The sequence below is a fragment of the Melanerpes formicivorus genome, unplaced genomic scaffold, assembly GCF_026170545.1.
Source record: "Melanerpes formicivorus ecotype bairdi unplaced genomic scaffold, bMelFor1.0.p_v2 SCAF_7, whole genome shotgun sequence".
NCBI lineage: Eukaryota > Metazoa > Chordata > Aves > Piciformes > Picidae > Melanerpes > Melanerpes formicivorus.
The window spans coordinates 21,193,342-21,312,683 of NW_027142359.1; the positions used below are offsets into that span (position 1 = coordinate 21,193,342).

Sequence of the window (119,342 nt, forward strand, 5' to 3'; positions counted from 1 at the left end):
AGTTGTCCATGAATCAGCAAAGTGCCAAGAATGCAAATGGTTTCCTGGAGTGCATTAAGAAAAGAGTGACCAGCAGGTAGAGGGACATCCTCCCCATCCACTCTGCCCTGCTGAGGACATACTTGGAGTATTGGCTCCAGGTCTGAGTTCCCCAGGTCAAGAGAAAGAGAGAACTACTGGAGAGAGCCCAGCAGAGGCTACAGAGATGCTGAGGGGCCCGGAGAATCTCTGTGAGGAGGAAAGGCTGAGAGACCTGGGGCTGTTTAGCCTGGAGAAGAGCAGACTGAGAGGGGATCTGATCAACGCTTAGCAAGAGATAAAGGGCGGGGTCAACAGGATGGGGCCGGATTCTTTTCAGTGGTGCTTAGTGACAAGACAAGGGGCAATGGGCACAAACTGGAACCCAGGACGTTTAATCTGAACAGGAGGAAAAACTTTGGTGCTGGAACAGTGGAGCAGGCTGCCCAGAGATGTTGTGGAGTCTCCTTCTTGAGGAGGTTGACTTTGGGATTCTGTGGGCAAAAGGAGACAGCAGTGCTGTGCTTTTTGATGGGCCAAAGAAAATCGTTGAGGACAAGGGTGCCTAGGGGCACACCCTTGCCTGGCAAATGGACACGTTTGCCACTGACCCTGCAGATTCTGATGGTATCTGTCTGCCACTCCTTGCGCCCAGATTTCCGAGACAGGCGAGGGACAACCCTGCGGCGCCTCCAGGGCAGGGCTGGAGGGTGGGAGACAGAGGCAGGGAGGAGCAGGGTCCGACCATCGCTGTGAACTCAGAACCCGACTCCTGGCGGCGACGGCGAGCTAGAGGCGGCGCCCGAGGGAGGAAGCGGGCGCGGAACGGGGCCGGGCTGAGCTGAGGCGAGGCGAGCCGGGCCGGGCTGGGCTGGGCTGGGCTGGGCTGGACTGGGTGGGCCGGGCTGGGCGGCAGCGGCGTTCCCCGGCAGCGCTCAGCGGCAGCGCTCGCCGGCAGCATGGGCAGCTCTTCCTCCAGCCTGCTGGACGAGAGCAAGTGCACCTACATCCGAGGTAGGCTGTGCAGGGGAGAGGCGAAGCGGGCCCTGTCTCCCCAGACCTCTCCGCAGAGCTGTCTGGGGGGAAAGCCCGCAGAGAGGCACCCGGGGGCGAAGCGGAGAAAGCCCCAGCGGTGCCGGGGCCAGGCGCGGTGGGAGCCCCTGTCAGCGGGCAGGGCTCGGTAACCGGTGGGCTCGGCGGGGTTTGGGCTGGTCCGGAGGGGGACGGTGTCTGATGGGGTTTCGAGAAGACAGTTTCTTAAACGGCCGTGCTCTCAAAGATTCTTTGAGTGAGCTGTGCCGAGCAGCAGACTGTGAAAAAAACCTGTAGAATACGGCGAGACGTGAGCTGGAGCTGCCCGTGTGACGGTTCAAAGCAGTGGGTTTTGCCGAGGTGTATCGATCGGCCCAGCTGGCCTGATGCCTTGCAAAGCCCACTGACGGCAAGCTGCTAGGGAATATTTCTTTGGAGACTTCAAACCCCACCTGGATGCATTCATGTGTGACCTGCCCTAGGTGACCCTTCTTTGGCAGGGAGTTGGACTCGATGATCTCCAGAGGTCCCTTCCAACCCCTAACATTCCGCGATTCTGAGAGTTAGGTGAACTATTCAGAATTGTGTAAGAACTACTTTTTTCCCCCGTTTATATGTTGAAAGTTAAACCAACCAAATAAAATGCTTTACATTTATGCATGTTACAATTAAACTACGAAGGGAAAGGGCATAATTCAGTATTTGGGGGGCTACTTTTGATATCTGAGCAGTTAAAGGATGAAATGCATCTGGCTCTTGCCTGCCTACCTACATTCCTTATCGGTAAACTCGCAGGTAAAGTATTTACAAAGCAAATTTCAAGGCTGAAGATTTACAAGCGAAATCAAAGTTTGCATGTGAAAAGGAAGCCCTGTTCCAGAATATTATGTATGCTGCATGTGAAGCCTGCAAGAGTCCTCACTGCTGTGGGCTGGGAGATCAAACACGCTTCAGACCAGAGGGTGACTCCTGGGTGGTGCCCACAGCTGAGCTTGTCCTTTTATTCTGCTGCTTTGGGATTTTTTTGTGGTGTAGAGGGAGTGCAAATGTTGAACCGCTCCTCTGTTAGGACTCTTTTGAAATCACAGTGGGTCTTTCAAGAGATTCCCATAGTGGGAAAGATGTCCAAATATTAAATGGCTTTCACCCAAAAAGCAGTCAGCAAAGAGCTGCTGGCCTCTCATATGGGTGGGCATTTTTTTTTGCAGTGTCCCTTCAGTATTGCTATTTTCTGGCCCACTGAGGGTGGTTTCAGGTCCCATTAGAGCCATGAGGATGCAGTCCCCATGGGTTTCTTTTTTGTTATACACTCATGCCCACGCTGTAGCCAAAATTGTGATTCCACAGTTCTGCATTTCAAGTTTTCTGGTCCCTGACTGGATGGGGGCAGTTGTGAGCCTGTAAAAACTGATGTCTAATTACTGCCAAAAGAGAAGTAGGAGATTCAGGGATCTTATTAGCTTCTTCACAGCTGTGCAAGAGGAAATAATGCAGGTCTTTGCCCTGGACATATAGAATTAGAACAAGGAGCTCATGCCAAAGGGTTGGGAAATCCTTATCTGCTTGGACTCGTGTGAAACTGGACTGGATGCTTATATCTCTGTAGCTCAAAGGGAGAGAGCCTTTGCCTTGCAGAGAGCTGTGCAGTTTGTGCCTATCCCATCTCTGCAGAGGCAAGTGATGAAACAAAATCACTGTGAAAGAAGGTATTAGAACATTGTGTTTACCTCCGGCTCAATTGTTGCTGTGAGGATCACTCTCTCTGATCTTGCTTTGAAAAATAATGAATGAGGTGCTTTGTGCAGAGGCGGCCCAGAAATTAGTACTTCAAGAAGGCAAAGAAATCAGGAAGAGCATCTTAAATCAAGAGAATGCAGTCCAGCCAACTCGCCCAGCCTACTGCTCATGTTGAGGCTGGAGTCTGCAAGATTCAGACATTGCTTATCTGTCTTACACGTCTTGGTCTGATGTATTTCTGGAGCAGTGCTGTGGTGAGCTCTCCTCATTCAAAGAGGAAGCTGGCTGAATCACTGATTCTGGAGATTGAATAAGCAGCAGGTGTTTTAGCTGGCTTTGTAAAATTTAGGTTGGTTTTACTGAGGGTCTGGAAGCTTTGGGTGTTCCTTTTCCTTCAAAGATGCAGTAGAGGGTTCCTCTGTAAAAAGGGAAGGGAGATCCCTGCATTTGGTCAAAAGAGCTATCATCCATAGTGCTTGAATGGGATGGCACTGATGAAGGAGGCTGTGAGATGGCAAGTTTGAGGATGCTGCCTTACACACCTTGCTCAGAGACCACAGCCAGTGGTGTTCAACAACCTTTGCACATTCTGGGATGCTTGCTTATATTGACCCAAGTGTCAGTACACTCAAGGCAGGAAATCCAAGAATTCCAGCATGGTGAGGGTTGGAAGGGACCTCTGGAGATGATCCAGTCCAACCTTCTGCTAGAGTAAGGTCACCCACATCAGATCGCCCAGGATCACAGTGTGGGTTTGGAATCTCTATGAAGAAGAGGACTCCAGAATCTCTCTGGGTGGCCTGCTCCAGGGCTCCAGCACCCTCACAGCAAAATTTTTCTTCTTGTTCAGACAAAACCTTCTGGGTTCCAGTTTCTGCCTGTTGTCCCTTGTCCTGTCACTGGGCACCACTGAGAAGGGTCTGGCATTATCCTCTTGACCCCAACCCAGTAGCTATTGATAAGCACTGATAAGATCATGATAGTGAAATTTAATTTCCTGTTGCTGTAATGATGATTTTGTTCCTCTAAAGCCATGCTGCTGCATTGTAAAGCCTTACAGTGTATTTAGATAAGCTAAACCATAGTATATTGAGTGGAAATGATGAACTGAGGGCTAAAGGGCTGGGTGGAATTTTCAGCAATAAACTGGTGCAGTTTCTTCATCAACATGTGTACAAATCTACAGACTTTCTGATTTCATAGAATCACAGAATAGTTTGGATTGTAAGGGACTTTAAAGATCATTTAATTTCAACCACCCTGCCATGGGCAGGGGCACCTCCTACTAGACCAGGTTGCTCAAGGCCTCATCCATCCTGGCTTAGAACACTTCCCGGCTTAGAGCCTCCAAACCTTCTCTGGGCAACCTGTTTTAGGACCTCACCACCTTCATAGGGAAGAATTTCTTCCTCATGTCTGATCTAAATTGAACTGCTTCCAATTTGAAACTGTTACCCCTGGTCCTGTCACTCCATGGCTTTGTAGAAGTCCCTCGTCCCTCTCCAGCTGTCCTGGAGGCGTCTTTCCAAAAGTCTGTTTGCTGACATGGTTTGAGGGATGAGAGGAGAACAGAAGGACAGAATGGATATGCTGTGTAAAGTCATATAAAACAATGTGTAAAAAGATATGTGTAGGTGTCTCTGGGAAGCAGCAAGAACATAGCCCTTGGCACAGGCACCCCCAGGTAGATCTTGGTGTGGATGCTTCGCTCTCTGCACTTCCCTGCAGGGGCCTAAGCACTGAGCCTCATCAGACCAGTCAGAGAAATGAATCTGGAGAAAGTCATCAAGGTATTGCTAAACACAAAGGCTGTTTTTTCCACCTTAACCTGCTTCATCTTCTTAAGGAAGAAGTGATAGTATTGAACCAGCCAGATGTCAAGTTGTTGAGAGCTCTGCATGCTTGTACATGGAGCAATACCTTAAGGCATCCCCAAACATCAGCTAATAAGATCATCGACCTTGTTATGTGTGTTTTCTGCAGCAGATAATACCTAAAAGGAGAATATTTGATGCCAATATGTGGTCTTTGCAGTATGATACACATGAGGCTGTGTTTGAGGGCAGGGAAGTTTGAATCAGGGGCAGGTACTTCACAAGCTGCCTGAAGACTTACTTAGGGAGAGTAAATGTTTTGCAGAACTATTTTTTAGAGCCAGAAAATCTCTGTGTTAAGAAACTGTTTATATATTTATGGCTATAAAATGAAGGTACATTTTGCAAGCTGTCACAAAATATTTTGTCTTTTTGAAGTAGAAATTTAATGCAAATTGGTCATTACTGTAGGAAGAAATCACAGAATGGCTTAGGTTGGAAGGGACCTCAGAGATCATCTGCTCCAACTGCCCTGCCATGGGCAGGGACACCTCTCAACTACACTTGGTTGCTGAAGGCCTCATCCAACCTGCTCTTGAACACCTGCAGGGAGGGGACATCCACAATCTCCCTGGGCAACCTATTCCAGAGAGTCACCACCCTTATACTGAAGAATTTCTTCCTAAGATCCTGTCTCCTACTCTCCCTCAGCTTCAAGCCGTTCCCCCTTGTCCTGTCACTAGACACCCTTATGAAAGGTCCCTCTCCAGCCTTCTTGCAGGATCCCTTCAGGTTTTGAAAGGCACCTACAAAGTCCCCCAGAGCCTTCTCCTCTCCAGGATGAACAACCCCAGCTCCCTCAGCCCATCCTCATAGCAGAGGTGCTCCAGCCCTCGTATTCTCTTTGTGGCACTCCTTTGGACTTATTCCAACAGTCCTATGTCATTCATAATGACAGTGACACCAGAACTCGGCACAGTATTTGAGGTGGGGGTCTCACAAGAGCAGAGTAAAGGGGAAGAATCACCCGTCTGGTGAATAAAATGTGAAGACTCAATATTTATTTCTCCTACCTGAAGGAAATTCTTGTCATAGTAAAATAATGGAGGAGTCATCAGAGACTCCTGTGAGCTCTGGGGACAGCTTACGTCCACTGGGGGAAGGTGGGTGGAGTATATTTAGGGGAAGAGTGGGAGGCCATGTAGTGCCAACAAGGAGGAATGAGGCAGAAAGCCAGATCACATGCACTGCAGCATTGCTAGTCTTGAAACCTTAGCAGTTTCAAAGGTATCTTCTGTTCTGTGTTGCACAAGCCTGTTTCCATACCTATGGCAAAATATTTTTTTCCACTTATTTAAGATACTTGACATATTTAAAGTCAACAGCCTTTATAAGCAGTAAAATTATTTAAAAGCTCCTTGAAATGACAAGAATTTTTTACAGTCATTCCTCTAGATTTCAGACTGAGCCCTTTAAAGAGAAGGGAAGACTTGCAGCAGAGATAATCCTTCTTTGCAGGGTTTTGGAGGGGACTACACAGGACTTACTCAGGATGGAGTTTAAAAGATGGCAGCAATAATTAGAAGAATGGGAGCTGGTCATGTGAAAAGAGTTTATTAAGTAAATGCATGCTTTCAGTTTGATGAGGCATGGGCTAAACTTGTGATGGGAGATGTTGGATGGGTGATTTGCCTAATGATATTTAGTGAGGGTACACACCACAGGGAGCAGTGCAGGGTGGTAGTGGGGAGTGATGGACTCACGGAACTGGGAAAAAGATGAAAGTGCTTGTTAAAACAACTTGGTAGTGTTCCCTGAGAGTTGGGCTGGAGGTTTCGAGATTACTGATAGGAAAGTTTTGCTTTGGGTCTCTAATAGTAGTCAAGAAACAATCAAGGGAGTAGGTCTCACACTGAGGAGAAGGCAGAAATGGCTCTGAGAGTGTTCCCAATTTTCAATGTCTGCAATCTCAGCAGCACTGGTAGTAAGAGACTAAGCTCTGCTCTGTCTCCTGAGGTCTGTTTGGACCAATTATTTTTTCAGTTTGAGAGGTGGAGGGATTTCAAGCACCCAATGCCAGTAATTTCAACATCTATGCCTTCGAAAGAGTTCAGCATATACAGAACAGAGCTTCTCCGGAGATTGGTTTTCTATTGACCATCTCCAATCTACCCATTTCTAGAAACATCAAACTGTCCAGGGGATGAGACTTTGTAGCTCTTTGCTTTTGACTTGCTTGTTTAAATGAAGTTCTCTTTCTTCCCCTCTTTCCTCCCTCTTTTCATTTCTTCTCTCCTTCCTTCCTTTCCTCTCTTCTTCCCTCTCTCTCCCCTTCCCTCCTTATCCTTCCTTCCTTCTTTTTCATCTCTTCCTTCTTCCAGGCAGATGGGAAAATCTGGCCAAGGGACAAAGCAATGGTGCTGTGACCCTGTGCCCCCCAGGGACGCACGCTGTGGGTCTCCTCATTGTTCATCAGTTTTTGCTGAGCAGACCTTCCAGCCATTCTTTGCAGCTGACAGTGAAAGCTGTTAGATCATGTCTGTAAGAAATTTCATTTGTTTTCCCTGTGAATTTCAGTATGGTACTAATTAAGATGGGTTTTTTTGCACAAGGATGAAACACTTCAGCATCACAGAGTCGTTTTTGTTGGAAAAGATCTTTAAGATCATTGAGTCCAACCATTATCTAACTTTGCAAAGGCTGGTGTTGAACCACATCTCTGCCTTTTTGAAACACCTCCAGGGATGGTGATTCAACCACGTCCCCAGGAAGCCTGTTCCAGTGTATGAGAAACCTTTCAGTAAAGAAGTTTCTTCTAATGTCCAACCTAAACCTCTCCTGGTGCAACTTGAGGCCATTTGCTCTTGTTCTATCGCTTGATAGCAGGGAGGAGATACCAACCCCACCTCACTCCAACTTTCTTTCAAGGTGTTGAGAGTGAGAAGGTCTCCCCTCAGCCTCCTTTTCTCCAGGATGAACAACCGAAGTCCCTTCAGCTGCTCCTCACCAGACACGTTCTCCAGACCCTTCACCAGCTTCGTTGCCCTTCTCTGGATCTGCTCCAGCACCTCAATGTTTTTCTTGTAGTGAGGGACCCCAAAATTGAACATGTGTTCCTACTAGGTGCAACATACTCAGAAAGAGTAGAGAGACTCCTCCTACTCTGTCAAGTTTTAGAGACTGAAGAGGATCCTTCAAAGGCTTAAAAGGCAAGAGGAGGAAATCACTCACTAGCTTTACAGGAAACCATCTGAACAAACACCATCAGTGCTACAGAGGTGACTCGCACCAATGTGGGGTGAGATAACCCAAGTGCCTGACGGCTCTGGAGTGAAATTCTCCTGATCACTGAGCCATAAGCAGGGATGCTGGAAGAATAACTTGAATTAATTGTGGAAAAGTTGGCCTTTTATGAACAGACACTCAGGCTGGATGTTGAATTTTCTGCTTCAAGCTGTGGTGGTGTCGTTCTGGTTTTAATTTGGTGCATGACTGCCAGTATAGCAGAGTTCTCTGAAACATCTGGCTGCACTTACTGCTTTTTCTCAGCTTGTTGCAAGATGTCTCTTGTGGTGTGGAAAGCCTGTCTTTTGTTTTCCATAGGTGAGTGTGGCTGTAGCATCACATAGAGCAGAAGTGTGGTGTCTCTCTCACTTAGAATCATAGAATCATTTAGGTTGGGAAAGGCCTTCAAGATCATCAAGTCCAACCATTAACTCTACTCTACCGAGTCCACCCCTAAACTATATCCCCAAGCACCACATCTACACTTAGCAGCGTCTACTTCAGAATAGCATTTAGAGGGTGCTTTTTGTTTTCACGTTCTGAGGCTGATGGTCAAGCTGATAGGATTTTTTGTGATTCTCAAAGTCTAAGGGAATAGGCAGAGTAGTATTTTTTCTTTTATAAGCATCTATTGGATTCAGAATTGATGAATATGAAATAGCACTCAGCAAGTACTATCTAGTCCAGTCCAAACAAGATAAATAAATACCCATGGCATGAAAGAAATGAAGTAAAATGCATAGAGAATTCAGATTTCAATAAGGATATGAAATTCTGTTCTTCATTATATGCACTTGCTAAGTTTCCAAGTACTTGAAGACCTCAAGAAATGAGATTTTGAAGGAAAATCCTTTTGGCTTTACTTACTTGCTTGAAAGTTTCGGTCCTCAGCGAGGTGTTGCTGTTGGAGCCAGGGGCAGATTTCCATCCAGTAGTTCTAAGAACTGGTGTTGGAAGTGAGAGGCAGCTTTTCTTTGGTTCTTACATTCATTCATTCAGGGGAGCAGGCACTTAATTTCAGCTTTAGACTGAATGCAAGCAGAAGGCATCCAGGGATATGATTGATGGGAAAGGGATTTGCCACCCAACCTGAACAGAATTTGCTGTACTTGATAACTTCCAAATTTCAACTTTGGGAGATTAAGGCTGGAGGCACCTTTTCTCTTAAGTTTCTATTGCTTGTACAATCCCATTTATTAACATCTTCCAAAAGCAATTTTGGCAGTTTCCAGTCATGCTGTCTTGCAATGGCCATGGTCAAGAATTTCCCTCATTAAAGCAGGAGCTGAGAACTTGTCCTTCAGTTTGTCCATTATCAGATTCCATTAGCTTTTATGAATGGATGGGTGTTTTCCTAAGCCCAGAAATCTGTTATCCATTTTGTGGCATGGCTCCTTGTTCTGCCAGAGTCCCTGGAAATCTGGGTTAGGCTCCTAACCTTGAGGGAGATTCTCCTCCCACAGTAGCCCTAGTGAGGCTACTCTGCACTACTGTGTCCAGTTCTGGGCACCCAGGGACTTTTTACAAAGGCATGGAGTGACAGGATGAGGGGTAGTGGTTTCAGACTGGAAGTGGCTTGATTGGACATTTGGAAGAAATTCTTCCCCATGGGGGTGGTGAGGCACTGGAGCAGGCTGCCCAGAGAATCTGTGGAGACTACAAGCCTGGAAATGTTCCAAGCCAGGTTGGATGAGGCTTTGAGCAACCTGATCTAGTAGGAGGTGTCCCTGCCCATGGCAGGGGGTTGGAACTAAATGATCTTTAAAGTCCCTTCCAACCCAACCCATTCCATGATTCTTTGATTCTGTGGAGTGCAATGTAGTGCACATTACAGAGCCTGTGCTTGAAAGTGGAAAGGTGTTTCTCACTGGGAAAGAGGCCCTTTTTTGTATAGGGTAAGTGAAGGAAACCACTGGGTGGTAGGGGAAGGCATGTGGCATTTTAATGCTTTTCTGCTCTTGGTGTAGAAAAAACTATGTACAGAATTGAATTAGGAGTGCTTATCAATGGAAAGAGCTTGTTCTCCATATAAAACCAAGACGTGCTCACCTTTGCCCAAAACCCCTGTGACTAAGTGTGGAGTCTTCTGCTCTTCTGTACTTAGTATTTTACAAGCTCTCAAAGACTGGAGATCTTTAATTAGTACAGCTTGGTCACGACTGATGAGACAGTCTTTCCATCTGATAGAAATTTTAGTGATATTAAAGTGAGAAAAAGCAAAGTCTGAGATGATGAAAGCTGCTTTGTTGTAGATGCCTTTGGGCATTACCAGCTGCAAAGCCAGTGTCTAGATGGAGAAGGATGATATTCATGAACAACGTGGTCATGGTTGCTTTCAAAGAACAGCAGCTTTTTCCTTTTGGTACAATACACTTGCTGTTCTCTTCACACTTAAAGAACAATTAGAAACGTCTTCAAGTTCTTGAATGTGCATGCAAGCATCTTAGTTGCTTTTGCAGTTAAAGGACAGCAATGGAATGAGGCCAGCTCTTATATACACGTAGGATTAAAGCTTGTGGAAGTGGCCCGGATTTTTGTGGATGAAGTGTTCACCTGCTTGGTGTTCTAAAAATCTGATCCTGTATTTTTCTGTTAGTCTTATATAGAAGAAGTGTGGTGCTGATTCCATATTAATGCTGAACTCAATATGCAGAACCCAAGCTCTTCATAGAATCACAGAGTCACAGAATGTTTGGAAGGGACCTCTGGAGATCTTCATGTCCAGCCTCCTCTCCCAACAAAGATTCACATAAAGAAGGTCGCACAGCAATATGTCTAGGCAGGTTTTGAATATCTCCAGAGGTGGAGACTCCACCACCATTCTGGGCAATGTGCTCCACTGCTCTGTTACCCTTAAAGAAGTTCCTCCTCGAGTTTAGATAGAACTTTTTATGTTCAAGTTTGTGCCTGTTACCCCTTGTCCTGTCACTGGGCAGCACTGAAACAAGACCAGTTTCATCCTCACAACACCCACCCTTTAGGTATTTATAAGCATTTATGTGATTCCCCCTCACTCTTCTCTTTTCCAGACTAAAAAGCCCCAAGTCCCTCAGCCTTTCCTTGGGTTTCTGGCCAGGCAGCATGCCAAGAGAAAACACCCACATCAGTTCCTGGCCTGGTTTTGGACTCTCACTGACAACATCAGCAGTGGGGAAGCCTTTTCAAGTCATAGTGGACTTGTAAAGAGATGATTGAAAATGGTCTGAGACCATCAGTTCATAGCTCCCTCCAAGTGCTGCTGTTTTTTCCATCTTCATCCTGTTTTGTCCTTCCAAGGTCAATCCATGTTTTGACTGTGGCTGTCATGCCTTGCAGAAAAGGTTACCTGTGCCTGGTGTGGGGGACATGTTGGTCGTCAAAAAGAGTGTTTGTGGTACAAACAGTACAAGGCATTCCTTCTTCCTGGGTGGTTACTGTTTAAGCAGGCAAAGCACACAAGCTAGAGCAAAAGCCCAGAGAAATGCAAGCATGAGGCCAAGAAGTGCCAAGATGGGGAGAAGCAGCCTGTGCCCATCTCCAGTGCAGGGTCAGGCCTCTGCAGCACCTCCAGCTGCACTGTGCCGATGTGTCTCAGCCAGGCAGATTTAACAGCTATGGTATGTTCTAGGGATCAGCTGGACCTTCAAGCACTGCTAAGTACTTTCACAGCCAACACTCGGAAAAACTGTCTGCAGCATCTTTATATTATAAAACCATCTGGGATTTCCCTCAAAGTTTTATGTTCCCCAGGTCAAGACAGTGCAGGTTTTGTGGAGCTCAAAAGGCAGCTCTGTCTGTGCATTCCATTGCTAAAGGACCCCTGCTCCCTGCCTGGGATGGCTCATTTGCTGCAGTTGTACCTTCCTGGATTTACTGCTGGGTTAGTTCTGTGTGCTGGGGGATCCCAGCTAAAAATAAAATTGCTCTCATGCTGTATCTGTAAACTTGCTGCCTGCCAAGCAGCTTCTCCTTTTCAGAGATATGTGGACTTTATTGCTTGACATTTACGAAAGATGCCACCACCACCCTTCCACTCAACATCCAGCTCACTCATTCCTGTGCTTTTAGCTGCAACTCTTCTACAGCCCCTCTCATCTGTTATCTTAGGAAGCAATTCAAAGCTCTTTTCCTTCCTCTGCATGAGTCCACAGTTGTCATGCGTGCTGTGGTTCTCTGCAGGACTTTGTTGCAATGGTGATAACTGAAGATCTGACACTTGAAGCAGCATTGGGGATGTTGGTCATCTCAGGTGAATGCCGCCTAAAGACCCACTTGCTTTTATCAAATGTGATAGTATATTTTCACTTGATGTAGAATCACAGAATTGTTTCAGTTGGAAAAGAGCTCTAAGATTGCTAAGTCCAACCATCAACCTAGCATCCCTGTGGCCATTAAACAATGTCCCAAAGTGCCATGTCCACACATTTCTTGGAACACCTCCAGGGACAGTGACTCCACCACCTCCCTGGGCAGCCTGCGCCAGTGCCTGACCGTATTCCACGTACTGTAGTGGACACACTAGAGGAAAGGCCAGAATTCATCATCCCCAAGCAAAGATTTAATGGCAGGGTCTGTGCAGAGCTGAAAAGGAAAAAAAAAAAGAAGAAAAAAAAAAAAAGACTTCCTATGCTTTTAGGGTAATCTGCAAAGTAATATCACTGGCAGTAATTTAGTCTGCCAGACACTTCTCCCTGCTTTCAGTTGTAAATGAGGCTTTGCAGTCTTCAGCTGTTCAGGTTGAAGTTTCCATGCTGAGCATCTGCCTCAGTCTGCATTTGTGAGAAAACTGCAGCTAAAATAAATGAGATTTTTCTGTTTGATAATAGAGTCTTCCTCTCTGGTTATTCTGGTAAGCAGCTCAGGCATATCCTGCAAAAGGAGGGAAGTGGCTGGGGGCTGTGGAGCTGGGATAAGGGAGTGAGAAGGCTTTCTAAGCCCTGCCAGTGTTTACCTGCTGAACTAAACCCCATTTTTCCCACATTTGCTCTCTGTGCAGTCTGGCAAATATCTGTGAAACCCAAAGCTACCAGCAGCTCTTCAGCCCTGTAGCAAAGGTGATGCCACAAAGCAAACACAACTTGTAAGCTTACTGTGTTAGCTGAAAAGTTCTGTGGATCTGAACCCCTGAACCCATCACTGAGGCTTGAGGAAGACCAGGGTGCAAAGGCAGCTTTTGTGTATATTTTGCTATTGGCTTCATTCTGTAGGAAGCCCCAGATTTGTTGCTTGGGTTGTTCTTTTTCTGTTCTGAGATTTCCTGTACACTTGCCAAGCTCCAAAGTGTTGTGCAGGCATCAATCAGTTGATCTTCCCAGTGAGATACTGTGATAAGTGGTGGTATTTTGTTTCATGCAGGAGTTCTGGCTGTTCATTTAGGGTTTGACAAACCTAGTGCTGAGTTTTTCAGGGAACTGGCTGTGTTAATGTTCTCCCCAGATTTCCAGCCAAGCTCCAGCTGTGCTCAGTTGTGATTTTGGGCAGTCAGCACTTCTGTAAATCAGAAAAAGAAGTTGACAGGAGCCATCTGGGAACTTCTCCCATCAGTGACATATGCTTTGTCCAGCTTTACAATTTGTATCAGACACAGAGACAGGATCTGCTTCTTTGGAGTGGTATTTACCTGCCTTAAAAACAAATCAGGTCCCTGCTTTTTCCAGCTCACCTTGCCACAAACTGAATTTCAGAGCTCTACAAAGAATGGGGCAGGTACCATATGAAGTTGATTAGAAGATGGTATTTTTGGATGTGACTGGAAGAGAAGAAGCTGTAATGACTTTTGCTTCTGCTCCATCAGTCTCTGACATAAGGAGTGTTTGAGGTTAGTGACGGTTTGTGAGCGAGGCTGGACGAGGTACCCAGATGTCAGGGTTGCATTTGATGTGTATGCAAGTAGAAGCCCCAGGAATCATCCAGATTGTGAGCTAATCTAAGTTGATGGTGGTTTTTAGGGTGCTTTTGGAGGAAAAAAGATCATAGAGTCACAAAATGGTTTGGGTTTGTAGGGACCTTTAGAAGTCATCTAGTCCAACTGCCCTGCAGTCAGCAGGGACATCTGCAACTAGAGCAGGTTGTTCAGAATCCCAAACAACCTGGTCTGGAATGTCTCTCTGTGCAACTTGGGCTCTAAGGTCTACCCAGAGCTTTCCCTTCTCCAGGCTGAACAGCCCCAGCTCTCTCCACCTATCCCCACAAGGGAGGTGCTCCAGCCCCCTGAGCATCTTCGTGGCCCTGCTCTGTGCTGGATGCTTCCCTTAGGGAATGGCTGCAGTGCGTGCGCTTGCTTTCACGGTGGGTAGTTGCTGTGCTGCTGGAGGGACCGTAGGTATTTCATTAGTGCAGCAACTCCATTGCCAGTCGAATTGTCCTCATATGGGGTTTCCTCAGAGACTGTATGAAGAAAGGTCCCCATGTTGTTGTATGTGTTTTGCTGTTCTCTACCACAGCTTCAGTTCCTTCCTCCTGTTCTTGAGTTTCAGCTGCTTTTTTTAGCTGAGAGCTGGAGGGCCCAGCAGCAATCTGCTTTCAAACGGATGTCCTACCAAACCCAAGGGAAGCAGTGGAGAGGAAGAGTGCCCAGAACAAAATTGAGGCCATATTTGCTGTGAAACACACATGAGATCTGTGACAAAAGAAGCTTCTGTAGAAGACTTTGGAAATTGAGCATTAAGGGATTGATGTGTTCACAATAATCCCTTGGGAGCTGTGGCCAAGTAGTGGTGACAAATGGTAAACTGAAGCAGCACTGGGATTAGTTGGAGGAAGCAGCTGGGTTAAGAGTGAATGAAGAAGGAAGGTGCCCATCTGAATCTATCACCAACTTCCCTTATGCGTGGAAAAAAACAAAAAGCTGCTCAGCACATCTGGTACCAGAATGGAAATGTCTAAAGCTGATAGCACACTGAGATACAAGGCAGTTACCAACATAAACAAACATACAAAGCCAGTGTGCTGGGAGGAGGAGAAAACATGACCTGAGAACTGTGAGCAGGAGCTTGTGGTTTGGTAGTTACTAATGTAATGAAGTGCCTTCAGTGTTCAGGCAGTAGGAAGTGTGATCAACTGAAAAGCTGCTCTGCTCTTTCTGTACCACTTGGCATTGGCAGCAGTTACTTTCATGAATATAAATCAAAATCAGACCTTCCTTGGAAGGTACTCTTACAGCCAGACCTTGCAGGGTGCTGGGGCTGAGTGGTGTAGGTGAGCACTGGATGAGTTTTTATTGTTACTGGTGGCAAAATAATGTTTTTTAAGATTAAATCCAACCTCTGTGATAGCTGAGGTGTCTGGAGTTCTGCTGCTGGAAGGGACATCCCATTTTCTGAGAGTAATTGTTAAGAGTCAGGGCTGGACCAGCCACTAAATGAGTGACAGACTCTCCATGAAGCCCTTTGCCTTTCCAAATGGAAGAGAAAAGAAAGAAGGGAGAGAGACTGATGGGGTGGGAAAGAAACTAAACCAGCTGGGATGGAAAGAAGAACAATGCCGTGGAATAGAGACAGAGACACAAACCAATACAGAACCCAACTTCTGATGGCAATGATGGTGTCTTTGGCAGTGCTGATGCTGGGGGGCAGACACTGGGGAAGTCCCAGACTGGACTCAGCAGCAGTTGGGAACCAGATTTAGGAGCTGGATTTTGGAACTGTATTTGGGAACACACAGATTGTTATGGAAGGCAGAACAGAGAGAGTCCTCCTGGGACACCAGCCACTGAAGAAGCAGCTTGACCCTGGTGATCCCTCAGCTTTCTCTTCAAGATGCCATCCATGGGATGAAATCTCTTGCTGGTCAGTTGAGGGTAACCTGTCCTGTCCATTCCTCCCTGCAGGTACCACTTCTGCCTTCCTACACCCCAAGGTGGGGCACAAGATGTGGTAGTGCCCTTGGTTTGCCCTGGAGCATTCTCACTGCTAGAAGCAGCTTCTGGCTGTTCAAACCTGCCTCAAACTTCAGAAGGTGCCTCAGTGAGCAGAGATCAAGCTGGGAAGTCACAGCACTGGAAAGAGTTGGTTCAGGTCTAGCTCAGACCAGGACACTGCACTAAAACTCAGTTGAGAGCTGAATCTGAGGATGCTGTAGGAGATGTCAGATTGGGTTTCTGTGACCACTACGTATAGCAGTGTAGGTTGAATCGGTGCCAGAGATGTGAGTGTGCACAGCCTCAGGAGGATGTGAAAGCTGTATTTCAGATGGGGCCCATCTCTCTCTATTCATATTCTTTTGGATAATGAGAATGGAGACATCTGTAAAAAGTAATAAGTCTCCCTTCCTTCCAGAGTAAGGCTATGAGTTTTCCAGCTGCTGGCTAAGACAGGTTTTCCTGTTGAAATAGCTTTTGTCTGACATAAGTCTAAAACAATATGGTTATGGTAACTGAAAATATTTCTTTGTCAGTGTTGTCCCTGTTAGTTTTAGTTGTAAATCCAAGGATTTCTCCTCATTGTTGCTTCTCAGAGCAGCTGTTGGATTTTCAAAACCTTGTGGAGCCTTCCAGTGAAGTGTGCACTGGTGATCAAATGCAGCGTTGCTCCTAGCCTGTATTTTCTTTACCATATTCTGTGTCTCATTACCTTTTATCTTCAGAGTGGATTCTCATGATCGTAGAACAGGCTTTTGCTTTCCTTCAGAAGTCCTCTGTCATCTTGAATAATGCAAAAGCAAGGCCCTAACAGCCATTCATGTGGTTCTTGGTGGCAACCACAACAGTATGGACTGGGACATTGATTTGTCAGCTGACACCGTTCTGTAAAACGTGCCGGGGGCTCTTGTTTTAGCTCTGTAGGGTTGAACAATTCATTTATTAGGCATCTCTCTGATGTGTAGCTGTTCCAGACTGAGTGGTATGTTAACCAGAAGATATGCAATTTGTATACAGGAGACGAGGAAGGGAGAATCTGTGTTTAAATAATGAGTTTTTCCAGAGCAGTTCTGCAAAACAGGTCGTTGTAAAGCACGTAAGAAATGCCTTCTGATGCAGCTGAAAGTACTTCCTTTATTTTTATTTCAATAACTTCTAAAAAAAAATGTGTTGCATCTTTTGTGTTTCTTTTGTATAATTCTGTTTTCTTTCCTTTTCAAGATACAGTATTTTAGAACTTTACAAATTAAAGAGTCTAAAAAGCATATTAAAGGTATCACTAGTGAAGCCAGGGCTGCATTATCTCCTCTGGCTTTCTTTGCATTGCTCTACACAAGTTGTTCTTGAATCTTTCCAGTGGTGACCAGTGACAGGACAAGGGGCAACAGGTGCAAGCTGGAACCCAGGAGGTTCCATCTGAACAAGAGGAGAAACTTCTTTGCTGTGAGGATGCTGGAGCCCTGGAGCAGGCTGCCCAGAGAGGTTGCGGAGTCCTCTTCTCTGCCAAACAGAGAGGGACCAGGGGGTGCTAATTGACAGCCGCCTAAACATGAGCCAGCAGTGTGCCCAGGTGGCCATGAAGGCCAATGGCATCCTGGCCTGTATCAAGAATAGTGTGGCCAGCAGGAGCAGGGAAGTCATTGTGCCCCTGTACTCTGCACTGCTTAGGCCACACCTGAAGCACTGTGTCCAGTTCTAGGCCCCTCAGTTTAAGAAGGACATCGAGACACTTCAACGTGTCCAGAGAAGGGCAAAAAGGCTGGGGAGAGGCCTTGAGCACAAGCCCTATGAGGAGAGGCTGAGGGAGCTGGGATTGTTTAGCCTAGAGAACAGGAGGCTCAGGGGAGACCTCATTGCTGTCTACAACTACCTGAAGAGCGGGTGTAGCCAGGAGGGAGTTGGTCTCTTCTTTCAGGCAACCAGCACCAGAACAAGAGGACACAGTCTCAAGCTGCACCAGGGGAAGTTTAGGCTTGAGGTGAGGAGAAAGTTCTTCACCAAGCGAGTTGTTTGTCATTGGAATGGGCTGCCCAGGGAAGTGGTGGTGTCACCATCCCTGAAGGTGTTCAAGAGGGGATTGGATGTGGCACTTGGTGCCATGGTCTAGTCATGAGGTCTGTGGTGACAGGTTAGACTTGATGATCTTTGAGGTCTCTCCAACCTTGGTGATACTGTGAGAGCCACCTGGACATTGTAGTCCTGGGCAAGCTGCTGTGGGTGACCCTGCTTTGGCAGGGGGGTTGGACCAGATGATTTCCAGAGGTCCCTTGCAAGCCCCACTGTGTTGGGATTCTATGATTCAAGAGTGTTTAGGAGTGTTTTGAAGCCCCACTGGATGCTGTTAAGTGGGAAAATATTTCATAGAAGTTGAGTGCTTATCCTGGGTTTCATCAGGCTGGTGAATTCTGTCAGCCCAAATGAAGACAGAAAATTGATTTATGTGGCTTTCCCTGCATCTGTTTCTCAGAAAGCCACAGACTGACTTTCAGCCACCATGAAAGAATGAAAACATGGCTTGAAATTTAGTTGTCATTTGTAAATGCAGGCAGCCTTTTGGAGGAATTCCCATTTGGATGAGGTTCAGAATGAGCCTTACTCTGTCAGAGGCTCAGTTTGTGGATATTGGACACTTAACGTGGGCTCATGGTAAATTTTTGCAGGGCAGACCTGCAGAGGCTTAAGCAAAAAACAGACTGTCTTGGAGCCTCTGCTTTGTCTTCTGTTATCACTGAACTGAGGGCTTTGGGGAAAGACACCCAAGAAAAATCCACTGTGTAGTTTTGGCCTTTCAAAGCAGCATTACAGTTGTTGATTATTAACCTGCCCTAACATAAGCATTTTGTTACTCTTTTTGCAGCTGAGTAGATAGGAGCTAAATGTATTTAAAGTAGTATTGCTAATGCTTACTTTTGCCTTCAGAAAATGAAATGTAGTCTGATAGACATAAACTTGCCAGATAAACCTCTTATCAGACAGAAGCTGTGTTCTTCTATTCTTATCAGCTCTTGCACATTGCATTCTTAGGGCTGGCTTCTTTTTTTTTTTCTTAGTCCCCTAAATAAAACATTTTATGATATGCTGAAAGATGAAGTGTTTAAGTTTTGGATATTAGGAACAATTTCTTCACAGAAAGGGTTATCAAGGCCTGGAACAGGCTGCCCAGGGAGGCGGTGGAGTCACTGTGCCTGGAGGGATTTAAATGACCTGTGGCTGTGGTGCTGTGAAGTGGCTTAGCAGTAGTGGTTGGACTGTGAGCTCTTAGGTTGAGCAGTTGGGCTTGATGATCTCAAAACTCTCTTCCACCCTCAAGAGTTCTGTGATTCTATGTGGACACACAAATCAGAGAACTATATTCTTCTCCTAAAAAGAGAGGAAATATCAGCAGCCACATTGATGGGAGCTCAGACTGGATTGGTGTGGACCACTTTATGGAGACCCATGATGGAAGAATGGAAGCTTACAAAACTGGAACTCCATAATTATTCATACAGAGACAAAAGTAATGAAAGCAAAGTGTTAAATGCACTAATTGTACTGGTGCCACCATAGATACAACACTAGGCCTGTAACCTCTGCTGGTTATGTGTTGCTACAAGTTGTGGTGTGTGGGCAAGTACTTTTGGCCTGTCTCTGCATGGAGGTCCTGCTGAAGACCTCAAGGGGCACAGGGTTGCTGTGAACCAGCAGGAGAGCTCTCAGTGAACCATTTCCAAGTAAATTCTCAGGAACAAATTTCCTCTTTTAATAATAACCTGCTTGGCTGTTTTTCCAAGCCCAGAAGCTCATGTGGTCCTACTGTACAAACACAGTGCTGGAAGAAGGTGGTTTTGATTTGTTTGATTTTTTTTTTTCCTTTCAAGTTGTTTTGTTGTCATAAGGCCTTCTGATCGTGAAAGATAAATGGAGAGGAAACAAGGCAACTAAGCTTCTTTTGTCAAAAAGGAAGGAGCACTGAAACATTGAGGCAAAAGAGCTGAGTGGCTGAGGAGACTCAGACACATTTAGTGAGGGAGACAATAGCTGACTGGTGCTTCTTCCCAGGAAGTTTTCTTAGAAATGAAAAAGCACAAACAGCAGTGCCAGCTCTATTGTCTTCCCAGGGATGCTTTCATGAACACTTGAGGAACTGAAACTCATCCAGGCAGAAGTAGAATAATGTACAAGACTTGGTGGTTTTTCAAGTGGCTGGAGTGTAACCCCTCTGATCTGGATTCCAGTGTGTGTAAGCAGATTTGAGTGAAAGTAGCTCCATGGAGGAAACAAGTCTGGAGAAGAGAAGGCTAAGGGAAGATCTTACTGCTCTCTACAAATACCTGAAAGGAGGTTGGAGTGAGGCCAGTGGTGATCTCGTCTCCAAAGCAGCTAATGACAGGATGGGAGGAAATGTGCCTAAGTTGTGCCAGAGGAGGTTTAAATTGGACATTAGGAAAAATTTCTTTACCAAGAGTGGTGAGATGTAGGAACAGGCTGCCCAGGGAGGTGGTAGAGTCACCATCCCTGGAGGTGTTCAAAAAGCATGTAGATGTGGTACTTCAAGATATACTTTAGTGGTCATGGCAGTTGGGTTACAGCTGGACTCAATGGTCTTAAAGGTCTTTTCCAACCTTAATGATTCAGTGATTTAAAGACAACTCCATCTGTGGAGTTGTGTGCCACCGCTTCCCTGTCACAGCAAGTGACAATCATAGCCATGACTGTCTGGAAATCACAGTTGTAGACTCAGTGGGGCTCTGGTGTTTCACTGAATTACAGATTAAAAATAGAAATGTGTAAAAGAAAATTACATAATGTCCAGCAGTTTGCTGGGATGAAGAGTAATTAGACCTTGACCTCCAGCATTTGTACAGGAGGTGTTGTTTTGTATGTGTTTTCTGCTATATTTCCATCAAATTCTTTCTGAATACAGAATCCCTTCATAGTGGGGGTTAGAAGTCATCCCTGGACATCATCCAGTCCAACCTCTCTGCTAAAGCAGCATCGCTCACAGCAGCTTGCCCAGGCTTACAATGTCCAGGTGGGTTTGGAATCTCTTCAGAGGAGACTGCATTAAACACTTGGGCAGCCTGCAACAGGGCTTCAGCACCCTCACAGCAAAGAATTTTCTCCTCCTGTTCACATGGAACCTCCTGGGTTCCAGTTTGTGCCCATTGAGTCCTTGTCCTTTGCTGGTCACCACTGGAAGAGTCTGGCCCCATCCTCTTGCCCTTTGCCCTTTAGCTGTTGATCAGTATCAAGAATATTTTCATAAAGTATTTAGAATAGAATAGAATAGAATAGAATAGAATAGAATAGAATAGAATAGAATAGAATAGAATAGAATAGAATAGAATGAAGCAGGTTGGAGGAGACCTTTGAGATCACTGAGTCCAACCTATCATCCAACACTGTCTAATCAGCTAAACCATGGCACCAAGCGCCCCATCCAGTCTCTTCCTAAACACCTCCAGTGATGGTGACTCCACCACCTCCCTGGGCAGCCCACTCCAATGGCGAATAACTCTTTCTATGAAGAACTTCTTCCTAAACCTCCCCTGCTGTGTCCTCTTGTTCTGGTGCTGGTTGCCTGGGAGAGCACAGCTCTTTTTCCTTTTTTCCTTAAATACACCAATACATGACCTTGTGAACTGGGAGTGTTTCTTCTACCTCTGGTGGTGTGAATTACTGGCACGTGGTAGGAAGAGCAGGCCTGGTGAAAGTGAAGGAAACCCTTCATCTCTGATACTGCTGCAGCTGCAGAAAGTTAGGGTTGGATTTGGTTTGCATTTGACTTCTTTCCAAGAGAAAATGTCCAGAATTCATTCCAAATTCACTGGAGAAGGTATGCTGTTATTAGCCAGGTCCCAACTGTTACCTAGAAGAATCAAAGGCATAAACTCTAACAAGTAGGGAATGATTAATTAACTTTAATGGGCCCTTCTAGCTTTGCAAAAATAAAACCCAAAACACCAAAAACCCTCCAGAAATGTGCAGAGCACTTTCTTTCCTTCTTTTGCAGTGCTTCAGAAATACTGAGATCTTAATTATGGTCTTACTCAACTTGGATGGCAGAAAAGAGAGAAAAAGAGGCCACAGGTCTCTATGTTGAGAAGGCCCAGGGCTACCCATTTTCTTCTGTTTGCATGTTTCCCCTTATTGTCACACCATTTTACCTCAGTTTCTCTGCTTCTGCCCATGGATTATCCCTGGACTAAATTTAGTAGGGACTTTGGAGCAGTTGCCTTGGTTTTGTGAGGAAAAGGAAGACCTCCTTAACTCTGTTGCAGTCAATTCTGTTTCTTTTGCACCTGTTTCAGAGCTGGAAGAGAGCAAAAGGCAGCATTCTAACCCACACTGGGACTTTTGGGCAGTATCAACTATAGTAGTAGAGTCTGAGTACAGTGTGAGTGAGAAAACCAGACCTGCTTATTCAGACCAAGATTGTTTTGAAGGGTGAGAGGAAATGTGATTGAGATCTTATAGCAGCCTTTCAGCACCTGATGGGGGCAACAAGAAAGTTCGGGAGAGACTTTTTACAAGGGCTTGGACTGACAGGATGAGAGGGAAAGGATTGAAGCTTGAGGAGGGCAGATTTAGACTGGGGATTAGTCAAAAATTCCTGACAGTGAGAGTTGTGAGACATTGGAACAGGTTGCCCAGGGAGGTCATGGATCCCTCCCTCTCTAGAGTTGTTCAAAGCCGGGTTGGATGAGGCCTTGAGCAACCTGATCTAGTAGGAGGTGTCCCTGCCCATGGCAGGGGGTTGGAACTAGATGATCTTTAAGGTCCTTTCCAACCCAAACCATTCTATGGATCAGTGTGTCTTCCTCCTGTCATGTCAAGCCAGGCATTTCCATAGCTTTGAAGAAGCCTTGATCCAGGCGGTTCGTGCTCTGGTGCCACTTCTTGGTGTCTCTCAACTAACTTGAATTATTTAAAGCTCATCTACCACATCACAGAGCTGTATTTTCCCTTCCTCATCTGTAATCTTCACTGCTTTACATGGGGTTTGGTGAGCAGATCCATGTAAGAATTCTACACTTGTTTTCTAACTCTTCACTTTTATTGATTTTTTTTACAGCATGGGAAGGAACTTCCTTCCCCACAAGATAACGAACCAGTGCTTTCTCTCTTCTGCAGAACTAAGAATTCAGTGAGCAGTGTGGTTTGGTTGGCTGGGAGAAGTACAGAAGGGTTTATTTGTCAAATGGGAGACTTTTAGTGGCATCAATGTAGACATAGGAAACATGTTTAAAGACATTATCTTATTTTTTTCTGAAAATTAGATCAGACTGTCAGCAGGGAAAATTCATCTAGTTTGGCCTAGCTGAGGCATAGAAAGATTGACCATATATGAGGAAAAATAATTTAGAAATGCCAGAACTAAAAAATATTTTTCTAGTGATTCATGTCATAGAAACAGAGAATGGTTTTCTTTGGAAGAGATCTTCAAGATCGAGTCCAACCATTAACCCAACATTGCCAGGTCACCACTAAACAATGTCCTTCAGCACCACAGCTACAGAGTTTTTTAATCCCTCCAGGGGTGGGGACTCCACCATTGCCCTGGCAGCCTGGTCCAGGGTTTGACAACCCTTTTGGGGAGGAAATTTTTCCTAATGTCCAACCTAAAACTCCCCTCTTGCAACTTGAGGCTGTTTTCTCTTGTCCTATCAATTGCTCCTTGGGAGAAGAGACCAGCCTCCACATGGCTCCAACCTCCTTTGAGGGAGTTGTAGAGACCCAGAAGGTCAGACTCCTTTTCTCCAGGCTGAAGTACCCCAGCTTCCTCAGCTGCTCCTCACAAGATTTGTGCTCCAGACTCATCATCAGCGCCACCCAGAAGCGCTTGGTGGCCGCCGGCCGGAAGCGTCGCGGGTTTGTTTCTGGTCGGACCCGCCCGTGGCTGCACATCCCTTCCCGCGGCCCCGGCAACCAACAACCTCATGGCTTTCAACTTCGGGGCGACGGCGGGCACCGGTGCCGCCAACCCCTCCAATGAGAGCCGCAGTTCCCTCAGCAGCGGGACGCACGTGGCCTCCCCTCAGCGCGATCCACAGCCCCTCAGCCGTGGCCAGACTCACGTTCCCTGCCTCTTAGTGCAGCCCCAGCCGCAGCCCCTCAGCCGTGGCCAGACTCACATTCCCTGCCCCTCAGCGCAGCCCCAGCCGCAGCCCCTCGGCCATGGCCAGACTCGTGTTCCCTGCCTCTCAGTGCAGTCCCAGCCGCAGCCCCTCAGCCGTGGCCAGACTCGCCTTCCCTGCCTCTCAGTGCAGCCCCAGCCGCAGCCCCTCAGCCATGGCCAGACTCACATTCCCTGCCTCTCAGCGCAGCCCCAGCCGCAGCCCCTCAGCTGTGGCTAGACTCACCTTCCCTGCCTCTCAGTGCAGCCGCAGCCCCTCAGCCATGGCCAGACTCGCCTTCCCTGCCTCTCAGTGCAACCCCAGCCGCAGCCCCTCAGCCGTGGCCAGACTCGCGTTCCCTGCCTCTCAGCGCAGCCCCAGCCGCAGCCCCTCAGCGGCTCTGGTCCTGTTCCGGCCGGGGTGCCTCTTCTAGGCGGAGCCCGTGAGACGTGAGCGAGTTCTCCTCATTTCCTCCCGCCCTTTGATCAAATGTTGTCTCCTCGGGTTCTGTCCGGGTTGTGTCCGTGTCGGGAGGCATCCAGGGTTTGATCCCACTGAAAGCTGCTCCTGCAGCTCTTGTTATGTGGTGATGGACGGTGGTGCCTGGTTAAACCTGCTGCCGAGTCACTTGGATCTCCACTTGTGTTCTGCTATGGATCAGATGTTCTTGCAAGGCAGTTCTGGAGCAGCGTCAAAGACAATTGTGTCATTTGTAAAGGCAGAAAGACATTTCCCCTCTTGGCACTTGCTGTCCATTTAGGGTGGGATGTAAGCCAGAGGCATTCTTACTCTGACTTAATGAAATCATTCTTTGTTGGCTCTTACACACTTTGGACAGGGCTCATCTTCACTGCAGTTGGCCTGGGGTATATAGAGAATAATAGAATTGTTTGGGTTGGAAAATGCCACTAGGATCATCCAGTCCAACCAGCAACCCAACCCCACCATGGTCACCAAACCGTGGCCCCAAGTGCCGTGGCCACAGGTTTCCTGAACACTGCCAGGGATGGGGACTCCACCACCTCCCTGGGCAGCCTCTTCCAATCCCTGACCACTCTGGCAGCAAAGAAATTTTTCCTCATCTCCAACCTAAACCTTCCCAGCACAATTTCAGGCCATTTCCTCTCCTTCTATCATCTGGTTCTGGGGAGAAGAGACCAACCCCCACCTCACTGCAACCTCCTTGCAGAGAGTTACAGAAGATCTCACCTCAGCCTCCTTCAAACAAACACCTCCAGTTCCCTCAGCTGCTCCTCAACAGCCCTGTTCTCCAGACCCTTCCCCAGCTTCATTGCCTTTCTCTGGACCCTCTCTAGTCCCTCAATATCCTTCTTGGAGTGAGGGGTCCAAAACTGACCCCAGTATTTGAGGTGTGGCCTCACCAGAGCCCAGTACAGGGGCAGGATCACTTCCTCACTCCTGCTGGCTATGCTATTGCTGGTCCAGGCTTTTCACTGTGCCTGTTTTAGACACAGACTTTTGTGGCCCTATCCTGACTAAAAGCTGCTCTTGTACTGCTTGTGCACTGTCACAAGGTTTACTTTGATCTCAGGCCAATATTAGAGGGAATTTAAGGATCGCATTCCAGGGCTTTTCATTGTCTGTCTGGTATGATCCTGTTCTCTGCTCTTCCTGGGGAGGGAATTGGGGAGCTTCTGTATTTTCTTAGCACTGAAAACCCTCGATGCAGCGGTAAGTCACCAGCAAGGGCTGGACAAACTTTTTGAGTACAACTTAAATAAACAGTGCCCTGGAGCATTTGAGATACGAGTGGCACCTCACCTGCTGGAGCTGTTTTGTGGTTGTCCTGCTATTGCCACTCCTCTGGGGATGGTGGTAGCATGAAGATGCTTCCTTCTTGCTGAGAGTTCATGAAGTAATTCCCTGAGAGTAGCATCAGTTACACTGGAATAGGTGCAGCTAGGTCAGACAGGCAGTTCAAAATGACTCTTCTCAACAATGTTTAGTCACATGGATGTTTTGGATGTCTGCCTTTGAAACAAGGTGGGGGAAATGTTAACAGCTGGTTGGAAAAGTCCGGCCAAAGCTGGAAAAAAAATGGCCAAAACCGGAAAGAACCGGCCAGAACCAGCCAAAACTGGGAAAAAATGGCCAAAACTGGGAAAAAAAACGGCAAGAACCGGAAAAAACACGAAAAAAATGGCCAAAACCGGTCAAAAAAATGGAAAAAAAACTGGCAAGAACTGGCCCAAACTGGAAAAAAACAGACAAAACCAGTCAAAACCGGAAAAAAAAAAGGGAAAAAATGGTCAAAATGGGAAAAAAAAACGGCCAGAACCGGCCCAAACCGGAAAAAAAATGGCCAGAACCGGAAAAAAAACGGCCAGAACCGGCCAAAACCAGAAAGAACCGGCCAAAACTGGATAAAACCAGAAAAAAATGGCCAAAACCGGCCTGAACCGGCCAAAACCGGAAAAAGCCGGCCAGAACCGGTCAAAACCAGAAAAAAACGACCAGAACCGGAAAAAAAACGGCCAGAACCGGCCAAAACCGGAAAGAACCGGCCAAAACCGGATAAAACCGGCCAAAACCGGAAAGAACCGGCCAAAACCGGATAAAACCGGCCAGAACCGGCCAAACCCGAAAAAAACCGGCCAGAACCGGAAAAAAACGGAAAGAACCGGCCAAAACCGGATAAAACCGGCCAGAACCGGAAAAAACCGGCCAGAACTGGCCAAAACCGGAAAGAACCGGCCAAAACCGGATAAAACTGGCCAGAACCGGAAAAAAACCGGCCAGAACCGGCCAAAACCGGCCAGAACCGGCCAAAACCGGAAAGAACCGGCCAGAACCGGATAAAACCGGCCAGAACCGGAAAAAAACCGGCCAAAACCGGCCAGAACCGGCCAAAACCGGAAAGAACCGGTCAGAACTGGAAAAAACCGGCCAGAACCGGTCAAAACCAGAAAAAATCGGCCAGAACCGGAAAAAACCAGCCAGAACCGGAAAGAACCGGCCAAAACCGGATAAAACCGGCCAGAACCGGCCAAAACCAGAAAGAACCGGATAAAACCGGCCAGAACCGGAAAAAACCGGCCAGAACCGGCCAAAACCGGAAAGAATCGGCCAGAACCGGTCAAAACCAGAAAAAACCGGCCAGAACCGGAAAAAAACCGGCCAGAACCGGAAAAAACCGGAAAGAACCGGCCAAAACCGGATAAAACTGGCCAGAACCGGCCAAAACCGGAAAGAACCGGCCAAAACTGGATAAAACCGGCCAGAACCGGAAAAAACCGGCCAGAACCGGCCAAAACCGGAAAGAACCGGCCCAAACCGGAAAAAACCGGCCAGAACCGGAAAAAACCGGCCAGAACCGGAAAAAAACCGGAAAGAACCGGCCAGAACTGGCCAAAACCGGAAAGAACCGGCCAGAACCGGAAAAAACCGGCCAGAACCGGTCAAAACCAGAAAAAACCGGCCAGAACCGGAAAAAACCGGCCAGAACCGGAAAAAACCGGAAAGAACCGGCCAAAACCGGATAAAACCGGCCAGAACCGGCCAAAACCGGAAAGAACCGGCCAAAACCGGATAAAACCGGCCAGAACCGGAAAAAACCGGCCAGAACCGGCCAAAACCAGATAAAACCGGCCAGAACCGGAAAAAACCGGCCAGAACCGGCCAAAACCGGAAAGAACCGGCCAGAACCGGAAAAAACCGGCCAGAACCGGCCCAAACCAGAAAAAACCGGCCAGAACCGGTCAAAACCAGAAAAAACCGGCCAGAACCGGAAAAAACCGGCCAGAACCGGCCAAAACCGGAAAGAACCGGCCAAAACCGGATAAAACCGGCCAGAACCGGAAAGAACCGGCCAAAACCGGAAAAAACCGGCCAGAACCGGCCAAAACCGGAAAGAACCGGCCAAAACCGGATAAAACCGGCCAGAACCGGAAAAAACCGGAGAAAACCGGAAAGAACCGGCCAAAACCGGATAAAACGGGCCAGAACCGGCCAAAACCGGAAAGAACCGGCCAAAACCAGATAAAACCGGCCAGAACCGGAAAAAACCGGCCAAAACCGGCCAAAACCGGAAAGAACCGGCCCAAACCGGAAAAAACCGGCCAGAACCGGCCAAAACCGGAAAGAACCGGCCAGAACCGGAAAAAACCGGCCAGAACCGGTCAAAACCAGAAAAAACCGGCCAGAACCGGAAAAAAAACGGAAAGAACCGGCCAAAACCGGATAAAACCGGCCAGAACCGGCCAAAACCGGAAAGAACCGGCCCAAACCGGAAAAAACCGGCCAGAACCGGAAAAAACCGGAAAGAACCGGCCAGAACCGGAAAAAAACCGGAAAAAACCGGCCAGAACCGGCCAAAACCGGAAAGAACCGGCCCAAACCGGAAAAAAACCGGCCAGAACCGGCCAAAACCGGAAAGAACCGGCCAGAACCGGAAAAAACCGGCCAGAACCGGCCCAAACCAGAAAAAAAACGGCCAGAACCGGTCAAAACCAGAAAAAACCGGCCAGAACCGGAAAAAACCGGCCAGAACCGGCCAAAACCGGAAAGAACCGGCCAAAACCGGATAAAACCGGCCAGAACCGGAAAAAACCGGCCAGAACCGGCCAAAACCGGAAAGAACCGGCCCAAACCGGAAAAAACCGGCCAGAACCGGCCAAAACCGGAAAGAACCGGCCAGAACCGGAAAAAACCGGCCAGAACCGGCCCAAACCAGAAAAAACCGGCCAGAACCGGTCAAAACCAGAAAAAACCGGCCAGAACCGGAAAAAACCGGCCAGAACCGGCCAAAACCGGAAAGAACCGGCCAAAACCGGATAGAACCGGCCAAAACCGGAAAGAACCGGCCAAAACCGGATAAAACCGGCCAGAACCGGAAAAAACCGGCCAGAACCGGCCAAAACCGGAAAGAACCCGCCCAAACCGGAAAAAACCGGCCAGAACCGGCCAAAACCGGAAAGAACCGGCCAGAACCGGAAAAAACCGGCCAGAACCGGCCCAAACCAGAAAAAAACGGCCAGAACCGGTCAAAACCAGAAAAAACCGGCCAGAACCGGAAAAAACCGGCCAGAACCGGCCAAAACCGGAAAGAACCGGCCAAAACCGGATAAGACCGGCCAGAACCGGCCAAAACCGGAAAGAACCGGCCAAAACCGGAAAAAACCGGAAAGAACCGGCCAAAACCGGTTAAAACCGGCCAGAACCGGCCAAAACCGGAAAGAACCGGCCAAAACCGGATAAAACCGGCCAGAACCGGAAAAAAACCGGCCAGAACCGGCCAAAACCGGAAAGAACCGGCCAGAACCGGCCAAAACCGGAAAGAACCGGCCAGAACCGGGAAAAAACGGCCAGAACCGACCAAAACCGGCCCAAACCGGAAAAAAATGGCCAGAACTGGGAAAAACCAGAAAAAAGGGCCAGAACCGGAAAAAAACGGCCAAAACCAGAAAAAACTGGCCCAAACCGTCCCAAACCGGAATAAAACAGCCAGAACCGGAAAAAAAACGGCCAAAACTGGAAAAAAACGGCTCAAACCGGAAAAAAACGGCCAGAACCGGGAAAAAGCAATAAAAAGGGCCAAAACCAGAAAAAAACGGCCAGAACCGGAAAAAATAGGGCTTTAAACTAGATTTGAAGGAGGAAGGGGTTAATAGTCTCCTGCTGGCCGGTGACAAACAGAGGGGCAGCTCACCACCAGTAGAGAGAAGGATAGCTGGGAAGGGCTATCAACTTGCTGCCCTGAGGCAAGCCACCAATGATCCACCAGGACATTCTGTGGGAACCAAGGGGAATTGGCACAAGAGGAGGACAGGGCCAGCCCAGCTGAAGTGCTTCTATGCGAATGCGCGCAGCTTGGGCAACAAACAGGATGAGTTAAGGGCCACTGTGCTGCTGGGATGCCACGACATAGTGGCTGTTACTGAAACTTGGTGGGATGAATCCCGTGACTGGAATGTAGGGATAGATGGGTATAAACTCTTTAGGAAGGATAGGCAGGGAAGGAGAGGAGGAGGTGTTGCCCTCTATGTCAATAGCCAGTTGGAATCAGTGGAGCTCCAACTGGGGAGGGATGATGAGCTGGTTGAGAGCGTATGGGTTAAAATTAAAGGCAGGACAGGGGAAGGAGATATTACTGTGGGGGTCTCCTACAGGCCACCTGACCAGCAGATCCAAGCAGATGAGGCCCTCCACAGGCAAATAGAAGCGGCTTCCAGGTCACAAGCCCTGGTCCTCCTGGGTGATTTCAACCACCTGGACATCTGCTGGAGGGACAACACAGCAAGGCACCAGCAATCCAGGATGTTCCTGGGCTGCATAGAAGACAACTTCCTCCTCCAAATGGTAGAGGAACCAACAAGAAATGGTGCTATGCTGGACCTTGTTCTCACCAACAGGGAAGGGCTGGTAAGCAATGTGGGGCTCATAGACGGCCTTGGCTGCAGTGACCATGAAGCAGTTGAATTTAATATCCTCAGGGCAATCAGGAGGAAGTATTCCAAGCTCACGACCCTAGACTTTAGGCGTGCAGATTTTGATCGCTTCAGGGATCTGCTAGCCAAAGTGTCGTGGGACAAAGCCCTGGAGGGAAGAGGGACCCAGGACAGCTGGTCAGTATTCAAGGACCACCTCCTCTGTGTCCAGGAGCTCTGTATACCAACAAAGAGAAAAGCAGGTAAGAATGCTAGGAGGCCTGCCTGGATGAGCAAGGAGCTACTGGACACACTATTACTTAAAAGGAAACTCTACAGGAAGTGGAGAGAAGGACAGCTAGAACAGGGGGTATATAAGGAAGCTGCCCGAGCAGCAAGAGACCTGGTTAGGAAAGCCAAAGCAGAGTTCAAATTGAATCTAGCCAGGGACGTTAAAGGGAACACTAAGAACTTCTACAGGTATATGAATGGGAAGAAGAAGACTAGGGAAGGTGTGGGCCCCCTCAGAAAGGAAAATGGTGACATGGTCACAAGTGATGAGGAAAAGGCTGAGGTACTTAATAACTTCTTTACCTCAGTCTTCACTACAAGGGCCTCCAGCCACACTCCTGATGTTATGGAAGACAATGCCAGGTACGGGGAGGAAGAACTGCCCATTGTAAGTGAAGATCAGGTTCGTGATCACCTGAAGAACCTGAAAGTGTTCAAGTCCATGGGAACCGACGGGATACACCCACGGGTACTGAGAGAACTGGCAGATGAGGTTGCTAAACCCCTCTCTATTATATTTCAAAAGTCATGGCAATCTGGTGAAGTCCCCACAGACTGGAAAAGGGGAAACATTGCCCCCATCTTCAAAAAGGGCAAGAAGGAGGAACCAGGGAACTACAGGCCAGTCAGTCTCACCTCTGTGCCTGGAAAGATCATGGAGGAGGTTCTTCACCATAAGAGTGGTGAAACCCTGGAATGGGTTGTCCAGGGAGGTGGTCGAGGCCCCGTCCCTGGAGGTGTTTAAGACCAGGCTGGAGAAGGCTCTGGCCAGCCTGATCTAGTGTGAGGTGTCCCTGCCCATAGCAGGGAGGTTGGAACTAGATGATCCTTGTGGTCCCTTCCAACCCTGGATGATACTATTAAATCCCTAATGCTTCTGCTGCTGTGAAATAAAAATTGTCAAAAAGGATTGTCAGACCTTATTCTTGTTGAATTTGTCCAGGAGTAATTGTTTCTAGACAGAGCGTTGCTGCTTCTAACCCCATTGCCAATAAAGGAGAGATTTCATCAGCCTGAAGGCCAAGCTTATCTGACAAAGTAGTACTCAAACCCTTGGCTTGTGTTGGGCTTCTTGCTGCTTGGTTAACCACAAGGTTTGGCCTTTATGTAATTCGTGATCATTAGGATTTTTTTAACCTGACAGATGTGTGAAGGCAACTCAGTAAATCTTTCTTCTCCCCTAGCTAATGATTTGGCAGAGCTGGTGGCTGTTTGATGGAGGAGTGCCTGATCTCACTGGTTGCAGTTCTGGTGCTAGAAGGTTAATATTCCAATCCCTTCCATCGTTTTCCCTACCCCCTGCATGTTTAGGACAGCAGTAGCACTGTTAGTGCCTTCCTGATGGTTACTGCATCACCCCTGTGCACAACTGGGGAAGATGTCTGTGCAGCACCCACCTCCAGCTGAAGATGTCCATCCATTTCCCCCAGCACAAGAGATGACACATGTATGGGAGAAGGTAGGGAGGAGCTGGAGGGAGTGGTGTCCTAGGAGTTGCATGTGTGAAGTGCATGTGGTAAATGAGTAGATCATATAATCAGAGAATCACGGAATCTTTGAAGTTGGAAAAGACCTTTAAGATCATTGAGTCCATTGTGTGCTTCCAGTGGAGAACACAGCATGGAAATAATGTGATTGCAGTTGAGATAGCCTCCAGAGTTTCAGGTAATAGCATGTCCTTCTGAAGGTGTGGGAGATGTGCTCTTAGGATAATGATGTCCTGGGCTGCATTAAGAAGAGTATGGCCTGCAGGTCAAGGGAGGTTCTCCTCCCCATTTATACTGCCCTGGTGAGGCCACATCTGGAGTATTGTGTCCATGTATATATTCATTGTATTTGATTCTAGATTACAGTTTTGTTTGTAAATGCAGCTTCATTTGCTTCCAACTGAGCTGGTCTGGCAATTTTATATTGGGGAGGTAATTTTAACCCACCACAGTCCAGTTCTGTACTCCCCAGTTCAAGAGGGACAGAGGTATACTGGAGAGAGTCCAATCAAAGCTACTAGGATGATTAAGGGGTTGAAACACCCGTCTGGTAAGAAAAGGCTGAGAGACCTGGTGCTGTCTAGTCTGGAAAAGAGAAGGCTGAGAGGGGATCTTATAAATGTTGATAACTATCTGAAGGGTGGGTGTCAAAAAGAAGGGGACATTTTTTTCAGTGATGTTACTATGTGACCTGCCCTAGGTGACCCTGCTTTGGCAGGGAGTTGGGCTCACTAATCTCCAGGGTTCCCTTCCAGCCCTCACCATTCTATGAGTCTATGATTTTGAATGTATATATAAACCTATTGAAGTATGTGGGATAATTGTGCAGCTCAGGAGAAAATCTAGCTTCATTTAGTGTAATACTTGAGGAAGAACTAAGTGTTCAAGTAAAGTTATGGGAAGGGAGACCTGCAAAGCTGGAGCAGAGCCTGTTATTGTTGGCCCCTCCTTTGCTGTGGATCGAGTTTACATGAACTTACAAATGTGTTTGTTTAGCTTGCCTTGAAAGAGAAGCTTCACTTCTGGGGGAACACCAATTTCACACCCACACTCTCAACTGGGAAACATCCTAAGAAATCTGAATTTTTTCACATGACAGCATCAGCTTTCCCACTTGTCCTCTATAGAGAAGATGAGCTAAGCACCCGAGGAGTGCCTGTATGCTGAGATTTAGCAAGAGGATGATCTGATGTGTGATGAGTATTCTGTTCTATGCCTCGAGTTTTGGATGACTAACTGGGATTTTACCAATGTCCACATTGCAGATGGATAGTTTGGGCATATATAGTTACAGCATTATAATTTTTTAATGAGAGTTGTCTCCATTAATACAAAACAAAGCTGAGAATCTTGGTTTCAATATTTCATCAGGTGCAAACCACACTTTTCAGCCTGTCTGCATGGGGAAGATGGGTGCCTCCACCACAGAGCTTCTTGGTTTGGCTGAGTGAGTGCAAACAAACCTGAAGAGAGGTGATTCAGCCAAATCAGAATGTGGGATTTGTGTCTGTCATCCCTTCCTGTCATAACAGGTACCATGTTATGACAAACAGTGACAACACTGTTTTGATAAATAAAAGTCAGACTTCTCTGGGAAACCTGTTCCAGTGCCTCACCCTCATGGGGAAGAATTTCTTCCTAATGTCTAAACTAAGCGTCTTCCAGTTTGAAGCCATTACCTCTTGTCCTGTCACTCTATGCCTTTGTAGAAAGTCCATCTCCAGCTGTCCTCTACCCCCCTTCAAATACTGGAAGTCTTCAATAAGGTCTCTGTGGAGCCTTCTCCAGGCTGAACAACTGCAACTCAGCCTTTCTCCGTGGGAGAGGTACTTCAGCCCTCTAATCATCATGACTTCCTCTGGATCCATTCGTAACAGTCCCATGTCCTTCTTATGTTGGGGCCTCCAGAGCTGGTATCACAAGAGCAGAATAGAGGGGACAGAGAAGAAAATCGTTCATTGCTGTTGTGTCTCCTCACTTCATGCTTATAGGAAGTGCTGTGTTCAGCAGGTACAATGCTCATTGCTTCTCCCAGGTTTTATGTTGTCTAGGGTTTGCTTTCATACAGCAAATCATCTACTTTTTTTTTTTTTTTTTTTTTTTTTGACAGGGCCAATGTGCATTTTCAAAAGAGCCTAAATAGTTTAATATCCCCCAGACCTCCAAGGAGATGTGTCACTGATGCTGGCATTTTGTGAAACCCCATTCAAAAGGCGATGAGGACAAGCCATAGTCACTTCCTGGTGAAGGGTCACCTTCTACCCCTGGAAGAGTCATCTTACTACCAAACACCAATATTTAAGTGAAATAACAACTTCTATGGCAAGTTCTTACCTCTTTCTCATCCTACCTTCCAAATAGCTGAGGTCCAGCAGGTGTGAGCAGCGCCCCTCTTGTCTGCCAGCCAAGAAGTTACTGTTTTCTGACCATTGTTTCCTCAATTCTCCTGAGCCACATCCGTGCTGGCCGCTTGGCAGCACGTTGTGAAGAGCAGAAAAGCATGGCAGGGTGAGCTAGCTGGGCTGTGTGTGTCCATGCTGCCAGGCTGAAAGCCAGTGGCTAGACCAGCAGAAAGTCATGGGAGAACTTGCCAAGAGTGACCTTATTTTTGAAAGCTGTGTGTGTTTATTTCAATAAAAGCAGTGAAACCCAAACTAAGAAGTTGGGTATTTGAGGACATGCTTTGAGTCTGATGATTTGGAGCTATGTACAAGTTTCCAGCACAGGAGATGCACAGTTAAGAGGATCAATGGCAGTGGAGAAGCAAGAATAAACAAGTTTAGGGGAGGATTCCTGAGGGGCAACTGGAAGATATTTCTCACTTCTCAGTGCAGGGACATTTGTTTTCAGTCTTAAAAGACATAATTAGTGCTAAACTGTTGTGATCAGGGGTGGTTCTGCAGAAGAGGAGATGCATCATGAAGCATTAGCAAAGTTTATTCTGGAGCATAATCAAAATCCTCAGCAAGTAGGACAGAAATCCTTCCACCACCATCACTGTCTTTTCTAGTTTGTAATTTTAGTTGCATGCAGGCTTCTACTGGAGCCATCAAACTGCATATTCTCCTAGGGTAAACATCCTAGCTGCTGGGTTTCAAATCACATTTATGTGGGCTGGAGCTGTGCTGTTGCCAAACCATCCAAGTGGGAAAGTTGGCCTTGCTCCATGTAAACAGCTCTGTCTAAGCCAGCCACATCCAATTTGGAGAAGAATTAAGGGAACACATTTTTCAACTGCCCAGGAGTATTTTATCTCTAGTTGCCTCATGTTATCATTTCATGAGAAGAGTTTCTATTACTCATGACTATTTCCATCATGTTTATTTTCAGACAACATATTTTTTATCTTCTGTAAACCAAAACAGTTTAAAGATCCATCAAAGAACAATAGATCAAGGGTCTACCTGCTTCTCTTCCCACCCACAGGTAGGCTGCAATTCCTGTTAAGCCAAGCAGTGCAAAGCCAAGTCCTCGTGTGGTCCCACTAAAAATGTCTTAACCCCCACTTTTCATCTGATTTTAAGAGGAGGTAGTATTTTTTAATGTGGAGAAACTTTGGAACAAGTAGTGCAAAGACTGAAATATAACTGAAGGGAGGTTGGAACAAGGTCAGGGTGGGTCTCTTCTGCCAAGGACAAGAAGAAGCAGGCTCAGGCTGCTCCAGAGGAGGTTTAGGTTGGACATTAGGAACAGTTTCTTCCCCAAAAGGGTTGTCAAGCCCTGGCACAGGCTGCCCAGGGCAGTGGTGGAGTCCCCATTCCTGGAGGGTTTCAAAGCCGTGTAGATGGGGTGCTGAGGGACATGGTTTAGAGGTAACTGGGCAGTGCTGGGTTAATGGTTGGACTTGGTGACTTTAAGATCTCTTCTAACCAAAACTTTCCTATGAATAAACAACCTGAAACACTTATTCCCAAATTCATGCTTTAGTTGATTTATAGTCTGGATATAAAAAGTGTATTGCTGTTGTATTTCTCACTGACACATCTTATGAATTGCACAGTTCCTTTCTCTTTGGTCTTCATCCATGAAGCTGATCTAAGGAATGTTGACCCTGAAAAGTCACTTTTGAGCTGGTTTAGCCATAAGTGAAAGACTTTGCCAAAACTGCAGGTATTTCCTGTCATTGTTGGGTTTTTTCCCCAACCTCAGAATTTTGTTCTTTGTCCCACTTCCTCTACAAACTTTTACTGCAGGATGCAGGCTAACAGTCAAGTGAGGTCCAGCGTCCCTGAGCCGACTGTGACAGACTGAGAGGCCACTGCAAGCTGGAAAAGAAAAAGACACAGTAAAAAATAGGGGCAAACCCTGAGCAGGAAACTCCACCAGGGCTGAGGCCAAGAATATCCTACTGCTGGCTGGGACCAGCAGGGAAAAAAATGTTATAGAGAAGGTTTGGGGAAGCTTTGTCCTTATTTGGAGAATAAGTTTCTGCCTCTGCACAAAGCAGGCTAAATTTTAAAGCGCTGTCAGATGGGCAGGGACTTTCTGCTTCAGTGGCTACTATATACAAGCACATCAGTAGGTCTTAGAACATCTGACCTCTTCAGACTGGTTGGAGTCCAAGTTGTCACCGGTGCTGTACCCCATGTAGATCTATGAAAAACTTAGATCCCTGAAAGCTTAACCCAGCCTCCTGCTGCCACTCCAGCTTTCTGTAATGACTCTGCAAACGTGGCAGTCACAGAGTTGCAGAGTCATAGAATGGTAGGGGTTGGATCCAGAGAACATCTCATGCAAGTGAAGCCTCCTGTATTCTAGTTGGCCGAGCTGTCTCCTCCAAGTACCTGGGCAGGGCTTGAAGCAGGGACAGGTTTCTAACCTGGATGTACTCCTGTGTAACCTGCCCTAGGTAATCCTGCTTTGGCAGGAGGGTTGGACTCAATGATCTCAAGAGGTCCCTTCCAATCCCTCCCATTTTATGAATCTATGATAATCTATTTCCAACCCTCTGCCATGGACAGGGATGCCTCCTATTAGACCAACTTGCTCAAGGCCCTAACTGCTATGCTTGGAAGACTTCCAGGCTTGGATCCTCCACAGCTTCTCTGGGAAACCTGTTCTAGTGCCTCATCAACCCCATGAAGAAGAATTTCTTCCTAATGTCTAATTTTAATCATGCTGTCTCTAGTTTGAAGCCATTACCCCTTGTCCCATTGCTTCCTGCCTTTGTTGAAAGTCCCTCTCCACTTGTCCTGTAGCCCACTTCAGATACTGGAAAGCTGCTCTAAGGTGTCCCTGGAGCTTTTACTTCTCCAGGCTGAACAACTCCAACTCTCTCAGCCTGGTGTCATCTAACAATAGTAGTCAAGGAGGTGTTGCATGGCTACTCTAGAGGGACTGTGCTTATATGCTCGGAACAGCAAAGCTTTTGGGACCACTCTCTGATTTTGTCACAGCTGCTGCAGACTCAGCCCATCATATAAAACACAGAACATAATGAAAACTCATAGTGAATCTTTTTCTGTGGTGCTGCTGCTGTGTGGCTGGGAGGAGGTTGTCAATCCAGGAACATCAATATAGGATGCAGGTGGTTGAGCTTTTCCAGGACTGTGGAGGTGATGGTGCTTCTTGGTGGTTTCCCTTCAGGAGTGCAGAATGCCAGGCCTGGGTTAGGAGGCCATAACTATAAAGACTTCAAGAAATCTCAGTTTGGAAACTACCTTTTTTTTCTTTTCTTGTACAGAAAATGCAGTTATTTTTTTTCCCAAGCATAAAAAGATAGAATTTTGAGAGCATCAGAATTGCTTGAGGTGTGGAATTACATTGCTCGGTTGTATGCTCAGAAAATCCCTTTGTGCTGGGTTCCTTAATGCAAGGAATCCCGTGGGCAGGGATATCTCTCAACTAGAATTGATTGCTCAAGACCTCATCCAGCCTGGCTTGAACACCACCAGGGAGTGGAACAGAAAAGGGATCTGTTCAGATCTCTTCAGTACCCAGGAGAGTCAGGATTCTGCCTAGACCAGGCTTAGACTCTGAGTGAGGTACAAGCATATGCCTTTCCCTTTCAGCCTTGCTTCTCTGCCTGGAAAACATTATTCTTTCTCTGATAGACTTAATGAGTTAATTACTGGTAAATTGCTTTAATATTCCCAGAAGTGAGACTGTCAGAGTGTTTATTGCTGTTATTGCTGCTGCTGAGATCTTGATCACAGTGAGACAATACAAGATTAGTGTTTATTGCAGCCTGACTGGGTATCTATTTACATTAAAACAAAGAGCCTAGTGCCCCAGCCTAGGAAATATCCTTTGTAGGAGTTTGGAAATCTAAGGGATAAAACTAGATAATACTGCTGAGGACTAGCCAGTATCACTTGGCTGTATGTTTCTTTGAAAACCTTATCAGCAATGGAACACCCATGGCTCTGTGGCACTATGTCCCAGGGAAAGGCAGGTAGCATCGTTTCTTAGAGAAAAGAATTTGGGGTATATTTTCCCACTCTTAGCAGGAAAAACAAAGTCCAAACCCCAGTGTTTTCCTGGAGGAGTTCCCTCATTGCTTGGTTATCACACTGGCTGAGTGCATCTCTGTGCAGCAAGTGGCCAGTGGTAGTCTTGGGCAGTATTTTGGGTCACTGTTGATAACTGCCTTGGTTCTGCATTATGGTTTCTGAACCCATGTGACAATAAATACAATTAAACCTCTCTTTGTGTTTCAGGAAAAACAGAGGCTGTCATCAAAAACTTCAGCCCGCACTACAGGCGCCAGTATGTGGTAGCTTTCTGCAAGCACATACAGGATGAGCTGGAGCAGCACAGAGACTCCCAGTCCAGGTTCCTCAAAACCAAGGTAGGAGGATTGTGGCCAGCAGGTGAAGAGGGGAGATTCTGTCCTCTTATTCCACTCTGCTGAGACCCCCAACTGCAGTGCTGGGTCCAGCTCTCCTCGGCACAGGAGAGACATGGATCTATTGGAGCAGGACCAGAGGAGGCCACAGCAATGGTGGGAGGGCTGGAAGCCCTCTGCTTTGAGGCCACACTGAGAGAGTTGAGGTTGTTCAGCCTGGAGAAGGCGGCTCCAGAGCCTTTTAGTGATTAGAGGGGCTGATCTGAAAGCTGAGGACAGACTTTTGAGTAGGGTCTGTCGTGACAGGACAAGGGGAGATGGTTTGAAACTTTAAGACATTTAGTCACTTTAGAGTGAAAGGAGACTTTTTTGACCAAAAGGATGGTGAGACACTCTCCCAGGGTGCCCAGTTTGGGGCCGTGAGCAGCCTGCTCTAGTTGCAGGTGTCACTGCTGACTGCAGGGGGTTGGACTAGGTGACCTTGAAAGCTCCCTTTCAACTCAAACCATTCCATGATTCAATGAGGGCACATAAGCCCTTCCCTGTCCTCAAGCTGCCATACAGCTCTTTTCTCCTGCATGAAATAATTAATGCATTAACTATTTAAATCACATTTGGTAGATGTAATGTATCAAAAATATGAGCTGGACATGCATCAGCCACTAACTGGGCTTGGTTTTCTTGTTTTTCCCAGTATTGAATGCCATATAGTTAATAGATTCTCAGATCTGTAGTAGTGGGTTCAGTTAGGTTTTAGGTGGACAAATTGCCTCTGGGTACAGGTTTAAAGGTTATTTTCAAAAATTCATCTTTATTTTGGAATTAGAAACATAGAATCATAGAATGATTTAAGTTGGAAAAGACCATGACAATCATCTATTTCCAACCCTGCTGCCATGGTCAGGGATGCCTCCCACTAGACCAGCTTGCTCAAGACCCCATCCAACTTGACTTGGAACCCTTCCAGGCTTGGAGCATCCACAGCTTCTCTGGGCAACCTGTTCCAGTGCCTCACCACCCTCAAGAGGAAGAATTTCTTCCTAATGTCTAATCTAAATAGAGCGTCTTCCAGTTTGAAGCCATTATCCTCATCCTGTTACTCCATGACTTTGTTAAAGTCCCTCATCAGCTTTCTTGTAGCCCCCTGCAATACTGGAAAGCTGCTCTAAAGTCTCTGTGAAGCCTTCTCTTCTCCAGGCTGAACAGCCCCAGCTTCCTCAGCCTGTCGCTGTAGGAGAGGTGCCCCAGCCCTCTGATCATCTCTATGGCCTCCTCTAGACCTGCTCTAACAGTTCCATGTCCTTCTTGTGTTGGGGGCTCCATGGGTAGATACAGTATTCCTAGTGGAGTGTCAGGAGACAGGTGGGGTCTCATGAAAGATATGATGATGATGAACTAAAGGTCATTTTGCACTCAGCCTGCCAGCCAAAAGGTAAATGGGAACATCTCTGTCTCAGAGCTGCCTTCTCACTTCAGGCCACAAGAATCTGATCATGTATGTAGTACCTGCCCAGATCAGTGATGTTTGTGACTCCAAACTGAATTTGAAGACTGAAAAGCTCTTGCAGCAGCCTTATGGAAATGTGGAAATCAAAGCTTCCAAATGGTTGGTGATGCAGAGTCATTTAGGATCTCATGAATTGTCTTTGCAGCCCCCACTGGAAGCTGGCACTGTCTTATATGAAGCAGAGCTGCTGCATTTTGCTGAGGACCTGAAGAAGTGGAAAGACAGATATGTTGTTATCAAAAATGACTACACTGTGGATTGCTTTGAGACTAAAGAGGTAAGTGCTTCTTCCACTTATGTTCTTCTGCACTCCCAAATAAACTGCTGTCAAGTGAATTTACTGCTGCAGCTGCCTTTCTTGTAGCAACATGAGATGAAATGTCCTCAGTGAGGCAGCTCCAGCCTTGTGATGGCTGAAGGTACAACCAAACACCTTATGCTGGCCATGTATGTTTGCAGCGCTGGCAAACCCTTTTACCAGTGCTTTGAAGCTTCCTTTGCCTGTCACAGAACACTCCTACCTGTAGTTACTGCAATACATCCCTGTGCTTCTGCACTTGGACTCACAATGACAAGTTTTGGGTGTCTTTAAGTTGACTCCAGTGAAACTTTTCATTTGACAGCTGCTGTAGTCAAACTAGTCCTGGATGACTAATCAAACAAATGAGGATTAGAAGAAAATCCCATCTTTTTCCCCTCCCTTCTTTCCCTGACTCTTCCCCACAGCTCATAAGCTGCATTTTAAAATATGTTTTTTACGTTTAACTGTGTTTGAGGTTTTACCTGTCCAGGGAATATAGCCAAACTTCACTCTGACAGAAATATATTCCCCTTGGGGATTATCCCTGTGCATTAGCTTTGTCCTTGGATTGTGTATTTTGTGTTTCCCTTCTCCTTAAATCTCTGTTTGACTCCTTCTCTCTTGTGTTTCCAGGCCTACCAGAAAGGAGCCAGCCCTAAATATCACGTTCTTCCTGCAGGAGGCAAAGTGCTGACTTCAGAAGAAGATTACAATTTGCTGTCTGACAAACATTTCCCAGATCCTGTTGGTAAGCCCTGCTTGATGCTGAACCGCCAAACCTCAGGCTCTGTTCTGCACACAGACCTCTTCTGGGCAGGCTTTCGGGATGGACTTTAAACTAGGGCAACAGAAGATGCACACAGCCCTTTGTCTAAGGCAAAGGACAGCTCCAGACTGGACATACACAGAAGACACAAAGAAATGCTGGTTGCCTTTCTTCCCCAGCATCCCGGCACAAAGGTGCTGGAAGCTGTGCAGCGGCAGGGCAGGAACCACAACACCATTGTTCCCAGGGTTTGTTAATATTCCTGGTTTATTTGTTTCCATTTTTAGATGCCAGCTGCCTGTGTTGACTCACAGCTGATAATAAGTCCTACAAAGAGGGCAGGAAGGTTGTTGCTGCTGAATTTGTTGTTTCTGGGACAGGAACTTCTGTGGTCCTGCTTGCCTCCACTCCATGAAAGTGGAGAAAATGAGGGCTTTAAGGGAACAGATCTCATGTGGCAAAGTCAGATTTGGAAAATGGGATGCCACATGAGGAAAGAGATAAGGACAACATGTAGACAAGGATTATTTTTAAGTCCTGCCTTGTACCACTTACAGTTATGACTTTGGGAGGTGACCCCCTCATATGCCTTTTCAAAGGTGTAGGGTGGTCAGAGGGTAGCATGGGGCAGTGGTGCCCTAAGGCCATCACCACAACTCTGCAGGAGCTGGGGTTGAGCAATGTGGACCAGCCCAAGGCCACTTTTGGTCTTTCCATGGTTTGTCCTTCACAAGGAATGTCTCAGTCAGTCTTTCACTGTCCTAATCCCATTCTCTGCAGTGCTGAAGACCTTCTGAGATAACCTTCTTGTGGCTGGGTTCTTAATGTGTAGCTCTGAGACAAGACTGAGTTTGATTACCGTAAATGGTGTTGTACAGCATCTCCTGTGCTCAGGGACTCAAGGCAGGTGGAAACAGAAGGTGCTTAATGCTCTCTTTGCTTCCCTTTGAGGGCTTGAAGTGACAGTTCATAAGGCCATCTTGCAGCTGTGTTTGGAGACCCTGGAGACAAGGAAACTGCTGCTGTTCCTACCTGGATTCATGCAGTTTGTTTCTATATGCTCCTATATAGTCTCTACATAGAGGAGACCAGTGCTGCCCACTAACTTTATTGCCAGGAAATCCTTTTCCCTGACAGTTAAAATTCAGTGAAACAGTTTCTATGAAATTTTAAATTTTAAGTGTGTAGTTTTTGGCCACCTTGAATACATCAAGATGCTGTGCTATGACATAGAGATGTGGGTGGTGCCTGCTGAGTTTGCCCATCCCAGCTGTGTTCCCCTGCCCTCTGTGCCCAACTCATAAATTCATAGAATGGTTTGGGTTGGAAGGGACTTTAAAAACTGTCTGGTTCCAACCCTCCTGCCATGGGCAGGGACACCCTCCTTTAGATCAGGCTGTTCAGTGCCTCATCCAACCTGGTGTTCAACACCTCCAGGGAGGGAGTATCAATGACCTCCCAGGGCAGACTGTTCCAGTGTCCCATCACCCTCATTGTAAAGAATTTCTTCCTAATCTCCAGTGTAAATCTGCCCTCCTCAAGCTTCAATCCATTGCTCCTCATCCTATCATACTACAAGCCCTTGTGAAAAGTCCTTCCTCAGCTCTCCTGTAGTCCCCTTCTAGTACTGGAAGGCTGCTTTAAGGTGTCCCTGGAGCCTTCTGTTCTCCAGGCTGAACAGCCCAAACTCTCTCAGCCTGTCCACATAGGGAAGGTGCTCCAGTCCTCTGATCATCTTCATGGCCTCCTCTGGACTTGCTCCAGCAGTTCACTGTTCTTGTGTTGGAGGCACCAGAACTGGATGTAGTGCTCCAGGTGAGGTCTCACAGGTTGATTGGATCAAAAAGCAGACTTGATTTTTTACATGTATCATGCTTCCCTGCTAGCAAAGATCTGTTCTCTCTGCCAAGCAGAGGAAAAGATCCAAATCCCACCAACAAAACCACAGATTTCAAACAGAGCTGTTTTCTGTGCAGGGCCAAGTGAGAAGGAGGTGTCTCAAGGCTTCGTTCAGCTGCCCAAGGAGTTCCCTGTGTACCTGTGGCAGCCCTTCGCCCGGCACAGCTACTATTGCTTCCCAGAGGCAGAAGCTCAGAGGCACTTCAGCGCCGTGCTGGGGGACTGCGTGAGACATGCAAACCATGGTGAGTGCAGAGAGAGCTTCTTCCTGGACATCGTTCACCCCTGGGAAGATTTGAACAGCTCTTAGAGTTGAAAAGCTGTTAGAAAAGGCAATTCATTTAAGAAAGGTGCTGGGCTTTCAGTGCCTTGAGGAATGCATTCATGTACCCCTTCTTCTTAGTATTGAGAGACTTGTTTTGGTTGGAAGAGACCTTTGAGATCATCGAGTCCAACCATTAACCCAACACTGCCAGGTCACCACTTAACCATGTCCCTCAGCACCACATCTACATGGCTTTCTAATCCCTCCAGGGATGAGGACACCACCACTGCTGTGGGCAGTCTGTGCCAGGACTTGACAACCAGTTTGGGAAAGAAATTGTTCCTCATATTCAGCCTAAAGTTCCTCTGGTGCAGCTTGAGGCCAACCCCCACCCCATTTCAACCTCCTTTCAGGGGCCTGTAGAGAGCCAGAAGGTCTTCCCTCAGCCTTCTCTTCTCCAGGCTGAACAACCTCAGTTCCCTCAGCAGCTCCTTACAAGGCTTGTGCTTTGGACTCTTTTCCAGCTTTGTTGCCTTTCTTTGGGTGTGGCCCAGCACCACAATGTCCATCTTGGAGTGAGAAGTCCACAACTGAACCCAGTATTCTTGCTTTGTTGGGAGCAAAGTTAGGTGGGATTTGAGCTGCAGTGTGGTGAGCTGGAGTAGAAAAGATAGGAATTACTTTGAAAGTGACCCCTCTCTGTCATCTCATCTGAATCCAGTATCATGATACAAAGTCCTAAGAGATGTTTACTAAATATGGCACTCCCACCTCATTCACAGATGTAGTGACCAGGTTTGTCCAAGGTGGACAAAGCCTCTGTGATTTGCAGTTCTGAATAGCCTGGTTCTGGCTGCAGGGCTCATAGAGTATGAAAGTGCTCTGGATTTTGGAATACCACCCCTTTGCTCCTCACTGAGGTTTGGTGAGGAGCTGGGGATACAATCAAGTTTTCCTGGCACTGTCAGCCCTCTATGACCTGAAGCCTGTTCATTAGGTTTGGGGGTTTAAATTTCTCTCTTCTGGAGCAAGTGTAGCAGGCTTGACAAAGCTTTTGGCAGCCTTTTTTTCCCTCTTAAAGTTCAGCACATTACTCTAGGGGCCAATTCTGAATTGGCAGAAGCTGGGACTAGATGACCTAATAGGTCTTTTCCATCTCCAATTCCTGTGAATCAGTGCTGGATTATATTTCATATGGGTCAGCTATTGCTCCTTATGCGTCTGTCCCAGCACTTACCCCTCCTAGCTTTTCCTGTGGTCAAAGTTTTATCTGACAGAAGATGCTTAGTGACACTGGACTGCCTTCCTCAAGGCTCATCCTTTCTGTCACACTGCTGTTTTGGCTCAGCAGCCTAGCTAAAGACAGTCTGGATTAAGGCCTGCTGTTACACCAGTAAAAGCAAAGAGGTTTTTACAGCTAGAGAAGTGGGAGCCCATATTTTCTGAATTTCTTGGAATTATAAACCATCTCCTGGAAACCCAGGTGCTGCAAGTGGAAAAATGATCACTGACAAGTAACCTTAATGCTGCCCTTGGAGTGAACTTCTTCAGGGATATTTTCCCCAAGGATTTCATACTGATTTTTATTCATTCTCATGTGCCTGAGAAGTGTTACTTTATTAACACTTTTCAAAGTGTTTATATTTACAAAAATCTGCCTAAAACCTTATTTGCAAAAAATCTGCCTAAAAACTCAGATATCCAAACAATCCAACAAAGTCACAGGCACATGCTGCAGCAGTCCTTTGAGCTGTGTTGTGGAATATAATTCAGTGGGACAAGGAGCAGTGGCCAAAGCAGCTCTCGCCCCACCTCTTCTGAAATGTGCCAGGGCAGATTTGGCACAGACAGGAGGAAGCCAGATGTTATGGCTGATCAGAAGTTGCCTTTCTGTCTTTTCTAGCCACTTCTGGAAAGGAATAACACTAGCATTTAGGCAACCATTTGTGTGTGGTGTTGTTGGAGCCTTGTTTCTCCCAGGCAGCAGAATGAACTATGGTCTTTTGCTGAGCAGAAGACTGGAGTGAATCAGCCTGTGGAGCCGCCCTGGCATTCAGCTGTTTCCTCTCCTTAGAGTGACTCTGCTCTAGCTGGCTGGTCCAGCCTGTGCTTCTGGGGTTTCTGGTCAGAACTCATGGTCAGGAGAATAATGACAAAAGCGTTGGGATTTAGTGCTCACTGCCTGTAAACATGATTCAGATGTACGGATTGTGGGTTCTCCTCCCTGCCTCCTCCAAATATTCCTGTTGTGTTTATGCTTTATACTAACAGAACCATAGAATTACAGAGTGAGTTGGGTTGGAAAAGACCATCAAGATCATCTAGTTCCAACCCCCCTGCCATGGGCAGGGATACCTCCTACTATAGACCAGATTGCTCAAGGCCCCATCCAATTTGGCTTGGAACACTTCCAGGCTTGAAGCCACCACAGGTTCCCTTGGCAACCTGTTCCAGTTCCTCACCACCCTCATGGGCAAGAATTTCCTCCTAATGTGCAATCTAAATTGAGCTTCTTCCAGTTTGCAGACATTCCCCCTGCTCCTGTCACTCCATGCCTTTGTAGAAAGTTCCTCTCCAGCTCTCCTCTAGCTCCCTTCAAACACTGGAAGGCTGTTCTAAGGCACCCTGGGAGCCTTCACCAAGCTGAACAAACCCAACTCTCTCAGTGTGGCCTCACAGCAGAGGGCTTCCAGCCCTCCCATTATCACTGTGGCCTCCTCTGTTCCTGCTCCAACAGATTCCTGTCTCTCCTGTGCTGAGGACTCCAGACCTGGCCCCAGCACTGCAGATGGAGTCTCAGCAGAGGAGAGGGGCAGGATCCCCTCCCTACACCTGCTAGCCAGAGATCTTTTGATGCAGCTGAGGACATGGTTGGCTTCTGAGCTGCAAAAACATGTTGCTGGTCACATTGAGCTTCTCATCACCCAGCACCCCAAAGCCCTCCTCAAGACTTCTTTCTATTCATTCTCTACCCAGCCTGCATTTGTGCTTGAGGTTGCCCCAACCCAGGTGCAGGACCTTGCACTTGGCCTTGCTGAACTTCATTAGGTTGGCATTGGCCCACCTGCCAAGTCTGTCACCTGTGTGAGGGTGCCTCAGTCTCATGATAAGAGAGAGGAGGATTTGCAGATAGAGGGGACAATGATTCCCTTCATTATCAGTGGAATATGTAGATCCCTTGCACCCTTCTTGAGTATGGTTCAAACAAAGGATATTTAAAACCTTTCAAATGAGCCTAAACCAGTCAGGACCTGGCTGGTCATGGCTTTAAAAGTACTCTAGCACAACCGGACACAGATGCTGGGATTCTGGGAATTACCCTCAGCTGACTAATCTGTGCACAGAAATTCATAGATTCCTGAATTCATAGAATAGTTTGGGTTGGAAGGGGCCTTAAAGATCATCTGGTTCCACCCCCCCGCCATGGGCAGGGACACCTTCCACTAGACCAGGTTGCTTGAGATCCCATTTGAGGTTTATTGGATTGTTAGGGGAAGGACCAAAGCGGGTGAAAAGGAAGGATCAAAGTGGATTGAAGAGAAACAAATTTGGGATAACAGAGGGACAGAATTGCTCTGTTTCAGTTTTGATGATTCATGATTAATTCAGGAGAATAACAGCATGTGACAAAACATATCTATCCTAATACAACAAAGGTTGGACTCAATCATCTTAAAGATCTCATCCAACCTTATGACTCATATTTACTTCCTGCAGCAAGAAGGAGAAAATTCTGCCCATAATATTATATTTTAGCTTCTCTCCATAGGTTTTGCCTCACGTGAGTTTTCCTTAGGTTGACAGAGAGGAGCTGCTGGCTGTTCACCGTTAGTTACCAGAAACCTCTTTGCAAGTGTCTGTGGAGGTCAGACCTTCCTCAATGCAGGATTTGATGTAATGCTTAGCTTTAAAAACTTGCCAGTTTTTAAAGTTGTTGTGCTTGAGTGGAATGTGGAAGGAAGTGGTTTCATATTTTCCTCTGGTTTCCTAAACCTCTACTCCCAGTTTAGATGTGGGCTGTATCATGCGATTCATTAGTTTCCCTTTATCTCCATGATCCCTCCACTTTTATCCACAGCTTTGACTTGACATGGCTCCTTCTCCATCCCCATTTTCTAAGTGAGAACTGCACACTTCAAATTCTTGTTATCTTAGGAGGTCTCATTTCCTATGTGAGCTCACCAGCTTCTATGTTTCACTTACTATTTGCTGTTCAAAGTGAAGAAGCCCATGGAGCTGGGGTTGCTTAGCCTGGAGAAGAGGAGACTCAGGGGAGACCTTATTGCTCTCTACAACTACCTGAAGGGAGGTTGTAGACAGGTGGAGGTTGGTCTCTTCTCCCAGGCAACCAGCACCAGAACAAGAGGACACAGTCTCAAGCTGCACCAGGGGAGGTTTAGGCTGGAGGTTAGAAGAAATTCTACACAGAGAGAGTGATTGCCCATTGGAATGGGCTGCCTGGGGAGGTGTCGAGGGTCTCTTCCAACCTGGTCTATTCTATTCTATTCTATTCTATTCTATTCTATTCTATTCTATGCTATGCTATGCTATGCTATGCTATGCTATTCCATTCCATTCCATTCCATTCCATTCCATTCCATTCCATTCCATTCCATTCCATTCCATCTACTCTAGTCAGTGCAGCCCAATAACTGTATCTGCTCTAGGCCTCTCTAGCTGGTGGAGCCCACAAAGTATACCTACTGTAGACCATTCTAGTTGGTGGAGCCCACCAACTCTATCTACTCTAGGCCACTCTAGTTAGTGGAGCCACAACACTATCCCAGTTGGTGTTGGGACAGAGGGAAACTGCAGGATGAGACGGAAAATACAACTAGCCAGTTCTGGGAGGTGCAGTTTCACTTCATGATTTTAGTTTCTTTCATCTGGCTTGATTTCACATCCTTATCTTGCTAATCACCATCATGACACAGGAAGCTAAGGGACTTTCAAAACCACATCCTGTCATCTCCAATTTCACTGTAAATAGAAAAAAAAAAAGTAGTTCAGAGAATAAATGCATTAAAGAAGCACAATGAAGAACTACATTAGGCACAGGAGAAGTACAAAATGTACTTTCAAGCTCATTCAGGGCATTCTGTCACAGTGTGTCGATGTCAGGACAACTAAGGTGGCTTCAGATCTTTATTCTCCAATTTTGGCTTCTAGGCTTGCCATTAGCTGTGTCCACATTTCCTTTTTCAGCTCTCAGGTCTGCTGGTAGGTGTTTTTCTCATAATTATTTCTAGCTTTCCTGTGTTGCACACATTCAATACGCACAGGGCTCGCCAGCTCTTGGACTATAATTCAAAGTAATTACTGAAGCGCTGGTGAAGGTTGAGAAGATGGCATTAAGTACTGAAGCTGAAGAATATAGATCTCCATTTACAGATCAAAGCATCTGTCATGAGTCCAAAAAAGGACTTTGGAAGGATTTCTGAGTCCTCATGTTGCAAACACAGGGTGGCTTTTCTTCTCCAGAGAGGGCAGCTGAAAAGAAGGGTTTTCTTGTTGCCTTTTTGAGATGACATGTGGAAAGCCCAATTAAAGTAGATCTGAGGAGGAAATTGCTTTTTTTTGATCTTAAAGAAAAATGTCCTTCTGCAGTGAGATGAAAGCAGGCCCTTTCTGAAGGTTTGTGTGCTCATTTGGGGTGGGAAAGGGCACAAATATTCAGCCCTTCACCTGCCTGGCTTAAACATGGCACTTGTGCCTTGGCTTCTGCTGCTGCAGCTGCTGTTCTTTGATTAAATCACCTTGTGGTTAATAAGATAAACTCTCCTGTGATCACATGAGCAGCTGAGACCATGGCTGATCACATAGATAGGTCAGATAGATACCTGATGACCAAATGTACCATGTGAGGATGGGAAAACTCTTCAATTCCCAATCAAGCCAAACAACTGGGAGAAATTCCCATCACAGTGACATCAATATCATCTACTGCTTTTGATGCTGCCCTCCAGAAAGTGTTAGTGAAGGTAAACAGTCTGCAGCTTGGCTTGCTCCTGAAATAAACCATTCCCTAAAATAAACCATTCCCTAAAATAAATAACAGAGTGCAGCCCCCTCCCTGGAGGTGTTCAAGGCCAGGTTAGATGAGGTCTTCATCAATCTGGTCTAGTGGAAGGTACTTCTGCCCATGGCAGGGCTTTGGAACTAGGTGATCTTTAAAGGTCCCTTTCCAACCCAAAAGATTCTATGAATCTACAAATGGACTTTTCAAAACTGATGAGTAAACTTCCATAGAAATATTAATACTGCCATCACGTTCAAGGGCATTTTGCTCTAAATATCCTTGACAAGGCTTGTGGGGTGCTAGAACACTCATGAAATGTTTTAGGACACAATTTAGGTTTTCTTTTTTAATAATTTTTAATATCTTGCTTAAAATAAAGAGTTTTTCCCTCTTTCTGGGAGGCTTTTGCTCTACAACACCAGTTCTTTCAATTGGTGTGGCTTTTGTTTTACCAGTAAGCCTGCTTGCTTCTACTGTGGGTAGGATTTTCAGTCTGTAGGAGCGGCATTCATTCTGAAACACCAAGATAATGAGTATGGTAAAATCCTAATTGCACTTACAGCCTTCCTAGCTCTCTCACCTCCATGCCTGGGGCTGATTCTCCATTTCTTATCTATGACCAAGATTACCAGAAGAACCTTGGAAGAACCTTGTGCCCACCACACAAGCCTGTTTCAGGAGCCATGAAGATACCCATTTCATAGAATCACAGGATGGTTTGGGCTGGGAGGAACCTTTAAAGGTCATCTAATCCAACCCCCCTGCAGTCAGCAGGGACATCTGCAACTACAGTGGGTTGCTCAGAACCCCATCCTACCTAATGTAGAATGTTTCCAGGGATAACATTTGTAGGTGTCAGCTTTTATTTGGGCTCCAGCTTCAAAGTTCAGCAGCAGAAAGCTCTGCACTTGCAGCAGGGACACAGTAACTGGTTTGGACAGCACTTGGAAACCGTCAGAGATGAACAATACTGTGGTTCTTTGTGTGTGTTTATACACTGCACTCATATTTTAGATGATGAAACATTAATCTGCTGGTCCCAGCAGAGGGGAGGTTCCTTGTGCTGATTTGAACAGCCTGAATGCAGCCCTTGCATGCTGCAAAGCAGAGAATTAAGCCTGATGCATGCCGGTTTGGTGGTCTTGGAAGGAACCTGTGCTGCAAACATCAATCTGCTATGAATACAGCAGGGTACTGTCGGGTTTGGAAATGACCTCATCTAGCTTCTGTTAGTGGTTAGCAGCTTCACACCACATGATCTATGAATAATATGATAATACATTGCTTTCCAGAAGATACCAGAGCTGTGAGGCTGATGCTTCTTAGACCCAGGGCATTATACATCACTCTTGATGTGGATAATAGTCTGACAGGACTCCAGTTTGTAAAAGTAAATAATATATCCTTTTATTCAGAGGGTCCTTTCCAGAGGTGCTGTAGCTGAGTTACAAGAACTATCTTTTCCTGATGTCCAGTTCCAAAGCTCTCCTCATCTCCCCATGTTCAGCAGATAGATTCACTCTCATTTTCCTACCTTCCAACCCTTTTGAGATGGAGCCATTTGCTTCATTTCAGAGACAGAAATTTTCTGGACCTTATTTTTCCAGAGTTGATGGCCATGTTCTTTCTTACCAACTTTCTGTAGAATCTTACAAGCAACAGCTCACAAAATAGTATCACAGAAACAGAGAATGATTTGGGTTAGGAGGGACCTTAAAGATCATCTAGTTCAACCCCTCTGCCATGGGCAGGGACACTTTCATCTAGACCAGTTTGCTCAAGGCCCCATCCAACCTGGCTTGGAACACTCCAGGCTTGGAGGTTCCATAGCTTCTCTGGGTAACCTGTTCCAGTGCCTCACCACCCTCATTGGGAAGAATTTATTCCTGATGTCTAATTTAAATCGTGCTTCTTCCAGTTTTCAGACATACCCCTTGCTCCTGTCACTCCATGCCTTTGTAGAAAGTCCCTTTCAGGCATCCTGTAGCCCCATTCAAATACTGGAAGGCTGCTCTAAGGTCTCACTTGAAGCCTTCTCTTCTCCAGGCTGAAAATGTGCTGGAAACTTGAGTGGTGCTTTTTGCTATGTGATAATAAAATGATGGGATGGTCTTGCCCTCTCTTAGGCATTCCCTGTGTCCTCCTTGTAATCCTCTGGGAGATGTTATTGCTCATTCGACCCACAGAAGAAAGTTCCTCATCATCAAACAGAAACCACATGAGTGACAGATACTGATCACCACAGTCCCTGCCCACAGCAACTAAATACCCAGCAGGTATTACCAGAAATGCCAGAAAAAATTGCTATTCAGGAAACCTGTGCTACAGAGATCACTCCTGGAAAGGGAACTCGTTTTGCGTCTGCTTCTTTATTTGTATTTGATAGGTGGCCTCTGATTGTGGTGTAGGGAGGTTGGTAAAATGATTCCTCAGCTGCAGGAATGTCTCTTATTCCATAGTGATCTTCTCCAGCTGCCTTCACCCCAAGTGCTTCGGTGGCTGGCATGTATAGTGGAAAGCAGAGACAAAACAACAGCCTGAGTATATTTGAAAGCAACAGATGCCAAGGTGAGAGCAGAGTGACTTGGAAGGATAAGAAAAATGGAGAAAATGTGGTTTGCATTTCTTAGCATGAAATCTATTCCATTAAGGGGAGCAGCATGCAGTGGAAACAGTAAGTGGTGGAAGCACTGTCTTCTGAGACTGTTAAAACCAAAGATAAAACAGGATGCCAGAATCCTGGCATGGTAGGGGTTGAAAGGGACCTCTGGAGATCATCCAGTCCAATCGCCTTGCTAAAGCAGGGGCCACCCACAGCATGTTCCCCAGGTTCACAATGTCCAGGAGGGTACGGAGTCTCCCTCCAGAAGAGACTCCACAACCTCTCTGGGTTGGAACTAGATGGTCTTCAAGGTCCCTTCCAACCCAAACCATTCTATGAATCTTTCCCCAAACTGTAGCAGCTCCCCAGCTCAGGAATGTATCTGTAGATGTGAATGCTACAGGAAACAGATGAAGCCAGGGTGGATTACTTCCGACTTCTGGTAGGCCGACGATGGGCGTTGTGTCAGAATCAGCATTTCTTTAATTAAAACCTGTGCTCTGTGAGCTCAGGCTTCTGGATTTTGTTTTAACACTTGTTCATCTACATCTTTTGGCTTCAGCCTTTTGTGAAATGTCAGCCAAAAGAGCTTAGGTTCCTCTCAGGGGTTTAGCTAGCTTTGGTAAAGCAGCTTGCCCACGGTCAGTACTCCCCTTCGCTATTACTGACAATAAAAGTCAGTAATTTATTGCAAAAGAGCCCAGATGGGAGAAGGACATTTACTGGATTGCAATAGGGGCACTCAGTTTGTTTTGGAGAATGACATATTCTGTTTTTACACCTCATAAAACATCCTGACTGTGGTTCCTTGGCTCTCCAAATGCTGCTGCTGCATCCAAAACCCAGTGAGTCCCAGTTTGCAGGCTTAGCCAAGAGGCCGAAAGGAGCTGTGAACTGCTGGTGTCTCAGTGGAGCAAACCACCCCATCAATCCTGGGAAGGGGAAATTTCTCGCTGTCTGGTTATCACATCTGACCAGAGGCCCTCCAGGAGCTGAACAAACATTTCACTGTCCTTCCCAAACACAGACTTTTCCGTGTGTTTGCACTAAATGAGCTGTGCTGCTGCTTCAATGAAGAGTCATCAATAGGGCATTCGTGAAGGGAGTAAACGATACTCTATTTGTCCTCAAACACTTATTAGTACTCCTGTCATTTGATGACACTAAGCTGGGAGGGAGTGTTGGTCTGCTTGAGGGTAGGAAAGCTCTGCAGAGGGACTGGACAGGCTGGATTGATGGACTAAGACAATGAGATGAGATTCAGATAGGTGAGGTGCCATGTCTTGCACTTAGGTCACACCATCCCCATGCAGTGCTACAGGCTTGGGGTGCAGTGACTGGAAACTACCTGTCAAGACAGGACAGGGGTGTTGGTTGACATCCAGCTGAAGACAAGCCAGTGAGTGCCCAGATGGACAAGAAGAGCAACAGCATCCTGGCCTGGATCAGCAGTATTATGGCCAGCCAGGCTAGGACAGGGGTAGTCCCCCTGTATTCAGCACTGGTGAGGCCACACCTTGAGTAGTGAATTCAGTTTTGGAGCTCTCACTCTAAGAAGGATGTTGAGGTGCTGGAGTGTGTCCAGAAAAGGGCAACAAAGCTGGAGAACAAGTTCTGTGAGGAGCAGCTGAGAAAACTGGGGTTGGTTTTGCTGGAGAAAAGGAGACTGAAGGGGAGACCTGGCTCTTCACAACTCCCTGAAAGGAGGTTGGAGCCAGGTAGGGAACAAGTGATAGGACAAGAGGAAATGGCTTCAAGTTGCACCAGGGCAGGTTTAGGTTGGACATTAGAAGAAAATTCTTTATTGAAAGGGCTCTCAAACACTGGAACAGGCTTCCCAGGGAGGTGGTTGAATCCCCATCCCTGGACGTGTTTCAAAGAGGCAGAAATGTGGTGCTGAGGGACATAGTTTAGCCCCAGAGTTGGCAGAGCTAGAGCATGGACTGGCTGATCTTAAAGGTCCTTTCCAATCAAAATGATTCTGTGACTGTTTTAGCCTCTTCCATGCTGCAATAATGAGCTTGAAGAGCTTTGTTGATGACAATGACTTTTCAGAGAGGCACACAGTTTAAACTGGATATTGAAATACTTTGTAACAGCTAGTGAGGCAGGTTAGGATATGTGATGTTGAAGAGGCATCTTGCTTTGATCATAGTTAAGAAAGATCATCATCTAAGCAGTTAATGTCAAATGGTTTTGAGCTTTCTGGCACAAAGCAGCAGTCTGTGCAGTGCCAGTGCAGCATTCTGCAGCAGACAGAAATTCGAACTGGAATGTTCAAACACAGATTTCACACTATATGGATTTGCTGAAACCCCCCCAGTTTTAGCTGGAGGCAGCCAGGTCTGGGGCATTCACCTATTTATAGGTCTTTCAGAGAGCTCACCAGTGTTTTGACTGGTGTGAGACTGGCTGATTTACAGCCAAATTCACCAGGGCAATTAGTTTCTGCTGCTGTCTTTAGGCATGCACAAGAAGTGTTAATGGGGTCAGAAAAATTGTTGGGATGCCCTTTCCCAAGGGGATGTTAAACAATGAGCCAGCAACAGGTCTGTCCTCAGACAAAGGTGCAGCTGTCCTGCTGTGGATAGGAGGAGCAGCTGGGGACTTGGGAATGTAGATTCCCACATTACTCACCAATACAACCAAGCCTTTATCTGCCAAGTGACAGGGAAGAAGCCCCAGCTCATAGTGTGAAGCACCACATTAGGAGCCTTTGAGTCCCATGGCAGCCAAAATATGGGATACAGCTCAAATGAGAAAGAGGATGCTCCAAGTTAACCCTTCTGCACCAGATGCAAGTGCAGTCATTGGGTCTCGAGTAGCCTGGGACGCTGTGAATCATTTTGATGAGTTAAGGATTGAGGTATTTATGTTTTTTCTTAATGAGAGATTTCAACTGTTTATAGGCTGCAAGCTAGCTCAGTCCCACAGACAACTTTCTGCAGTACTGAACAAACTCAGCTGTGCCTTTGAGATGTACCAATTTAAGAGGTGTATAAAGTCAGGGTGTTTCCAGATGTCCTTCCATCTTTTACAAAATGAGGTGTACAGCAATTATTCTGTTTATAAAAAGAACCTATGGATGGCAATATCATATCTGTTTATACAACTAGGTTTCATACTTAGGTATGTAAGGATAGTCTCTAGGTGGGTTTTCCTGTTCTAGAATTAAACAGAGCAATAAACATTTTATTTTACTTTCCATAAATAGGCTTATGTTACATTCATTAGCAGCTGGAGAAGCTGTTTGGGTCATTTTCCAAGTACAGTCTAGCCTGGATTAAGCATGTAGCATCAGGCTGGGTACATCAACAGCCTCACTGGTCCTCACTGGAGGACAGGGAACTACTGGAGAGAGTGCAAAGGAAACTGCAAAGGTGCTGAGGGGCCTGGAGCATGTCTATGAGAAGGAAAGGCTGAGAGACATGGGGCTGTTTAGCCTGGAGAAGAGCAGCCTGAGAGGGGATCTGATCCATGCTCAGCAAGAACTAAAGGGTAGGAGGCAAGAGGATGGGGCCAGACTCTTTTCAATTGTGCCTGTCAACAGGACAAGGAGCAATGGACACCAACTGGAACCCAGGAGGTTCCATCTGAACAGGAGGGAAAAACTCTTTGGTGTGAGGGTGCTGGAGCCCTGGAGCAGGCTGTCCAGAGATGCTGTGGAGTCTCCTTGTCTGGAGAGATACCAAACCCACCTGGACATTGTGATAGTGGGCAATCTGCTGTGGGTGACTCTGCTTTAGCAGAGGGGTTGGACTGGATGATCACCAGAAGTCCCTTCCAACCCCTACTCTTCTGTGATTCTGTGTTTTTCAGTAAACTTCATGGCTTTGTGTGGGATTTGGATAAAGTTGACCTGCAGTCACCACTGCACCATGCTTCCCTAAAGTTCTTTACAACCAGCAGGGCCAGGTGCATCAGTTATCACAGGTGCCAGCCAGATTGGTTGAACTGGAAGCCCCTGTGAGGGCGTTCAGGAGAGCAAAGTGCCCATCATCCTGTCTGCTACTGAACATCATTCTTGATACCACTGGTGTTTACCACTTGCCCTCTTTGCAGCTGCAGTATCTGTTTCCATCTCCCATGCATCACCCTCTCCACTGCACGCAAGAGGGGCTACCCCAACAGCTTATTCATTGTTTCCCCTGCTTTGCTGTGGCCTAACGAGTTGGCTGCTGTGGGAGCTGCAAGCCTCTAGCCTTTTCATACACTGCTGGGGCTGATTTACAGAAGCCCTGGCTCTTCCCTGCTGAAGTCTTGGAGGATGTGCACCGCAGCTCCTTTCAGCTTGGGTACAATTCCCTTTTCTTGAGCCGTATCCCATGAATGTGGCTCTGTCTTGTGGAACTCACCAACAGCTTCTTCACAGCACAGTGCTGGATGGATCTGGTTGTTCAGTGCCTTAAAGCTGATGCAATCTTTTCCTCCTATGGAAAGTGAGAATGAAGTTGCCTAAATTAAGCAACTGCAGTATCCTTGAAGGATAAAGCCTTCTTTCTGCTTTGAGATAGCTGGGGTTTACAGTGAGACTGCCACAACTGTGTTTTTTCTCCTGTGTTTACTGGCATAGGAATGAAGGCACGATTGGGATTTGATGTACTTACAGCTTGACATTTTTCCCACAAATTGCTCAAATGAATCTCTCTGGGATTTTGAGCACCTTCTTTCCACTTCTCCTTGGGGTTGGGGACAGTCACAACCCTGTCCCCAGACAAGGCCGGAAATACTGCCTTGAGCACAGAGGTTAAAAGTTGATCTGAGAGGGCAGACTCTTGTCAGCACTGTCACATCATCATCTCAGCAGGTCCAAGATCCAGCCCTTCAGATGGTCTGTTGTCCCTTTTGGTTAGGAGGGAGCACAGCTGTGAAGAAGGAAAACATGTGAGTCACAATTGGAGTGCTGCAAGAGCTGCAGTTCTCCCTTCCTCCAGCCAAGCCTGGCTTTCTTCTCATCAAAATATTTGGAGTTGAATTTGGGGAGGACAAAAGATTTTAGATGCAACATTCCACCAGTTTCTCCAGTGGATTACTGTATTCTTTCATTAAAGCTGCATCAGAAGGTGTTCTCTTGGAGGTGATGAGCCTGACTTACAACTCTTGTACTGGTGTTTTAGACACTGATTTGTGGCTTGCTGTGAAAAATGCTATAAATCATGGAGGTAATGGTGGGGTTTGGTTGGGATTTGGTTGTTTTCTCTAGTTGGATGATGGTATGAGCTCAATGCAGATACTGTGTGATCTCTCTGGACCTCCAAATATCTGTAAAACAGGGTCACTGTCTATAGAGTAGCAGTGAGAGTGATTGCTGCTCCTCAGAATGTATAACATACCTTCCTGAAGTAATTATTACATCCAGGGAAAAGTCTGAAAGGGCAAATACTGACATTTGAGTTCTTAGCAGCTCTGAAGGCTCAATGCCCACCACATGGATAACATCTATAGGCTGCTGCCTTCAAGCAGTAGCCAGGCTTAAACACTGAGGAAAGTAATGGTAGCTTTCTGGAGCTTTTGGGTTTGTGTAAAGTGCATGGAGGAGACATTTCAGGCATTGCTGCAGTTTAAATCCTTCATGCTTCCCATAATTTGTATAATCCCTGTGTTGCCCTTGGCATGCATGCAAGCTTCCTATAAAGCTGCTCTCCTTGGAAGTTTCATGAACAAGTCAAAGGAAGCATCTTGCTTGGCAGGCAAGACTTGAGAACTGACTCTCTGACTCTTCACATACCCATTGTTTATGCAGCTCAGTAACTTAAAGCAGCATACCTACCTTGAGAGAGTTAACCTTCTCCTTCCCTCATTCTTCCTAACCTGTACACAAAAGGACTTCAGCTGATCAAGGCTGCAGGCAGATTACCTTGAAGAGAGGGCAATAAACCACTGTCGCTTTGTTTTTCTTTTAAAATAGTAATCCTCAGAATAATCCTGAAGCTGTGTTCCAGAGCAAAGGCACAGCCCTTGCATTCAGTAGTGTTTCAGTGCTGGTTTTCCTTAGGCAGGTTTCTCAAGCAGCCTGATGGCTCTAGGGAGCTTTTCCACGTTTTGAGGCAGAGCCCAGGTGATCACAAACTAGTTCTGTGATGTGGCTGCTCCTGCACTTTCCATTAGCTGTGCTTTTGTGGGCTCTCACAAGAAAGAGAGCATTGGCTGCAACTCTCTTGAAAAGCCCACAGCAGCTTGGAAAGAACACGTTGCATGGGATCTAATTTCTGTTGCACAACTGCTTATCCAGAGTTTGTCAGAGCAAACTAGCTCAGCCACTTCTCTGTTTTTTTCCCGTGATTCAGTCTCATTGGTACAATGGAGCATCCCCAGGCAACCCCATTGCTCTTGGGAAGTAACTGTCCAGTTCTGGGTCCCTAAGTTCAAGAAGAACAGGGAACTGCTTGAAAAGGTCCAGTGCAGAGTGACAAAGATGCCGAAAGAAGTGGAACATCTTCCTTATGAGGAAAGGCTGAGGGAGCTGGGGCTCTTTAGCTTAGAAAAGAGAAAACTGAGAGATGACCTCATTTGTGTTTATAAAAATGAGAAGGGCAAGTGTTGGGAGGATGGAGCCAGGCTCTGCTCAGTGACGTCCAATGATAGGAGGAGGGGCAATGGGTGCAAGCTGGAGCAGAGGAGGTTCCACAGGAAATTAAGGAGAAACTTCTTCACTGTGAGGGTGACAAAACATTTGAACAGGCTGCCCAGAGAGGTTGTAGTCTCCTTCTCTGAAGACATTAAAAATCAGCCTGGATGTGTTCCTATGTGACCTGTTCTAGGTAATCCTGCTCTAGCAATGAGGTGGGACTGGGTGATCTTTTGAGGACCCTTCCAACCCCTAACATTCTGTGATTCTGTGAAGAGCCTATCATCTCACAACAATAGCCATGGATGATCACCAGATACTCCAGAGCTGTGGTTAAACATTCCTGAAATAGCTAAGGAAAGCAGCATGATTTTGACAGAAGTTTTTGTGCTTAGTTGGAAATGAACTAGCACAGTGCTCACTTTGTCCAGGTCTGGTTTGTTGTACATCCCTGAAAACTCATCTTGGTCATCAATTCCAAAGGAAAGCAAAGATACTGGGGAGTGTTACCTAAGGGTTTAACAACTTAATAACATGCTGCAGTCTTGCTGATTGTCATTATCTTAAATTCTTAATTTTGATCTTGAATTAAAGAAGACAAAGCTCTGAACTCTTGGCCCTGGTATATGCTGTCATAGTCTTCATATGTACCATCTTATATTGCTTTGAAGAGCTTTCATATGTCAATGACTGTCCTCTCAGTCTACCACAATCAAGGCTTGCTGCCCTAAAATGCTTTATCTTACCATGTACACCTTATTGACATCTATTAGTGTTGGTTTAACTTACCAGCTTAGATAGGAAGGCTTGGGACACTTCCTATTCACAGATTCACAGATTGCACTGGGTTGAAAGGGACCTTCAAAGGTCATCTTGTCCAACCCTCCTGCAGTCATCAGGGACACCTCCAACTAGATCAGGCTGCCCAGGGCCATATCTTCCTCCTGATGTCCAACCTAAGTCTGCCCTGCTCCCGTTTCAAACTGTTGCCCCTCATCCTATCACCACAAGCCCTTCTAAACAGTCCCTCCCCAGCCTCCTGTAGGCTAGGGATATTCAGATATTGAAATGTAGCTCTAAGATGTCTCCAGAGCCTTCTCTTCTCCAGGCTGAACAGCCCCAATTTTTTCAGCATGTCTTCACAGGAGAGGTGCTCCAGCCCTCTGATCATCTTGGTGGAAATGCCATAGCTCAGCTTCACTCTTCTAAATCCTAATGAAGGCCCAAGGCCTTCAGGCATTCAGGTGTACTAACTGATTTAAAAATATTACAGCTAGACGCACAAGGAAGAGCAGAACAGATTGAAAAAGAATGGTCATTATTTAAAGAGGGTTTTTTTGGTTGTATTTTGCTTGATTTTAGATTTTCTCAAGCAGACCACGTATGAAGTGGAGGCATTCCTAGAAGCCATTCAGTTCTTCCGGCAGGAGAAAGGCCACTATGGGACATGGGAAATGATAACAGGCAATGAAAAAGAGGTAAGAGAATATATTCCTGATCTTTTTCGGTTTGTTGCTGTTACTGCTTTGGATATGGCAGCTCTGAGGACAGTGAAAGTTGTAAAGCCTCTTGGAAAAACCCAGCATTTTAAAAAAGAACATCTAATAGGTAGACATGCCCAAGATTTCAAGATGCTTCTTGGTGCTATGTAAGTGATAATTCCTTTTTAATAAACCCCATTTGGGGTTTGTTGCTAGATGGTGAAAGACAGTGTGCTGTGAACTAAGATTGTTAGGTTGTCCTTATATGTAGGGATAACCACATTTCCAAACAAAGCACACAGAATCACAGAGTGAGGATCATCTAGTCCAAGCCCTGATGAAGCAGGGTCACCCACAGCAGGTTGCCCACAGTCACAATGTCCAGGAGCATTTGGAATCTTTCTAGATCTCTCCATAACCTCTCTGGGCATCCTGATACAGGGCTCCAGCACCCTCACAGCAAAGAAGTTTTCCCTTGTGCTCAAATGGTACCTCCTGGGTTCCAGTTTGTCCTGTCACTGGGTATGACTGAGTCGAGTCTGGCCCCATCCTCTTGCTCCCCAACCTTTAGCTCTTGCCAAGCATTGATCTGATTCCCTCTCAGGCAGCTCTTCTCCAGGCTAAACAGCCCCAGCACACTCAGCCTTTCTTGCTCAGAGATGCTCCAGGCCCCTCATCATCTTTGCAGTTTCCACTGGACTTTCTCCAGTAATTCCTTGTCTCTGTTGAAGTGGAGAAACCAGAACCAGACCCAGAACTGCAGATGTGGCCTCAGCAGGGCAGAGCAGAGTGGGAGGAGAACCTTCCTCAACTCACTGGCCACACTCTTCTTAATGCATCCAATGATCCCATTTGCCTTCTTGGCCACAAGGACACTCTTCTGCCTCATGGCGTTTCTCCAGCAGGAGTCATACATCAATCTACCTCAATCTGATGTCACAGCATCAGTTGGTGAATAAATGCAGTGTCTAAAAGAAGTCGCTTGCTCACCTCTTGTACCACACATGCTGCTGTTTTAGTTCCAGTGACTGAGTGAGGCTGAAGGCAGCACACACCATGCTTAGATCTCACGGTCTGGATGCAGCAGATCCTCACTGTCAGCTGGGGCAGACTGGGCTCTGTTTTCCTGTCTTCCTTGGCAGCTATTTTGCAAGTCAGAAACATTTGTCCTGCTGTTGCCACTACCTTTGTAACTAACAGAGTACTTTTGCTACTTGTCCCAATCACAGGAGAACAGCCTTTGCAAGGAGCTGAACAGCAGCTACACACAAATGTAGAAGAATCTCCTCAGTTTGCTTTTCCCCATGCTTTGGGAGTGAAGCTTTTAGTCCTGAGCAGATAAACCTGTAGACCTGCTTGTTGTGCCAGACTTCTGAAGTCCTACATCTTAACAGTCACACTTGAACACTAAACATTTGGGTATTTAAGCTCAGGGCCTAGGTCCATATTTGGGCATCTGAGTATGAAGCTTTGGAGCACTGATGGTAGCTGTATTAACTCCACCAATCTTTCTGGCATCACTCCAGATGTCTTTTAGTGAAATTGAGACATGATCTGAGCCCTGATTTATGTTTTTTTTCTAAAGCAGAGTACTCAGCAGCTAATATTTACTTTAGCGCCAGCTGCTGGGTATTTTCCTTGATGAAATCAGGCTTCCCTTGGGAGGGGGGAAAAAAAAGCCTGATGCAGAGTTCACAATCCAGGGTTTTGTTCTAAGAAACCAGAGAATTCTACCTCTCAAATGGTGAAAAATGTGGAAACTGGAGAAGAATCTATAAACAGTATCTCTCCCAGTGCCATCGTGTCGGGGGCTGAAGTTTCCTGCTAACATCTGATAACAAATTCCTTAGGATAAGGAGTTCCACCCTTCCAGTGGAGGGAGCGAGGGTTTTTCTCTTCTCCCCTCTTCCCCAAGTTATGGAGCTGTTAGAGTGCTAGTTTCATTTTATGCTTTATTTTTATCTTGCTTGCCAACTCCTTACTCATAACCCATATACCTTGAGAGAACTGTAATCAGAAGGCACCCAGGCTATTATCTTCTTAGCAATAATTCATTCTGTAAGTATAGTGTGTTCTCATGCCTGTTCTGACCAAATATAAGCCTTGTTTTGGGCAAATATCCAAGCTAAGTGAATGGTCTGGAACTAGAAAGCTACAATTTTGTTGCTGTAAAAATCTCTGCAGAATGCCAATAAATAATTGCCTGACATTCATCTCTAAGCACCAAGGCTTGACAGTGTCAGCTCAGGCAGTCCTGCAGCTCACAGCAACATGGATGTCACATCTGCCACTACCAGGGCACTTAGAAGAAAACCTACTAAATACTTTCTTGTGTCATACAAATTCCTTTCCCTGGTTTTGTTTTTGCTCTTGTTAACAACCCCCAGCACCAGTACAAATTAGGGGCTGACCTGCTGGAAAGCCACTCCAGGGAGAAGGACCTGGGAGTCCTGCTGGACAGTAAGTTATCCATGGGGCAGCAATGTGTCCTTTTGGTCAAGAAGGCCAGTGGTCTCCTGGGATGCATTAAGAACAGTGTGGCCAGCAGGTCAAGGGAGGTTCTCTTTCCCCTCTACTCTGCCCTGGTGAGACCATATTTGGAATACTGGGTCCAGTTCTGCACTCCCCAGTTCAACGGGGACAGGTAACTACTGGAGAGAGTGCAGTGGAAACTACAAAGATGCTGAGGTGCCTGGAGCATGTCTGTGAGGAGGAAAGGCTGAGAAAGGCTGTTTAGCCTGGAGAAGAGCAGTCTGAGAGGGGAGCTGATCAATGATGATCAATAGATAAAAAGTAGGGGACAAGAGGATGGACCCAGACTCTTTTCAGTGGTGCCTGTCAACAGGACAAGGGGCAATGGGCACCAACTGGAACCCAGGAGGTTCCATCTGAACAGGAGGAAGAAAACTCTTTGGTGTGAAGGTGCTGGAGCCCTGGAGCAGTCTGCCCAGAGAAGCTGTGGAGTCTCCTTGTCTGGAGAAATTCCAAACCCACCCGGACATTTTGATAGTGGGCAGCCTGCTGTGGGTGACTCTGCTTTAGCAGAGGGTTGGACTGGATGATCTCCACAGGTCCCCTCCAACCCCTACCATGCTAGGATTCTGTGATTACTAATGAAGGGTAAATTCATCTGGAGATGATATTTCTATAGATTAAATGCTGAAATAGGTGATTAAAATATCCCAAAGCCCTTCAATACAGGAATTTAAAGCAAATCCATCATTTCCAGACAGCTCAGATTTTTCAGAATATGTTTTATTTGATCTGTTATGCTCCAGTTTGCATTTTTCAGGAGATGTTTTCTAAATGACCCATTAGCTTAGTAGTCTATTGGTTTTGATAAGTACTTCAGTTGATGTAGCTGAATCTGAAGCAGTGCTGTGGCAGAATCCGTAAGTTACATGAAACAGCAATAAGTAGGGTATTGCATATTATGGGTATTTTAAAGGTATATGAATAAGTGAGGTATTGTGTGTTAGATTTCTGACTTGTGCCTAGGAGCACCCCAGTTTACACTACTTGGCAGCAGCCAGAGCCCTTTCTTATTTTGCTACCTAAATTCCTCCTGATGTGTGAGTTGAATGTCACGAAGCAGTGGAAGCAATATAGACTCATGGACTTGTTTTGGTTGAAAAAGACCCCTAAGACCATCAAGTCCAACCATTCCCTAACTCTGCCAAGGCTGGTGCTAAACCATGTCTCTCAGCACCACATCTTTTAAACACCTCCAGGGATGGGGATTCAGCCACCTCTCTGGGAAGCCTGTTCCAGTGTTTAGCAACCCTTACATGGAAGTTCGCCCGATGTCCAACTTAAACCTCCCCTGGTGCAACTTGAGACCATTTCCCCCTCTCCTGTCACTTGTTATGTAGAAGTGCCCAACCCCTGCCTGGCTCCAATCTCCTTTCAAGGAATTGCAGAGGATGAAAAGGTCTCTAGGAACATCTGCTTATAGGTTTTATATTCAAGAATCTGTAGGTGCTGGGAAAAGACTTCAATGTAGGTGAATTCCACAATGTGGAAATTTTACTGGGTTTAGACCAGTACAATTATCTCTTACTGTAAAAAGTAATGGCTTGAAAACTTTCTCACAAACTCCAGCAGCTCTTTATTTTAACCTCTTTGCCTCAGAATTAATCTGGAGCTAATGAAACCTTTTGATAATATCATACGTTGTTGAAAAAAGGTCAGACTATAAGTAGAATCACAGAGGTCAGAAAGGTTTGAAAAGATCTCCAAGGTCATCAAGTCCAACCATTAACCCAGCACTGCCACCACTAAAGTGCCCCACCACCCACAGCTCACCACTACATTGTTTCCCTCAGTGCCACATCTACGTGGTTTTTGAACACTTCCAGAGAATCACAGTATCACAGTATCACCAAGGTTGGAAGAGACCTTGAAGATCATTGAGTCCAACCTGTCACCACAGACCTCATGACTAGGCCATGGCACCAAGTGCCACATCCAGTCCCCTCTTGAACACCTCCTGGGATGGTGACTCCACCACCTCCCCGGGCAGCCCATTCCAATGGCAAATGACTCTCTCGGTGAAGAACTTTCTCCTCACCTCAAGCCTAAACTTCCCCTGGCACAGCTTGAGACTGTGTCCCCTTGTTCTGGTGCTGGTTGCTAGAGAGAAGAGACCAACCCCTTCCTGGCTACAACCACCTTTCAGGTAGTTGTAGAGAGCAGTGAGGTGTCCCCTGAGCCTCTTCTTCTCCAGGCTAAACAATCCCAGCTCCCTCAGCCTCTCCTCATAGGGCTTGTGCTCAAGGCCTCTCCCCAGCCTTGTTGCCCTTCTCTGGACACGTTCAAGTGTCTTGATGTCCTTCCTAAACTGAGGGGCCCAGAACTGGACACAGTGCTCAAGGTGTGGTCTAAGCAGTGCAGAGTACAGGGGCACAATGACTTCCCTGCTCCTGCTGGCCACACTATTCTTGATACAGGCCAGGATGCCATTGGCCTTCATGGCCACCTGGGCACACTGCTGGCTCATGTTTAGGCGGCTGTCAGTCAGCACCCCCAGGTCCCTCTCTGTTTGGCTTGATTCATAGATTACCCACTTTTCTGCCTTCCATTTCTGTCTCCTATGTCCTGTTTTTCCTGAGATTTTCTTCTTTTCTTATTTGGGTGATGCTCACCTGAAAATGTGCCAGAGATCCACATTGGTACAGCCATAGATTTGGGGGTTTTGGCCGATTATCTTCCTGTCAGAAGCAATCTTTGTCTGATGACTCTATAACAATTTCTCTTTGATGATACCTCCTCTGGGACAGTGAGCATCCCAGGAAAAGGTAGGTTGGGGATGCTGCAGTCAGCAAACCAACTTGCCAAATATTTTTGATTTGCACATGGCAATTTCATAACTGCACACAGTAAATTTTAATGGGCACCTTAGTTCTCGTCTTGTCAGCTGTTGTGTGCTCCCTCCAAGTCTTTCAGTGAAAAATGCCTCAGGTGAAATGCTTCCCTCAGGCATACCTCACTCCAAGAAGGACACTGAGGTCCTGGAGTGGGTCCAGAGAAGGGCAATGAAGCTGGTGAAGGGTCTACAGCACAAGTCTTGTGAGGAGCAGCTGAGGGAACTGGAGTGGTTCAGCCTGGAGAAAACGAGGCTGGGGGGAGACCTTTTGGCTCTCTACAACTCCCTGAAAGGAGGCTGGAGTGAGGTGGAGATCAGTCTCTTCTCCCAGGTAACAAGTGATAGGACAAGAGGAAATGACCTCAAGTGGTACCAAAGGAGGTTTAGGTTGGATGTTAGAAGAAAATTCTTCACTGAAAGGGAAGCTGGAACAGGTTCCACAGGCAGGTGGTTCCATCTGCATCCCTGGAGGTGACCTGGCAGTGCTGAGTTAAAGGTTGGACTTGATGATCTTAAAGGTTTTTTCCAACCAAAATGTTTTTATGATTCTGTACCTAACATTTCAAACCCAGTCCTTGAGGCAGTCTGGGGATAGCTAAGCCATTGTGTGTTTGAGGCAGCCCATGCTGGCACATCACTCTGATTCAGATGCTCTGTGTTCAAGTGAAGAACAGTGTGTCAACACGCCATTTTTATCTTCTGACTATCTAGATCCTGAGCAACCTTGTGATGGAAGAACTCCTGCCTAACCTTCAGACAATGATCCTGCCTAAAATGAAAGGCAAGAGGAACGACAGGAAGCGTGCCTGGTTTGGTGTAAGTAATTGCTGCTGTTTGCAGAGCAGTTGTTTCCCATAACAGCTCTCTCTGTGTGCTGATTATGATCTCTGCTTCTTAATATCGTTTGGGTGTAGATTGTAGAAGAAACTTACGGCCTAGTCCAGCAGCAGGTGTCAGAAGGATTAAGTACATTGAAAGAAGAATGCAGAGAGTTTGCAAAGACTCTTGAAGGAACCATTCGTTCAGACATGGATCAGATCCTGAACTCCAAGAACTTCTTAGCTGGGAAAATCAAAGGTTAGTGGAGGAGCAGCTGTGTTCTGGAGCACACTGTTGTGTGGTGTTGTGTTGCTCAGATTACCAGATGTTTTGAAATCCTTATTTTGAAAAATCCATCTGGAGACACTAATTTTCAGGCAACAAATGGTTTGGCCTCTGCTGGCTTTGATGGGACCTGATACCTGTGGCCACTGTGGCTGTGAAATTACCAGGGCTTCTCAGATTGGAGCTAGAGCTGACAGGTTTTGAGTATCCTGATTAAAGATGCTGATTCTGCTTTCATTTTGACTTCGACAGCCTTATTTGTTGAAGATGAGCATAATTAAAGTGTAGTGGTTTTGACCTGATGTCTAGGAATGTGCCACAAAGCCAGGATCTGGTTATGTGACAGATTCTTAGGCTACCAAGGAATGCTTATATGAAAGGGCTTCTGAGGTGGTTTTAAACTAATGAGAAGTAATTGTGATTTTGTTATGAATATAAAAATGAGTGTAAAAAGCATACAAAGCATTAGTTGAGATTGTCTGAGCTAGCAAATAAATAGCTGATCACTGAGGAGCTGTTTGGATGAAACTCAGGGCATGCTGTGGATATTCTCACATACCAGACTAGGATGCTTTCAGTACCAAGGTTGGATACCTTCTTAGAGTGTCACCATGTCCATGCTCTGTGCAGACCTCCTAGGATGTATCAGTACTTAGAGCTGCCCTTTCCTCTGCTCTCACAGTGCCCCCAAGCTGCTGGCATTTGATTAGCTGGGATGTGGGAAAAGATGTTTCATTATCATTCATAAAACTATAAACTCTCCCTTGATTACCCTCATCACCTGTGCAGAGGTGAGACTGCAGGGGAGAACAGGGAGTCAGGTCATTCACTGTAAAGTAAATCAGACTGCTTTTTCCACCATACCTCAAATGCAACCTTTCTATTGTCTGACACTCCAGCCACTGTTTCTGAGCCTGCCCAGAAGTGCTGCACAGAAAACATCCAGCCATTTCTCACATCCATATTAGAGGAGCTCATGGGTCCAGTGAGTTCTGGATTCACTGAAGTACGCTCCCTTTTTGATAAAGAGGTTAATGAAATCATCCAGGACTTCCAGAAGACAAATGATATGACTAAGCTAAAGGAGGTAAGACAAAGATATTTTTGGAGGCTTTTGTATAGGGAAAAGAACCTCCTAGCTAGAACTTGACTGGCAGCAGTGTTTGCTTTCCCAGGTGGTAGCATGTTAGCTCTTGGTTTTGTCATTTAGAAAGTCTGGTGGTGTTTGTGTGAGTGTAGACAGCAGAATTTGGTTTAGGGCCACTGTTACGTTCTGCATTAAAAATTCACTTCTGGTTGCTCTCTCTCAAAACCTGTTCTCCCTCCACTGGAATGCAGAATGTGGATCAGCTGACGAATCTACCATTCAGCTCTGTGAAAATGGAGCCTTGCTATCTGAAAGTAAACCTCCTCCAGGAGCTCCTTCAAGACCTCAAGAGTCGCTTCAAGGTGTATCACATTGATTTTGTGATTCAGAGGACCCAGAACTTCATGCAAGAGGTACTGTAAAATCCAGTTTTTCCTCCTGGCAGAACAGGTTATGTTTGCCCTTCTAAGCTGCTTCAAAGGAATCTTGACAAAAGCTGTTCAAGAGTCCCAGAAATATCTCTCCATCAAAGCACGGATAACAAAACCTAAAAAACCCCACAGCTAGAAGATGTTTGACATTTCTGAGGTTGCATGTGTGTGAATCTACCAGCAAGGCACAAAAATTTTGCATGGATCATGAATTTCCATGGTCTGAATTTTCAGTGTCTCAGCACCTGAGAAAGTTGTGCTTATAACCAGTGGGGTGGTTAAAATGTACTTGCAAGGAAGTACTTCAGGAAGACTATTAAGTATATTTCACCAAAATGGAATGTCTCCTCCTTGGTACTTCATTTTCTGATTGATGTAAAGTATTCATGTTAGAAACATGCAATTATTTGCCTCTGGTGAGACCTCATCTGGGAAACTGTGAAGCACTCTGCACAGAAAAGACAGGAGCCTGTAGGAGCATAGCCAGAGAAGGCTATCCAAGGGCTGGAACCCCTCTGCTGTGAGGCCAGGCTGAGAGAGTTGGGGTTGTTCAGCCCAGACAAAAGAAGGCTCCAGGGAGACCTTCTTGTGGCCTGACAGGACTTAAAGAGGCTGATCAGAAAGCTGGGGGCAGACATTGGAGCAGGGCCTGTTGTGACAGAACAAGAGGTGATGGGTTGAACTAAAGGAGGGAGAACTACACTAGATCTAAGGAAGAAGTGTTTTACACTGAGGGTGGTGAGACACTGGTGAGACACTCCCAGGTTTCCAAGACAGCTGGTAAATGGCCCATTCATGGAAACACACCATGTAAGGTTGTCTGGGGCTCTGAGCAACCTGCTCTAGTTGCAGATATCCCTGCTTAGTGCAGGGGGTTGGGCTAGATGACCTTTAAAGGTCCCTTCCAACCTAAAGAATTCTGTGATTCTACTTGGGACACATCTCAGGATGTGGCTGCATGTAGGTGCTTTAACCAACTTCACCTCTCCTGGGTGAAGTGGCAACATCATTTCAGATAAAAAATAAACTCAACTTCTTTTCCCCCCTCTAGTGTCTGTTGGTGGAGGCTATAATTTTGCTTTGGTTTTATTTCTTCTGGATGCCTGGCCAGAAGCCTATTAGGAGCTGGCCAGTAGACTCCTTTTGATTGCCAGATCACAAGGCAGCTTTGGCCTTGCAGTTCTATGTTGAATCCTGTGATTTTAATCCATAGCTGAAAAAAAACTAAATAATCTAATTGGGAAATGGAGCTGGTCCAGTTCAATGGGGTGGGAGCTATGCATATGGAAAACAAATCTCTAGCATGGTGCTGGGATAGGGTTTTCTTAAAAGCAGCTCTTCTGAGTACAGCCCTGATCAGCAGCCAAAGAGTTACTGACAAATGAAAGTCTGATTTCATGTCAGAGTCTTTCAGGGGGGGACCATTCCAAAATGCTGCCAAATAAAATATCTTGCAGTGAGTGAAGGCCATGAGTCAAGACAAAGAAGTAGACAAAAAGCAGATCCCACACAAACCAAGTGGTGTTTTTTACTGAGTAGAACACAAGTAAAATTCAGAATGCATCAGTTAGAATTAAAGCACAAGTTGCTCTAAAAATGCTGGGTCTGCTTCTCTCTCTTTGAAAGGCCGGCATTTTTCTCATCAAAGGAGCAAATAGATTCACTTTGTGTCCATGGGATTTTATTGTATTAAAAAATGAGGTCAGGCTTCCCTATACTAGAGTAGTCTTGACCTCAGAGAAGCATTTGGCTTACCTCAGTCCCAGATGGAGACTTGGATTCCTTGGCTTGGGAGCTTGGCATCCTCTAGTGGCCAGTGTTAGGAAATCTGGGACCATGAAGCTCCACTGGCATGAACTAAACAGCTTCAGTGAGTTTGCCAGAACTGTGCCAATTTATGATCTGCTTCAAACAAAAATTGAAACATTTCATCTTTTGATTAGCCTCAGACTTAACTCTACACTGATTTTCCTAACGTTTTACTAGTTTTTCTTGCACCCAGAGTCTTGCAGTGCATGAGTGTTTGTACAGTGGAGTAAACCATTATCACCTCCGTTTCTGTTTGTAAATAGAGTCTGCAGTCTAATCCTATGTTAACTGCAAAGTCAGGTATGAAAATTTGCCTTCAACTTTTGTCACTGCACCTTGAAAAGATTGCTATCCAAGAAGGTATCGGATGAGAGGCTTAAGTTGTGCTATGGGAGGCTTAGGTTGGATATTAGGAACAATTTCTTTCCTGTAAGAGTGGTCAGGCATTGGAGCAGCCTGCCCAGGGAGGTGGTGGAGGTGTTCAAGAAATGTGTGGACATGGTGCTTCAGGATATAGTTTAGTGGTCATGGTAGTTGGGTTATGCTTGGACTCAATGATCTTGAAGGGCTTTTCCAGCCTCAAGGATTCTGTGATTCTGTGTCTTATCCATAAGTATGTACATATATATATTTACAAACAACAAGAATCATAGAATCATTTAGGTTTGAAACATAAAATTGTTTTGGTTGGAAGTCACTTTCAGGATCATCAAGCCCAATCATTAACCCAGCACTGCCAGGTCACCACTGAACTGCTTAGCTACATTAGCAAACCTCCTAGTTTTGACCTACCTCAAGATAGAAGCTGAGGTAGTTCAATTTTCCTATTCTCTTGCATTAGGTAATCTTCTCTTGGGTTTCCCATTGCAAAACTGAGTGTTACAATTTGAACAAAATGAAGCTTTTCTTTCCCTTCACAGGGAATGCTTGAAATATCTCTTGATTTGAGGCCTGTTATCCTTTACCCATTTCATCTGCTTCATCTAGTTTAATGGTTACATTCATCGTACTTCTTTATGTGTGTAGGAGTTTTCTGTTACTGGTCTTTAACAGATTGTTTTAATTGTTATTTGTAGCTGATGGAAAATGCAGTTTATACTTTTGAGCAGCTGTTTTCTCCAAGTCGCCAGGCAGACTCAGCCAAAGTTGCAACAACCATTGAAAAAGTCAAGCTGAGAGTACTGAAGGTAAATGTAACATTGCATCATTTGCACCTCGGGTCCTGCCTTTTTGGATATTTAGAGTGTATTTAATGTATCTGAAAGAAAAGATCTCCTGCCATCCATCTGGAAAGGCATGAAGACATTGAGATGCTGCAGCAGGTATGGAGAAGGACAGCAAAGTTGGTAAGGGATTTGGAGAGCATGTCTTATGAGGAGTGGCTAAGGGAGCTGGGGTTGTTTAGCTTGGAGAAGGGGAAGCTGAGAGGTGATTTTATTGCTCTCTACAGCTCCCTGAAGGGAGGTCCTAGTCAAACTGGTGTTTGCCTCTTCTTCCAAGGAGCTAACCACAGGAAACTACCTGTAGCTGCACCAGGGGAGGTTTAGGTTGGATATTAGGAAGAATTTCTATGCTGAAAGAGTGGTCAGGCCAAGGAGGTGGTGAAGTCACCATCCCTGGAAGTGTCCCAGAAACAATCAAATGTGGTACTTTGGGACATAGTCTAATGGTCATGGAGATGTTGGGTAGAAGGTTGGACTTGATCTCAGAAGCCTTTTGCAACCTTAATGATTCTGTGGTTCTTTGAAATAGTAGTTTGGTGGCACCTCGCAAAGTTACTCATGTAGGGAGTAAAAACTAGTTCTGGGTAGACACTTGTCAAAGTATTTCCATGTGCATCCCATTCACTACAGTTAGATCAGCTGGAGGTGATACTCTGGATCTGGGTAAACAATTTTTTATTAGCTTTATAATGAGCCTGCCCCTAGTATTTGTTGCTCTCAGGAGAGGCAGTGCTGGAACACCTGGAGGGGGCAATCACAGGGCTGTTTCTAGTCTGGGTATAAAGAAAATGAAGGGAAAGTGATTCCAGAAAACTAGATTTTAGGGTATTTTTGTAAAAGCTGGAATAACCTGCATGGGAATTCAGACCCTTGTGATGTGGTTTCATTTGGGTTTCACCAGCTACAGGAAAACAAGAACCAGTTCCTCTCATGAGTGATTAATAACTCAGAACACGTTTGGGCTTGTTTCTCTTTCTGCCTGCTCTGACAGCAATACGATTATGACAGCAGCACTATCCGGAAGAAGATCTTTGAAGAAGCACTGGTCCAGATTACCTTGCCCACCATGCAGAAGACACTGGCTTCAACATGCAAACCAGTAGGTTTCTGTGATAAAACCCCCACCCTGTGTGATTAAAAAAAGCACAACTGTTTCTGTGATTAATGAAAGGTAGGGAAGGGTTAGTTAGTACCTTGGCAGTAAATCCTTAGCTCTGTAAAGCTGTTTTCTCTCAGGCAGTTGTGCAGACTGGCTGCCTGCTTGACCAGATGATGCTTACATTTCCCAGTTTCTGGACTGGGAAGCTTCCAGCAAACAGAGAAATTGTAGACATAGCTTTCTCCATCATAGCTGCAGACCTTTGCCCCGTCCCCTTTTAATCTCTTCCCTAGAGATTTGAAGTCCCTTCAAAGTGGACCCCACTTGACAGTTACAATTGTAGGTTATGAGCTTCTCTTTGTGTTCAGCAGCCCTGAAGTCTCCTCAGCCTGTGAGTAGAGGGCACTTTCTTCTTCAGCATCACCCTGAACATAGCTGTGAGCATACCCAGCATCTGCCAATGGCCTCCTTCAATGCCAAATACCTGCTTAGGCAGCAGGACCAGCAAGCAGGCAGGCTGTGCACTTGCTTTCATTAATTTTAAATGGAAAAAATTGCATCAGCCTCCAGGAAACCAACCTGCAGATGTGATCTCTGTTGCACTTAGTCCTGGGGGTAGGTTAATACTCAATGAATGTGGCTACCAGAGTTTCATGGAGATGTTATCAGTGTGGCTGCATCAGGGGCCAGCTGGAATGCTGTTCACATCGCCTCCAAATAAATAATCTGTGCCCTTTTTCAAGCCCCTGCATATCCTCTTGCATTCTCACTCTGCTTGCTGAAAGGTGGCTGCCCTAAGCCATCCCAGCCTCTCTGCCCTTTTATTTCCCTTGATGTTCATCAGTTCCCAGAGGCTGTAAGCTCTTACCTACAGTGTGCTATTCTCAATGATGCCCTCCAGCTTGCTTCAGTTTCAAAACCAAGTTTAAAACTAGGTGTTTTGTCAAGTTATGCTTTGTGAGGCCTTGGGTATGGACTATTACAATTTACAACTTTCAAACATATTTAAACCCACCCTCTTCTGTATGTCATTCTATTTTCTTCACTATCTCTCAAATAATAATCCCTTGTAGAGTGTCAGCAGTTCATTCAATATACAGCATCTACACACAGAGGCAAACATTTCAACACCTTGAATGTGTGGAGAGAGGGTGAGTCCCACATGGTGACACTGTCATACAGTATGGAGGAAATGGTGGCAGCGGTGCAAACTTCCCACCAACCCTCTCTGTTTCATTTCTCACAAGCCTTTTGTGTTTGTGCCTCTGCAGAAATGAGCAGCTAGCTCCTGGCTGGGCACAGACATGCCCAGTCAAGCCTTTCCCTGAAAACCTCCAGATGTTTGTACATAGGCACCTCTTCTAGAAGTAGGCAGAGGCCACTTAATTTACTTTTTATAGACAACCCAGCAGCTGCTCAGTGATAATGACTCAGTTATTGTCTAGACAGCCTGTTGTATGTAAATTCGGTAAGCTAAAAAAGCTACACACCTATTAGAAAAACAGAACCAAACCCTGTGTGCTCCTCCCATGCTCATCATGGACTCACCTCCTTGGACAAACAGCCAGTGAGGCACTTCCTCACCAACTATTTATTGCAGAGGTGTTCAGTATAGGGCAGATGACAGCAATCTATAGAGCATTTAAATGTGCAAGAGTGCTGTTTGATAAATACATCATAGATTGTGAAGATACAGAGTTTGTTTAGTCAGAGTTCAAACAGTTCAGGAACATGGCAGGACCTGCTTGACATCATCTCCAAAGTGCTCTGCTGAAGGAGAACTGTCAGAATCTCTCAGATTTGTAACTGTGCTTTTCTTGTGTGCTTGCACAGGAGCTGCAGAAGTATGAGCAGTTCATTTTTGCTGATTACACTAATATGATCCAAGTGGAGAATGTGTATGAAGAGATTTTGTATCAAACACTGCTTGAGGAAGCCCTGAAAGGTGAGGACATTCTCGAGAGGACAGCAATAACATTTTGGCTGTTGACACCTGAGCTTCCCTGAGCTCCCAAGCTTCCTGGAGTCCCACCCCAGCTGTTTCAGACCCAGGTCCCACTTTCCTGAGGACTGGTGGTTACAATGCTACAGTGTTTGAATTCAGCTCACTTGTGGCAAGCCCTGAAATCTGAATTATGGGGCAACTTTGCTAAACCTGGGGAACTCAGAACTATAGCTTGGCAAAGGCCTATTGCTAACAAAAGGTAATTACACAAACTTCATTCCATTTTGATTCCCTGGGCCAAGGAGTGAAGTTAGGTCCTTATTTGCAGCAAAAATTAATTTCCTCAAATTAAATATACTGCTGGATGCACTTTCCACTGCATCACTGGTGCCAGTGCAGGGCTCCCTGCAGATCTCTCTGCTTCTGTGTCAGAAAACTAAACTATTTTTGATGGCATATATAGATAAAATACTTCAAGCACTTCTCCAAGTATCTCTGTCAGTCTTTCCCACATCAGTTTGATCTTCCTGTTTTATTTAGTGATTAAAGAGGCTGCCATTCTGAAGAAGCACAACCTCTTTGAAGATAACTTCAGTTTGCCCTGTGAAAGCGTGTCCAGCTTAACAGACCTGAAGACTCCTTCAGGATCAGCCCAGACCACTCCTGCAAAGAAGCCTTCCATTGCTCGGGCTGAGGCGTCAGACACTGAGACACAAAGTGATGAAACACTTGTCGTGACAGAAAAGATTTCCTGGGAGAAGGATGCTGATGATAGGAAGTCACCAGACAAAGAGGCAGTCAATTCTGTTCATGTGGCAAGCAAAAGGGAAGAAGTGCTGGTTACAGACATGGCTCAAAACCAAGAGTCCCTTTCGTTGACCTTCACAAAACAAGAAACTGCAGAGGAAAGAAGTGCTGTGGAGAATGAAGATGTGGGGAAAGCAGAGTGTGTAGTGACCACTGAGGAGGAGCTTAAGACACAACAGGAAGCTGTGGAGGTAAAAGTTGCTCCTGAGACTGAAACAGCAGTGAGAGATTTTGGAGCCAGACCTGAAAAAGAACTTGAGGTAGATGAAGGTGCAGTGGAGGAAAAGGTAACTTCTGAGAGTCAGGTGGCAGTAGATGCTGGTTTTTGCAGTGGCACTGAAAAAGACAGCAAAGCACAGGAAGAAGGTGCTGAAATAAAGCTCATTTCCCCATGTGATAATGCAGCAGAAGCAAAGATTTTAGGGAATGCTGAGAAGAAAATTGAGGGAGAAAAAGAAATTATGGAAGTATCACATCTGAGTGAAAATGCAGCAGGAAGGTTTGAAGAGGATAATAAAAAAGCAAGCAATGACCAAGGAGTGAGTACTGAGACAAGGGTAACTTCCCAGGATGAAAAGACTGAGAAAGGAGGGTTTGATGGTAAACCTGGAAAAGAAAGCGAGTCAGAAGAAAAGAGCTGTAAACCCCTCGATGATGTGAATGAGATAAGGAGTTTGCTGATGGTAGCAGTTGAGATACCAGCAGATACTCCAACTGAGAACATAAAGGAGACTTGTGAAGGTGAGATATTAAAGTTGCAGGATCACAGTAAAGGGAACAAGGAGATGAACAAAATGGCTATGGCAGAAATTCAGGTGAGCCAGACAATGGTGGATAAAGATGCAGCAGAATGTGCAAAGTTCAGGGAGGACCAACTATCTTCATCTTGTTTGGGGACAGATGGTATGAACGTAGTGAATGTGTCCAAGGGGCCCTGCTATACTGGCCAAGCAGAATGGCTGGTGGAAGGCTCAGCTATGCCTCAAGGGACACAGGCAGAGGGGGAGATGAAGCAAAGCATCTGGTACACGGGTGTGGGAAGCTGTGAAAGCAACCAACTGCAGCCAGAGGAATATGCTGAAAATGTGTCTGAAGGCAAAAGATTAGATGAGGAGGAAGCAGGAACAGGGAATGGCCAGGCTGTCCTGGTGGAGGTAGGGACTGAGAGCTTACTTCATAACCCTGATGACAATGCAAGCACAGCACAAGTGCCCATTCTGGATATGGAAAACCCAAGCACAGGACTGATGGATGTGCTGGTTTCTGTGGTGCCAGAGCAGGGCGAGGTTAGCACCAGAGACATCACAAGAGAAACAGAGGCTGGTGAGGGTGAAGGGAAGCCAGAAGATGACTCAGCCTCACTCACAGAAATAACAAGTACAGAAGTAAAAGGTGTTTTCACAGAAGAGAACAGAGAAGAGAGTTATGTACAACAAAACTCTGAAGAATAAGAAGCATTCATCAGCCCAGCCCTGCATGATTTCTTTATCCCAGTAATCCATGTTTAATTGTGAATGCTTAATTGGGTTGGGGCTAGAGGAAATGGGCTTTGTTGTGGTGTTACCAGCTCTTGCAGTTTCAGCACAGATCCCTTCCCCATGGAGAAAGGTTTCTCCTTGGTTAAAGCCCTCACTGTTCAAAAGCAGGTTATTGCTGGGGAATCTCATCATTCACCTAAAATTTGCCACCTTTTACATTTCTAGAAAAAGCCTGAGAGTGTGACCACTGAATGCTTCAAAAGCAACTCATCCCCAGCTAGAAAGTGACTTTAACAGCTTAACTGTTCTTAGGTTCTGGAGCAGGGGAATAGCTCCTGGGTTTTAAATGGATGGATTTGACAAGCACTGCCATGATTCTTAGGTGGCTGGTACATACATTGCTATCCCAGGGTGCTTTTAGTATTTGCATGCAGTCCATGGGAAATCAATACAACTTCCAGTAGTTAAACAGAAACAAATAGTTAAGTTAGTAGGTTGCTCATACACCACACTCTATCCCAACTCTGCAAACTGATGACTTAATTATTTTAATGTTTTGATGGCAATTAAAGTCAAGCAAGTATCCTGGTGGTTATTCTTTTCTCTTATTGCTATATTTAAAATGGGGAAAAAATATGGGAGCAGGTTTCTCAGTCCTACTCTGCACTTCTGGGTGATTTAACCTTCCAGTGCACTTTACAGCTATTTTATTTTGTTTTACTTTATGGAAGGGAGAGACAAGAATGTTTACAATAACTATCAACCATTAGGCAGCATCTTTCTGTTTCCCTTCCCCCATCAAATAGATTCATGAGGGCTATCTAACAGAATATTGAGAGTCCTACCCTTCCCATGACTGAGAGAGCCCTGCCATTCCCATGACTGAGTTACCCAGCTCCAGAGGCCTTTTTTGGTGTGGAAATTACATAACAACTGCAATTATTGTGAAATATCATAACAATTGCATATAATTCCTAATACAAATGTTAACAAGCAAAAAGCAGCCAAAGGTTACTCACAGATGCTTAGATTTTGAGGGCAGGATCACACTTCAAAAGCAGTTATTAAAAAGGGAGCTATTGCTGTCAGAGCTGGCATATTATCACCTGTATCCAGCCATGATCTATGCCCAGGGTTGCTTAGATACATTATTTGCATGCACAATTTACAGACTGTGCCCAGGAAAACTTGGAAATGAAACCAAGTATTTTACTAAATTGGGCTTTAGAGCTCAAGACCTCACTTCAAATATTGGTTTAAGGCACCTTAAAAATCTGACCTGGTGTTTCACATTGTTTCTGAATAAATATAATACAGGGCAGCAAAGGTTAATGATAAATTACAGTAAAGACTGCAAGATTTACAACCAAAGAGACATGGGAAGAAATAACAAAAGTCCTGAGAGCATAATGCTTGTCGGCATTTAACTTCAACACACTATGCAAAGCCTATTATTTAATGCTATCAAAACATGCTATAATGCTAACAGAGAATTGACACTAGTGGAACAGGCAAATATTACTGCATGAGTGAAGAACGTTGTTGAGTAACTAGCCCAAGTGCAATGTCACTGCTGTACGAGAAATGCAACTCCTGTTTATTCCAGAAGCTCTGTTATGGTACAGAAACGTTAAGGTCACAGATGTTTTCCTTGCAAAAGTACTTTGTACTCCTTTCCTCCTAATATTTCGTGCAAACCCAGCAATTTGTCAACACGCAAACCGCTGTCAGCCAATTTCTTTTACAAGTCATTAGTTATTCCACTGTCAGCTCCTTTGTTTTTACACATCATTAGCTATTTCTAATTGGTACTGAGCATCAAGGGACTTCAAATTTATAACCTGTGCTTTACAGTTAAGTAGCCACAGTCTCTTTTAGCCATGCTTAAATTAGGGGACGTGACAGTTTTTTAATAGAGTGTTTTGTACAAAAGAGGACCAGCAAGACAGTGACTCTGTGAAAAAGGCTGCCACCTCCTACAGAGGCTCTTTACTGTGGCTAATGTGAACTGGATATATCTGTACAGAAAATACGCACCAGCAACATTCCCATCTGTGTCATTTTTGAGCTATTTCTACGGCAGGCTTAGGTCTGGGTAATATATTCCTGTAATATCAAAGAACCGAGTTGTTAAATACAGATGGATGCTTGGCACACTTGTTTTTCACAAGTAGGATGGGAAAGAAAGGGAAAGATTTAACCTGTACATCACCTTCTTCTGCAATTTAAATTGAAGGCTGATGTTTCACGTTTGTGGACATTTTCTGTGTGCTTGCAAAACCATGAGAGAAAATAATTTTTCTTGTCTTTAACCAGATGTGGGGAGAGGTGACAGCAATTTAGAGGTCAGCAATCTGCCAGCTTATGTTGGACTGCTGATCAAATATTATAATAATCCACCCATTCAGTAATTTTTCTTGCTCTCTTAGATTTTCCTACACTTACCTGGAATGAATTATTTTGCCTGTAAACAAGGAACAGTAATAAATCACCTTTCAGTGCCTGGAGGGTTGAGGTTTAGGAGCCTTAAGGGAAGCAGGCTAGGGGCTGTTTCCACTGTTTTATTTCATGGGGTTGCCAGTTTTAAAGGACAGGATATGAAACACATTGTATCTTGCTTAGAACGTTGTAAAAACGCTTGTCACGGAAATAAAGTCAGCTCTTCCCTTCCATCATTGGCAGGCTGGTTTTGTGTCTGTGTGTGATCATTTCATTGGGGTTTTGTATATTGAAAAAAGGCACTTTGGGGAGTGAATTAAGGAGAAGCTTGCCCAGCACTTTCCCTGATTGAGGGCTGCCTTTCAGCCAGTGTGCAAAAGATATATACACACAAAGCAGAGAGACTGATTTTAACAATGTGACACCAGTTTTGAGGCTAGGCAGTGTCTCACAAAGCTAGCACATCTCCCCCAAACTCCCCACATATTATAAACAAATTATCAACAATTTAAGTACAACATCCCAATACCCAACTGGTTTTCAGCTTCTTTGTCTTCAATTAAAACAACATTATCTACAAAAATCATAGCACATGCTTTGACAGGGGTGGTCTTGTAGGTATGGAGCTTCTTGTAGGTAAGAGGGGTGTATGGGTTAGTATTATGATACATAAATTAGCGGAACCAGGGAAGTGATTGTCCCCCTGTACTCAGCACTGGTGAAGCCACACCTTGAGTACTGGGTTCAGTTATAAGCCCTACAAGGACATTGAGGTGCTAGAGCAAAGAAGGGCAACAAAGCTGGCAGAGTCTGGAGAACAAGTTCTGTGGGGAGCATCTAAGGAAACAGGTTGTTTGATCTGGAGGAGGCTGAGGGGAGACCTGTCTCTACAACTCCCTGAAAGGAGATTGGAGACGTGTTGGGGTTGGTCTCTTCTCCCAAGGACCAAACGACACGCTTCAAATTGCACCAGGGGAAGCTTGGGATAGACATCAGAAGAACATTCTTCCATTAAAGGGCCCTCAAACACTGTACCAGGCTCCCCAGGAAGGTGATTGAATCCCTACCCTCGGAGGGGTTTTGAAAGACCAGAGATGTGCTGACGGATATGGTTTAACACCAGCCTTGGTAGAGTTAGATAATAGTTGGACTCAATGATCTTAAAAGGTTTTTTCCAACCAAAGCAATTCTGTGATTCTATGAGCTAGTCCCCAGCAAGACACACGTTGTTCATACAATGTGAACAGCTTTATACCATAGAGCCCCCGGCCAGTAATTCTCTTCGGCAGACCATGTAGTATGTTTAACTCTAACTTCAACAGCGTTGCTAGAACCTTGGCATTCACTCAGTTTCCTACGCACAGCGGCTCTAGGGCTCGCCGGCCACCTGGAGCAAACCCCCGCAGGGGCGGGGCGCGGCGGGCCGGGGCCGCTCGCTTCAGGACACGCAGCGCTCAGCCCCGCGGTGAATGCCGGGAGTCGTAGTCCGGCGCCGCCGCCCTTCCTTTTGTCCACGTCTCCCTCTCTTTCCCGGCGGGCTGCTGCCCTCACATGATCCGCGCGCTGTCACGTGACTCCCCTGCGCCCCTTCCCTTTTTCCGATTGGCCGGACGGCGCGGCGCGTGTCGGGGCGGGGGACAGCCGGTACCCGGAAGCGGCGCGGTGCGGCCAGGCGGTTTCCTTGACTACGCCACAGGAAAGCCGAGGGGCCGGCCCCTGCTTCCGCCTGCGCGTCGGCGTTGAGAGAGCCGCGGCCGCCGTGCAGTGAGGGGCGGGCAGCGACAGAGATGGGCCGGGGCCGGGCCTGGGCCTAGCGGCAGCGGGCAGGCGGCCGCGGCCATGAGCGGAGCTGCGGGCTGCCAGGAGGGCGGCGGCGAGCCAGGGCCCCGCTGGAGGAGGCCGTGGAAGCTCCTGGCCCTTGGCCTCCTCTCCGCCTCCTCCGTGCTGGCGGCTGCTCCGGGCGCCGGGGCCATGAGCAAGGAGGAGAAGCGCCAGTTGGGGTGAGTGGCGGGCCGGGCCGGGAGGGAAAGGGGGAAGTGAAACGGCGGCGGCGCCGGGTCGTCCTCGGAGCCGCCGGAGTCGTGTGCGGCCGGCAGGGCCTGTGCTGTGTGACCGCCATGGCTTTGCGGTGCACCGGTGTGCCCTCGTCCTGCTGGGGCACGGGATCTGTGCGGCCCGCTGCTGTTGGGTTGGGCTTGACGGGTACGGGTGCGCCCCTGGGCCACCTGAGCTCCTGTCCGTCCCTTTTCCCCCCTCACTGAAGAATCTAGGAGATGCAGGGCATCGGTCTCATCACTGTTTGAGATGTGTGTGCTAGAACTGGGATGGGATTTCGGGTCTGGTTGCCCCTCATGTGGAGTCAACCCCTTGTGCCATACGCTTGGGAGATGCAGTCTTGAAGACTGAAGCCAGTGGTTGCGTGTAATTACGTATAAAAGTGATCAAAGGTAAATCTGTATTCGTAGTCAGTTGGTTTAATTATGGCTGTGCCTCTGGAGCATGTGACTGTTTGGGAGTCATAAAAAAGGTAAATGTTTACATGTGTTCTTGCCTAGTTCCTGTATATAAGGTAATTGCTTTCATCCCCTCTGTAGGTACATATGAGAAGCTGCTCCTCTTCTCCTGTGGTGTAGTTTCTAGTTGGAGAACAAATATTGCAGGCAGTGTGGCAGGGGATTGCACTCCATGGAGTAGAGGTTCTTTTAGACAAATAAGTAAACAAGCATATCATGATCTCGGTATATTACTGAGACAGTTCCATCATTGTCATCTTCCCATCTACTGGTCAGCTGCACAGAATAAGGATACAAAAAGTCTGCTGGAGTAACCCTCTGGATACCCTAAGAGTTATAAATCATTAGGTATAAGTTGATATTTACCTCTGGTGTTTGCAGTTACTGGGGTTCTCCATCTTGGCCGCTCAGGGTACTTTTTGTGCGTAGTGTTTTGCACGTTTTCTTCATGTGACTGCAGAAAGTGTATAAATTTCATTCACCAATTGGGTTTTAAAGCTTTATGTTCATAATTTGCACTCACTTTATCATCAGATAAAGATAAATGTCTTGCCATGCTTCCCCTTTGGGGGCACCAAGCTGGGTCATTTCTGAATAACAGGTAATCTGTGTCTTTATTTAATGGCAGGATCATGACACTCACAGAAATCCTTCAGAAAATGTCCTGTGAATGTAAATTGGCTGTAAAGAAATTAAAGTTTCAGGCAGCTCTCAGCTGCATCACTGAACATTGTCATTGGCCAACCCTAGGGTTTTACCTGCTGCAACAGACTATGAAGTACCTGACAAAAGCATCACACTCTGCGCTTTTGATGACTTAATGCATTTGATGAGTTAAAATTGCTTCTTAAACTTCCAAGTCATTGAACTAAATCAGATATCTTGTCTATAATTGCAGCATTCTTCTCTCTTTATGCTGAGTCTTATCAGCAGAGATTGTGATGTTGATGGTAGCTCAGAAGTTAGTGTGCTCTTCTGCCTTGCAGGGCTCCTCTGTAAAACAGGAAGGCTTGGAGGCAGTGCTGCCTCTCCAAAAGCCCAGTTATTATTTAGATCGTGGCATTTCTCACCTTGACTGCTTTTCAAACACATAAAATAAATGTGTCTACAAGGCTTTTCTTTAGTATTTGTGTGCCAAGACTTTGAATGGAAGGAAGAGGTGTACCTCATGACTTATGGTCCTTTTCTGAATCACAGAGAGGAATTTATGCTGTGTCAGTTGGTTTTACTATTGGTGATTACAAGCAGAACATAATTCTATTTGCCTTTTTTTTGCTGAGCATCTCTCTTTGTGTCCCATCTCTAGCTTTAATGTGTTGGTGACATCAGAGCAGTTTGAGGGAGAAACACAGGAGGTTAAAAGAGATCCCCAAATCTGTAATTTCACGTTAGAAATAGTTGTTCTGCAGTGAATGCAAGTGGCCAAATTAGGAACAATTGCGATGCTGAATTTCTTTGTCTTGAGTAGAGAATACCTGCTCCTGATATTCAGATATTAAAGTGTAACACACCCTGCTGTTCTAAGATGGTGTGTTAAAGGCCATTATGAAGCGGACCACTAATGCTTGCCCTTTTTATCTCTTTTAGAAACCAAGTGCTTGAAATGTTTGACCATGCATATAGCAATTATATGGTAAGTAGAATACTTGTTTAATTGTTTCAGAGTTGTTATTGCTGACCTGAGAGAGAAAACAATCAACAGTATGTGACTTTCAAGAGAAACAGCAGGGAGGTAGGGACAAAAACAAGGCTAAAATAAGTAAGGACACCTGTGTAGCCTGTAAGAAGAAACTAACAAATGTTACTTTCAGGAGGAGCAGTTTCAGGAGGGTTCTAAAAGCTTTCAGAATGGTAGCTAGGAATTACTAGCAATGACTTTTATTAATCTCTGCCTGATATTTCTCAAACCAGTTGATCTCACAAGAAACTGCAAGCAGTGTTGTTGTTTGACAAAGTATTTAGGCTGAAATTCCAGATTCCTAACAATACTAGGAAAAGGGAGCTGAAGAAAGCTGCCTAGTCAGCAGGTTCTGGAGAAAATGAACCGATCGTACTTCGTAGGTAAAAATGGAGTGCAGTATTTCTTCTGGGGCATGTTAGATGCACTTGAGTGGCTTTGTGAGCATAAAGTGGATCTGGGGCCATACCTACGCATTACAGCCTCTTCTGAGTATGTGACTGTCATGACAGGGAGCCACACTCACTATGGTCTGTTTTAATATGACTCATGATTTTCTGTGCAGGTGTCTTCATGTTCTGGATGTGTGAACCATTCTGTGCTCTAATCAATCTTGAAATACATTAGCTTAGTTCAGGTTTGTTTAAGAACAGAGAATTAGTGTGGGCTGACTTTCCTCAAGTAATAATTACATTCAGATGTATACTAAAAAGCAATACACTGCTGGGGAGAAACTGTAAATGTGAAGAAAAAACATCTAAAGAACACATCCTTGCTGACTTTGTTAACAGTCTGTGCACATGCTCTGTGGCTGTTGCAGAAACCCCTCTTTTTTCAGTTGTCCCAGTTCCTGCAGGACAAACTGCTGTCCCTTGACAGTATCTTGCCACATGGCCCAGTTTCTCTTTTATGGTTCAACGCTTTAATATGTAAGATTAAAAGCTTCTAAGAATGAGTAGAAAGCCAAGCCAGGAGTATTCTCAAAGTGGGTGCAGTTTTTCTTTTACCATTAACTCTTGCTTTTGGCACCTTAGCACTTTAACAGTCATCAGGCTTTTTGGTTGCCTGGGACCTGATTCCATGAAAAAAAAACCCTTGGCTTGCATTTCCCATGGCATTCTGAGGTAAAAACTGTTAAATATTTGGCAAAACTGGATAAAATGTAATGCACCAGTGGAAAGGATCTAGGCTTTTGCTGTTCCTTGTGTAATAAGCTGCAAGCTGGTACGTTTTCTTCTGAAGCAAGAAAACGCTGGATGAAAGAGAAGAATGACTTAGTGATCCTGGAAACTTGGAAGCCAAAAGGATATTTACTTGCCACGTATCCTGGAGCACTGAACAAACAGAGAAATATGACTTGTTTGCTCAAAGCTGAAGAAAAGATTAGGGTATCAGGCTTGATTCTGACAGAGAAGGAGGTATTTTTGCAGCTGCTTTTGAAACAGGCAGCTGCAAAGCTGTGCTTTTCTGTTTCTATTAATATACGTTACAGGCTGGTGAATTTAGAAGACTGAAAATGCATCTTTGCATGCAAGGGGCGAAACTCTTGCCACTGAGATCACAGAATACTAGGGGCTGGAAGGGACCTCTGGAGATCATCCAGGCATCTTGTCTTGTCTGTTTTTTTCATTCACTTGTTAACAGAAGCTTTAAGAGAAAGCTGCTGTTTTCTTTCAGTCTTTGAACAATGTTTGTTCTAATCAGATCTTTTTTCTTCTTGACTGTCAGAAGGAGTATGTGGAATTGTCAGTCACTTGAGGCCAGTAGGTGGTTCTTGGTATACAGCACTAGTAGAAGTGTATCTTCTTTCATTCTTCAAGTACTCTGCTACCCTGAATTTACAGTCCTGACACGGGGCAGTGTCATCTTTTGGGTCAGAATGTGCAGAAATTCCAGAGGGTCAGTTGGGCTCTGTGCCTATAATAATTTTCCTGAAACCTATCATATTTGTGCTGTGTTTTCATATTTACTGGGTCCTTTCAGGTCACTTGAAGGGAGAGAAGTTGCAAGTTGGAAATCACTTGACCTAGAAGCCTTTCTTGCTGTAGACAGACAACAAGTGAATGTTTCTTTCTCAACTTGCTTCTAGTCCCACGTGATTTTGTAGGACTAGAAGTCCATTTTCTGTAGCGTTTTTATCATGTTTTTTTCTCCCGGACTTAAATGAAAGAGTTGAGTTTTGACACTGCTTTTGTCCTGTGTTCCTTTAATCTGTTTTTCTGAACACTTTGCACAAATAGTCACATCTGAGTATTTGTGAGAAATACTGGGAAACATCTGAGCTGTATTAAAATGATCTAAATTCTGGCTTTTGTGATTGAACTTGGGGAGAACAGAGTCGTGCGAAGACCGAAACAGTTGGGAGGGTGGTAGAGAGGGAAGCAAACCATCAGTTTCAAAAGAGGTTGATGTAAGAGCTGTTTATTTACAGAAGGTTGTTCCTTCTTTTCCTCTCTGTTTCATGTTTGAATATAGATTATTTTTGTACCTTATATTTAGAAAGGCTTTGAGTGTGTTTGCTTGCTCTTTCAGTGCAGTAACTGAACTTTTTATCCTGCCACATGTTCTGTGCTAAAAGTAAGATTGGAGAGCACAGTACAGCAGCTAGTTTCCTAAGGAAATCAGAACAGAGAAGCTGTATCCCAAATCACTTGTGTTGGGCTTCTAATGGAGATGCAATTCATAACAGAATAGAGTTGTTTAGGTTGGAAAAGACCTTTAAGATCATTGAGCCCAAACGGTGACCAGCACTGGCAGGTCATCACTAAACCATGTCCCTCAGCACCACATCTACCTGGCTTTTCAGTCCCTTCATTGACTGGGACTCCATCACTGGCCCTGGGCAACCTTTTCCAGGTTTGACAACCCTTTTGAGGAAGAAATTGTTCCTCATGTCCAACCTAAACCTCTTCAGAACTTGACACACCTTGAGGCTATTTCCTCTTGTCCTGTCTCTTCTGTCTGGTGAGAAATGGCTGACCCTCACCTGTCTTCAGGTCCCAACTTTCAGGGAGCTGAAGAGAGCCAGAAGGTCCCCCTCAGCATCCTGTTTTCAAAGCTAGGCGACCCTGGGTCCTTCAGCCACTTCTCACAAGACTTGTGCTCCACACTCTTCATGAGCTTTATTACCGTTCTCTGGACCTGCTCCAGCCACTCAATGTCCATCTTGAAGTGAGGGTCCCAAAACTGAACATACCGCTCTTTGGGCCCAGCCATCAGCAAGTTTTTACCCAGTATTTCTGTGCCTGCTGAAAATTTTTCAGTGAACCTCTCCTATTGCACAATGATCCATTTCCATTTGGAGTTTCTTTCATTTGATGTCCCCCTGTGTGAGTAGTGTAAGCCTACAGAGCTTGTGTTGACTTGGGAAGGAATAGGAACAGGCCCCTTATTCACTGTGTTTGACTTGGGCAGTGGTGCCATTCCTGTTGTTTCTGCCTGACTGACAAGAAATAATAACACAGTGCAGCTCTGCAGAGTGCTTCTTCTAGAAATAGGGGAAGTAACCATTGCTTTTCCAAAAGATCTAGCAATGTCTCTCTTTAAAAACAAATCCTCTATTTGGAAAAGGCTCAGCCTTGGAATGCATTTTTGATGAATGTTATCTTTTGTTAGGCCTTGTGTAGTAATTTACCCATTTATTATTTTACCTTGTAAGTTTTTATCTGCTACTGATTGTGACCCTAAGTCACTTGTCTTCATTTAGAAATGTTTCCAAAGTTACTTCACAGTTTAATTCTCAATATTTTTCCATAAAAATGCCAGCCATGATAAAGCCTGCATAAGCTTTTAAACTTGTCTCTGAGATGATAACTTCTGCCCAAAAAACATCATAAGAAGTATCATATACACCTTGGTGCTGAAAATGCATAATTAACTAATCACAGAATGTTGGAAGTTTGAAGGGACCTCCAGAAATCATTGAGTCCAACACCCCTGCCAAAGCAGGATCACCTAGGGTAGTCCTCACAGGAATGCATCCAGGCAGGTTTTGAAAGTCTCCAGAGAATGAGACTCTACAACCTCTCTGGGCAGCCTGCTCCAGTGCTCTTGTCACTCTCACTGTAACGGCATTTATCCTCATGTTGAGGTGAAATCATCTGTGTTCAAGCTTGTATCCATTGTTCCTTGTCTTATTACTGCATACCACCAAAAAGAGATTGGCCCCATCCTCTTGACACCCACCCCTCAGATATTTATAGACATTGATCAGACCCCATTTCTGTCTTCTCAAGACTAAACAGCCCCAGGTCTCTCAGTCTCTCTTCACAGGGGAGATGCTCAAGTGCCCTAATAATCCTCATGGCTCTCTGCTGGAGAGAGTCCAACGGATCCCTGTCTCTCTTGGACTGGAGAGCCCAACACTGGACACAATACTCCAGGTGTGGTCTCACCAGGGCAGAGAAGAACCTCCCTAGACCTGGACACACTTTTCTTGATGCACCCCAGGGTACCATTGGCCCTCTTGGCCACAAAGGCACATTGCTGTCCCATGGACTTGAGGGGTTGGACAAGATGATTTCCAGAGGTGCCATCTCGCCTCAAATACTCTGTGACTGTAATTTGGCTTCCTTTGATCATGCTCTGAAGAGCTGCTGAAGTGGCTGTGCCAGTTTTAACTTGTTTCCTGCTTTGTTCCCCAACAGGAGCATGCGTATCCAGCTGATGAACTCATGCCATTAACGTGTCGTGGACGAGTACGGGGTCAGGAGCCGAGTCGAGGGGATGTGGACGACGCCTTGGGAAAGTTAGTGTTTGAAATGGTTGCTGTACCATGGAAGCATCTAGGAATGACAGCACAGTCTGCAGCCCATAAAACTTGTTTGCTCAGTTGACATGAAAAACTTACTTTTATTATTTCCTCTTGCCATGTTAACTGATGTGAAATTGTACCTTAATCAGGAAAAGAAATGACCAGGGAGTGAGAGCCAAAGAAAGTCTTCCAAATGTGAGCTGACATTCATGGTGTCTGCAAATTTGTCTGCTCAGTAGAGGTTAGAAGGGTTAAATATCAGCTGAACAGGACAGTAAACAGTTCTCTTTTATGCTGGCCTTAGAAGTGATATTGAAAATGTGTTGTTGTTTTTTTAATAGCAGGAAGCTCTCTGAAAACACAGTTAGTCAAATGATTATCATGTGTGTGATAGCCTGAGTACAAACATGGTTTCAGGCAGGGAAACCCTTCACATTTGTCTTTTAAGATAGCTTACAATATGAAGTACTGATGCTTTGGCCAGCAAAATGTAGATTTAAGGACTGCCTTTCTCCATACAAAGTTGAATTGCTCTGAGTCTGTCTTTAAGTGATTCATTTGTTGTCTGTGTACAGCTGATAGAGCAAATACTTAATAACAAATAGATGATTTTTTTTATTGGTGTCACTGCTTAATGTCTCTAAACAGAGCAGTGTTAATCAAAGCTGCAGGCTTGTCTTAAATGCTCCTAATTCACTCTATGATGCTGAGCCTGTTTTGCTTATTTGTATTTTTTGTCCTGTATGAAAGCTCCATAGTCTAGAATTCCTCTGTAAGCCTGCTGCCTTGGAGGTGTTGGGAGCTATGACTGATGAGAAAGAAGTGTCAAGGAAATGTATTTTTAATCCTGGTCATGCACTCTTCTTAATGACCTTCTTTTTGCATAGTGACGAGTAAAAATACTTGTCACCCCCTTAGCTGCACTGAATAGCATAAGTATTTAGTACTTTCTGTGTAGAATCATTTTGGTTGGAAAAAACCCTGTAAGATCATCAAGCCCAACCCTTCTCTTACACTGCAAATGCTGGTGCCAAACCATGCCCTTCAACACCACATCTCTGCATCTTTTAAACACTTCCAGGGATGGGGATTCAGCCACCGCCCTGGGGACCCTGTTCCAGTGTTTGAGAGCCCTTTCAGTGAAGAAGTTTCTTCTAGTATCTAACCTGAACCTCCCCTGGCACAACTTGAGACTGTTTGTTCTTGTCCTATTGCTTGTTACTTGAGAGAAGTGACTCACACCCACCTGGCTCCTCCAACCTGATTTCAGGGAGTTGTAGAGAGCAATGAAGTCTCCCCTCAGCCTTCAGGAGGTGCAGCTGTGAGAGCATTGGTGGTGGTCAGCCTGAGAAAGAGAAGGTTCCAGGAGGTCTTCTCGTGTCCTTTCAGTGCTTGAAGGGTCTGATCAGAAAGCTGAGGACAGACTTTCTAGCAGGGCCTGTTGTGACAGGACAAGGGGTAATGAGTTTAAATTAAAAGAGGGAGATTTAGACTACATAAAGGGGAGAATTTTTTGACAGTGAGGGTGGTGAGGTGCTGTCCCAGGTTGCCCAGAGAGATGGTAGATGCCCCTTCCCTGGAACCACTCCAGGTGAGGTTGTTTGGGGCTCTGAATAGCCCGCTGTAGTTGTTGATGTCCCTGCTGACTGCAGGGGGCTTGGACCAGATGACCTTCAAAGGTCACTTCTAACCTCAAGCATTCTGTGGATCTGATTTGATGTTTTCTTTCTATGGAATAAGTAGTTTTTTGAGCCTGCCACTTGCTAGTGCTGGGTGGCATCAAGTGAAACTTGCTGAGACAAGCAGCAAAGAGGAGATTCTCATCTGCTTTTTTCATTTCATGTGTCATTTAAAAATCTTTGTATAGTGACAAGCTTTTACAGGTTGAAGACCTCCAGGCTGTTGGCTTATTCCTAGCCCAGGAGCTGCTGTGTACCTTCAGGCCTCCTTTACTGCCTCTTTCCTGTTCCATTGTATCCCATATAGAAGTTTCTTAACACAATAAGCCCATATCCTTTAGTCTTTCACCACTAATTTTAACACTGAGCTTCACTGCAACCAATTGCAGCTCTTTCTGAAGTAGGTAGTTGGAAGAGTTTCTGGGAGAAGAAATTTAGCTTGGGATGATTTTTGATCTTCCTGGGTCTTTCTATTACAACTTAAGTCAACATCCTTTTCTTTGGGGTTTGTTGGTTTTTTTTCCTAAGAAAGATAAAAATAGTTTGGCAGAAGGCTTTGAACCATTCTGCTGAGTTTCTGAGTATCTGATTAGAAACCTGAATAAATTTGCTTCCAAGAAGTCTGAAGGCTTTGCAGTAAATAGAAGTTATCTTTATAGTGACAGCTTGTTTGAGACAGCTCCTACTCTGGTCACTAATGAAGGGAAGAAGCTGCACAGGGTGTTTTAAACACCTTCTGTACTACTAATTTTTTAGCAGCAAGTGGTCTGTGAGAATTTAGCTGCTGTTAAAGATGATTTGATTTCTGCCCATCCAAGTCTATAATACATGTCTTTTCAATTTTGTTTCACAGGTTCTCCCTGACCTTGATTGACACTTTGGACACTCTTGTGGTAAGTTTTATCTCTTGATAAACTTTGATAAACCAAAAAAGATTGGCTTCTGATGCTCTGATTTGTTTTTAGATCTCTATGTTTTTAAACAATAGGTCAAAATTAGCAATTTGGCTTCACCTGGTACCTGTTTGAAGTGGCTTTTGCTTGTAAGACCTTCTAGATGTTGCAGTGGTGGTGTCTGGAGTTTGTTGCAAAAGAAAACTAGAGTGGTTCTTTTGCATTTCATTGATGCTTTTTTAACTTGCTTTTCTTTAGGCTTTAGCTTAAAGAAACACATGAGTTTCCTTCCCCATGTACTCTAAAGCTTTATGCTGTAGGTGAACATCTCTTAACTAGTGAATTATTTAAGCTTTGACATTGTATGTGTATGTTTCATGGTTGAATTTGCTTGCACTTAAATGTGCTTTAAAAACAAAAAAAACCCAGACCTTGGTTATATTTGCTAGGAAATGTTGCCCAGCTTACTATGTTCCACCTCTTATTAAGAGATGCCAGTCTGTACCAGATACCCAAATGGATTATTGTGGTTGATTTTTTTTTTTTTTTGGTTTTAGAGCAGGATTAACACTTGTGCAATTTAAAGGCACTTAATAGAATGAATTGGATGAGTCCAATTCCTAAAGACTCCTAAAGACTGAAAGAAAATCAATGTAAAATAAAAGCTTGGAATCCCTCTGCTGTGAGGACAGACTGAGAGAGTTGGGGTTGTTTGGTCTGGAGAAGAGAAGGCTCCAGGGAGACCTTCTTGAGGCCTTTCAGTACTTCAAAGGGGACTTTTGAACAGGGTCTGTTGTGACAGGACACAGGTGATGGTTTTAAACTCAAAGTGGGAGATTTAGACTAGAGAGAAGGACAAAGTTTTTGACAGTGAGGGTAGTGGTAAACTAGAGAGAAGGAAGTTTTTGACAGTGAGGGTTGCCCAGAGAGGTGATAGCCATCCCATTCATGGAACTATTGCAGGTCACATTGTTTGTGGCTCTGAGCAGCCTGCTGTACTTGCAGGTGTCCCTGCTGACTGCAGAGGGATTGGACCTTTAAAGGTCCATTCTAACCTAAACCACTCTATGAAATGCTTGGGCTGCTCTTCAGGCACAAAAGAAAAACCACTGGGAGGAGAAAGGCTGCTAGGACAATTCACCAAACTTAAGGATGTGGCTCCTTAGCTCATGTGTAGGAGTTTCTGTGAAATATGGGAGGCTTTGGAACAATCCAGTCATTGCCCACTCTACCAGCACAGCCTGCAGCCTGCTGAGTCCTGTCTCACTACAGCCATGGCATGTGAGCAGGAGAAGGAAAAAACAAGTAAGTCCTTGGGTGATAATTTAGGTACATTCTCAGTGACTTTGTGTACAGCTTTGATTCTCTTTCATGTGTCTCATGAGAAAAGCAGTCATACTAATGTCTGCTTGCACAGTGTCAGAGGGCGTCCCTGCAGGACCACAACATCAATCCAAGGCATGTTAAATGCTTTGCCTTCTTTAATTCATTGCACTTGTTCTTCTACACCTGAGTGTGGCTGCTGAAACCTCAACACCTGGTTATATTTGTATTGCAGGTGTTGAATAAAACCAAAGAGTTTGAAGAGGCTGTAAGGAAAGTAATAAAGGATGTGAATTTAGACAATGACATAGTTGTATCTGTCTTTGAAACCAACATAAGAGTCCTTGGGTGAGTAACCTTTATCTTTTCTAAACTCTTTAAAATGTGTTTATTTTGTTTGGTTTGGTTTTTTTATGGAACTGTTCTTAAGTCACAACTTTCTGTGCTCCTTCTGAATCATTTGCAACAGTTGTGCCTGTGTCAGCGCAGCTTGACACCTGCCCTAAGCAAGGCTGTCAGATGCAGTGGTCCTGAGTCAAGCTGGCCCCCATCTCACTGCTGCAGGTGTAGCTGTTGAGATTAAAAGAAATTGTTCCTGCTGGGGTAGCAGTGGTTTTTTTGTAATGGAAACAGGCTTATAAATTACACTGTTCAATACTTGATTTCAGGGATAGTACATATCCATACTTAGTGTAGTAGGTTATTTCAGGTTGGACGGAACTCTGGAGGTCTCTAGCCCAATGTGCTGCTCAGCACAGAAGCAGAGCAGGTTAGTTTAAAGCTACTATTGAGTATCTCTGAAGCGGAAAGGCTGAGAGACCTGGGGCTGTTTAGCCTCGAGGAGAGAAACCTGAGAGGAGATCTGATGAATGCTAGCCAAGAGCTAAACAGTGGGGGGCAAGAGGATGGGGCCAGACTCTTCTCAGTGGTGCCCAGTGACAGGACATGGGGCAGTGGGCACACGCTGGAGTCCAGGAGGTTCCACCTAAATATGTAAGGAAAAACTTCTTTGCTGTGGGCTCTGGAGCCCTGGAGCAGGCTGCCCAGAGAGGTTGTGGAGTGGTCTTCTCTGCAGAAATTCCAAGCTCGCTTGGACATTGTGATCCCAGACAACTTGTTGGAGAAGTTGGTCTGGGTGATCTCCAGAGATCCCTTCCAACTCCCACTGTGCTAGAATTCTGTTATGTGCAGTTTTAGAGGTGCTGGTGGCTGTTCTCGATTAACTCTATGAATCAATGAATCCTCTGCAGTTTAGGATGTAGTCCTAAACAAGAATTGCTTCCAAAATGCTGGCAGCAAACCTTGAATGTAACTGGGAGTTGTGTCTGCTTAGCATTCCTGTAAATTAGGGCCATGGGAATATAGCACAGTTATGTCTATAGACATCTAAAGAGTGGAATTATTATGTTGCTGTTGAGATAAATACACCTTTTGAGATTTGGATAATTTTTCTTGTATTTAGAGGTCTCCTAGGTGGGCACTCAGTGGCAATTATGCTGAAAGAAAAAGGTGACTACATGCAGTGGTACAACGGTGAACTTCTGCACATGGCAAAGGAACTGGGCTACAAACTTTTACCTGCTTTTAACACCACTAGTGGTCTCCCTTATCCAAGAGTAAGTCCTCTGGTTTCTGCAATTCAGAGTTACTTCTGTCAGCACAGCTTTTGTTGTCTTGGTTTTATCTCTGTTTCTAAAATAATTTCTATATTTATTAAATGTACAGAAAATCAAAGGCTGAAGAAATAGTGGTTTAGGCTCCCTGAATCCCTACATTTCCAGCTCTGGAATCTCTAATATGCATTGTTGTGGATAAATAGTAACAGCAGTAATCTTGGCTGATCTTGGCCTACTGATTTCTTGCTACTTAAAGGCAGCACCAAGTAGCTGAAGAGAGTAATTTTTGGTTTGGTACATATCTCTCACTGAGACAGTGAAAGAACAAACCACAGACACTTGCTTGTGAATTTATCAGAAAACTGATTAATCTTCATAGTCTACATCCATATTTTAAAGAGGGCAAAAGTAGCTGTCATCTAAAATCATTCACTTGTAAAAAACTTTCGTCATACCCTTTAAATGACAGAGATGTGCTTCTGGTGCATATCTTCCATTGGGTTTGTGAGATGTGGCTTTGATTGGAAACTTTTCCATCAGTTAAAAGCTGAGGCTTAGTGAATCAGCATTTTCCCAGTGAAAATGTCTAATTCAAAATGCTCAGGGTTTGGCAGTCCTCTGCTAAGAGGCCCCTCTCCAGAATCCAGAGAGTTGTGCCTGCAATGAAAGCAGGACCATTTACCAAGTGTTCTCTGGAGCCAGGAGTAGTGACATACTCACCAAGCTGTTCTGAGTTCATGGTTTGCTGGTATATAAATTGTTAGAATTAGATTTTCAGGGTAGTGGTTTTTTTTTTTCATCCATCTCTCCAGTGAACCAGGCAGCAGGTACTTGGGCCAGTCCTTGTTCTGGGGGGTTGAGTATTCTGGGTAGTTAGGAAGAACTTGATGTGCATGTTTGAGTTGACGACAAGTGGTAAAGCAGAGCAAAACGGAAGGGGGATGTGTGATCTTTTTCTTTTATTCCCCTTGCCTTTAAAAAAGAGCATAGATTAGAGTTGCTCTACAAATCTATCACAGGAGTGTAAAGAGTGAAAATAAAGATGATAATCTCTGCCTTTTTTCCACCCCCCCTCCTTCTAGGTTAACTTAAAATTTGGGGTAAGACATCCAGAAGCACGAACAGGAACAGAAACTGATACCTGTACAGCTTGTGCAGGTACCTTGATCCTTGAGTTTGCAGCTTTAAGCCGATTCACAGGAACATCTATATTTGAGGTTTGCTTTCCATGATACCTTGGGGGTTTTTTGGTGTGCTGTTCATTAGTGTTGTGTTACATCTGTGATTTTGAAAAACCAATTTTGGCTTCATGAAATGGGTGCATATCTTAGTTGTTAACACACAACAGGGGGGGGTGTGTGTGTGCCTTCAGATTTGTTGTGTTTATGGCCTTTTTCTCTAAGAATTCATTTGATTATTCTTTTTTTTCTAAAGATCAAAACCACAGAAATTATTTTCTTTAAAATAATACTACTATAACACTATAGCAGAAGTCAACAACATAATTGCACTGAAGCATAGCTGAAAGGTAATGGTTGCATGATTTTTGGACACTGGGATGAGGACTAATAAGAAAAGTTGGTTAGAGCACCTCCCCTATGAGGACAGGCTGAGGGAGTTGGGGCTGTTTAGCCTGGAGAAGAGAAGGCTCTGCACAGACCTTGGAACAGCCTTCCAGTAACTGAAGGGGACCTATAAGAATTCTGGGGAGAAACTTTTTACAAGGGGTTGTTGTGACAGTGCAAGGGGAATGGATTGAAGCCAAAAGAGGGCAGATTTAGACTGGAGATTAGAAAGAAAATCTTTACAGTGAAGGTGGTGAGACACTGGAACAGGTTGCCCAGGGAGGTGGTGGTCAGCCCCTCTATGGAGGTGTTCAAGGCCATGTTGGATGAGGTGAACCACTTCCCTGGGCAGCCTGTTCAGGGCTTGACAACTGTTTCAGTGAAGAAGTTTCTTCTAATGTCCAACCTAAATTTTCTTTGTTTCAATGTCAGGCTGTTTCCTCTCATTCTAGTAATTGCTGCTTGAGAAAAGAGACTGACCCCCACCTGGCTCTAACCGCCTTCTGGGGAGTTGTAGAGAGCAAAAAGGTCTCCCCTCACCCTCCTTTGATCCAGACTAAACAACCCCACTTCCCTCATCTGCTCCTCACAAGACTTGTGCTCTAGACCTCTTCTCCAGCTTTGTTGCCCTTCTCTGGACATGCTCCAGCACCTCAGTTTCCTTCTTACAGTGATGGCCCAAACCTGGGGCCAGTACTGCAGGTGTGGCCTCACTAGCGCTGAGTACAGGGGGACAATCCCTGCCCTGTTTGCAGCACTGAATTTTATAATAGATTGGAAACATTTTCTGATTTCCTAGCAACCTGATTTGAAGAGACAGAAGAAGTAGTGTTTGGTATTGTTGTTTCCCTGGTCTCTTGTGATGAATGTTTGTTGTTGTTGCAGGAATATGCTCGGAAAGCACTGGATTTCATCTGGGAGAAGCGGCAGCGCAGCAGCAACTTAGTGGGTGTCACCATTAACATTCACACTGGAGACTGGGTCCGCAAAGGTGGGTGGCATTCTGGCTTAGACTTTAGGCAAGAGAAAGATCTTGAGACACTGTCCCCAGCACACTTCCATACCTTACTGAAAACTATTAATGGGATAGGCAAGGTGAGTAGCCTAATTTCAGTGCTGGAGAAACCCTTTAGAACAGGCTTTGCTCTGGAAGGGTGTACTGGTAGAGATGCTCGTGTTACTTGTGTCCTCTGATTCACTTTAATACTGAGGGGAATTCCTTGGGGTAAATTCTGAGACATTCCTCTGTAAATATATAGGGAAAAATTCTAAATGGCTCTGTGGTTGTTTGTGGCAGCCAGTGGAAATACTTTCACATGAGGAAAGTGAAACAACTGACTTCAGTGCATGTCTGTTTTTGCTAGGATGTGCACTGATATTGCAAAGCCTTTAGCATAGACATCCAATATTGTGCCTCTGCATCTATCTGTGCCTTGATGAAAAAGCCTTTGAAATCAAAATGAAACCAAGGAAAAATACCCTTGTGGCTACCACCTTTGGTTTTCATTCTCTGCTGTTTTCTAGATAGTGGAGTTGGAGCAGGGATAGATTCCTATTATGAATATTTATTAAAAGCCTATGTGTTGCTGGGAGATGACAGCTTCCTGGAAAGATTTAACACGGTAAGTTAACACCTTGCTCAGGTTTGTGCCTTCTGCCAGGCAAATTTAAGACTAATTGTATTGTCAGTCAGCTGTTCTTCTGAGAAGCCTGTGAAGAAAGGATCTTCAGCAGAATTTCTGCCACTTCTGGTGTGTCTAGTGCCAGCTCTTGCTACAAGGTTTTGCTAATCTTGGGGGAATTGTCACCTAAGCAACTATTTTAACACCACCCAGTGAAAATCAGAATCTTCTGCTCCTTTTTCCATGTCTGCAGTACAGGAGAAGCTGTATTTCAAGATCAGCTTGGAGAATGTTTCTGTAAGACAGTGTACAAGCCATGGACAATTTCCTTCTGTCCTGGAGGAACAAAAAAGATCTGAAAATCATAGTCTGAATCTTGCACTGCAGATCCTGAGGCCCACTGCACATCTAAGCACACTTATAGGCTGAAAAACCTGCCACACTTTGATTACTAAATTCACAAGGTTGCTGAGAAGCTTTGTCAGCATCTTTTTTCTTTCATAAAAGCATTTTTTCCTTTTGAAAATAGCCATGTCCAACAGCAACATTTTATATCATAAACTGATTTTGTATGGTACCATTAGATCATAAGCAGTACTAAAATTGGAATAATTCAGTAGCTTAAGGCCTGTTGCAACATTTGAAGTGTAATTATGATTTCATACTCCTAACCTGCAGCCACCATTATTGTATTTTGCCTCAATTATGTCTGTTAACTGATTCCTATCTGTTTGGCTCACGTGGTTGTGACTGCGCCTCAGACAACAAGAGAGGCAACTCCTGTCTTGGGCTATATAGAATTGGAAGTTAGTAAACTGACAAGTGAGCTAGTGGGTTTGAAAGATCCTCTGAGCAACCAAATTCAGCTGCTTTGGGTTGTTTATGTTGTTTTTTAATATACCTCCTTTCCCATTTCTCCTCCTCAGATGCATATGCTTTAGAATTCTCTTGTTCAGAGAAAGCTGTTTCAGCTTTAGCTAGCATGTGCTTCAAGATTCAGCCAAAACAAATGTGCCTTAACTGTGATAGTAACTTGTTAATCACATGGCTGCTGAATATACTACAGTGTGTGTAGTACTTGGGGAAAAAATGATGTATATCCTGTGTGTAATGCTGTGAAGCTCTTCAGTATTTACTGCTGCTTAGTTTGTAAAAGTAGAAAACTAGAAAAGTAGAAACTACTGCTAGAGGTAATAATGATTGGGAGTGTAGTGCTGCTTCTACTGAAATAAAATGCCTGCTGCTAGGCCATCTACAGCATTTAGGGGTAAAGCATCTAGTCTGGTCATCTCTATCTGTTTGGGAATACAAAGTCATGTTTTTCCTGCTCTTTGTCAGCACTACGATGCCATAATGAGATACATCAGCCAACCACCTCTTCTTCTTGATGTTCACATTCATAAACCAATGCTAAATGCTAGGACCTGGATGGATTCTTTGCTAGCTTTCTTCCCTGGATTGCAGGTAAGGATTAAACCCTGTGTGCAGATGATCTTAATAACAAGTAAATAATGAAACAGACAGGGATCTGTTGGAGGAAATCCAATGAAGAGCTGTGAGAATGACTAAGGGGCTTGAACATCTCTCATGTCAACAGAGACTGAGACACTTGGGGCTGTTTAGTCTGGAGAAGAGAAGGCTGAGAGGGGATCCTTATCAGTGTCTAAATATCTGAGGGGTGGGTGTCAAAATGAAGGTGCCAGGCTCTTTTCAGTGGTGCCCAGCTATAGGACTAGGAACAACAGGTACAAGCTGGAACACAGGAAGTTCCACCTCAACATGAGGAGAAACTTCTTTGCTGTTAGGGTGCTGGATCCCTGGAGCAGGCTGCCCAGACAGGTTGTGGAATCTCTTTCTTTGGAGACTTTCAAAACCCACCTGGATACATTCCTGTGTGTCCTGCCCTAGGTGAGCCTGCTTTGGCAGGGGGCTTGGACTCGATCTCTAGAGGTGCCTGCCAGCACCTCACACTCCATGATTTTATAATTCACAAGTCACGCTGAGCAATTTGATTTGCAGGAATACTGGATGGTGCTCAGTCCTGCCACTGCAGTGCTATGATGCAAGTTAGCATGCATTGCTGGCCCTGTTGAGTGCCAAGAGAAGGATGTCTGCAGGGTTTGCTTCCTTCAGACTAGTCACAAAAAACAATCCAAGCAAGCTATGTTCTTGGTACTCTAGTGACAGCTTTTCTAGGTTGTGTGTCATTTACACCTTTAAGACAAGCTAAATCACACTTACCCCACAGAAATTGGTCTGCAGCTTTACATGACCACAGAGATTGTTGCCTAACTTTGTGTGGTGGATTGGTGTTAATTTTACTATTCCATTTTAGGTGCTGAAGGGTGATATTAGGCCTGCCATTGAAACTCATGAGATGCTGTATCAGGTTATAAAAAAGCATAACTTTCTTCCAGAGGTAAAGTAGTAATTTTTTACTGGTGTAAACTGATTCTTAGCTTAATTTGAGCAGTTTCAGATATCATTGTGGGGAAAAAAAAACAACAGAGGGTGTATGTGTCCAGAGAAGGGCCACAAGGATGATCAGAGGGCTGGAGCACCTCTCCTATGAGGACAGACTGAAGGAGTTAGGGCTGTTCAGTCTGCAGAAGAGAAGGCTCCAAGGTGACCTAACTGTGGCCTTCCAGTATCTGAAGGGGGCCTGCAGGAAGGCTGGGGAAGGACTTCTCAGGATCTCAGGTAGTGATAGGACTAGGGGGAATGGAATGAAGCTGGAGGTGGGGAGATTCAGGCTGGATGTGAGGAGGAGGCTCTTGACCATGAGAGTGGTGAAACCCTGGAATGGGTTGTCCAGGGAGGTGGTCGAGGCCCCGTCCCTGGAGGTGTTTAAGACCAGGCTGGATGAGGCTCTGGCCAGCCTGATCTAGTGTGGGGTGTCCCTGCCCATGGCAGGGGGGTTGGAACTAGGTGATCCTTGTGGTCCCTTCCAACCCTGACTGATACTATGATACTATGTGTTATTAAAACCAAAGGCTCATTTCCATAGCACTCATATATGACTTACAGTCCTGCAACTGTTTTGGATATGAAATATTTTTTCAGTTATGTTGTAATTAACACAACAAGAGGAAGCTGCTGCTGGTATTAGTGGTTTCTTGGGCTTTGTATTTTAGCCTTTCAGAACTGCCCTTGACTCATTGCAGTCTGCAGAACTTGTATAACTTGTAGTAGCTCCTTAGTAATACAATAGCATTAATTCACTGTCATCTTCTTTTAACCCAAAGAGGGAAATGAAGGACTGAATTGTTCTGAAATTGTGCATAATGTCCTTAAAAGTACAAAAAGTTATTTGTAGATATTGCCAGGGTAGTCTCTGAGCAAGTGTATTCTGCACAGGAAAGCTTGCTTACCTGCTGAAGTGTGTCTTTATTCTGTGGTGACCCAGAATATATGAGAAAGCTTCCTGCTCCAGTTTTAATTTTGTCTTTCCTCTGGTGTAAACTTACTTCTGCTAGAGATGATTTTAATTACCATCACATTCACCTAATGCAGTTAGTGAGACCAAAGAATGCTTTCTAAGCACTGGAGTGATTTTTTTTTTAGAGTGCTTTTAAAATGGTATGATTTGGCTCCTTAGGGAGTTTTTGGGTTGGTTTTTTTTGGTGCTTTGTACTTTCACAAGCAAGTCTGACAGATGAGTTAGTTGGATTTAAGCCAATATGCCATCCTCTTTAGCAAAGACCTCATTTAAACCCTGTACAAACTGGTAGTGAATGCAAGCCATCACAGAAGGGGCTTTTACCCATGCATAATAAGAGTGAATACACAGACTGAAACATTTGTAGATAACTGATTTCTGTCCTGTGGTATTTCTTATGGTAGAAACAGCTGCTTCTCCTCTGTCAGCCTGCAATGGCAGCTTAATCTGCTGGAGGTGTAAGGTGACAGGTGTGCTTGCAAAAATGGTACTTGTCAAAGGGTGATCTCTGTGTAGCTGCCCTTCCACAGGCTGCTTTGCTTGGGTTGCAGCAACAGTAGGGTACTTGTGCTGATGGGAGTGATTGGAGGCTGTATGCTGCCTTCTGGGTCTGGAGCACAAGTTCTCACCTGGCATCTCCTGCCAGAACTCCACCTGCTGGAGACTTGTCAGGAGGCTGGGTGGTGTCCTGCCCTAACACATCTTTAATTTCACTCATGCTAAGTGGTCTGAATAAAGGAAATACTAAATACTGTCACAGGTTGTCCAGGGATGTGGTTGGAGCCCTGTCTCTGGAGACATTCAAAATCTGATCTAATCCCTGTGGACTGCAGGGTGGGTTGGACAAGATGGCCTTTGAGAATGCCTTCCAACCTGATGCAATCTGTGAATCTGTCTAGAACAGCAGTTTAGGTTTTGACTCCAAGTGTACTAACTGGAGAGACGTTCTTGCAGCCTTCTGAGGCTGATGTTGGACCTTCAGGCCTCCACTGTTGTGTATTTTAGCTGTTGTGATACAGTTAACTTAGGAGTCAATTCTTGGGGCCAATCAGAAACATGGGACAGTCTTTTTATCAGGGCCAGTTGTGACAGGACAAGGGTTGATGGTTTGAACTCAAAGAGGGAGATTTAGACTGGAGAGGAGTTTTTGGTAACGAAGATGGTAAAACACTGGACCAGGTTGCCCAAAGGTGAAGGTTCAGTCTTCAAGGTGAAGATTGGATGGGGCTCTGAGCAGCCTGCTGTGGTTGCAGATATCCCTGCTCACTGCAGAGAGGTTGGACTAGATGACCTTTAAAGGTCTCTTCCAACCCAGATGATTTTATGATTCTATGAAATGAACCTGTGTTTGGTTTTCTTGTATTTATTTTTGTCGGTCCTTTACACTTCTTCAGGCATTCACAACAGACTTTAGAGTTCACTGGGCTCAGCATCCTTTAAGGCCTGAGTTTGCTGAAAGCACTTACTTCTTGTATAAGGTAAGGTCACTTTCATTCCTCTGGTTTTTGGTCACTTTGTTCAGCACCCAAAATCTGGTTTTATTTCAATAAGGAGTAGCATATTTTGGTATAAAATATATAGCCTATCTCTAGCTTATTTTGTCTGCTGGAACCAGGTCTGTGTGTAAACAAGTTGAAAGTATTTGCTTTCAAAACTTGTTGTAGAAGTCTTGTTTTATATGCCTAGAATTAGAAAGAAAACAGTTAGTTGATAAAGGGCTGTATTTTAAATGATGTTTACAGATAGTGCTGATCTCTCTTAAGAGAGATCTGAGAGACTTAAGAGCAAAAGCCACTTGTACCTTGCAGAAAAGAGCAGTGCCTAAATGTCCTGGTGTTTCTGTAAGCATTTCCATGTCCTTACCTGCATGTGCAGTGGAATCTCAGATTGATTAGCACCCCTAATAAATTAGACTTTATGGTGCCTGAGAAGGTTTGGAGTCAAAACTAGCGTTAGGAAAACGGAAGCTGCTAATTGTACCTTAAGTCAAACTGCACCTCTGAGTTTGGGGTTTGCCTTGCTTTTGTAGGCTACTGGGGACCCTTATTACCTAGAAGTGGGAAAAACACTCATTGAAAACTTGAACAAGTACGCACGAGTGCCTTGTGGGTTTGCTGCAATGAAGGATGTTCGTACGGGAAGTCATGAAGACAGGTAAAAGGCTTTGCAATTTTCTTCTTCATAAAAAGATTACAGGGAAAAAAAATCTCATTACTCTCTTTACATAACTGAATTGACTTTTGAGTAGCTGGCTGTCTGCAGTTGAACAACCAAGCCCAGAATTGCCTGTTTGTCATAGTCTATAAACTGTTTGTCTCGGATTGATGGAGGAATTACTTCCAAACCAAATACACTTCCAATCAAGAGGTTTGTAAAGAGGTTTATTTGTTTTGTATGTTTCTGCTGGTTGGTACTGGACATGCCTGATCATTTCCCTCCAAACATAGTTTCTTCTCAGTGGAAGGAACACTAATGGAATTCAGTTCCACAGTGATAGTCATGAAGTCTTCAGAGATGGAGCAGCAGGAGTATTTGTTCTACTGATGCTTTTGAAAAGAAGGGGGGATCTTCCTAAAGGGCATGCATTTCTTTCCCATAGAATGGACTCTTTCTTCCTGGCTGAGATGTTTAAGTATCTTTACCTGCTGTTTGCTGATAAGGAAGACATGATTTTTGACATTGAAGATTATATCTTCACTACAGAAGCTCATCTGTTACCACTTTGGCTTTCCACTACAAACCAAACCATCTCTAAAAAAAATACAGTAAGTAATAACTCTAACTTAGTTTTACTGGTGCTTTGAAGCTGTTTGGGGGTTTTTTGTTGTTGTTTAATGGGAAGAAGTAGATGAAAAAGCAGGAAAGGTCCTAGTTTGAAGAATTACACCATTTCTGACACTTCATTTCATAGGAGCCATTTTGTCCTCACATGGCTACAAATAATGTTTACTTGATGAGATTCTGCACCACTGAATCAGGGGGGGAAAAAATCTGTGGGATATGAGCAATATATAAAAAGAAAATGATTCTTCATCTTGGTAAAAATGTTAAAAGAATACACTGTTGTGCTTTTGTTTTCAGCTTTATTTTCTATTGTTTGTTTCTAAGACATTTTCATCAACGCCTAAGTTGTTGTTGCTAATTTTAGCACACTGACCCTTGGTAAATTTAGAAGGGTTTGTTTAAATCCATGCAATAGGCATGTGTTGTCTAAATGTGAGAACACTGATAGAATTACAGAACTGTTGAGGTTGGAAGAGACCTCTGAGACCATCAAGTCCAGCTGCACACCCAGAGCTCACAATCCCACCACTACTGCTAAGCCACTGCCACTAAACCATGTCCCTCAGCAGCACATTCGTGTGTCTTTTAAACCCCTCCAGGAATGGGGATGCCACCACCTCCTGGGGCAGCCTGTTCTAGTGCCTGAGAACCCTTTCTGGGAAGAAGTTTTTCCTAGTGTCTAACCTGAGCCTTCTCTGGCACAATTTGAAGCCATTTCCTCCTGCCCTGTTACTTACTACACGTGAGAAGAGACCAACCCCCACCTTACCCCAACCTTTCAAGGGGTTTCAGAGGGCCAGAAGGTCTCCCCTCAGCCTCCTTTTCTCCAGGTTGAACAGCCCCACTGCCTTCAGCTACTCCTCAAAAGACTTGTGTTCAAGGCCCTTCACCAGCTTAGGTTGCTCTTTTCTGGACCTGTTCCAGCACCTCAATGCCCTTCTTGGAGTGAGTACAGTATTTGAGGTGTGGCCTCACCAGTGCTGAGTGGAGGGAGACAGTTGCTATTGGCCATACTATTTCTGATCCAGGCCAGGAGGCTATTGGCCTTCTTGGCCATCTGTGCACACACTGGCTGATGTTCAGCCAACCACTGACCAGCACTCCCAGATCCTTCTCCACCAGGCAGCTCTCCAGCCACTGCTCTCCATGTCTGTAGCGTTGTATGGGGTTGGTGAAACCCAAGGCACTTGACCTTACTGAACCTTTTATCGTTGCCCTCTGCCCACTGGTCCACCTCTGTAGGGCCCCGCTGCCCCCAAGCAGACCAACTCTCCCTCCCAGCTTAGTGTCTGAGGGTGCAATTGATCCCCTCATCCAGATTCATTGGTCAAAATGCTAAACAGAACTGGCCCCAACACTGAGCCTAGGGAACACTGACAGGTTTAGACATTACTTAACCTTCCAAAATAACCTACAGCTAATACAGCTGTGCAGAGGAGCATCATAAATACCTGTCATTGGTTTGGTCTGTGCTCATGAGGTAAAGTGATATCATTTATTTGTGAGGCAGTAGAAACACATGAGACTGTGGAGAAAAGAGTGACAGGGGCATCAGGGGTGTAAATTCCCTTATGCTAGTGTCTCCATTTTCAGCCTGTACTTGGAGTTTTAGGGTAATACCTGGATCAGGGGAAAATGCTCCTGTTGTGTGTCAAGCCACACTGATTGGAAAGCATGCTGGTTCAGGGACAGAGTTTCATGCTCATTAGTGGGATAAATACAATTACTTGTTCTCAGTGCCCAACATTAATACATTTAATGTGCCATGGAGTTGGATTTTCCTGTTCCTTGATGGTGGAGAGCCTGCAGCCTCTCTGAAATGTGCTTTCCTTCAGCATTTATCCTGTTTCATCTTTGAGTTTTGGAAAGGAGAGACTTCTTTAAACTACACAAGAAGTTCTCTGAAGGATCTGAAGTATTTTATGTGACTTTCATTCCCAACATGAAAAGTTGATACTTTTGAGGCAGGCAGGATACCCACAGCTTAAGCTGTCTGAAGAGGTGGCCTCAAAAGTGTAGTTCTCTTCAGAACCACCAACATTAGTAAAAGGCCAATAAAGGGCAACAGAGTAAATTGTTCAAGTGCAGTTTTCTTAAGCTCTTTAAGTCAGAGCTGTTAACATGCATAATGCAAATAAGAAAGGTCCATTGAAAAGAGTGTCCCAAAAGTTGTGTGAAATGGCTAAAAGGCTGTGAGTGTGTTTGTTCTGTTACGGAATTTACCTGATGGTGACAAAAAATGGGTAAGAACAAATGGAATGTGTCAATTATGTTTAATATAAACACAGTGCTATGAAGCCAAAGTGCCTGTGAGCTATCTGGCAGCATCAACCCAACATCCTGTTTGTACTGGTTCTCATAAACAGGAAAGGTCATGTCTTGCACTGTGATGCTTGCAAGATCTTTTGGTGATGTGACTACTATTTGTCACACTTAGGAGCAGAGATGCTTCAAAGTGTTTGTTCCAGTAAGCTAACAGCCTTTTGACCTTGTTTTTAGGGAGCCTTTACCTACTTTTATAAGATAATTTAGTAGATTTTTAATTAGCTAATACATTGCAAACAAGGTGGAGTGTTTTTGCTGTGGGCTTTTCTTGCAAGTAGATAAATACCACAACTAAGAGCAGGCTAACTATGGCTCCAAAGCGCCGTACATGTTCCACATGGCTTCACATGTTGCAAACTGGCAGTTTGTGCCAGTGTGAACTCTCTCATCTTTACTGAAAATAGACTCTGTGAGTTACACAGAGATCTATCCCTGCCCATTCAGGCTTCCAAGCCTATGTGGCTTCTGAGGAGGAGAATCTTTTGTTCATATGATCGGATGTGATATTCTTAGTAACGGGAAGCAGGAATGACCTCAGGTCTGCAGCTCCTCCACGCAGCATGAAGACACAGTCAGATTAAATCAGAACAACTTCCTTCAGTTGTCCAGCACATAAAGGTGCAGGGACACTAGCTGTGTCCTGAGCAGGCTTGAGAAATGCTATTTGCCACTAAAGGATTAGGTGTTTCTGCAAAAAAAGGTGGAGAGATTGTGGCTGCAGGTTTGGTAAGTGACAAATCAGAACTGGTTGTATTTGTCTGTCCCTAGAATGGGGCTGTAGTTAGCTGATTAGCCTTTGTTACTCCAAGGTGTGGCACAGAAAAGTGATGCATCCTTCATTCCTGGCGTCTGGACTGCACTCAGCTGCTGTGTATCCTGAGTACACACATTACTTGAGGGTGGATCTGATGGTTTTTTGCATATAGAACTGTAAGCTACATTTTTAACAAGTGATTGCATCTCTTGTTTTAGACTACAGAATACACAGAGCTGGATGACAGCAACTTTGACTGGACCTGTCCCAACACCCAGATTCTTTTCCCAAATGACCCAATGTTTGCTCAAAGCATTCGTGAACCTTTGAAAAATGTGGTGGATAAGAGCTGTCCCAGGGGTATTTCCAGAGCGTAAGATGGATGTTTTCTGTCTTTTGGCAGTGTAGAGACGAGTGGAATTGAGTCTGTTAATGCATGTAAGGAGAAATACGAGGTGTACTGGAGCTTGCTCTGCTTGAGTTTGTAGTCCTTTTAGAATGGATAACTGAGCTACAGGGAAAAATCAGACTGGCATCAACAGCAAGACTTAATTCATCTCCAGCAGGAATTAGAGTGCTTTTCAAAGCAAAAGGAGCTTAATGAGCCACATGCTCCAAGTGGGAATTATAGCTCAGGTGTTGCAGGAAGCATGTCTCTGATTTGTAAAATTGATTTCTGCAATCCCTTGAACGGTTCTGCAGTTCTTTGTAGTAAGCAAATCATACTACAGAACCTCACACAATCCCAGCATGGTGAGGGTTGGCAGGAACCTCGGGAGGTTGTCCAGTCCAACAACCCTGCTAAAGCAGGGGCACCCACAGCAGCTTGCCCAGGATCACAGTGTCCAGGTGGATTTGGAGTCTCTCCAGAGGAGATTCTACAGCCTCTCTGGCCAGCCTGCTCCAGGGCTCCAGCACCCCTACAGCAAAGAATTTTTTTCCTTCCTGCACAGATGGCTTCCAGTTTGTGCCCACTGCCCCTTGTCCTGTCACTGGACACACCTGAAAAGAGTCTTGACATCTGGCCTTTAGATATTGATAAGATCCCCAACTTCACTTGTTTTGAAGAATTTAGGAGAGTGTTAAAGCTGAGGAAGTTTATCCTTCTAACCAGCTCTTCAGTATTTATACTTCACAAATAACACTGAGAAGCAACTGCTTGAGGACAACTGATTTTAGTCAGTCTAATAGTCATGCAGTCTGTTCAGACAAGAGAGACAGCACCTGGCAGTCTTGCCATCACCCTTGCATGTGTTTTTTTGCACTACAGAATCGCTGATCATCTCAACAGCTTTAAAAGACAGACAGTTTGATAAGCTGAACCCTAGTGAAGCTTGAACTCAGCATTATTTGAAAGAATCCAAGTTTTGGGGTGGTAGGAATAATGTGAGAGTTGCATTTCAACCACAGTCTTGTTTTTAAAGCTTTGATGTCTAATGTCTTTTGGCAGAGAAGATGGTTTGGGAAGTGGACCAAAGCCACCATTGAGAGCCAGAGACTTCATGGCCAGTAATCCTGAACACTTGGAGATACTGAAGAAGATGGGAGTCAGTTTGATTCATCTGAAGGATGGAAGAGTACAATTAGTACAGCATGCAGTGCAAGTAAGACTTGACAGGACTTCTTTTGGAAACCTTCAGTGATACTGGACAGTTAAGAGCTTCAGAGGGACTGGCAGACTGGAAAGAGGCACATGAGCTTTAGCTGCAGCTATATTTAGCAACCTTCTGCTTGTTAATGTTTTGCCTCATTAACACTTTTAACTAATCTTCCCTTAAATTAGATGGAGGCTTTTGAGTCAAAGTGATGTAGCTAGCAACACCTTATGTGAAAAGATCTCGGTGTGAGATACTTCCACTTGTGTTTAAGTGGTCTGTGTGTTTTCAGTCTTCTGGGTGGTAGAGGCGCTGAAAGGTTAACTTCCTCAGTGAGATGATGAATGAGTGCCAGTGAGCATCTGCTCTGTGCTTTAAAATTTCTGCAGCAGTGGTCCAAAGCAAACATAACTTCAGTAATTATTTTCTTTTCCTCAAACACTTCTGAAGAAACTGTTTATGTTTCTTTACTCCCAGGCAGCAAGTTCACTTGATGCTGAGGATGGCTTGCGGTTCATGCAGGAGATGATCGAACTCTCCAGTCAGCAGCAGAAAGAGCAACAGCTACCTCCTCGTGCTGTTCAGATTGTTTCCCATCCGTTCTTTGGCAGGGTGGTCTTGACTGCTGGACCAGCACAATTTGGGATGGACTTATCCAAACACAAAGCAGGGGTAGGGAGGATCTTGATTCAATCTCTTTGTGGCTTTGTTACTTTCCTAATTCCATAAGTCTAAATTTTACAGCACTGCTTCTATCTCAGCCTTGCCAGCAAGAGGGTGATCAATTAATTACAGTGATTAAAATGACAGGGCACAGAAATGACAGCAGTGACAGACTTTCAGATGGGTGACTTAGCAGTCTGTGGCCTGTGCTTTGCTCTTGAGTCATCAGTGATGAGTTGGGATTTAAAATGCATGCATAGTATGGTTTTCTGGAAACAAAGTCATATGGTCTGCAGTGCAGATCTTAAGAGAGATTAATTCAAGGAGAGGTTTTCCTACCATGTCAGCCAAAGACTCTCAAAAGCCATTTTGGAGTTAGAATAGGCTGTTTTCATACAAGCTTTTATAAAAGGCTGTGTCTGGATGGAAGAAGAAAATATCAGTGGCAGTGATCCCTATTGGAAGCAGTAGGAAAACCCAGTGGCTTAGACTAGGCAAGGTGCAGCCCCAAAGAGGAGTTCCAGGGAAGCAGTTCACAGAAGAGAATTTTCCAGAGACAGCAGATATAAGAATTAGGTTTTCACTTGGTCATTCTTTGCTTCTCAGAACTCCAGCTTCAGGGTAAAGATTGCCTGCATTGACAGAACATTGGCTTCTGTCACTGAATGCATTAGATTAACTGAGGGAATGAAAATGCTTAGGACTCTTCTGCAAGTTTGAACGCAGTGCTCTAATTCTCTCTTCTTGTTTTTTTTTCCCCAGACAAGAGGATTTGTTGCAACCATTAAGCCATATAATGGATGCTCAGAGATCACTAATCCTGAGGCAGTGAAAGAGAAGATTGCTCTGATGCAGAGAGGCCAGTGTATGTTTGCTGAAAAGGCACGAAATGTTCAAAGAGCTGGAGCAATAGGAGGCATTGTTATTGGTAAGCAAAACCCTTCAGTTCATGTAGATGTACTTCACAGATTTGGAGATAGTAGAGAGCTGATAAGCAGCTGTTAAACTGTCTGAGATGACAGCACAGAAACTGCGCCTTCAGAAGAAGAAATGGTTGTGTGGTTCTGTGCAGAAAGCATAGCTGAGCAAACTGGGATGGGTGATTGTCACTGGGTTTTGCAGATTAAAAACTCTTTAAAGGATCACAGAGTTGATTGGGATGGGTGATTGTCACTGGGTTTTGCAGATTAAAAACTCTTTGAAGGATCACAGAATTGCAGTAGTGCTGTCTGCTTACTGCTGAGGAAGACAAGGTAGGAATGAGAAATGTTAAGGGAAACAAGTAGACATGTTGCCTTTTTGCAGCAAGCTTCAGATTTTGTGCCTGGCATCCTCTTAATTGTCTGGGCAGCAGAAGGCTGCTGAGAAGTCTCTGGGAATTGGGAGTTGTAGTCTATCTAACAGGAAGGTCACTTGCTTCTTGTGTGCACTGGCCAGATGACAACGAGGGAAGCAGCAGTGACACAGCTCCTCTCTTCCAAATGGCTGGTGATGGGAAGAACACAGATGATATCACAATTCCCATGCTCTTCCTCTTCAACAAGGAAGGAAACATCATCCTGGATGCAATCCGGGAGTATGAGGCTGTGGAGGTGCTCCTTTCTGATAAAGCAAAAGACAGAGGTAAGATCAGAGGTGGTTTATTCAGATTCAGAGGTTATTCTTCAATTCAGCTTCCCTCTCTGCCGTGGCACAGTGTGCCATGCACAGTGATGACTTCTGTTGCCACCCAAAGGTGCACACGTGTTACTTGGCAACTCTGCTTTTCTGTTTGACATTGGTAATGGTTATTCCAGCAAAAAGCCATTGTCTGAGGAGTGTCATTACCTGCTCCCCCTCTTCAAGTTCTAATCAACATGAAGGCTGTTCATAAGTTGTCTAATGAGAAAATGCAGCCTTTTGGATTCTTTTTGGACCCCTTTTGTCCTAATGTGCTTTGAAGTGGTGTCAGGAATAGCTGAGTGTTCAGTGCCCTACATTGTAAATGCCTCTCTCTTATCAAGCTCCCCAGTGACACCCTTGGTACCCAAAAGGAAAGATACAACTGTTACAACCATTCTGCCTGTCTAAGGAGAAGTGAGAAATAAGGCTGCTGAGCTCAGATGTTTAGCAATTTTTCTTGCATGATGCAGGAAGGTTGCAAGCTAATACATTCCCAATTAAAATGTTTGCCTATGACAGAGCATTCTGAGCTTCCCTTTTGTGAGCCTCCCTTGCTAGCACCACTTTGTCCAAGCAGAGCAGGTAAAAGATGAAATCTCTCAGTGGCAGCATTTATTTCCTGCACATTTGCAAAGGTGATATGCTGAAAGCTGCAGTGTTCTTCACAGCTGCTGACTAACGCCTCCTGCCTCTCTCTGTGGTTAGACTGCTCTAACAAAGTGGTATGCACACTTGGGAATTTGTAATCTGTGTCTGCTTCTTCCCCTCTCCTCATGCTTCCATTTGGAATCCCAGCAACAATCTTTAAAGGTAAAATGATTCCAAACTACATTATTGATAGCAGTAAGTATCTTGTATTAAACGTAGCTTACGCAGTTAAACTCCCTACAGCTCTTGAAATACCACTGGCCTGTTTACTAGGCCTAAGCAGCAAACTCTAGAGTTTGCTGTACTTATAAATCAGCTGTTGTAAAGCTCTATTACTACTTGAGATGTGTGTGTGTCAGTTGTTCTGAGTGGGCTTGTGATGAGGGAGGCTTCAGCTTTGGCTCTTCAATTTACAGTTCAATGAACTTACGAAACTCTGACTCCCACTTACTTGGGAGTGGGATCTGGGTGGACCTGGGAGTGCTTTAAAATCCAGTATGAAAGTTCAGTGCACGCAGTGGGGATTTGCTGAGGACCGGAGGATGGTAACTAGCACTGACCCAGAAGTCACTACTCACAGAATCACAAAGCGGTTTGGGTTGGAAGGGACCTTAAAGAGTGTCTAGTGCCACTCCCACCCTGCCATGGACAGGGACACCTCCTACTAGACCAGCTTGCACTAGGCCTCATCCAACCTGGCTTTAAACACTTCCAGGCTTGGAGCCTCCACAGCTTCTCTGGACAACCTGTTCCAGTGCCTCACCACCCTCATGGGGAAGAATTTCCTCCTAACGTCTAATCTAAATCAGGCTGCTTCCAGTTGGAAGCCCTTACCTCTGCTCCTGTCACTACCTGCCTTTGTAAAAAGTCCCTCCCTGTTCAAGTTTGAGGAACCCAAACTAGTCTGTGTTGTTTGCCCTTGTTTAAAATGTCTTTAAACGTCTTCTCTCCCCTCCCTCTGTAAAAGAAGCTCCTTTGTAGTAGTTTCTCCTATCAGTGGTAAGTCTGCACTTCCTTGAGGGATAAAGCCAAGGGAAGTGACCTTGCTTTTCAAATACATAATAAACTGTGGCATTCCTAGGGGAGTTTTCAAACCATGCTTTTCTCTTCCCTCTAAAAGACTTGGAAGTGGAGAATATGGACCAGAAATTGTCTGAAAACGATTCACATAAACAGCATTCAGAAGAACCTACTTCAGCATCTCAGGATGTTGGCACAGTCAGCGAGGAGCCCGAAGAAGGAGAAAGCTCTGATGTTACTGATCCTGACTCTGTACCTCCTGCTGATGCAGCCAGTGACAGTGTTTCCATTTCAAATCAGGATTCCTCCGTCCCTGGAAGCCAGGAGGCTGGTGCTCCAGAGCCAGCATGTCCACCAGGGGACAGCCAGCCTCAGGAACAACAGACTGAGACAGAGCCAAATTCCAAAGTTAACTGGGATAATAAAGTCCAGCCTATGGAATCCATATTAGCAGACTGGAATGAAGATATAGAAGCATTTGAAATGATGGAAAAGGATGAGCTATGACTTGTAATAATAACTTATTTGTTAGGAAACAAGTGGAGAACTCTTTGGGTGGAAGTGAGGCCCTGAGATCTGACAACTAGAAAACATATTCAGTATTGTGGCAAGCAGTCAGGTGCCACCTGGAAAATACCATAGAAACTCAGCACCCACTCCTTGTCTCATCTGAATGTGTCCTCTTTGACAATGGGAACGTGCAATCGAAGCATTTGCCTGGCTCCACAGCATGGTGCTGTAGCCCAGGAGGCTCATTCAGGGAACCAGCCCAGCTTCTGCCTTTCAGGCTTCAAGAGGTCACCCTCCCTTGGTCTCTGGAAAGCAGAAGTTGAGCACAGTGGGGTTAATGTACCACATAATGGTTATCCATGAGAGCACTTCAGGGCAGCAGGGCAGCTGCTGTTCTGCTTGGAGCAAAGGTGTGGTTTCACTGGGCTCTGCTGAGTTGAAAGCCTCCATTGACAGCAGCAGGGGAAGTTATGGTTCCAGTTATGGTGTCTTCAAGCTACAGCTAGAAGCAGTCTGAATTTTGTCCTGCCATATCATACTGAGATTTTTGTGTTGCTCACCACTGCTTCCATCTGTTACCGTGAAGAACAACCATGATGACAGGCGAGTTGTTTTCCTTCTGCTTCACTTCCAACTAGAGAAACTATAAACCAAAGGCAGCGTGTGCTGTGTAAGCGGGGCCCATGAGGGGAACTGAGACAGCCTTGGGGTCTTGGGACCCTGGGATCAGAGAAACTGAGACAGCCTTGGGAAGCAACTAAAGGTTTGTGGTGTGTTGTTGAAGTGATGCTTGAAGTTAAGGCAAAGTGGACAAGGCAGATGTTGTTACAGGTATTTCATTTGGCCTTCCAGGTTGGGAAACTCAAATGTACCCCATGACATGGAGTTTAAAGGGGCAATACTCTCTGTCAGGACAGCAAGCTCAGCTGATCTTGTTCCAAAAAACATCTTCCTTTTTCTACAAGTTTTACTTCTAACAGCTTGACTTTGCTGCCATCCTTTTGATACTCAAGCTTCCACGTGTGATACTGCAAGGCAACGAGGCCAGTACCAGTAGTGAAGTGCGGTTGGGGCCATAGTTTAGTGGTGTGAGCTGTGAGGATGGCTGGTCTGTTACTGTGGGCTTTGGGAGCTTGTTACAGGTAAGTGTGAGTCCCAGTTTGTTATCCCTATGATGAGAACCCCACGACTGAAATAAAACTGGGGATGGTTAAACTCCTGAGAGATGTTTTGACTGTGTCCAAAGAAACTGCCAAAATACTGAAGTCACTTGATTTGTATAGACTGCTTGTAGTGAATTGTGGTTCAGAGAGTTGTTTTATATTATAGAGTAAGTTAACACTGCCTATATGCTGCACCTGGTGAAAGATGAAGGTTAAAATGGAAAGGAGAAGGGGGGAAAAAAGCCCCAGTCTGAACTGCACCTTTGATGGAGCTGGTGAAATGACGTGTGCTGAATGTGCAGCTGTTAGTTGTCAGAGCCATACTGTATCCATTTGTGTCCTCCTGTACAGTATGGGCAGAGAAATCCCAGGCAAACGTCTCCATGCCTACTCAGCTGCTTTCCAGAGTCTCCAACGCACAGGCACCTTCTGGAGAGCAAGCCAGGCAGAACATCACCCAGGTACCTAGCGCTCAGCCACGCTGCGAGGAGGCAGCAGGACAGTGACTAAGTGTCCTTGGAAACACATCAGCTTTTACATGCAGGCATCATTCCTTTGCACAAACAGCTGCCTGGAGCCTTGGGGTGAGTGAGCAGGGCTTGCAGCAGCTGGGGGTTCAGTTTGGAATCTCTTTGTGTGTCTATCACATTAGGTGAGGCTCTGCATATGTGTTCCATCAGGGGAGCCTTCTAAGTGTCCTTGGAGCCCAAGTCAGCACCCAAGGGTGCTGCACTCCCCTGGTAGCACCAGGCTCTAAGCCATGTGGCCAACTGCAGTCAGCTGCAGCATCACCACCATTCAGGTGCAGATCAAACTTTTTCCTTCTGATAACTCCTTTGGTCTGTCAGTGCTTAGTGCCACAAAAGGAGCATCCTTGTTCCCCATGCTCTTCATCTTCACACTTATTAGCTTTGCTGGTGGAGATGGAATGGTTTCTGTAGCTATAGGAGACCCTGGTCATTGTTAGAACTGTCAGTAAGCCAACTACAGATTATTTTATGTGCAGAAAATCTAGGTGTAGGTTTAAAATGTTATCAAAAGATCAACTTTCTCTGCCATCAGCAGTTTGGTTTTATTTAGCTGCTTTTTCCACATTGTGTTGCTAAAGCAGCAGATATTAGCAGTCTCCTTTGAGGGGGTTTTGAATGATCCCAGCATTCCCTATGAATTGGAGGAAGAATTTTGGTGGTGGCCTACCTCAGCTAAGTGTTGCCTCCTTCCTTTTGGGTTGGATTTCTTTGTTTTAGTTTGTTCTACTTTTGACACCATCAGGAGAGCCATGGCTTTGGTTATAAAACTGACCTGGGTTAAGGTTGACCTTGGGGACAGACAACTGAATTTCATTCAGGTTATTTTCACTTTGTACTTGATGAGGAAGTAGGCTTTAGCTGAACCTTTTCATATCATTCTGGAAATAATTCCCTTTCAGAATTTGAATTGAATCCCAAAATTCAATTCACTGTCATCTTAAAAAGTGAGAAGAATGTATTCATCAGACCCCCAACACCTTTTGGAGAGGGGAGTACGGGGGTTTCTCCCTCCCAGTTTGTAGAAGTCTGCTCCCTCTGTGTGGAATGTTGCTGGTACATCATTAATCAGTAATTGCCTCTACCTATTGTACATGTATTTCTATGATATTGGACACTGAAGAGTTCAGGAATCACAGCTGGAACTAGCACTTACTCCATGCCATGTAATTCAGAGCAGCCAATTATTTTATCATTTGATTTTAGAGGAATCTTCTTAATTGTTTACATTTATTGTCTCTTAATGAAGTTTCACAACGAGCCCAGCTTTCTTCTCCTCTTCCTCCTCCTCCTCCTGGCAGCCTACCTGGAGGCACAGCAGTAGGCACAGCTAAGTGTACAGGGAGAGGTTAAAACCAGGATATCTTCTGCAAAAGGCATCAGTCAGAACATAGGAAACAAACCCATTCTGTGAATGAAATATTGTATGTTGGGGTTTTATAAGGTTATTACTATTTTGGTTTTTAGCCAGCCCACTTTACAGCCCTCTATTTTCTTATGAGAGATGTCTAATAACAGGTGCTGTAAGAGGATTGTTGGGTTTTACTGTCTGCTGGGGAATCTATACAATATTTCTAAGGGCGACTATGTACTGTGATGTAAAAGCCTGGGCTACAATGTATATAATCTGTGTACATAATTGTGTACTTGATTATAACTGCTGATTGTAAAGATTTAATAAAATGTAAATACTCTGGTCAAGCTGTGCTGAAGTGACACTAATTCCTGACTTGCCCAGCTACCTCTCTGTGCCTTGACTTGTAGCAAGGCCTTTGGTCATCACAGCATCCCAGCATGATGGGGTTGGAAGGGACTTCTGGAGATCATCCAGTCCAACCCCCCTGCTAAAGCAGGGTCACCCACAGCAGCTTGCCCAGGATCACAGTGTCCAGGAGGGTTTGGAATCTCTCCAGAGAAAGAGACTCCACAACCTCTCTGGGCAGCCTGCTCCAGGGCTCCAGCACTTTCACAGCAAAGAGTTTTCTCCTCCCATCCAGATGGCACTTCCTGGGTTCCAGTCTGTGCCCACTGCCTCTTGTCCTGTCACTGGGCACCACTGAGCAAAGTCTGTCCCCATCCTCATGCCCTTCACCCTTTAGCTCTTGCTGAGCATTGATCAGATTCCCCTCTCAGGCTGCTCTTCTCCAGACTGAACAGCCCCAGGTCTCTCAGCCTTTCCTCATCACAGAGATGCTTCAGGCCCCTCAGCATCTTTGTAGCTCTCTGTTGCACTCTCTCCAGTAGTTCCCTGTCTTGAACTGGAGATCCCAGAACTGGACAGAGTGTTCCAGATGTGGCCTCACTCAAGGCAGAGTGAAGAGACAGGAGTACCTCCTTGACCTGCTGGCCACACCCTTCTTAATGCACCTCAGGGCACCACTGGCCTTCTTGGCCAGAGGGCACATTGGTGGCTCACAGTGAACTTGTCCACATCACTCTACTTCTCCACACAGCTGCTTCCCAGCAGGTCATCCCTCACCTGTACTGGTGCAGGGGTTGTTCTTCCCCAGGTACAGGACCCTACACTTGCTGTTGTGACACTTCATGAGACACAGTGGTGCACAACCATGGCTGACAGCAGCAGGCACACTGCGGTGCAGGACACTGAAATGAGGGATAACTTTTCACTGGGGGTAGCCAGACACAAGCAGAGCAACCCTTTTGTGTGGTAGAGGATAGGGAAGGCTCTCAGCAGCCTCCTCTAACCAGGCTGTTCCAAGCTCTCTTATGCTATGACTTAGGCATTTTTCATGATTATTTTTCAGGCCTGCTCCTGCAGTGAGAGTGCAGAGCCTCACACCTTCAGTGCAAGTGTGACTACTTCCGATACTGTCATTAGGATTAAAAAAACCTCTCGTCTCTCTTGGGCTTGATTAGGTAAGTCTCAGAGGAACCATCCTCCAGCATCCTTCCTCATTTATTAGCTATTCTCTGACATGCTAGAGCATGCCCCCAGCCCTGCTTCTCTTATAACAAGATCTCAGGGTTATTCGGTTTATTTCTGGGTTGATTTCCAATACTTCCACTCCTCAGGAGCACTCACTGCATGGATGTATGAAGGGTAAGGCAGGCATGGTGGCATCACACCTCCTGTTAAAACCAGCTTTAATTAAGCTTTATTGCACCGGTTGGGCTGTTCTATTGTCACATTTCCACTTTCCACTCAGCTCCCCCCAAGCTGGAGGACTTCAGCAGCTCTGACAAAAGCAGCCTCAACTGCTGCTTGTTCGGTAATTCATATCAGCCAGGAGCTGAAGGTGGCAGGAGTCCCAGTTTTGTCCTAAGTGCTACATAAAAGATAATGTTAGTAAATCTTCCCAGCTGGAATGGCCCCAAGCCACCAGCGTTTGCCTGCCAAAGTTCAGCCCAGCCGTTAACCCCCAGCGTGGGTGAGTTCCTCGCTAGTCATCCCTGAGTAACACAGCGTGATGGGGTGGCCACCGGGGCTGGGCTGAGTGCAGGCAAGCTTGGGTAGTGGTACCCACATAGTATCCCAGCACGGTGAGGGTTTGAAGGGGGCTCTGGAGATCATCTCATTCAACCCCCCTGCTAAAGCAGGGTTACCCACAGCAGCTTGCCCAGGGTCACAATGTCCAGGTGGGTTTGGAATCTCTCCAGAGAAGGATATCGCACACCCTCTCCAGGCAGCCTGCTCCAGGGCTCCAGCACCCTCACATAAAGCTTTTGGAGAGCACTCTGGCACAGTTTGAGTACCCCACCAGCTGCCACACCAGGACAGGCCTGATGGCAGCAGTGCAGGGCAGAGAATGAGAAGAAACAGACAACCAGCTTCACCCTTTCTTAGAGCACCCTGCCCCAGCTCTCCTCACCAGGTGCTGCTGTTGACCTCACAGCACTGGGAAGGAGTCGCTGGGTTTTGGGCAGGAGCCCCGAGCTTGACACAGAGAAATGTGGAGCAGCAAGGAGAAACTGGAGCTGGCTGCACCAAATTTGATGCATTTTAGGCTTTCCTATGGACTGCTTCTCCTCATGGGCAGCAGGGTGGCAGCAGGGTAAATGGTGGTGGCTGGAGATGGGTGTGATACTCCCTTCTGCAGCAGAAGCCACCTCCCTGCCCCTCCTTCAGCCCAATGCTCCTCACCTGCTGCTTTAAGAGAATTAGCAAGCAAGGCTGAGGGGAAAAAAGGCATTTCCAGCACAGACCAGCTCTCCTGGCTGTTTTATGTAACCTAGCACATGATGCCCCACGTTTATTCTGGGGCCTGACAGGGCCGAGGGGGCTGCCAGGCAAGGAGCATCCCTGCTAAGTGATCTCAATCTTGGCTGCCCTGGCATTACAGCATCATAAAAAATTACAGAGCTGCTATTTTGGGGTAGCAGCTCGCTCCAACTCGGTGAATAGCTGCATCTCCATATGACTCACTCTGGGGGATTATTAATAGACACAAAAGCAGAATGCCAAAATCCTGAGAATATCACCCAGCTCCCACATGGAGCCTGCTCCTTCCTCACAGCCATTGCTCTCAAGAACTTCTTGTCTCAAAATTATTGTTATTATAATATATATACACACATATTATATATATGTGTATAAGGGGAATACATTTTCTATTCAGCTCACACCTTGAAGGCTTGGAGTAGAGGAAGGGAAGTCTGCAGTGATGGAGAGTGCTGTTTGCTCCAGCTCTGGGTGTTCAGGGTATCATGTGCCAGCCCCACATCACATGCTGGGCTAGCGCCCACTCAGGGCAACACCTCCTGCTAATGGAGCTGTTCAGGTGAGGTTGGCATTGTTAACAAAGCTCAGAATAAAACCTCAGATCTCCTGTTTTTGCACAGAAAACATCCAGGATGGCAGAGCACAGACTCACACAGTAATGGGGATCGAGTCTGAGCCCTCTGCCAGAGCAGGGGCACCCACAGCAGGCTGCTCAGGTTCACCATGTCCAGGTGAGTTTGGAATGACATCAATCAAGGGGGCACTTGTATTACTAATAATACAGATCAGTTTTTCAGGCTTAGGAGATTTAGTTCAAAGCTGTGTAGAACACAAGAGCAGGGACTTCCTGTTCTACTCATGTTTGTGGCTCTGTAGAGTCTGGTGCTCTTCATTGGGGACAGCAGGTGGCAGGGTAGAGGTGATGAGCGCCACTGCTGCCCCTCACATGCTGATGTGAAGGTGAGGCAGGTTACCCCCCCCAAAGCTGGAGAGGTGAAGGCACCTGGTGGGTCACCAGGGCTCGAGCTGGTCTCAGTTTAGAAAACAATGGGGAAAGGTCAAAGATGTGTTGTAAAACATCAGCATGAAACATGCGCGCTGGGCACAAAGCCTACATGGACTGTCACCTGCAAAGCAGCACCCCCAGCCAAAGCTGGCATGCACAGACATGCCAGCAGCAACTGGAAATCACCCTTGGTTTGTTTAAAGCTCTTACTAAAGTCACTCCTTGGTGGATGCAGCTGCAAGCCTCTCCTATGCTGAAGGTCTGGTGTGTCAGCCATCACCAGCTCCAAACTTGAAGTGACAGGAAATTATTGGTTTATAGACTTGATACAACTGAAATAGCTGAGGACAGAAAAGTTCTCTTCAGTCTAATCTTTGGATGTTGACAGCAACATCTTTGGAGCTTATGCCTCTAGCTCTTCAGCTGCCCATTTGCTCTGGCATCACCATTCAGCTT

The 119,342-nt window shown here is 45.4% G+C and overlaps 2 protein-coding genes across 3 annotated transcripts; both read left to right on the plus strand.

Annotated features, from left to right (window-relative positions):
- Positions 1-937: 937 nt before the first annotated feature.
- NIBAN1 (niban apoptosis regulator 1) lies at positions 938-79,204 on the plus strand. The gene is made up of 14 exons (XM_068141328.1): positions 938-1,032; positions 38,646-38,776; positions 40,426-40,557; positions 41,215-41,329; positions 43,324-43,491; positions 60,063-60,178; positions 66,258-66,362; positions 66,461-66,623; positions 67,550-67,737; positions 67,989-68,150; positions 71,054-71,164; positions 72,192-72,299; positions 74,133-74,244; positions 74,785-79,204. The coding sequence occupies exons 1-14, from the start codon at positions 978-980 to the stop codon at positions 76,500-76,502; spliced, it is 3,384 nt and encodes a 1,127-aa protein (XP_067997429.1). The 5' UTR covers positions 938-977; the 3' UTR covers positions 76,503-79,204.
- Positions 79,205-80,610: 1,406 nt separating this feature from the next.
- Positions 80,611-115,401, plus strand: EDEM3 (ER degradation enhancing alpha-mannosidase like protein 3). 2 transcript variants are annotated; one of them, XM_068141329.1, is made up of 21 exons: positions 80,611-80,968; positions 83,069-83,114; positions 87,806-87,906; positions 90,445-90,484; positions 92,043-92,155; positions 93,270-93,423; positions 94,506-94,640; positions 95,874-95,979; positions 96,513-96,610; positions 97,949-98,074; positions 98,946-99,029; positions 101,444-101,527; positions 102,079-102,203; positions 102,649-102,814; positions 106,131-106,285; positions 107,363-107,516; positions 107,985-108,179; positions 108,933-109,098; positions 109,608-109,793; positions 110,628-110,675; positions 111,601-115,401. In XM_068141329.1, the coding sequence occupies exons 1-21, from the start codon at positions 80,808-80,810 to the stop codon at positions 112,005-112,007; spliced, it is 2,850 nt and encodes a 949-aa protein (XP_067997430.1). In that variant the 5' UTR covers positions 80,611-80,807; the 3' UTR covers positions 112,008-115,401. The 2 variants fall into 2 exon arrangements, with proteins under 2 accessions (XP_067997430.1, XP_067997431.1); XM_068141330.1 differs by lacking the exon at positions 110,628-110,675.
- The last annotated feature ends 3,941 nt before the right edge of the window (positions 115,402-119,342 follow it).

Bases quoted from the DNA above. Each gene is read 5' to 3' on its own strand.
- EDEM3 (XM_068141329.1), top strand. From the start codon at position 80,808: ATGAGCGGAGCTGCGGGCTGCCAGGAGGGCGGCGGCGAGCCAGGGCCC. The intron at 92,156-93,269 runs GTGAGTAACCTT...TCTTGTATTTAG, and splicing joins ACCAACATAAGAGTCCTTGG to AGGTCTCCTAGGTGGGCACT. The intron at 99,030-101,443 runs GTAAAGTAGTAA...ACACTTCTTCAG, and splicing joins AGCATAACTTTCTTCCAGAG to GCATTCACAACAGACTTTAG.
- NIBAN1 (XM_068141328.1), top strand. From the start codon at position 978: ATGGGCAGCTCTTCCTCCAGCCTGCTGGACGAGAGCAAGTGCACCTAC. The intron at 67,738-67,988 runs GTAAGACAAAGA...ACTGGAATGCAG, and splicing joins ATATGACTAAGCTAAAGGAG to AATGTGGATCAGCTGACGAA. The intron at 68,151-71,053 runs GTACTGTAAAAT...TGTTATTTGTAG, and splicing joins CCCAGAACTTCATGCAAGAG to CTGATGGAAAATGCAGTTTA.